The sequence below is a fragment of the Colossoma macropomum genome, unplaced genomic scaffold (assembly GCF_904425465.1).
Source record: "Colossoma macropomum unplaced genomic scaffold, Colossoma_macropomum, whole genome shotgun sequence".
Classification (NCBI taxonomy): Eukaryota; Metazoa; Chordata; class Actinopteri; order Characiformes; family Serrasalmidae; genus Colossoma; species Colossoma macropomum.
In genome coordinates this window covers 17,872,121-17,973,599 of record NW_023494788.1, presented here as the reverse complement: position 1 = coordinate 17,973,599, position 101,479 = coordinate 17,872,121, and the positions used below count along the sequence as shown (strand labels likewise).

The following is a 101,479-nucleotide window of genomic DNA, read 5'->3' as shown; positions in this document are numbered from 1 at the left end:
GAACTGTTCATTCTGCTGCCAAGCTCCGTTCTATGTCGACCAGACTATTTTATCGCTGCACTGCAGAGCTCTCCATTGGCATCCTTCTGCTCTGTGAACACCCACCGAGAGCAGACGAACTGTTAATGCAGTTTCTTCTTTTGTTCATTCAGTGTGACACCTTCCTTTCCTAGACCATGTCTCTTGTCCACCCTCCTTTTATCTTTGACCCACATTTGCCTTTCTGCAGTTGTGTTAACACTGTTAAGTAACTGGGTGGAGAGTGTATAGAAAAAAAGAGAAAAGCAGTAGCCTACTTTGCACTGGATGAGTCAACAGTTGAGATGATGAGCTGTCAGTCAGGTAATAGACTCTCCATTCTGACTTTCATCTCAATGAATCAGAGTTTGTCAGAGTTATCGTTCGCTTCATTAGCTCTGATGCTGTGTCTTAAGTACCGTTCAAATGGGATTAGTTGAACATGAAGAGTTGTGGTAATGTAACCATTACTGAAGTATCTCTCTGATTGTAGTCTTGTCTGAATTAGTCATGTTGGACATTTGTTTCTGTGTCTGTAAACATTATTGTGGATTTTACCTACTATAAAATTACTATAAAATGAAATAATCACACTTTATACCATTCCAGTGCAAAATGACATGTTCCGTCATATCCTGTGGGAAAGGAGTATGGAAAGTATGGAAATGTTTGGGGAGTATTGACCTAAGAAGTATTGTTAAGTCCAAACAGTAACATCAAACATTAAAACATGCAATAAGGTGGCTATTGTTTGAGTTTATGTTGTAATTTTGATGGTTGTCTGTAAACTGTAATCTGTGACACATTACATTCAACATAAAGCCACCTAGCTAGGTAGATGGTTGTGATAAATGAAATAATGAGCAATTTCAGGACTTGTTTTAAACTTTAAGTATGGTTGCCTCACCCAAAATGTTCCATGTGTAACAGTGGAAGCCACACATGGAACATTTTTGGTGAGGCAACAACGCATAACTTGACTATATACTTACATTTCTGTAATGTACACAGAGATCTATTATATAATGCGAATCACTCATTAACATTACAGATGTCATATGAACATATAAAAGTAGGTACATAAGCAAACTGTTCAAAACCATTAACTGTGCAAAAGTCTTTTCATGTATTTAATTTCCAGTCAAAATGGCCACTAATAATCCTCAAAAACTAAATATAATATCAACTTTTTCATTATTTAGTATGTCCATCCTTCAGTTTTTTTATACCTTCCACTCTTTTTCATGATATGCTATAAGTTTTTAAAATCTGCAGGGATATTTTTCCACACCTCCAAAGGTCAGTCTTAGAAGTTGGTTACATTTTCTGCTTCCTATGATCCAAGTAATTCCAAACACATTCAATGATGTTGACATCTGGGCTCTGTCAAGTTTTGATGTTCTAGTGGAAGGATGGACGAAAACTCCTGTGGATTTTTCAGATCTGAAGCAAGAGTGGAGTTTCATGTTCTCCTCTCAATGAAAGCTTTAAGTACTGTTTATCTGATGGTGACAGTTTTGGTGGTCTACCAGGTCTTGCATGGTTGTTAGGTTGTTAGAAGCCCCATAATACCGTAGAAAGTAACAAGAGTTTCTTGTTATCTAAAAAATTAGCTGATATCTAGTGAGCTTCTTAGATGAACACGTTTTGCTCTACACTCCTAAAAAAAGATGCTTCTTCAAAATTTCTATTTAAAAAAAATGGTTTTATGTAGAACTATGAACACTCAAAATATCCTTTGCACGATTAAAGGGTTCTTTGCATTAAGAAATGGTTCTTTAGACTGATGGAGAATGTCTTGTGTATGGTTCTACATAGAACCTTTTTTAAAGGGTTCTATATAGCATCAAAAAGTATTCTTGAATTGTTACACTGTCAAGCTTGTAACAATAGAAGAACCCTTTTGTTGCCATATAGAACCCTTTTCTAAAATGTTGTATGTACAACCATCTACAGCATATTCTCCATCAATCTGAAGAACCCTTTCACAATGCAAAGAACGCTTTGAGTGTTAATGATTTGTTATCAAACCATTTTCTTTACCAAAGAACCCTTATAGAACCTTCCGCTTTAAGTGTATAGATTTATCCTCAATGCCTGTGGCCATTGCATGGATTTGTTAAACTCCATCAGCCGCACAACTGAGTTAATTTAATGAAGTGTTAATTAGAAACCAGGTGTTGGATGATAATTGCAAATACTATCCGTCTGACATGAGGACAGGTTTGGAAATGGTTAAACAAACACATTGATATATGTAAAATCGTTACTTACTGTATTATACTGTTTTTTGTATTTACTCTATTAATGTTTTTCTGGGCAGATTCACACTTCCTGCCCAGTTATACAGCTTTTTAAATTTTCTCAGGTGTCTAAGACATTTGCACAGTACTGTGCATCAGGAAAACTTATTCCATTCAAACAGCATTTTAGACAGCCAAACACATTCGCTTATTCACTTTCCTTCTGTCTTCTGCTTTACCTCTCTATCTTTCAAAATCAGTACAAAGGACTTTGTTCATTACACTGCAGAAATCTGTAGTGAGCGAGATCAAATCCAGCAGATACACCCAAAACCTGCCTCCCAAATGTCACCATTGTGAAATGGGCCGTGCTGCCGAAATGATCGCAAATCAATGAGAAATGCTGGTACCTGGGGGGAAAGTATTTTTGTTTTCAAAGAGTGGGAGCCTGGGGCAAATAGAGGAAGATAAAAGCAATAATCATAAACCAGCCTGGAGCTAAAACAGGCACTAAAGTACCTTTTTCTTCCCTCGCTCTCTCGCTCTCTTGTTCTTTTCCTCTGTCTATCCTTCCCTGCCCACTCTCTGTCCTCCTCTAATAGTTATGCAACATTCCACCAAATCTCCATCTTAGTTCATTTTTCCATTGATTATTTCTGTGTGCCTTTCCACCAATTTCAAGAAGGTAAACATAAATATGGATCAACTAAACCTGGTGCTACATGTGAGGAAAAGAAGAACCAAGAGGGAGTTAATATGGTAACTCTCTTGCTGTCCAATGACTCAACTTACGTCAACAAATTTAGGACTCTATTTTCCAGGGCTGTATTAGAGAGTCTTGGCTGCCAGTCAATCTACAAAAAGGCCCTTGGATTGGAGGGACATACAGAGAGCCTGAAGGACAAAGGTAACACAGACACTCTGAATAATTCATTCTGAGTGGGGTTTTATGATATCACCTGAGTCAAGAATGGCAAAAAAGAAGGAAAAAAAGAAGAATAGCAAGTGGTTACAGTCAGAAAGAACTGCAGGATGAGCAATGCCAACTGTGTATGTGCTTGTTGTAAAATTCTGAGGTTGTTTTACATCATACATAGTGTTTTGCAATGCAGTGCCTTTGGCTTGGTATTAAATGAGAGGGAGAGAGAGAGTGAGAAAGAGAGAGAGAGAGAGAGAGAGAGAGAGAGAGAGTAAGAGAGAGAGCGAGAGAGAAAGAGAGTGACAGACAGGGAAGGAGGAAAAAAGAAAAAAATCTCTGCTGCTAGGAGGTCTGCTGTGATGTCACTTATCTACATCACATCACCATGGCAACCTTGCATCAGCACCAACTTACTGAGGGAGAGAGAGAGAAAAAGAGAGAGAGAGAGAGAGAGAGACAGGGAGCACTGTGTGCTGGCATGTACTACTGCAATTCTGAGGCCAGTTTAATAAAAGAAAAAGAACAGAAATAGAAAGGAAGGACAGATTATGAAATTTGCAAACATTAGATTGTTCCTCAGTAATAGTATTAACAAACATGTGGATCACCTACAGTGCTGCACTACCTAAAGAACAATGCGCTTAAACAGCCATTCATAACTGCAGATAACTGCAGCATAAAAGTGAAGATATATTGTGATATTTCTCAATGAACTGTAGAATTATGAATGGGCACTCACCATTCAGACCTTACTTTATAATCATCTGTGAGTTCATGTGGAAAGCAAGGAAGCCTTAGGGGCGAGGAGAGAGAGAGAGAGAGAGAGAGAGAGAGAATGACACCAGCAACAAAAGTCCAACTATTCCCACTGTTCTGTGCCCCAAGTTCTAAAAATAGACTGTACATGGAAAAAAAAGGGAAAAAAAGTAGAAAAAAGAGAAAATGCACAAGGCTACAGGCTGGGGAAACATCACTAGCTGAGGCAGGGAAGGAGGGAGAGGCAGAGTGTGGGTGTGCGTGGGTGTTTGCTCACTTATATTAGTATAGGTTTCTGAGGAACTGGCAGACTGCATGCCAGGACAATGGACCATAAACATATACAGTATAAACCTACACTCTTAAAAATAAAGACTCTTAAATGGTTCTTGGCTTGAAACTACAGTTCTTGGAAATAAAAAACCTTTAACTGGTCTGGAACCTTCACATTAGTCACACATGTCTTATTTACTTAAATTCTATATTAAAGAAGTGTCTGTTAAAAGGTTACTTAGGAAACCAAAAATGGTTCTTCTATGGCAACCCTTTCTGGCACATTTATTTTTAAGAGTGTACCAAATTAGCCACCCACAAGAATGTACATGTATGCACAAAATTCATGAACATTCACCCTTTTGGTACAAATGCACCCATACTGCTATAAATCCCAAGCATAGAGTCACACAGTCCATCTGTTCTCCCCAAATATTGACCGATCCTGACCACCAATCCATCCATCTCATCCATAATGCTCAAATGCTCCTCCTGATTCACCATTTAACCCAATAGCCCTGCCTTTACCTTTGCCATAGACCACCTTTCTCATCTCTTTCAGACCGACCGTCCCTTTACTTCCCTCCTTTTCTCTCACTCCAGCTTCAGCAGGAGTGGGAGGTGTTGCTAGGCGACAGATTAGCTCTTTTCTTTCAAGAAGCGGAGTGAAGACCTTGATTCTCTCCGGGTAAAAATAAACACCAGCTACGAGAAAGAATCTCGAGATGGAGAACAAGCATCCTTCAACTGCAGAAGAGGTTGCTAATATTTCGTTTCTCAGTAAAGCATTTTCTGCAGCTCTTTCTGCGCTCTTAATGGGCTTTCCATTTCTGAGCAGGACAGCGCGTGCCGTTCTCCTGCTTCATAATTCTGCGTGTACTTACTTAGAGAGTTTAGTGATGAACTCCTGTGCATTTCAGAATTCGCTGACCACACGGCAGCAGCATCAGCATTGTTGATTGCTCCGCTCTGCTCGCTGGGTTTCTTTTTTCCGTAGATGCACGATAAGCAGCTATCCACTCAACCAACTTCTTTCTGAAAAGGCAAATCAAATTAAAGTCAGTGAACTTGTTGATGAGGTATAATTGACAAAAAATCTAAGTCTGTGGAATTCACTCTGGGGAAATATAGTAGAGTATATACTCTTAAAAAGCAAATGTAGTCTTATGAGAATTGGTATTCCTCTATTAATCTAAACCAGACATTTGAATCTCTAGGGTTTTAAGGTCAGTGATATATTTAAATTAAGGTATTCTTAGACAGGGACAGGGACAAATATATATTTTTACTGGATTTAAATAGAAAGTTAAATTCAAATGTTAACTTGGGTGTTGGTTCTAGGTACATGGTAGGCAGCTTTTGGCCATCAAGTAAAAAAAATCAAATTATTAAAGCCAACAATGTACTCTTACCACTTTCTTAGAAACATCTGCCTTCTACTTTCACTCACTGGCCACTTTATTAGAAACATCTAACTTCAACTTCCACTCACTGGCCACTTTATTAGAAACATCTGCCTTCTACTTTCACTCACTGGCCACTTTATTAGAAACATCTAACTTCAACTTCCACTCACTGGCCACTTTATTAGAAAAATCTACCTTCTACTTCCACTCACTGGCCACTTTATTAGAAACATCTAACTTCAACTTCCACTCACTGGCCACTTTATTAGAAACATCTACTTTCTACTTCTACTCACTGGCCACTTTATTAGAAACATCTACCATCTACTTATACTGACTGGCCACTTTATTAGAAATATCTACCTTCTACTTTCACTCACTGGCCACTTTATTAGAAACATCTAACTTCAACTTCCACTCACTGGCCACTTTATTAGAAACATCTAACTTTTACTTCCACTCACTGGCCACTTTATTAGAAACATCTACCTTCTACTTCTACTCACTGGCCACTTTATTAGAAACATCTACCTTCTACTTCTACTCGCTGGCCACTTTATTAGAAACATCTACCATCTACTTCCACTCACTGGCCACTTCACTGGAAAAATCTATCTTCCACTTTCACTCGCTGGCCACTTTATTAGAAACATCCACCTTCTACTTCCACTCACTGGCCACTTTATTAGAAACATCTAACTTTTACTTCCACTCACTGGCCACTTTATTAGAAACATCTACCTTTTACTTCTACTGACTAGCCAGTTAATTAGAAACATCTTCCCTCTACTTCCACTCACTGGCCACTTTATTAGAAACATCTACCTTCTACTTTCACTCACTGGCTACTTTATCAGAAACATCTACCTTCTACGTCTACTCACTGGCCACTTTATTAGAAACATCTACCTTCTACTTTCACTCACTGGCTACTTTATTAGAAACATCTAAGTTTTCCTTCCACTCACTGGCCACTTTGTTAGAAACACCTACCTTCTACGTCCACTCACTGGCCACTTTATTAGAAACATCTACCTTCTACTTCCACTCACTGGCCACTTTATTAGAAATATCTACTTTCTACTTCTACTCACTGGCCACTTTATTAGAAACATCTACCTTCTACATCCACTACTGGCCACTTTATTAGAAACATCTAACTTCTACTTCCACTCACTGACCACTGTATGAGCTACACTTACCTTATAGCTCCACTATAAAAGTTTCTTGGTCACACATTTGTTCAGGTTCTAATCACAGAGCCATTGCTGACCAGATGTTATTTGGGTCTTGTACTCAGTGAAACTGACTTGGTAGTGGTACAGTAGCATGTGTGGGGCTCGCATGAGTGTATCAGGCAAGTGGGATTGCTGTAGTTTTTACATGCATCAGAGTCATTAGTTGGGAGCAGAGAGGCTGTCATCCAAAAAACTCCAGCCAAGAATGACTCTAGATATGAAGAAAATATGACTCCTTACAACTGTGTAAAACTGTCACAATCAGATAATTAGTACTTAAAACGTTTATCTTTGAGAGATAGGAGAAAAGTAGTAGCAGGAGTAGCAGTTACTGAGAAAAGGAAATACACAAAAAAGAAGAACATTTGCAAATCAAAGAAGACGCTAGTGTTCTCAGAGCAATGGACTGGCCAGATCTCAGTATCACTGAATGTGTTTGGGATTACATGGATCATGAGAATGAGAAAATGCAACCAACTTCTAAGACTGAACTTTGGAGGTGTGGAAAAATATCCACGCAGATGTTTTTAAAAAACTGAAAGCAAATCTCCTGAAAAGAATGGAAGCTGTAATAAAGGCAAAAAGCAAACACACTAAATACTGTACCTAATAACTGTTTGACTGGAAAACTGAATAAAAGAAGGGTGGTCTCTGACTTTTGCACAGTACTTTAGGTGTTTGATATAAAGTGGCCAGCTAGTGTATGTTCTTATAAACTTATTTAGATTTTTTTTTCTCACACGCTTTCCTATTTTTCCCCACCTTTGAAGACCTTTCACACATATAATAATCTTTCTAGACACGAGCTTGGACCAAAAAAAGATGTATCCATTAATGGTGCAACATTAGTCCACGACTAGGCTTGTCCAGAAAAATAACATACAGAGCTGTTATGTGCTCTGGTCTTCCTGTCTGCAGGGATGGTCAGGTTAAAAAGAAGAGTTATCATATGACACTGGACTCCCTGGCGTGTCTGTTCCATGCTCCTTTTACCATCATCTCCCTCTGCCACCATTTACTCACATCCACCACTCTAGTGATACACCCCATTTCCTGGCCACCCACGATGCCCACATGGACCAGCACTACAATGGCTGCCATTACCATAAGAACCAGAACCAAACAGATGCTCCCTGGTACACTGCAGCCGTGTGTACGTGAAATGTCTAAGACTCTTTACAAGCAGAAACTAAAAAGATTTTCCGTTTAAAAGACTTTCTGTTTAACAGTTCGGGTTTTCTGTTGAAAAACTGGACGCAAATCTGGAAACATACTGTCACTGTCAGAACAAAACTGTACTTTATTTTTCTGTATTATCATTTTTAACATCAAGGCCAGTTTCCCTTTTTAATGTATGAACATTTTATGATGAATTAATCAAAACAAATGGTCTAAAATTACTTACTAGCTTATGTTCATGGAAGCCCTAAAAGGCTATGGATTTGCAATTTTTTTACTCAATTTTTCTATTTATATGTAATTATCACACCAAAGCTATGTTGGATCTTGTGTTATTTGTATCATTATCATGACATAACAAATATTGTTCTATGGAGATAACATTCGTTATGTTGTTGATAATAATATAAATAAATTTAGATCTCATATAAACAAATGAAATTTTTTATCATGGAAAAAAGCCGTCTAAAATAACTAACTGAAAATCACTGAAGTCGATGGAAAATTTCCCATTTCAGCTGAAGATACTACATAGTAGAAATTCCATAGATTTTTCAAAATGTCTGCAGAATTAAATGGTTAAGATTAAACAAAGTCTTTCAGTGTGGTTTAATGGGAAATGCCCCTTTCCAGAGAAGTGAGAACTGTTTACATTATCCAGACTATTTCATGTTTCTAAAAGCTCCCTCACAAAAAGTTACTACATGAAATAGTTATGGATACGCTGCCTATGAGTAGTAAATTCTGGTCCAGAAAGTAAAAACCCTTACAATGATTTTGTTCCAAATGCATGGACACCTCTGTTACTGGTTTGATCTGACTAGAGCAGCAATGCCATTGGTACAGAATCCTGGAAATGATTTTCACTTTTTTTGGACCTGAACTTACCACTTCTGATCTTGCCAGATGCCTGAGAGATTGGTTTATGATTGTTTTGAGAAGGTTTAAATACACTCAGGGTGGAGAGGTACATGCAGGGTGTAAGGCAGAAGATTACACAAAGCAAGCTTATATTTTCAGATTTGACACTATTTTACTATTATCAATATTACATATAAAACTCAGAAGACATGTGTAGGTTCACTGGCAGTCTTGGATGGTAAAGGACTATATTTGCATTGGTTATGTCACCACTCCTGGTTCCTATCACCACCACTGCAGAGAAATTAGAGCTGGTAAGTTTCTCTACCATGCACCATCTCACATCAAAACGCTCTGAATGTGAATGTTTACATTTCTAGAACCGAATTCTGTAGAACTGTTGAACAATCAGTGGAATTCGCCTTTAATATGTCCTCAAAGAAGCCTTCACAGTCCTTAAGCCAAGCGATAAGGGCCAGTATTCATAAAACATCTCACAGTAGGCATGCTGATGTAGGATCAGATTCCTATCTAATTTATGATGACCATATTGACAGGAACAGACCCTAGATCAGCACTCCTACTCTGAGAAGCTTCATAAATAAGGGTCCAAGTGGCTAGGGTTGGAACTAAACTCTCCAGGGCGGTACATCACCAGGACCGGGGTTGGGCTTCACTGCCTTAAGTGCCAACCTGCACTACACTCTTTTGATGTGTCCATATAAAACTTGGAATCAGTCTACTGAGATAAAGCACACAAAGACAACACATTGCTCTCTATGACAATGCTTATACATTGTTGAAATGCTTAGAGATTGTCATATTCCAGTCCTGGAGGTCCACAGCACTGTAGAATTTAGCATTACAGCTGACTGAACTCATACAGCTGATTAGCAAGGCCTTCATGAGCTGAACTGGATGCTGCTGAAGAGGGAGAACACTAATTTTTGGGCTGTCACCCTCCAGAAGCTGAGTTTAATACTTCAGTTCTGAAGCATCTAGGAACCAATTTGTTGTCTTTTAGTGGTGTAATGATTTTAATACATGTTTAAAAAGAGTGTATACAAATTTAAAACAGTACACCCCTCAGTCTCTTCTGAGCATCTCTCATTTATCATCATTTGTGGAAAATCTGTCAGTCATCAAAACTGTGCACACATGCTATCCGAGTACAAGGATGAAGGGCTTATGTTATGCACGCATCCATACTCAAATGACTAAGCTTTCTGTTATTCTAAATTCCAGGGGTTGTGAATTTTTTTTTTAAAAAGTGCCCTTAATGTGCATGCAAGCTATGTGTATGGTACAAACATTAACATGGTAAAATGTTTTTTTAGAATTTGCGCATAAACTAGAAACAGAGGATCAAACTACTCTGAATTACTTTGGTTCCATTATTTATCTATGCAGAAATGTAAAAAAGTGGTGGAATTCCCCTTCAACAATATGAACACAAAGCACACCTGAATGTTGCTGGTTATTTTTGCTGTACTGAAAATGTATTGTGTCGGGACACGACTGTATCACATTGAATCAAATGAAAAATTGTCACACCTCTACTATTCATGGCACTTTTGAGAGAGCACATTTCCTAACCCAGCCATTCATTATCTCTAAATTTGACTCCCAAACACGTAACCTGGTGTTAAAAAATCAAAAAACACAAGAAGAAGCCTCCTGATTTTACAGAGCTCCACCTAGAGCTGCTTCAGATGTCTCTAACCTGCTGCTTGTGCATTTGTGTCAGTAGTAGAACCTGTGATGTTAGTTTGTATGTCCTTTTTATTCAAGAAGGTGTCATTTCTGAGACTACAGCAAAGCATTAAGCATTAATGGCATTTGAGGTTTTCTATGGATTCCTCAGGCTCTGATGGAGCATTCCTCCTTCATTCGTTTCCTATCAAAACGTACACTAATTATTTTTGCCGTATCAAAAAATGTATCTTTTGGGACATTACTGAATCGTATTGAATCGAATCCTGAATTTTATGTATCATTATACCCCAATTGTCTTTGTGTCTTTTGTCTTAGACTGATCTCAGGCTCTTGAAGGGTTCTTTTGTAAATGCAGTGGTTCTATTTAGAACCACGTATTCTATACAGAATCATTTCATGCTTAAATGGTTCTTTGCTTGGTGAAATGGTTCTTCAGATTGATGGAGAATGTGATGCCTTTATGAAAATTGTTCTATATAGCAGCAAAAAGGGTTCTGCTATTGTTCTGATGTCAAACTTGCAACAATAGCAGAACCCTTTTTGGCACTATATAGAACCATTTTCAAAAAGGTTCTATGTAGAATCAGATACAACACATTCTCCATCAGTCTGAAGAACCATTTCACTATGCAAACAACCACTTAGGTATGAAATGGTTCTATAAGAACCATCTTTTTTAAGTGTGTACACAAAGAAAAGTGCTACTTCTTATAACTACAGCTTACATTTTTACATAACTGTTTCCATATGCTGTTCAGACAGAGGTAGATCACACCTTCTGATGTAACACACTTTGCACACCAAAGATGAGAATTGCATAAACATGACGCCCCACGACTCAGCACCACGCACTTTGCTTTCCAGGCTGTTGACTCTTCCCCCCGGACCTCACATGACTCCCCAGCTTTCTATTTTTCACCCCCAAAACACAAACACTGCGCCTAATAATAGTAACGCTGTATTGTTGATGAGCTCCATCTATCTCCTCGAGTGCAGTGTGTCAGTGAGCAGGTAGCCATGCTGGGGATATTTTTAGGAAGGGTAACACGTAGGCGGTCACTTCACACACGCTCCTACTATTTCAACATGCAAGGGGGGTTTACAATGAAAAACAGTTAGACTGTAGTTGTGTGTCGCGCTGTGCTGGATGTTTCTGAGCGTATATACAGTCAGATAGCGAGCATATATCGGACCGCTGGCTTGATGAGGTCGGAACCCCGCTGACTGTTTGCCGCTGCTGGCCCACCCTCGGACCACCCAGACTATTGCCCTGAGAAAAAAACTAATAACTAGGCCTAATCTAAAATGATTATGTTGACACCGCGCTAGACTGGTTATAGCTGTTTCACTGGCTTTATTTATGATACTGCCGTTAAAAGTATTAAAAGTACTAAACTAATTCACAGAGGATAACTAAAGAAAGAAACGAAAGAAAAACAAGCCAATTTGACTATCAGCGCAAAATGAGCAATGAAAAGTGCCATTTGTCTAACATTGCTTAACCACCGGTGGGCCAAAACGTCAGTGGGCCGCCAGCTTTGACATCAGTGGGCCAACAGCAGGTCGCTCTCCTCTTGCTACTTGGTTTAAGCCCCTCGAAAAAACTTCTGAACGAGAGCCAGAGGGATGAACAACAAGCTGCAATCTTGATGCAACACGTTGCCTCTCGTGCAGAGAGACGGCGTGATTTGGCGCGTCCCGGACGCACTTTAACCGGGACAACTGAGTCACTTAAGGCTGCCAAATATAGACCATTCCAAAAGGTGCCCGCTGCTCGCTCTGAGGTCTGCTCTAACCGGATGGCAGGGTGATTGCACGAGCCGCAGGTTTTCGCCCTTTACGAGACCCTCGTGTTGACTCACTCGCTTGCTTATCAGCTGCGAATAAGGCAGGCGCAGATAACGACACACACAGAGAAAAGGAGAGTCTGTGGAGGTCCGTGGCCCGCCGGTGGTCGCTCTCCCTGAGGGATGTGCACGGTCAGAGGGGCGCGTGACTGACCTGCTCCTGCTCGGCCTGCTGTGACTCCAGCGCTCCAGCTCCACCGCGGCCTCGAGCTCACTGCGCACTGACCAATCGCGTTCTCCGCGCGCATTACGCGCCGCCTGCGTCCTTACGTTCCAAGGGCCCTCATTGGCTGCCGCGACCGGCGTTGCTTCGCGCGCGCATTCTAATTGGCCGGAGCTGCGCCGTCGCTCCTGTCAGTGTTTTGCCTTATAAGGGTAGAGAGTATGAATTTATGTAATAAAATAAAGAGGTGCTTTTATTGTGTTTCTGCTTCAGTGCGGCGCTCACTCAAGGACAGAGCAATTATAGCACACTTTTTTACCCTCCATTCACAAAACCACTCCACCGCCAGAAATGCCTGTGAACAGCTCCTCTTACTGCCTCACTGACCTGTCTGGCTGTGAGCTGTAACGGTGCACGTTGTGAGCGGAGAGAGTGAAATGGATTTGCTCAAAGAAGAAAGATGACACACAGTGACCTGCGTATTCATGAGGCACATCCATGACAATCCATGCAAATCTGTGAACACCTGTGATCAATGGCATTAGCAGAAAATCGTCATGAAGTGGCAGAATCAAGTTCTGAATCATAGCTGAAGTTTGCAGTCAGGTAGCTGCGTTACATTAGCAATGAAACAGCAAGACATCTGTAGCCCATCTCGTTCGTATGCAGCTCAGTTACAGGACCCCCCTCTCGCCCCCCTCCATCCAACGGAGCCCGGTGACTCCGTCTACGTTTCACACGCTGGCTCCGCCCCCTGCTCGGTTTTGTCCAAATCGGGCTTTTTGCGTCGCCGGAGCTCCCGATTTCAAGCCAACGTCATCAACGGGGAGAGGGGATGCTGACGTCGAACCGGAGTCAGAGCCGGAGTAGACGGGAAGGGAGGGGGAGAGGAGTGAGTTTCAGCGCTGCAAACATTGATATGAGACACATAAAATCACCCAGCCCTCCCCTCCGTGCTACTCCCCCCTTCCTCTCATTCTCTCGCTCTCTCTTTTACGTCGGTGTTGGCGCGTTGGGAGCCCCCCTACACCAGCGGAGTCCCAGCCTATATAAGTTACCGGCGAGCAGAGAAACTCCACCAGATTTACGGGCTCCCGACATCTGGGCGAGACACGGCTCCAACAACAGCCGACTGACTGACGCTCCGAGCCGGAGGAGAAAGCCACCGAGCCTCCGGTCCGTACCGAGCCAGGCGCTGTGGCGGAACCGAAGAGGAAAACCCGGGACAGGCAGGAGAAAGGAGCGCAGCCTGACTCTGGCCATGAGCTGAGATGACACTCCAGTGAAAACACGCACCGTGACTCTGACCACATTCAAGGAAAGAGATCTACGCTTTCCTCGAGCCACGCCGCACTCAACACAACTTCACCCGAGTTCCTCCTGCTCACCTTCCCCTCGACCACCGACCACAATGTACCGATCCACGAAAGGAGCTTCGAAAGCTCGGAGGGACCAAATAAACGCAGAGATCAGAAACCTGAGAGACTTGTTGCCCATCACCGATGCGGACAAGGCTCGCCTCTCTTATCTACACATCATGTCCCTTGCCTGCATGTACACGAGAAAATCTGTCTTCTTCTGTCAAGGTAAATATTCGTTTATATTCACTGCATACACTGCAGGCGTGTATCAGCTGTGTTAGCGTCATGTAGCATTGTTAAACATTGCTGTCAAGAAAATAAGAGGCGTAGTAGAAGTGTTTAAGCAGGAGCTACGCGAGTGGCAACAGGTGGATCTCGTTAGACAGCCTGAACTGAATATAAATTATGAAAAAAAAAAACATGACAGTTTATGATATGTAAGAGAATCGTACTTCATAGCGATTTTTAAGCTTACAAGCTGCTCTCCGCAGTGCTGAAACACAGTAGTGCTGTCCATGGTGCTGAAAAGCCTACCGTGTGACAGCGTGCAGAGAGTTTACATTTACAATGCAGCGGCATGTGTGGAGACAGCGTGCATGGTTTATTCATGTCTCATCGTCAATTCTTTCAGATGTAGCTGCAACTAGCGGTGCCGAGGAAAGCGCGAGATTCTTCTCATTTCACGAGCTCTCAGAGTTGGTACAAGCCATGCCAGGTTTCCTAATGCTACTGACCGGGGAAGGAAAACTACTTTACCTGTCGGACAGCGTCTCTGAGCACCTCGGACACTCAATGGTGAGTAAAACAGCTAGATATTCTTATTATTGTTTTCATTATTACACCAGCAAATGCATAAGGTGGAAAGTGAAAAGCATTTTTCTTAAGAAACATTCTGTTTGAACTTTCAGGTAGATTTGGTCGCCCAAGGGGACAGTGTGTATGACATAATAGACCCTACAGACCACTTTATTATGAGGAGTAACCTGGTGCCTCCGACCTCACCTGAGACAGGTAAGATGTCTACACATTCGTGTAATTCAATAATTAATTTATGCAAGAAATGCAGGTTGTAACTATTTCTCTCCTCCTTATTTTAGACCGACTGTTCCGTTGCCGTTTCAACACCTCAAAGTCAGTGCGCAGGCAAAGTGCTGGTAATAAGCTTGTCCTGATTCGGGCTCGCTGTCTGTCACCACCGCCTGGCCCTTCCGCACCAGGATCCTACTGGACCTCCAACCCTGTATGGGTGTGCTTCTGTGCACCTCTGGAGCCTCACCCACCCCGACCTGGCACCTCCACTGAACAAGCTTTGACCCCATCGTTAGAGAGCAGTTTCCTCCTATCGTGTTTCCGCTCACAGCACAGTCGTGACATGAGACTACAGGACGCACAGGACAGGTGAGGCTACCATTCTATATCCACTTTTCATGACTATTCATAGGGCTACTGCATACTTATCTAATCTATGTGAAACAGATTACATTGTCTCAACAGAAGTACTTTGTTCTCTTGCAGTGTGAGTGTTTACCTGGGTATGGATGTGGAGGCCCTGCGCTCTCGCTCCTGGTACAGCCTTCTGCATCCACAAGACCTTTCGCATGCCTCATCTCAGCACTGCAGTTTGTGTGAGTATCACGTATCACATGAGTGATGAAAGTCTCACCGAAGTTTACTACCTCAGTTCAGTGTGTAGTATGAGGCAACTCCCACCACATAGCTGCTAATCACTGCATTGACACTCACCATGACCAACTCCCACAGTACATCCGTGTAGTAGAGGAACATTTCAGAACACCTACAGAGATGATATATGACTCAAGATCTCATGCGGGGTGGAATATGTCTTGACTCATTCTTTCCCTCCTCTGTTTCCAAACAGTGAGAGAAGGAGGAGAAGGCAGGGCTGAGATGGTGGTACGCGTGGAAGCTGCAGATCACTCGTGGGTCTGGGTTTACATGGTCCTGCAGCTAGAGACAGGAGAGAACCCTATCAGCAGCAACAACTACATCATCAGGTACAGCTGAAGTCTAACAAACGTGTAAGTGGTTAATTCTACAAATTCAAAAAGGTGAAAATGTCATTAACCCATCTCTTTGTTCTTCTTACTGCAGTGAGTCAGAGGCCTGGTCAGTGAGGCAACAGCTGAGCTCTGAGGAGACTCAGCTCTCTGTAGTGCTGAGCACCAGCACCAGCACCTCCCAACAAGACCCTGCAAGCTTGCAGAGTCCAGAGACACTCTCCAGTCCTGACCAAGTGTTCACACCTGGGAGCAGCGGTCTCTCGGGTCAGTCGTTTGACTTCAGCACAACAGTGTGCAGCACTGGCTCTGCGGAAGAGCAAGGTGCCAGCTCCTCAATGGAAACGATGCCATTAGAGAGTGGTCCACGCTCCAGTCTCTCCTCTCTGGAGGAAGAGACCTTCTTCCAGCAGCCACCCAGTGAATCAGTTGACAGGCCTTCAGCTGCTTCATCCCCCGTCACAGTTGCCACAGTGTCAGACTTGGACTTCCTCACCCAAAACATTCTACTTCCCCCAGCTTTCCAGGTAGATCCTCCACTGCCTGCATTGCCACTTCCTTTACCACCAGTGCCTACAACCCAGGCCCAGCAGACCAAGGAGTTTGTGTGCACACCTCCATATACGCCTCAGCTAGGCAGCAGCAGCTTCCCCTTTGGGGAACCCCTCTTCAGCTTTGATCCCACTGGTGCCACCACACCACCACCACTTGCCCCAACTGCAACAGTTACAACTACAGTAGCTCCCTCTCTTTCTCCATCTGCCCCCTCAAACCCACAAGGCAGCCCTGCACCTCCAACCACCACACTCTCCACCCTGCTGCCACTCACTCTGCCAGCTCCAGCAACAGACATTCTCTTCCCCTCTGAGCCCTGCAGCAGCTCACTCTATGAGAAGCTTCCTCCAACCCCAGACAGTCCAGGAGATGGGGATTGCACTATTATGACTCTACCTGAGGTTCGTGGTCCACTGTATGTTGATGTTCCTCACGGGCCACTCCCATACCCACCTGAAGGCCTGCTCACACCTGAAGCCTCACCTGGAAAACAGCCCAGCCTATCATTCTTCTCCCTAGAGCGGGAGAGAGAAAAAGAAAGAACAGAAATTTCCCTTTTAGCCCAGCACATAAGCACGCTAGCTGAGGGGTTCTACCTGGACCCTCTCCTTTCCAAGCTGCTGCCCTCTTCCGTCTCTCCACGACCTCCATCTCCCTCCCTGGACTCAGTGGGACTCGAGACGGTCTCGCTTCTGGGTGAATTCTACCCAGTGAAATCCTGGAGAGGCCTGGACCTGCCCATCTTCCCAGACGACGACTCTCTGTTTGAAGAGAGTGTCTTAGAGACCCTCCTTAAAGACCTCTCCTCACCATCACTCTCTCCCACTCCTTCTTCTCCCTCCAGTCCTCCTTCTTCCCCTTCAACTCCTGAGTGCTGGCGTCCACCCCTGCACTTTGATGGGGTCTCTGCCGTGAGTGCCGGCCACTTCTGTAGCGTCCAATCGGCGCACTGTAACCATGCGGCCGGGTGCGGGGCTACGATGTCGCCAATCAACGCAGGTGACATGGCGGATGGGAAGGCGGCAGGCGAAGTTGCCATGGAGACAGAGGTAGTGTCATCGCCACTGTCTACCAGTATCCCAGCGTCTCCACCGCTGCAGCTGACAGCCTCGCCCGTCTCTCCAGTGCCTGCCTCCTCACCCGCCAGCCCCGCATCGCCTGGCCTGCCCTGCGCCCAGTCCCTCCTCGAGGAGCTGGCCGCCCTGGAACCCACGTTTGGGGCAGGTGCCTCGATCGCCCCTGGCCTGGGGCAACAACCTGAGTTGTATCAACTCCAAAGTCACCTGCCGCAACAGTGCTTCCACAAAGGTAAGTACAACTCTGTCCTGTTTTTCCACAAACATCTTACTTGAATTAATAGAGCATACTTGATAACTGAGAAGTATTGCCTAACCCTCTTTTTCTTTTTCCCTTCTTGTCTTTCAGATGGGAGTGGAAGTGATCCTCCGTTCTAAAATAAGTCTGTGACTTACTTCATTAAGTATGGCATATTGTCATATTTCATGGAGCTACTTTTACTGAAAAGTGAAAATTATCTATATGTATAAATATATACATAATGTATATAAGGCCAAAAAGACTTGAACTTCCTCATATCCTCATGAGATAAGATTCATTCATATTTTGTTCATGTATTTATCCATGAATTTTTATGTCAATAATGGTGCAACATCTCAACAATGATGCAATATACTAGCGTGTGAACCAAGTTGTGACAAGACTTGGAGGTCAGTTTTTGTCTCTGCTTTACTGTAACGCTGAGCTTTTATCAGAGACTAAGATCTCTGACTTTGTAAGCACAACTCGACTTACAGACTTGCATTCGTATTCACTCGTAGTGAAAATACTCTGTTGTGAACTCTAAAGACATGGAAAAAAGAATCATATTTCAAAAAGATAACAAACAGACAGCAGCTTACAGCTCAATGCTTGTAATGGCAGTATGACACACTCAAAGCCCAATGTGTGGAAAATGTATTTTACACTACACTCTACAGTACCATGACTGTCTTCAAAACTCTTGTTAACTTTGATTTGACAGTAATTCTAACAGCGCAATGTGCAAATGTGCAAAATCCAGAAAACATTGAGCTTTGGGTTTGCAGCTGCCATGAGTTCTTTTTTTTCAAAATCTGTGTATCAGTGTGCTGTACAAATGTTTCTTTAATCTGTGAACAAATCCAAGTTTGTGTGCAAGAGAAGTCAAGTTTTCCAATATTCTTCAACTGGTCCAGTGGACACCATCTGGAGAAGAAGCTACCAGCTGACAGTGAGAAGAACAGAAGACTGTGTGTGACTGCACACACATTCTGCTGGACTGACACTTTGGCCAGCCAGTGTTAAATGGCTCCTCGGTCAGCCATTTTCATAGGCAAGGCCCGACACAGATGCACTGGACTTTTGCAGCATCAATATTTGTAATGCTTGCAATCTGTTGTTGCTCTCGTGTGCTTGGCACAAGCAAAGGCTTGCTGAACTCAGCCAGGCAGCATCTTTATACAGTGAATACCACGGTGACATCGTAACTTTACTCTGTGCGGTGTAGAGTGGTGAACATGACTGTGTGAATGGCCTATTCTTCTTTTTTGAGAGGGGTTTAAAAAAAAACTGAAAAAAAAAAACAAACAACCAACGCCGACGTTTTGTTTTAAAAAATGAAGTGGACACTCGGGACGGGGTACTATTTCTATTCAGTTACTAGTCGACATGGGTTGAGAATGGTTCTATTCCCATGGTGTCGACATGCTAACGTAGAGTTGTCTACGGTCAAGTAAAGGATTGATTCCTACGTTCTACCTATTTACATGCTAAGTTTAAAAAACAAACAAACGAGCAAAGTATTATATCGTATGTGTGCTGTTATACAGAATGGATGTTTGGTGCACATGCCTCTAGATAGGCGTGTGCTGAGGTTTCAGTTTGATAATAGGATGTACACATTTGTACATTTGTACAAAACAGAGCAGATACTGTACATATCAGAGACATTTTTATTGTATACGATGGAGAAAAAAAACAAAACATACTTTGACATATGCTATCTATGAAGAATGGACATTGTGGATCAGTGTTCTTTTGTGTCGCTGATAAGTGTATTTGGTTGTCAAAAACAAATGCATTTATATTAAAGTGCACTTAAAGCTGCCTATGTCTTTTGCGTCATTGTCTCCTTCTCCTCTCCAGTTTCTTTCCCCCCTCCTCTCTCGCTCACTATCGTCTGTCCATCGCTCCCATTCCCTCCATCACTCTGGTCCCTGCATCCCTCCTTCCTGCGCGCTCTCTCTCTTTCTTCCCCTGGAGCATGGACTGCTCAGCAACAGCACTGACGCACACTCATGATGAGACACTATCTGACTCAGACTGACGCACACACTTGACACAGAGGCACTCGCGCACAGACAGCCACTTCCCACTTTGACGCACACACGCACTGAATGCCACACGCGCAAAAGCCCTCCCCTTTCTCTCTCTCTTTTTCTCACTCTCTCTCTCTCTCTCTCCCCCTCCCCGGCAGCCTGCACCGAACGTACCTGCTATTCCTACGTCGCACGACAGTGCTGCTGGACTCCATATATGGGCTTTCCTGCTTAGGGGCACCAATTTTAGCCCCCTCCTCCCCTTTTCGCACAGCATCCTTCCCAATAAGGAGAGAGGGAGTAAGAGAGAGAGAGAGGGAGGGAGTGAGAGAGAGAGAGAGAGAGAGAGAGAGAGAGAGAGAGAGAGAGAGAGAGAGATGTGTTGCTATGCTAACAGTCTTTTTGCACAAGGGCATCAGTAAGCCAATTAAGGAAACCTATATTAACTTATCCCAGTTTCCCAATGAAAGGCCACCCTCTCAATTCTACTCTGCACCAGAGATTAAAGCACCTCTGCCAAACACAGTATAGCTTGTCTCTCTCCAACTTATTCTCCTTCTCTCCACTTCACCTGCATATGCACCTTGGGGAGAGGAAAAAGAATCAGTTTAGCTAAGCAATTGAGACAAAGGAATTGAACATTTTGTTCCAGGCCCAGTTGTACATGCAGACATATGCTGGTGAGAGACCAAGCACAATGCCACAGAAACCCAGATTGGCTCTCCTGTGCCACACTGTGGCCAGAAAAGGCAATCTGTTCTTGCATCACAAAGGGAAAAAAAATTAAGCCTGTTGCAGATTTACAGGTACAAAGCAGTAGTGTAGTCTAGTCTGATGTAGTGGGTGATTAGCTATTAGCAAGACTAGCAAGACACAAGACAGATTCTAACTCTAAAACACATGGCTAGCAACATAATTATACAAAACGATAGTGATGGTTGAATAAGAATCACTGTGCATCTTAAGTGGAGTGTAAGCAAATGCTAGCTGTTTCTGCATTAAGGTTATATGGTGTTACTAGGCAGTTTCTAAACAGCAAGACTATAAGAAAAGTTAAAGAACATATGAAAAATGTCCATTCTTAATTTCAGTGATGAGATGCCTAGGGTTGCCACCTGTCCAGGATTTCCCTAGATTGTCTGGGTTTCTGGTTGCCTGTCCAGGAAAAAAATTCCAAGAATCTAAAGAGACTTAAACTGCTTTGTTTTATCAGACTTCCCTCAGTGTAGGGACAACTGTTTGGGAAAGGTGCACTGCTGGAGGCACTAGGCAACATCTCAATGTGACTGAGAAGATGAGATTCTGTAGCTGAACTGACATCTATCTATCTTAGACTGCATCATGAGCTACCTGTCTACTAAATTCAGTAAAAAAATAACAAAAAATCACGCCACTGATCAAACGTCCAGGAATTTTACAGGGCAGAGGCGGCAATCCTAAATATACCCCAAAAAGGAGAAAGAGATAACCAAGACTTGGCCATTAAAAAAGATGGATGGTTACATTTAACAGAAAAAATATCTTTCAGGAATACAGGAAGATAAAAAAGAAAACACCATTAACAGAACTGATAAAAACATAGATAAATCATCTCAACAGGTGAACATGCTCACACAAACACACATTTCAAAATTAGAAGATTTTACTAAAGAAAGTGACCTAAGACAGTACTGGTTGAAGCACACACACACACACAAACATCATCTAAACCGCTTATCCTTCTGGGTCGCGGTGGGGTGCTGGAGCCTATCCTAGCTGTCATTGGGCGGAAGGCAGGATACACCCTGGACGGGCTGCCAGTCCATCGCAGGGCAGACAGACAGACATACACATTCACACACACTCACACCAAGGGCAATTTAGCAAGTCCAATTGGCCTGACTGCATGTCTTTGGACTGTGGGAGGAAACCGGAGTACCTGGAGGAAACCCACGCAGACACGGGGAGAACATGCAAACTCCACACAGAAACTGGTTGAAGCAGCGATACATTAATGAATATAACATGTACATTAGACCAACTGTGTACACAGTTACTGCTTCATTAGGACATATCAAAAGTATTATAATGGAGACTTGGATTGATTCGTGACTATAACACAGTATCATTAGTTAGGTTCAGTCAACAAAGATATTCCTCATGCTCATGTTAGTGATGTCTACAGCAGTCACTCTCAGGCCCAAGGCCTTGAAGGCTCCCCTATAATCTCCATAAAGTCAACTTTCCTCCAGTTCTAGCTATGGAAAAACCCAGTTCCATCTCCTTTACCATGGGCTGGGAAGCCCTGTGTGGTAGCACAGTTTGGGGATGGGCATAAACAATACATTTCTAAAGGAACAATCACTCTCCAGTGCCATGATGTCCATTAGAAAACAAACAGCATACAAACATTCCACAGGCCTCAGAAAGACACAAAAGCCAGGTGTATAAAATATATTCTTAAGGAAAATACTCTATTTTAAAAGGATGCAAATTTAATCTTCTTTAATCTTTAATGTATTACATGCTTTTTGGATTCCCCTGGTTAAATTACATGTTTTGTTGGTTTTCTAAGTGACAATAAGTTAAAACATCCTCTACAACAACATCTATGGCTGAATTTAACAAATTGAAAATAAAAAAAAAATGAACATAACATTAAAAGTGCCATAACATTTGTATGTGCTAGATTTTATGTTTTGTCCCCGCCCCCCCAATGTAAATGTTAACTTCACCAAATAAACAGGAAGTTTATAGAATAAAGAATAGTTAAAGAATAGTTTAAAATGTGCAGAGGTGTGTTATCTACAGAGGGTTAGTATTTAGATTCACTCAAAAATCAACAAAAATATGTAATGTAAGAAGAGTGGTCCTGAGGTCCTGATTTGTGCATGCCTGCAAGAACCAGAAGGCAACAGGGTGTCTCATGTCTTATTTTGGTGTTTGGCACTCAGGATCACTTTCTTTGCGCCCTTAGACGAGGAACGCATTGATGCAGAACCACCAGCGGCCTCTTACTCAAACTTCCGTGACATACAGGCGAGGACCAATCAGAGCAGAGGGGTTTCCCCTGTTAATGAGCTGCATTATGTTTGTAATCTATATCGAGCCATTGCAGACAAGCAAATTAGCTCATTTACAAAAACAAGTATGACCATTAGTATAATTTCACTATGTATAGTACATGTACAGGCTGTGCGATGCACGGATCTCTTCCAAATGCATGCTTTTCAACCTAGTACCCTTTAGGTCTCTCATTCGCACATTGCTGACGTTAGCAGAGGAGGGTCTTTGAGTAGGACTGCCGGGCTTAGAGCGCCTTTTGGGACAGTCCCCTGGACTACACCTCTGGCACTAATGCCTCAATAAAAGTCATAGATGACTGGGCAAAAAAAGTCAGTGATGTCTGATGTTATGGAGAACACTTACTTTTACTATAAATAACACAATCTCTTTGTACAACCATTAAAAAATCCCCCTCACACTGATTATCTTAGAGCAGCCTTCACACTCAAATGCACCCCTAACACAAGAAACTCAACAGCCTTTCAGCTAGTTTCTAAAGATAGTGATCGCCCCCTGGTGGAAGCACATGAACATACACATTAAAAAATTCGGAAAAAGCTCAGGGTATTTACCACAATAAGCTATTAATGTTGACTACTAGCAGATCTATTTTGTGCAGGACAGCTTTGCTCATCACTATTGATTCAGCATGTTATATATTAACCACATGCATTTTTGCCACTGATTCTATCAGTAAAATCAGATTAATTTTAAATGTTGCTACCATGTAAAGAAAATAAGGCCACAGTGCACATTTCAAGCACATTAAAGTTAATAAAAATAACCCAGTTTAGGAGAGACATTCTAATAATAAATGCTGCAGTAAAATTTAGCTCATTGTCAGGATGTAAACAACATGACCGATTTTTTTTTAAAATAGCCATTTTAGTGTGTTTAATATTGAGTTGGGGTGCAATTGGATAGATTCATTTAATGGTTTGGCTAATGATTATGATATATTAATAATGATAATGAAATGAAATGAGTTGAAACACTGATTTATTTTATTTTGGACTGCTTATGTGAAACCATTTTATAAAGCCGTGAATACAATACGATTTTAAGTTGCTCTAACATGTATGAAGTAGCCTGCTCCTTCCTCTCGCACGGATGCATACGGACGTCTGATGCTTTTAAAGACCCAGGAAACCTGAATCTGTTTTCTTTCTCATTAAGTTAGTATTGTTCTAGCAGGCAAACAGTAAACATGTACTAAGTTACTTATACCTTTGAATAATGCTCCACTGACCAATAAATGACCGATATGTTTCACCTTATTTTTCTCCTCTCGATGTAAACGGGGCGGTCCTAATCTTGGGTAACGCTTCTGTCAGCATTTCTTGACCAATCACAAGGCTTGCATCTTTTGCCCCGCCCACAGAAACAGTTTCACAGTCAGAGAAACTTGGCGAGCTAAAACTAACCCAGCGTACATAAAAGCTAGCAAGCAAGCTAGCTCACCTGTCTGCAGCTGTATGTCGTCCGTTCAGTCGTTTATCCAAACACGAGCTTTGTTCGTTCGTCCATTCATTCATTCTTCGTTCATGGCTTCATCCGTCCGTTAGTTCGTTCATCCGTCTGTCTGTTTGTCCGTGACTTTTTTCGTTCAGTTACCGTCACATAAAAGTTGGATAATGATTTTAGTTCTGTATGAGTGGTGGAGCAGGCTAGGAGTGTTGGACACAGCGGTCAATCAAGCTGCTCATTAGCCACGCCCACGCAGTTCTCAGGTCTGATCAGCAGTTTTTTCGTTAAAGCTTTGCTGAATGTTAAATATAACACTCGAGTTTATCATATAAATATTTCACTCTCCATCTCCACCTTTTCCCTGGGACTTTAACAGACAATAGACATATTATTACTTCCAGTTTTACAGGAAAACTTTCATTGAATATTTAAACTTAAAGCCTATCTCTAGTACAGGAATAACCTATTTGCAGTCTGCTAAGCTAGTTTTTAAACAGTAGTAATAAACCCAGTGTGGGAAATTATGGTTGTAGTGGTAATTTGGTGAATAAAAATGCTTACAAGGCAAACATTTCTTTGTTGAATATTGCAATACTATGATGTTATGACAAGAAAATGAAAAAGTTAATGAAATGACTGCAATATACAATGATGGGTGAAAAAGTTACCTTATTTAGTGGTCCATGACATCATCTAAAAAACTGTGGTGAAACTGTTTGACTACATTGCATTGATGGTATTTTGAAGTGTCCATGATAAAGTTTCTGTGCGTATATGATATCATGCCAATACCAAATTAGTAGCTGTTTCACAATGCTTTTGTTTCTACACCAGCCAAAGTGAGTAAGTGAAAGCTGTTTCAGGAGATATTATTTTGATGCTCCTCTTTTAAGCAGTTCCGCACTGCAGACACAGTCTACTTTATGAAAATGCACCTCATTGTTGCAGATTGTGGATATTGTCTGCTAATGGCCACTCTTTGATAGTGACATAAATAGAGCTCAAAAAATGTAACAAAGTATGAAAACCAGATCAGGATTATGATCCTTTCAAGTGGTTTTGCTGAGTTGTAGCACATATTTTGTAGTTGTATTTTCATCATTGCTGAGGAAAGAAGTTAACAGTCCATCAACAGAATAAACAGAATAATTGTGTAACACTGTGCAAATATAATACATGATAAGAGTAAAATAAATTCAGACATTATCAGAAACCAATCCCCTGTAGCAGGGTCCAGTGGCATTATTCCTAGGAGAACATTAGTGATTTTAACATGAAATTTGTATTGAACTCTGAGACTAAAGGCCTATTTGAGCTGGATTAGTTTTTACCAGAGGAGGTCAGGCAACGTAATTTGTGTGTGATTTGATTGGCTGATTTGTATGGAAAAAATGATCTGTATAATTTCCCCAAATTACTAAATTAGGTACCACACTTCCAAACAATATCAATAAGTTGTACAGCTAAATGGCAAATAGACTAGCATTAGCTACCAAATGCCGCACAATAAGACAGAAAACACACTGCACTGTGAAAAGTACTTTTGAGATATTTCTTTTTTTGTCTTACAATTCATTCATCACAAAAAATGTTGTGGATTTTGATAGTCTTGTTGTGAACTTGAGGGTTATGGAATTGGGTCAAATCAAGCTCCATAATAGCTGTCAATCTTGTCTTATGGTCACAAAAAAAAAAAAAGTGGAGGTACTGTTTTGTATTATTTTATTATTACGTTACTGTGATGTTGTTTCGAACAAGACTACTATTCCTGAGGGAGATCAGAGTTCAGCGAATTATAGAAGGTAATTCGCTCCATAAATATTACTCAGCAGACTTGTAAAAACTATGGACGTTGCAGATTCGTACTAGATTAAAATCACAGATCACATTAATAATCACTCAAATTTCTGCATCTCCTGAGATAAAACATATAAGTCTTAAGATACGGAAGTATTTTCTGTGGACTAATGACTGAGCTTAACAACAATGCAAAGTCATATCCAAAAACTGTACTGTGTCTATGTATTTTTTTTTTTATTTATTACAAATCTTTGGCTTACTATAACAAGGTCAAAGGGCCAAGGTGTATAAATCCTGACAAATATCATTTCAGACCCTATGTGACGCGCCAACAGAATCCAGACGCTCACGGAGAAAAAGGGCTAAAGTTGTTTTAATAGAGTTAGGCAAAGGCTTGGTCAAAAAACAGGCGTGGGTCAAATCCAAAAGACAAAGGCAAAACACAACGATGATCATATCACCATGTGAAAAGACTCGGAATCGTGGGGGTTATTCTAATCTCTAAGTCACATCATTAACCCTCTTGACAATCTTAAAGGGCCCAATGTATTTAGGCTGAAGTTTTTTGCAACTTCCCTCTGAACTACGGAAGTCCTTAGTGGCCAACCACACTCGATCCCCTGGCTGAAACGTTGGGGTTGGACCCCAGCGACGATCCGCTTGTTCTTTGGTCCGCTGCAGTGCGTGCTCGATGCGTTGATGGGTCTCCTCCCATACCTGTTCACTCCTGCTCATCCACTGCTGGTATGTCCGTATGGGCTCCTGTCCAGGGTGCTAAGGGGGGTTGATAGCCTAGGACACACTGGAAAGGAGTCATGTCAGTTGCAGAACAGGTCAATGAGTTTTGAGTGATCTCTGCCCATATCAAATATTGAGCCCAATCCGTGGGATTTTCATAACAAAATATCCTCAAGAATTTCCCCAGTTCTTGATTTACCCGCTCACATTGTCCGTTCGATTGTGGGTGGTAACCAGATGAAAGGCTAATGGAAACTCCTATCTGCTCAAAGAAAGCGGCCCATACCTGAGACGTGAATTGGGGACCCCTATCTGAAATTATGTCCTCTGGTATGCCAAAACTGCGAAATACATGCTGGAACAAACTGGGAATGGCAGAAAAAGGGATAAATCTTACTCCTCTGGAAAATCGATCTACTACTGTCAGGATGGTAGTATACCCTTGTGAAAGGGGTAAATCAGTGACGAAATCGACCACTATGTGTGACCAGGGTCTGTTAGGCACAGGTAGAGGCATTAGCTTTCCTGCAGGGAGTGTCTTTGGGGTTTTGCACTGGGAACATGTCGAACAGGATGAAACAAAGAAATGGATGTCTTTAAGCATTGATTGCCACCCGAAGTTTATGGGTTCGGGTTTCTCCCGGGTGTCCAGATGTGAGGGACGAGTGAGCCCAGGTGATGAGCTGTGTGCGGAAAGCCTGAGGAACATACAGTTTATCAGGAGGGCACTGACTGGGGATTTCATGGTTCCGGAGAGCTTTTTCAATGTCTTCATCAATCTGCCATCTAATGGATGAGATGGTGATTTCAGGCGGGAGAATGGTCGTATAGGTGTCTTTTTCTAGGGTGAACTTCTCTCCTTCGTGAATTCGTGATAACGCATCCGCCTTGGTGTTACGAGAACCGGGTCTATAAGTAATGTTGAAATGGAATCTGGCAAAAAAAAAAAAGGGCCATCTGGCTTGCCGTGCATTGATTCTTTTCGCCATACGGAGATATTCTAGATTCTTGTGGTCTGTTAAAACAGTGAATGGAAAATGGAGTTTCTGGAATGCAGATTCTGCGGAGTCCGTCCAAGTGATCTTCTTGGGACTACCCTTTAAGAGGGATGTGAGCGGGGAAGCAATGGTGCTAAAGTTTCTTATAAAACGACGATAGAAGTTCGCAAACCCTAAAAACCTCTGGATTTCCTTCACTGAGGTGGGAGTAGGCCACTGAACCACCGCCTCCACCTTGTGGTCATCCATTGTAACTCCTTGGGGGCTAATGAAGTACCCTAGGAAAGAGACTGACTGCAGATGAAATTCACACTTTTCTGCTTGGAACACCGAGGGGGCGATAGAGAGTCCGAAAGGCATCACTTGGTATTTATAGTGCCCCCTGGTGGTCAAAAAGGCCGTTTTCCACTCATCACCTTCCCGCACTCGGATCAAATTGTAAGCGCTCCGTAAATCAAGCTTAGTGAAGAACTTGGCCCCCTTAAGTTGTTCCAATGCTACAGGGACCAAGGGAAGAGGATAGGGGTAGGCTTTTGAAATCTGATTGAGGGCCCGATAATCTATACAGGGATGGAGTCCTCCATCTTTCTTTTTAATGAAAAAGAAACTAGAGGCGATGGGGGACGTTGAGGGCCTGATGAAACCCTGGTCTAGGGCTTCCTGAATGTAGATGTCGAGGGCGTTCCTCCTGTGTTAAGGGGTAAATTCGGGCTTTGGGGAACACGGGATTCTCTACCAGTTCTATTGCACAGTCATATGATCTATGGGGGGGCAATTTGGTGGCATTTTTCTTGTTGAAAACGTCCTTTGAATCATTATACTCAGAGGGACCATAGTGTCAGCGTTGGGGCTTTCTATTGATGTGGACATAATGGCGATGGAAGGAGTGGTGATACAGGAATGGGCACAAAAATCTGACCATTTGGTAATAGTATGTTCAGGCCATGAGATGACAGAGTTATGTTGCTGGCAACATTAACGACTTAGAAACCAACCCCCATGTGGGCACACTCACCACATTAGCACGTGGAGTGAACTCCACGTGCTGTCCAGGGGTCGGCGCTTTGCTTTTTTGTGGCCGGGTTCGGCACTCGCAAACTTGATGTCCCCCCTTGCCACAATATAAACAAAGATGGTTCTGCAATCTGTGCTGCCTTTCTTCTGGAGATAATCGCGAAGAGTCACACTGCATAGGTTCTGTGGTCTCTGTGTTCTCCAGCAGAACCCGCCCCCGAGGATTTCCCCTTCTCTGATCTCGAGCGATCTTTGATCTCGGACGAGAATGCAATAGATGATCCAATTTAATAGCCAGAGTGATGAGTTGGTCTAATGACAAATCGTCATCTTTACTAGCTAGTTCGTTAAGGATTTCAGTATTTAAACCTTGTCGAAAGATCACCAAGAGCGCCGCCTCATTCCACCCGCTGCTCGCAGCAAGAGTTCGAAATTCCAGCGAGTACTCGACCACAGAGCGCGTTCCCTGGCGCAGCTTACACAACAATTCCCCGCTGACTTTCCCTTCGTAAGGATGATCAAAAACAGTCTTAAACTGCGTAATGAATTGAGCATAGGTCAAGCGATGAATCATATTCCAGCTGGCAGTAGCCCATTCTAATGCTTTCCCAGCTAATCTGGAGACAACAAACGATATCTTGGCTTGATCGGAGCTATGGGGGGAATTTTCAAAAAACACTGAGCATTGTAGCAGAAATCCTCTACATTTATCCCGGTCTCCCTCGAACTTATCGGGTTTACTAACCGGGAAAAACCGCTCCGGAGTTTTCAGCTGCCGTGTTGGACTGCACTGGACTTACTGATGGGTCTGTGAAGCTCATACTCTGTAGTTGTCCAGTCAGTCCTTTAACACTAGCGACCAGTCGGGCCAACTGTGTTTGTTGTTCCGCCTGCTGTTGAGCCAGTGACTCTATGGAGTGCGTCACGCCAGACAGTACCTGCTGGTGTCGACCCAGAAGTTGCCCTTGTTCTGTCAGAGCCTTATGCAAGGCTTCCTGTTCCGCCGTCTGCATGATAGGCGAGGTATTCTGTGACTCGCCAACAGAATCCAGACTCTCGCGGAGAAAAAGGGCTAAAGTTGTTACCCGATTTTTCTCCCCAATTTAGTCATCTCCAATTCCACACGCTAGTTAGGACTCCCCCAATCACATGATGCCATCAACGCTAGGAGGGTGAAGGCTAACACAGGCTTCCTCCGAGACCTGTGAAGCCAACCACCGCTACTTTTCGAACTGCCGCTCACGCAACGTCACTGGACAGCCGACCGTGCTTGGAGGAAAGCGCCAACCGCCAGATCTGTTACGTCAGCTAACAGACGCCTGCGCTGACTAGCTTCGCGCTGAGTGATGGGGGGAGAAGGAGGGGCCATCCTACCCACCCAGAGAGAGCGAGGCCAATTGTGCTCTCTCGGACTCCCGGCTACGGATGGCTGTAGCATCATCAGGGATCGAACTCGCGATCTCCTGATGATAGGGCCAACGCTTAGATGGTTGCGCCACTCGGGAGCCCCAGGGCTAAAGTTGTTTTAATAGAGTTAGGCAAAGGCTTGGTCAAAAAACAGGCGTGGGTCAAATCCAAAAGACAAAGGCAAAACACAACGATGATCATATCACCGTGTGAACAAACACCAAGGGGCTAGACAAAAGAGTAAGTCGAAAAAACAGGCAGAAAGGTCAAAAACAGTGATCAAAACGACAAGCAAAAGTACAAAAGGGGATAGGCAAAAAGGCAGAGTCAAGTAAACGAAGCAAAGGTCAAATACACGGCAAACTATAGATCATACAAAAACGCTCAGCAAGTTTGAAATGAAACAATACCTTGCACTGAACCTTACTAAAGCCCGGGCTTAAAAACTATCCTACCTAGATCATATGACAGAAGACTCAGGTGCAAACAGTTAGTACTCTGGGGAGCGCGAGTGCTGATAAGAGTGCGATAGTCCGTCTGAAGTCATGTGATCCCCCACGGTACTGTGGGTAATGGAGTCCGCTAAGGTCTCCGAGTCAGAAGGAAGTTGTTCAATCATCTGATCTTCCTGAGGATTTTGGGAAATGAAGTCCATAGCGTCTCGTGATGCTGGTGAATGCGTGACACCCTACATCTATTACAAATCGAAGTCATTCTACAAAGTTCTTGCCCATCATTTGTGTTCTAATGGCTCCATGCCGTGTACTGCTTGGACCCCGATGATCACCACTTGTGATATAAATTATTGATGGTTACTCAGCTTTCATAGCATTTCAAACAGTCCACAGAAAACATGTTCTGCGTCCAATTCAGATGAAAACTAAATGTATTTACACATTTTTTTGGACTTTTTTTGCCTCCCGTTTGTACTAAAATCTCTAAGTAGAGGGGCAGTGAAGTACAAATGAATCAAACTGCCTTGCGTGTACCACAGTGGCTCTTTAAAGCTATTTGAAAAACAAAGGGATTTCTTGCCTACATTATGCAGAGGTCTCTTTTGAAGTGTGAGTGTGGGTTGGCAAAGGTTAGCAAGCATCAAACTACACGCCCTCACAATGTTCTGAGAATGGGTAGTCACATAGGGCAGAAAAATCAGCCCCAGCTCATTAGCATTCCCATTTTATAAACCATATGCAGAATACTAAACAATTTCCACAGTTAATTTGATATTCTCACAAAAGTGGCCCTTTGGTTAACCTGCAAGCTTCTGATGGACAGTTCAATCACTTCTTGAGGGCGTCTAGACAAAAGCAGACTAGCAATTTGACCACTATGTCCAAGTATGGCGGATAGGCGTAAGTAATAGGTTTTGGCTGTGATATTGACAGCACCTCATTAGGAACACAAAACATGACCTAACAGTCTGAAAACCATCCATCATCCCAAACCAATGATTAGTTTCTTCAGAAATGCGAGGCATTCTGTTTGGAGAATTTGGTGGCCTTTGGATTTGATACAAATTTCATATAAATTTCTTATTAAATAATTTTTCCTTTTTTGCTGTTAGCTTGCTCATGGGTATTATATGCTCCATATAATTTGGAGATACTGTCTTCAAACTGTTAATAATTTGATTGAAGAGAGCATCTGCAAATTATGTGGAGCATGTAGTGATAGTGGTTGACTGTGGAAATTCCCCAGCCATTAATAAAACGCCTAAACACTGAGATGAGAAATGGTTGTATGTGCACTGAATTAATTCACTGAAACTCATTCCCATATTAAAGCTGCCCAACAGAGAGTTTGTATATAATTGGGTGCCAAAGAGCCTGTAGACACCTTGCATTAACATATGTTTCGTGTCTGGAACATATCTGGATAAACTTTGGCCAGATTCCGTTTATACTTTTCACTAAACTGTGTCCCCAATTTGAGCAGATAAGATTTTACTTTTCCCACATAAAAAAGCATGTCAACATGTATGTTGTTTTCATTTTACTTTTGTTTACTCTTTTTCCCGGTTACTATAAGAGTGGATACATTTGGCCTAGACACTTTCATCAGACTGGTGTACATGAAGGCAGTTGGTTTGGGACTAAGTCCAGCCTTGTATATCCTCCATGTTTTGTTTCATTATTCATCCTCTCCTGCTAGAAAAACCAGCATGGACCACCATGGCTCATCACCAGCGAAACCATCATATCGCTGCTGTCGGAAGAAAACCTTGTATCTTCAAAATGATATCTTTACAGGAGAAGGAAAAAACATACTTTACTTTTAATGTAAGTCAATGGAACCAGAATTTTTTCCAAGTCATTTTGGCCTGTTTCTTTTGGTGCATTATTCAGAAAATTTACACATATGGTAAAGGGCAACAGGCATTTTCAAATTATGTCAAAAACAGAAAAACGACAAAAATGGAGATACAAGGTTTTCTTCTGACAGCAGCGATGTGTTGTGTCTTGGATGCTGGTATGCTGATCAGCAGCAATGGAAGCTGATATGCTGATCACCACCAAAACCAGCATACTGCTGCTGCCGGAACAAAACCTTGTATCTCTATTTATGTTGTTTTTCAGTTTTTGACATAATTTGACTAGTTGCCCTTTACAGTGTGTGTAAATTTCATGATGTATGGACCAAAAGAAACAGCCCAAAATTACTTGGAAAAATGTCTGGTTACATTGACTTACATTAAAAGTAGAGTATGTTTTTTCCTTTTCCTGTACAGTTATCATTTTAGAGATATGCAGTGATATGTTGTGTTTTGATGCTGATATACCAGGACCAGGCCAGCACCAGACCAGCTTAGACTAGCATGCAATGCTTGTTGGTCTGTGCTGTTTTCTCAGAAGGGTAGTCAGTGCTGGGCAGATGCATTTCAGCTCACATAATTGTATGCGGATTACGAAAACACATTCCGTTTACATTTGAGTTAAATGTTGTCATGATCTGCCTCTGACCACCTGTGAATGTGGTTTGAGTGATTCGGCTGTGATCCACTCACAATGCATCTTGGGGGTGTTTACACCTGGCTTTTCATGCAGTCAAGTGAAATCTGTTCACCGAAAACACGTTAATGCAAGTTGTAAACAGATCTAAAGTGTCGTCACAAATTCTGTGTGTATATGCAGAATATCATCAGTAAACACTGACTCATGGATTTAATGACTGGTCAATTCCCTCATCTTAAAGAGTCATATATTAACAGTGGGACGCCCTAGTTTACGAGCAAAACTTCGAAACTATGTATAATGTCACAGGCAACTTTGACACTTTTCTACCTGGGGGAAAAGCAGACTGCTCTTTTACTACTAAATGAGATACTTAACCTACAAAGAGCTAGAGGGAAATGTTTTTCACACTTCTACTCCGGCAGTTTAGTTCAGCCACTTAACACCCATAAGGGAGCTGTGCCTCACTCTTTCCTTCGGGGAATCATAAAATCAGACAGTTTGCAATGCAATGTACGTGAAACGACTGGATGGCTGCTAGATAAAAATGACATTGAAGTAAAGGGTGTAAATTCTGTCTGACAGGTGTAGGGGAGGCGGGGGTGGGGGTGGGTATTGGCCAGGGGCAACACAAGGAGATAAACTTGGGTAATAAAAAACTGTAGTAAGGTGTTGGGGGCTAAATTCAAGATGCATGAATATGCTACATTTATTGGCTACTGTATTAGAAACACCTACCCAAGGTCCACTTTGCTGGTGTAACTTATTTATTGAAGCACAAACAGGGGTTGGCCAAGTCCTTCATCAGATATCATTGCCTGACCACAGAATCACTTTTGGCTGTGGTGGACCACTCTCAACTTAACAGTGTGTGTAAAAACCTCAGTATTGCTACTTTACCTGATACATTTGTACCAAAGCCACAATCACTACCGTGTCAGTGTGACTGCTGTGTTTAAAAGGTCCCTGGTCAGCAGCCGTCCAGTGACAAATGGACAAAGGCCACTTATTTTCCCACCCGGCCAATGTTTCCAGGGCTCCATGCTCCCTTTGTAATTTTGGGAACAGCCTTATATTCAAAGGGCCACATGTTCACTCATTGCAGTTTTCCAGAAAACAACTCTATGTTCCAGTGTCAGCCCCAGTGGCCTCAATCATGTTTCCTCAAGTTCTTTAGCAGCAGAACTTACCCAGATATCAGTCTGATGTGCTGCAATGTTAACCTCATCTATTACTTAATATTTCAAATCTATGACATTTAATTTGCCACTTTCAAGTAGGGGTGGGCGATATTAAAAATATTATATAACGATACCTCAAGACATCTTCATGATACACAAAGTGAATCATAATATTTCATTTTTCTGAGATCTAATAAGTTGAAACAGACAAAATATAGCCTATAGTGTCACATTTTCAAAAATACTATAACATAAAACAACAACAGTAATAATAATAATAATAATAATAATAATAATAACAACAACAACAACAATAATAATAAACCTACAACTATAATGATTATTGATTATTCCAAATTTATCAAACTGCACTGCACTAAACCAATTAAATAAGCCTAATTATGGTTAATTTGTAATGAAACAAAGTTTGTCAGTGTTCTTTCAGTACTTATAATATCTGTGATGTGCTCAGAAAAGCGTATTCTGACATAATTTATTGATAAAATGTCATCATATTACTCACCCCTACTTTCAAGCTTGGCTTAATGTAGTAAACCTCTTTATCTGTTACACATTTCTGCTGATGTAAGTTTGTTACTTTACTCTTATAAACTGCTAGTTAGCTAGTGGCTACAACAAAATAGAAGGGCAATGCAGCAGACTTAAACCAGACAAATGAATTATTCAAAAAACATTTTACACTCTGATTTCTTAAAAAACGATCTGCATTACACAGTTTGCTTAATTATCTTAGGCTAGCCAGCTGAGGGCAAGTGCATTACAGTTGAAAAATTGGCTCTTCGTTGTTCCCTATGTCATGTTTTGGTCACCCCAAAATCTTAACCATGACCTAAAAAACACTTATATTACTTTCCTTGTATCCATGTATTGTATTCAAGTATGACGCATCATATAAAGAGCTGAAAGAAAACAGGACCCTTGGAACACACTCCCTGTATAAGCAAAACTGATTATGGAGCAGGGTTCCCTACTATTAACAGGGTTGGGCAACTTTGAAAAAGTAATGATGGCAGAATACTGAATACTAAATGTACTCAGTTACAAAGTATTCCGATATACAGTGTAATGTATTCTGTTACAATACATACAAAGTAGATGTTCAGAATACATTCAGAATGCATTTCCAGTTTATCTTGATAAGGCACATGCGAAGATCTAAATTGCTGTCACTGATTGGTTTTCTTCTAGCTAAATGTTATTTATTTAAATGAAATTCCAAACATTGTCAACTTTTTTTTCCTGTCTCACGCTCAGTCCCCAGAGCAGCACAGTTCAACGCTGATGTAGCACTCACAAACATGTCCACTACTGAGATTATTAGTTTAAACTTCCCTCAAAACCTCAGTGACACTGAGAGTAATAACTGGCTTATTTTAGGCTTTAGCAAAGCTCAGTGTCACTGAGAGTAATAACTGACAGTTCTTGATAATGTGCAAGATTTTTAAAGTAATCATTTCAATCATTTTAATCACAACTAATCATATTATGTTGTATGGCTCACTCTGGGCAGCTCTCCCTGTATGTGTGTGTCTGTGTGACCCTGACTATGTGGTGTGTGCCAAGCAGGCCTGAGCATGTCAAAGGCTGGGGCCTGGAGAAGCAGATGCTCACCGAGATCCTGTTTGAACTATAACTATTAAAATTGTTGTTGAGAGGAGAAGCACATACATAGAGAGACTCAGTCGTAACCACATTAATGGTTGATTTAATTCCATAGTTAATTACACTATTCTGTGTTGGTTCTCTCTGTGTGTGCAAGGCCTCTTTGTATGTGCTTCGGCTTTATCCTGGAGTGTTGCATATGTTTAAACTGGGCCTGGGAAACACTGCTCAGTCCAATCTTGAATATAAATTGTAACTATGATAGGGACACTTGGTCATTGTTTGGGAGCCTTGGCCCACACACACACACACACACACACACACAGAGACCTAGTTTTATTCCTGGCCTGCGCACACACACAGAGAGACCTAGTTTGGACCATAACTTACCCATTTCAAGTACAAAGCATATATTGTAACACGTCCTTGCTTAGTCATAATTAGGAATAACCTGTTTAGTCACAATTAAGGGATAATCAATAGATTCTAACTAATTGATGTGATATGATGTAATGAATAGCATAGCCAAGTGTGTTTTAACTTATATATAATGGTGTTATCAAATGCAGTAGCTTAAGGCCAGTGATTATTGTTTTATGTGGTGATATATTAATGAATAGAGCTGAAATGGCTGATGAAGGATGACATGGCACTTTTAGAGAAGGCCAAAGCTAATAACAAACACAGAATACAAAAATAGAAACAAAGTGTATGTAAAAGGTACAAAATTGTTACAGTTATAACAGAACCTAGTGAAGTCAGCAAGAGCTAATGGGGGGGATCTCTCCAGAGAAGTATAAAATGTTTGATTTTTTTGTTTTTTCTTTTTAGTTGCAGCCTCAGGCAACTCAGGTTAACGCTTTCATTTGTGTAGCCTTGATCTTTAATAAAAGATTGAACCTTTCTCTGCCATTCTTGGTGTTTTACTTTTTTGTGTGTTTTGTATTAGAAGAAAGTTTTATTTTTGAAATAGAAGCATGCCATTTTTTTTTCCATGACACCATCTTCTCAGGCTTCAGCAAAGCTCAGTAACTCTTAGATTAATAACTGATCATCTCATTGATTTATCTGTCTACTCAGGCTTTAGCAGAGCTCAGTAACTCAGACTAATAACTTACAATCACATTGATTGATCAGTCTACTCAGGCTTTATCAGAGCTCAGTAGCACTAAGATTAATAACTGATCATCACATTGATTTATCAGTCTACTCAGGCTTTAGTCAAAACCTGTGTTTGTAAAGAAGCTGTAATTGAGGTCCTCTTTAGAATTCATATAATGAGCATGTTTTCTACATGCCATAATTAATAAACAAGCATTGTGTTTCTTTGAGGATTATTTGAAGATTGTATGTTTTTTTTTATTTCAGTGGGTAAGTATTCTAAAAAGTATTATTTCTTTTTCAGATTTCAAATTTATAACAAGCCATCAACTGGAATAGCTACTGTAGTCTAATGTTACCTGTACTGTGTCTGTAGCTCCTGCGTATGGATATATTATTACTCACATCATATTTTCTTCTTGTTGGGGATAAAAAGGCAGCAAACTTCATTTTTCATCAAACTCAACTTCGCCATCTTTAGGCCCATTCAGAACATGAAAGCTATTAAAATGGAGCTTTTCACACCCACCTATTGATTTTGTTTACATCCCAACCATTTAATTATATATAATTTTGAAAAAAATCAATGGTCTCTAAATGGACGTTGGTGCATATGTTCTCTGATCTTGGCTGAGTATATATAGAGAACCCATATGAAAAATCCAATTTTGTTTGTGAATAATAGTATGAGAATTGCATGTAATAATAATAATAATAATAATAATAATAATAATTTCAACTGGGCACTGTTAGTTGTCTATCCAAGGTATAAATATACGAAATATGATCACTATAGACCAAATTTGTGGTACTTTTTCTTAGGCTGGAGTGGGTTAAAAGGGTCCTTGCTGTTTTGAAATAAACGAGTTTGAAGTAATACGTAAAACTATTAAAGTTTCAAAATGTACCATTGACCATTCTGTCCATATGATTCAAATACAGAAATATACATATACTGAAAAACAGCAAGCTTGAATTCATTGTTTCTGTGATGTGATGTGAAGCAACTTATTTACATTTGTCCTTCTACTCAGCCTACAGGTAGTAAGCCCCACCCATTCATATTGAAGTTATAAGCATATAAGAGTGCTTTTTGAGTGAGGCACAATGCAGCCAATCAGAACAGATTATTTATCTTAGATTGGTCTTCAAGGCCCAGTTAAAAAAAAAAAAAAAGCCTGTTTAATACTAAAAGATAGAGGGAGGAAAAAGGTCATGTAATATGAATGATGACCATATCTGTTGCATAAAAAATTCACACTAATGTTATAAGTGGACCTAACAAACAAGAAAAAAGTCCTTTTAAGTCAGTTCAGGCTGTTTGTCTCCAGGTTTTCTGTATATGAATCAAACACCCAAAACTCACTTGAGCAGTGCCACCTTGTGGTAAGTCCATTTTAGCATACATGCTCTTGCCTCTATGACAAGTTTTAATTCTCATTTTCTGTAAAATCCTCAGGTGAGAAAGAAAAAAAAAGAAAGAAAGAAAACAATCATTTGGCAGACCCAAGCTGACACATTTACTGGGGACATAAAGGGGGGATGGGGGAGCAGAATCACAAAACAGCACAAAAAATTCGCAGTGTAGGAATAAAATGTACTGCATGATGCTGAGGAACCAATTTTCCTTAATAACCCCCTGGTCTCTTCTCTAGTGGGGTGGTTTGCTGTTATACTTCGGTCCTTTAACAAGCCTCCAGGTGTGCAGAAGCCACAGATGTCACAAATCAAGCTTGCCCAGAAGGAAAACAGGAGATCATATGAGGCGGTGTAAGGCATGTCAGTAAAGCTGTTCTGTCCTGCATTTCTACCTCACAAAACCACCACTGATTATAAATCTCAGTCACAGCGTAGTCATACCAGTGGAGTTAAAAAATGAAACCCACCCAGGAGAACAAGGTTCTTTGAAATGGCCAGCCCCACTTTTACTAGGAGCTTGAAAAACTGATATTCCCTCAGGACCTGCAGACACTGATATCGAGTGTATTTCTTTTCTGCCGGCCTGCAGAGTTGGGATGGAGTGATTTGGTGAACGCAGCCACCTCAATCTTTTTTTCGTATCAAACAGAGACAGCTATTCCTTTGTGCTAACCAGGGCATAGAAAAAAAATTCTGACCTTCACTTACTTCTGACAGATACCTGCAATACAGTCATACACTGTGTTACTCTCTGGAAAGTAATTTGACAGATTTTTTTGGGAGCTCTTTGATTCTTGGGTCAGTGCCTGGCTGCTCAGTCACATAGAGGCCTGTCAAATCCCATCAAAGGTTTTCTGACTGATTGACTGCTCTGTACCCTTGGCACCTCATGCAGCTTAATGTTGGCAAGAGTTAAAACAGTGTTTAGCTACCTGACTGCAAAAAAAGAGAAAAGTTTCTATAAAGTAATCTCCTTAGCCTCAGTTTTGAGGTGTTTAAACAATTGTTCTGGTACCTGAATTCCAATGAGGGAAACAAGGGAAGAGTGAGGTAAGAATGGGAAGGAGAGACACAGAGACAAAGAGCAAACGAGAAATTGAGAGAACAAAAGAGAGAGAGAGAGAGAAAGAGAGAGAGAAAAAGAGAGAGAAACGAAGATGGAGAGCGACAAAGAGCGCGAGGGGGGGTGGGGGGGAGAGTGAGCTGTGGAAACTGAGGCACAGTAACCACCAACAATACAGCAGAGGGTGTAAAACAAGCATATTTTATTACCAAAGACAGACACTGTGTAAATTCAAGTTTTCCACAAGTAAATGGTCTCTGCATATTGCAGAGGGGATGGTTGCTGTTGACAGCGATGCAGTATAAATACATGACAGGCAGATCCTCTGTGATTTTTTCGTTATTTCTTCTTCCCTGCGGGTGCCTCCGCGGTGGCTGCAGCTTCCTCCTTCAGCTTCTCCTCTCGCTGTCGGAGAAACTCCCCGTACTCTTCGGGTGACAAGCTGACAGAGGGATGACAAGAGAGGAGTGGGGAAGAAAGGGAACAGCGGCAGAGGATGGTATGGAGAAAGTAGATGGAGGAAGAGATAGAGAGATACATCAGCATTACATTAGAATTTCAAAACTCGCCATGCTTCATTGAAATGCAGGATGAGCGTTGTTCTTTCATGCGTGCATGATGAGTCAGACGGCTTGTGCCTTAGTGACAAGGTTCATTCTGCAAAGAGCAACAATATCATCTCTGAGAAGAATCAGAGGTCTCAAATCAGTAATGTAATGAGGTTCCTGTTTTCGTAACTCCTCTAAACACTGATAAATCACACTGGCATAATGACATTTGAAATTTATCTTCACCTTGACAGTTGTAAGTACACAAGTCAACAGGCAGTGGCTTTGCCACAAGCTAAAAGAAAACCTCCTTCTGTGGATGTAAGTATGTGCATAAAAAAGACATTATATTGCATCTCCTGGTGATTTTTTTTGTAAAAAGTAATAGAAAGTTAAGATTATTTTTTAAACTAGTTAATGGGCAGGCCACGTTTATGTTTTAGCTAAACATTGAGGAAAGAGTGAAAATTCCAAATGAGGCTGAATACTAAATACATTACTGTACATAAAAACACCAAGTATATTGGATTTGGAAATGGAATTATGTTTGTCCACATGCATTATCATATTTTGATAAGTGTGTATTACTTATTAAAGAAAAGTAAAACTATGAACTGAATACACTGCTTTAACCAAAAGCCATTTTCATTTTTATGATAAAAAGGAGTACTGCATGTATGTACGGCACCTTATTTCTTGTCATACCCTATGTTTTTGCATCTGATTTACTGTGGAAGCACATTTGTGCCATATAGAAGAGAAAGAAAAAACAAAAAACTGCTATAATTTCTCTCTTCATATTCTGGCAGGGGAATGTCAATTTTGACATAGTATCTCAAAATAAAAACTTGTTATTACAAATTAATGACATTTTCTCAAAATATTGATCTATGATGTTGAAATAATAACATATTATGCCAAAAGAATGTCAAAATAAGTCATAATTTTCAGATATCAAGTCAATATGTTGAGAACAAGAAACACTATTTTGAGCTACTAATTCAAAATTTGAAAAAAAAAAAACATCAACATACTAAGTCCATATTTTGTCATGGGCAATTTTTTTCTCCTTCTCTGTTTCTCCTTTACCTGGCTGGAATGGGCTTCAACATATTTCCGTATATCCTATATTTACTGCATCTGAATTCTTGTTATCCTGTATGTACTGTATCCCATGTCTATGGAAACATATTTGTGCCATACAGAAGAGAAGGAAAAAAACAGAGATTGGAATGTCAAAATTTTCACTTATTATCTCAAAATAAAGACTTACTATGTCAGCATAACCACAAATTGTCACTATTTTGAGATATTAAGTATTATTTTAAACAAAATCATTTTGAGCTACAAAGTCAATACTTTCATAATAAAAGTCATTATTTTGAGACATTAACTCAATTAAAAAAAGTCAACATTTTGAGATACTAAGGCAATATTTTGTCATGGACAAATTTTTCTCCTTCTCTGTTTCTCCTTCACCTGGCGGGAACAAACGTCCAAAGATTTCTGTATGCCCTGTATGAACTGCATGTGATGTTTTGTATGTCTTGTATATTTTGTTTGCACCAGCTTTACTATCTTGTAGAGTGGCATGCAAAAGTTTGGGCACCCCAGGCCCAAATTTCTGTTACTGTGAATAGCTAAGCAAGTAAAAGATGACCTGATTTCCAACAGGCATAAAGTTATAGATGACACATTTCTTTAATATTTAATATTTAAGCAAGATTAATTTTTAATTTCCATTTTGTACAGTTTGAAAATAAAGAAGGAAAAGGCCCCAAAGCAAAAGTTTGGGCAGCCTGCATGGTCAGTACTTAGTAACAACCCCTTTGGCAAATATCTCAGCTTGCAAATATTTTTTTGTAGCCAGCTGAGAATCTTTCAGTTCTTGTTTGGGGGATTTTTGTCCATCCTTCCTTGAAAAAAGCTACTGTAAGATTCTTTGCCATCCTGCATGCATCTTGCATCCCCAGATTTTTGATAATGTTTAGGTCAGGGGACTTTGAGGACCATGGCAAAACCTTTAGAGTGAGCTTCTTGAGGTAGTCCATTGTGGATTTTGAGGTGTGTTCAGGATCATTATACTGTTGTAGAGACCACCCTCTTTTCGGCTTCAGCTTTTTTCCAGATGGTGTGACGTTTGCTTCCAAAATTTGCTGGCATTTAACTGAAACCATTCTTCCCTCTACCAGTGAAATGTTCCTTGCGGCACAGGCTACAACACATGCTCAAAGTACATTCGATCCACTCCCATGCTTAACAATTGGAGAGGTCATACCCTTGCTCACTGCTGCTGAATAGTTATATTTTAACTTTATCAGTCCACAGGACTTGTTTCTAAAAAGTAACACTTGTTCAGGTGTTCCTTTGCAAACGTCTGATGCTGAATTTTGTGGTGCATATGCAGGAAAGGTTTTCTTCTGGTGACTCTTCAATGAAGTTCATATTTGTGCAGGTATCCCTGCATAGTGAACTGCGCACCATCACTCCAGGGTCCGCTAAATCCTTCTTGAGGTCTTTTGCAGTCAAACGGGGGTTTTGATTTGCCTGTCTAGCAATCCAACGAGCAGGTCTCTCAAAGTTTTCTCGGCCTTCCAGACTTCAACTTGACCTCAACCATTCCTGTTAACTGCCATTTCTTACTTACATTATGAACTGAGGAAGCAGTTACGTGAAAATGCTTTGCTATCTTCTTATAGCCTTCTCCTGCTTTGTGGGCATCAATTATTTCAATTTTCAGAGTGCTAGGCAGCTGCTTAGCAGGGCCCATGGCTGCTGATTGCTGGAACGAGCTTTGAGGAGTCAGAGTATTTATAAAGCTTTGAAATTTGCATCACTTGGTATTTCCTAGTGAGGATTGTGAACAAACTATAGCTCTAACAAGCTAATTAAGGCCTGAGAGCTTGGTAAAAGTTATCTGAGAGCTCCTAAAATTGTAGAAAACAAAAATAACTCACTAATTTTAATGTTTCATCTTTAATCTTATGCCTTTTGGAGATCAGTTCTGATCTTCTACTGACTTAGCAATTCACAATAACTGAAATTTTAACCAGGGATGCCCAAACTTTGCATGCCACTTTATGTATTACAGCTGATTTTTGTATACCCTGTATGAATTCCATGTGATGCATGTCCTGTATGTATTGCACCTGATTTCTTATTATCCTGTATGTACTGCATCTGATTTTTGTCTGTCCTGTAATGTAATTTACTGTATTTATTTTCTAGAATGTCCTGTATGTATTGCATCTGAATTCTGTATGTAATTTCTTTAATGTACTGTATTTTTTCCAGTATGTCCTGTGTGTATTGTGTCTGATTTCTTCTATGTCCTCTGTGTATTCCAGGATAGTGTCAGCGTGTGAGAGGCTGTGTTGTGTTGTCTCACTCGTTGACGATTTGGATGCCGAGGGATCTGGCTGAGCCGATGATGCTCTTGACCACTGTCTGCATGGAGGCATCCTGCAGCTTGAAGCATTCGTCCTGGGCCTTGACCCGTGCTATCTCATACACCGCCCTTACAGACACCATCCCAGCTATCTCATGCCCTGGTGAGTGCAGCAGAGACACACACACAGCTGGTTAGGAGAGCGAGAGATAGAGTCAGAGATGGGCAAAGTGAGAACATCAGAGCAAGAGCAAGAGAGTGTGATGGTGCAAGAGAGTGAGCAGGAACTGCGCGAGCAGGGGTTGAGGGGGTTGTGGCAGAGGAAGAAAGAAACTTAATAGAAGTGCAGAGAGAATAAAAAAAAAAAAAAAGAGTGGGTGTTAAAAGAAGGAATAATTGAAGGGGACTGGAATGCAGGAAAATGAGGCAAAATCTCTGATTCTCTTTCCTGAGTGCAGCCCCTTTTGACACTGCTTTTCCCCCATTAATTTTGCTTCTTCTCTTCGAGCACGGCTCACTATAAATATATCATCAATCCAAAAAAATAAATAAATAAATAAATCACTCTGAACCCCAACACCCTGTGGGGAAAGCCTGTCCATTACTGAAACATAAGCCAGGACTGAGACATACAAATGTGTTGCAGAGAGCTGAAAGAAGCCTGGGACGATGTATGACCACAGCTGTGGTTATATATTACGGCTGGCTTACCCGTCTTCCCTGCTCCTTTCTCTATGCCTGCGGCCTGTTTTAAGAAGTAAGACACAATAGGCAACCCGATCTTCAAGTCATACGTCCTGTCCGGCTGGAGGGAAGAGAGAGACAGTCTTGGTACAACATCTTTTAATGGCAGAAAAAAAGGCAATGTTGGCCACTTTAAGCTAGAGAACAAGCTGTAATAAGGAAAAATATCCTTAATAATGTATCACAAAGGACAGTCTGAGGATATTTTACTCTGAAACACAGTGCTTAATGTTACTAGTGTTTTATTTAATACATTTTGGAACATATTTAAATAAAAAGCCTTACTGTTCATATTTACTATGTTTTAAGATTATTATCCCAATCTAAAACCAATGCATCACTATCTCCATGTACGCATACAGCTATTTGTGACACTTCTGCAGAAAGATGAGCCAGCATCCTATCTCCTCCAACAGCGCCTGTGAATCCTACAAGAATCCAATTGCCATCTACAGCCTCTGACAGCCTTTCATAGACTCTGTGCGTCCAGTGAAGCTAGTACACACGCACACACACACAATTGCCCGGCCTGCTGCAACTGAAGCTTTAAGGCACGGATTAGGCGTCACAGAGAGGATCAAAGACAATGAGCGCACAGCAGACAGCTTAATGGGGCCACTGGGACTTCACAAGGAGCAAGCCAGCGCGGCCAAAATCGACTGCAGCCATCCAGCTAAACCCTAAAGCTAGCACCATCAACCAGAAACTCTCACACCCACCAGGCTGGCCACCACTTAACTGAGGCCAGCCAGGCTAATCTCTCACTCCAGCAGATCCCTCGTCAGCGCGGCTGCGAAAAAGACAGTTGCTTTAGGGCCTGCTTTGCATTTAGCCTCTGATTCATTAAGGGTATTTCCTCCTTTGTTTTAAGTTGGCAGCACATTTTTGCATAAGCCATTCACATAGGAGGAAAAATATTCAAAAAGCACAAGTAGTTAAACTTTAACATTTTATTAGGCTTACAAGTTAAATCTTGCATGTAATAGGTTACTGTATTCACTCCCATCTGATTTCATATTTGCACACAGGGCTGGGCAAGGTGACAATATTTATTGTTACAGTGATAAATCTCATCACAATTTATCACAATATGGTTTTCTAAGCATATTGTGAATATTGGCAGCACTGTAAGAACAATAACCAATGTTTCACTACAAAGAGAGAATACATAGGCTTGTTAAATTGCAGTGCAGAATGTGAAGTGTTGAATTAATTTGTACTCGTACTTTTTGATAATATTGTTTAAATGTGGCAATTTAGTTGTTTTGTGTCTGTTCCAACTGACCAAACCAAAAAAAACAAAATATTGTGACATCATGAACACTTCTTTTTTAAGTGTCATGATATTGTTTTTTTGCCACTTTGCCCACCCTATTTACACATCACATTAAAGTTACTCAGCTCTTTTTATCAGTAGCAGCTGCAAATAGATTGAAATTGTTTATGAATATTAACCCCATCAACCTAATTAAGCTGCGCAGCTGGAATGCTTCGGTAAACAATCAGATATGTTAGACAAAAGAGCAAGAGAGAGAGAGATGGTGCAAGATAATATGTGAGTAACTGATGCCGGTAGTTGCGGCAGTTGGCAGCACATTACTTCTGGGAGCATGATCCAAAGACATTTCTTCAGACCTCAGCAAAATATTACTTAGGACTATCAGTCTGGACAGAGGTACAAAGTCATTCCCTGGCCTCTGGAGCTCCACTGAACCATGGTCAGAGCTGTAATGCCCAAATAGAAAGAATTCGGTCCAGCAGTGAATCTTCTCAGGACCAATTGTTCTGCCAAAACCTCTCCAACGGCAAGGTGTGAAATCACCCATGCAGTGTAAAAAAATACAAAAAAATCAAAAAAGCTAGAAGAGCTAAAGAAAGTCTTAGCACTCCACTGGCCTCTTTTTCCTTGACCAAAGTTGGCATTCATGACTGCAACATCAGAAAGACCCAGGATAAAAAAAATGAAATTCATGGCTGATTAGCAAGGTAGAAGCCAGTGGTGACTAATAACAAAGAATCCCTGCTTCAGGTTTGCAAGTTTGCCAAAAACCACCAGTTATTTGTCATATTTGGTCCAGCAGTGTATCTTCTCAGGACCGCTTGTTCTGCCAAAAACTCTCCAACGGCTAGGTGTGAAATCACCCATGCAGTGTTAAAAAAAAATAACAATAAAAAGGTGGAGGAGCTAGAGGATGTTCTCCACTGGCCTCTTTTCCCTTGACCCAAGTTAGTATTCACGACTGCAACATCAGAAAGACTCCAGGTTAAAATGGAATTCATGGCTGATTAGCAAGGCTGAAGCCAGTGGTCACTAATAAAAAAGAAACCTTGATTCAAGTTTTGCAGGTTTGCAAAAAAACACCAGTTATATGATGGAAGTGTACTGAAGGAAGGATGCAACAAACATTTCACAGAAAAAAGCTGCATGTTCTGAAGCTGAAACACAGTCGGTTCATATAGTAAAACTATTATCCAACACAAAGAACCAACAGAAGCTGGTTCATAAAGACTACATTTTTGATGTTTGCTTGTAACAACAGAACAATCCTTGTTTTTGTATGGAACCACATACAACACATTCTCCATTAATCTGAAGAACTATTTCACCACGCAAAGAATGATTTAAGCATGCAAATGATTTTAATATAGAACTCATGGTTCTAAATAGAACCATTGTCTTTACCAAAGAACCCTTGAAGAACCATCTTTTTTTAAAGCTGTAGATTAAGTCAAATTGTTTAGTGCTGAATGACCAAAGAGATTGTAATTTGAACTCTGCTTTTACCAACTGTTGTGAAATGTCCTGAAAGGCCAAGCTTGCTGGCTAACAGTGTTGTTAGAATAATATTACTAATCAGTAACTCAGCAGAGTTTAAACTGGTCAGTTATGTTAGGTTGGAAGGCTGAGGTTTAGACTAGTCTGAGAAGCATGCTTCCAGGTTGGCACTGAAATGTTGCACATAGGTGAACCAGTTCAGTTGTTTTGTGGATAAACTGTAATGTCTCTAATGCCAGCCTCTTAAAAAGAGGAGGCCGCTGCTCAGCTGCACAGTTAAAAAGGACAAGAAGGGTTTTTGACATTGAATGGCTTTGCAGTGACTCATTTTTGTCAGAAAAGAATCTGAAGATACTTTGTTATAATTTTGATGCCAAAATTAACAAACAAGGAAAACTAAAAACAGATAAATAATTGACTTAATTAAGCCATTAAGATAGAAACAGTCTACTAGTTTATTTTTTTCATGATATCAGTGCTGAGGATTCCATATAATATCATATAAATTAAAAAGTACTGTTGCCACATAGTTGACACCAAAAACAGGGCTCCCATCTCTGAAATCCTAGATCAGGGGACGGCAATCCTCATGTTCAGAAGAGCCATTTAATCCTTTCAACACAAATCAAACCACCTTGGGAGGCACAACATTTTATGTCCATTTTACCATCTTGGCTGTAAATATGTCTCAGTATAGGCTTTTTGAGCTCAGCTGTAGCCGCTTTTCTTGCATCTCCGGCAGGAAACTTCTCCTCAAAAGTAGAATATATTCTTGTAAAATGTCTCACAGTGTTCAACTTTTTACGAGCCTCACATTCTCCAGCTTCTTTTTTTAATTTTCCCGTTCCACCTTAAATGGTGCCTGAGGCTGCACCATTTAAAGTGGAACTAGAAAATTCGAATGAGAAGCTGGCAAATGAAAAGCTGACCTCAGCCTTGCAACTTTTTTGTGTTTGACAGTTTCTCATTGTAGATTAAACGTATCAGGAAACCCAACGGAGTGATCATAAATCATAAAGTCCATTTGTCTCTGAATTATCGATGTTCATCTTAAATCTCTCTTTGCCTTTTTGTTAGCTACTAGCTAGCTATGGTGACCAGAAGTCTGCGCCCCAACCTTCAGGGTTAAAGGGTGAATTTGCAGTTATGAATTATCTCCAGCGTTTAAGACAATTTATTGCTAAAACTGTGTTAGAACGATCAGCATAGGTTTATTTTACAGCAAAGGAGGATTATTTTATTTTCACCTAAAAACCTAGTTCTGCTGTGGAGCTGCAACAGGGCAGTAAAAGAGTCGCATGTTGCTGACCCCTTTCCTAGATATAGTTATATTACTTGTCGAGCCTTCAGTGTAATTCTCTGTTAAATATTTATTTTCTGGTTTTTATCTGCTGCTGAAAAGTGAATAACTTGTACTTAATAGCTGTTGTGACTGGAAATCAAATAATTAAATGGGTGGTCTCAGACTTTTGCACAGTATTGAGTTTTACCATATATTGTTTTTTTTTTTTTTGATGTTTTTTTGTTTTTTGCATTTACACAGTTTTTATGCAGTCATCACTAAACTAAACTCAAGCAAGTCTTCTTCCAACAAGGCTCAAGGACTCAAAATACAAAAACAGTGTTCAATTCACTGGCAATTCACTGGCACCCCACGACCTCAAATAATTCAAGCAATGAAAACACAATGAAGTCAGTGTTTTACAAGTTGAATAGACAAGCTGAACATGTTGGAATGGTTTATAGCACAGTTAGAGAACCAGGATAATAAGCCCATATATTTTGCCCACAAAATATGCATCATAACTGCTCAACCTCATTAGAAAGTACTGCAGATATTTAAACATGATGAGCACATCAAGAAGAAAGGGAATCACCTAATATCAGGTATAATATTTAATTGTCTCCCTTGTAACAAGAAGAAATGGAATGCTATGAATTGAGCCTTGGAGTAAATGTGAAAGAGAGAGAGAGAAACATTTCCAGCGAGGCTGTTACAGAATTTTTAAAGCTTTACAGTAAATCGAGCTGTAGGTTGTTCTAAAAAAACAAAAGTTCACAATGCGTACCTTAAAAACTAAGGTAAGGCAGCTCAATACGTAACTGTGGAAAAGTGATTGTTTTCACTCTGTGCCTTTGAAAATGTCTCGCAGCTAGGTCAGGGACCACTGGTGCCATACCTTGAACACCACAGAGACAACACAACCTGACATTTTCTGCCTCCAGGCTTTCACAACTGCCATCACTGACAGGAAAACTCAAGGGGATTAAATTGAAAGTTGACAGTATTTCTGAAAATGTCTAACTCTAGCCTCCTTCACTGAAGGCCCCAGACTCAAATCCCAGCAAAACAGTACCCAGAACACTCACTTATTCAAGACTTTAAAATCTTACAGTAGTCGTTGGGTTTTTTCACTGTGGCTGTGCTTTATACATGGGCAGGTTTGACTGGGTAGTGCTGCTATGAGGTAAATGTGAAGTGTTATTTCATCATAATGCTGGCATTTGCTTTTACACTGTTAAATTTTTAGTGGCTGGTATGACCAAATATTTATATCACAGTATAATTAAAATGTCTGATGGTTTCGGTATACATCACAGTGAATATATTCAAAACATCTAATCAAATAAAACCATTTTAGATGCTTAGGAAAACCTATATTTGTAGGTTAACACTGGTTTATTTTTCTGGCTGTCCATTTTTAACAACCAAAGTAAATCTGAAATATTTCTCTTGCGCAAAACAGTAAAAACAAAACTGAACAATAAATAGATAGGCCTAGGTCAACATTGTTTTCTATCACTTGCCCCACGAGCCTGGCAAAACAGTGCTTAATGTTGCATCATGCCTTAATTTCTACAAGGCTGAAGTTATTCAGCAGCTTTTTGTTAGAATTTTCTATTCCACCTTAAATGAAGCAGAAGTTACATTCTGGCACCTGTACAGACACCTAAATGTAACTGCTGTACCATTTAAGGTGGAACAGGAATTCTGAATGAGCCAACTTCAGCTTTGTCGAGTTCCTCAAATCATTTGTCTCATACGTACGTCCCATACACTCGTACCTCCAACTGCCAGACACTGTTAGAACGTGGAAAATATTACATGCATTCAAACTGTCAGTATCAGCTGGTCCTAGACTTGTTATGTGCAGGATTCTCAGGCAATATAAAAGGAAGCACTGTAATCAGATGTCCATGTTAGTCTAAGGTTAGCCCCAAAAGACTTCCTGTTCCTTTATGTCCACTGCCTCAAAAACAAAGTGGACTACTTCAGATGCAAAGGACTAGACAGTGGGAGGTGATCAGGGTACCGCTGCGTTTTCATTTTAAACATAACCACTCAGCCAAAGGGGAAAATGTTAGCATGTTTTTACATAAATTTATCTGTCCTTTTTTGAGGCATACCAGTATAATGGCTATAACAATAGTAATACCTGAAGAAGAAGTTCAACTGGTATACTGCCCACCTCTATGTGAAATACCACCCCCCAGTTGACTGAGAAGGACAGGAGGTTGCTGTTCATGAGTTTCTGCTGAAAAATACTCAGGCAGAGTGCTTAACTCAAGCAGTGGAACATAAATGAATTGGAATTGGGACCTGCACTCAGCACTTGCACTTTACGTAGTCATGTGAGGACCTTTAAAATTTGTCATCAGCGACCCCTATATAATGAAAAGACATTCTTCACAACTTCTGTAATGGGCCTTTCAACCTACTGCCCTGCCATTGATTCTGCAAGCAGCACTAACGCCTGGGAATCCATCTTTATTTAAAAGATTGAGACAGGCTACACCCCGTCCTGCGTTTCATTTCACCTGGTGGGTAAAAAATAAGGAGGACAGAAGAAGAGGAGGCAACGACTGCAGAGAGAGAGCGCACAAGGAATTAAAGGTGTCAGGTAAAACTCTCTTAATGCACCCAAGAGAGAAATCCTTCAGCTGCCTCCATTACTTTACAAAGCACTGAGCTGAGTACATTACCAGTAATAACTCAAAGAGCTGAAATGATAACAGTGTCTTTGGCAAATACATTATAATAAACAAGGGCGGGCAAGTTGAGGTCAGGCAAAAACTGAGTGCACTGCACCACTGCAGCCCCTTATTTCAAAGTCACGGTCAGCTTAGAGATGCTCTGCACACCAGTCGATTCCATTACAGGCAATGCATCCATTTGAACAGAATAACTGTGCTAGGCCCAGTCCGCACTTTAACACCCATACCGCATCAGTGGTGGTGCTCACAGTTGGGGTAGAATTGTGCACAAGCATCTCAAAGGAGTCATAAAAACTGGATAAATGAAGATGGGCTGGCTCAGACAGATCAATAGAGATAATCCGCCACAACGGCGTGTCCACTCGGATGTAGCGGATATGAGTGGTTCTCCGATGGAAAAACCAAACGAACACTGTTTTGCAAATGAGTCAGCATACTACCTTGACGTTGATCTTGATGGGAAGAGGGATGCCTTCTTTGAGGTCTTTCGTTTTCTCGTTGAAGTCTTTACAGAATACGCCAATTGGGATGCCGCGCTGAAATAACAAACACACAGGAGAGAAGACAGAGGGTTATGGATTCAGAAAAGAAAAGAAAAAAAATGATAACGAACCAAAACGAAGGAGAAATCTGGATCGGTACATATATCTCGGACTGCCACTCGTGGTGGCATTCTTTTGATGAATACCAAAGACCATTTATAGAAAGGCTGCATGGAGAGTGTCAATCACTCAATAACTCATTGCCGCATTGTGAGTGCCTGTGCATGCTTGGCTGCCCGTGCTCGCATGAGAGTAAAGGACTGAAGGAGAGCCCATTTAGCCAAGGGTGAGTGTGTGTATGCCTGTGTGTGCTTGCGTGGGTGGGTGGTGAGAATATGGCAGTCATCATGCCTGTGAGAGTTGTGATAAATGAGTTCGCCATTCTTGGTCCCTGCCAGACGAGTCAGAGAGAGAGAGCTAAATGTACAGCTGACATTAAGTCAACACTGGGTGCCATTTCTCCTGTGTTTCTTTGACACAACCCAAATGCCTTCTCTCGGTGGCTCGAATTCACAGGCAGCTACTAATCAGTAATCTAATTACAGCAGGGAGAGCTACACTGACCTTTAGCTAGCAGACCTTCCTGAAGGCACCATGTCAACCGAGACCCGCATTTCATTCTGCTGCCGTGAAGGGGATTTGCCTTAAAGCCAGGTTCTGAATTTCTGCAATGAATCGCTTATCATGACTATGGCATGCTGTCACTTGCCCTAGACACTCAATTTAGTGACTGGGTCAGTAATTTGATGCAAAAATCCCCACATAAAGCTAAACGCAGACATATCCTTAAGGGCTAGTTTCCCAGACTCAGATTAGGTTTTAGCCTAGCCAAGACTTCCAGGCAATAGAATATCAACTGGATTTATACAGACACTTCTGAAGAACATCTGTCATTTTTTTTTTGGCCAACCAGCTACAGTCAGCCTGTTCAAAAACAGAGTTTACTTAATAGATAAAATGTATATATACACACACGTGTGTGTATATGAATATAATATAATATATAATATAATATAATATAAATATAAATATATATATAACCACATGTATACATACACACATATATATATATATATATACACACACACACACACACACATGCATATATATCAGAAACCAAGCCACCAAAGTTTACACCTTAGTTAAAGCTGATGCCAGTTCACTCACTTAAAGGACAGTCATATTATTATGCTTTACACTGACAGTCCTCAGAGTGGCATCCGATTTGGATGAGATGGGAGTAATCAGATTGTCCAACTGCAAAGTTATAATCTTCTATCATCAGATGTCCTTGCAGAACCTGAGGCGTATGGTACTGAGACTAGGTGTCAGCCTACACTACAGAGAATTCTTAAACGGTGAAACAACCACAGAGCTTGCAATTTATTCAAAGGCCCTTGACAAGGAAAAATGAATTTTACTCACTGGTTTCAAATAACAATTTGTTATAATATATGAACATTGTTAAAGTTTAAAAATGTACCATCCATACAGTCCATATTTGGAAGCTAAGATGCAAAAAATCATGATGACACAAATAACTCATTTACATACATTTGCCTATTCATCCTACAGCAATTTAGCCCTGCCTATTGATGCTTAAGTTATAAGGGATATTAAAGCTCTGAGTGCTTTTGAATGAGGCACAATACAGGGTAGCCATTTACATACACCAGTCTTAAAGGTATAGTAACAATCACAGTTTGTTTCATTTTAAAGGATAAAGATAGGCTGGAAAATAGTCATGTAAAATGGTTTATTTATGTTTTTGGTAGATATAACCACACAAATGTTATAAATGGAGCTCAGGGATAAAAATATAGGATATAGGCCCTTTAAATGCCCTTGAAACATGACTGGGTTTAATGTTTAGTCCATGTCTGCCCCAAAATGAAGCTGTCAGAAAACAAGTGCAGGCAGAACTGTGCATAGGCAGAATTGAGTCTTTTCTCTGCTCTAAAATGCTTGGTTCAACTAAGGAGTCCCAAGGATAGGATTGGAGAACCAATCCTATTCTCAAGGGTTGGTGTGACCAACCCTTGAGAAGCTCAACTGATTCCTCTTGTTTAATAAGTTGGTCTCAATCTTCAAACAGTTTGAGTAATTATATGTGTTCCTGCTAGGTTATAATAAAAACCTGCAGCCACACTGGTGTTTTGTGGGTAAGACTGGTGACATCATGTAATTACCAAGCCGGGGGTACCCAGTCTTAGTTAATCTAAATTTTGTTCCAAGCTGTCAGGAGCACACCTTATCAATTGTTTGAAGACTCAGACCACTTGATTGAACTAGAGGTGTCAGGCATGTTCTTGCTTGGTTCAAATGAAAACTGGCAGCCACACTTGCCCTTTGTGGATAAGATTAGCCCCCTGATCAAGTACTGTATTCACAGACTGAAAGTTATCAAAGCAGAGAAAACGATACATTACCGTCTTTTAACAATGCAACACTAGAATCCTTCAGGACTAGAGATGTAAGGGATTGTGTATTAAAACTTGCCCTTGTAAGAATCTATTCTTGTGGAGCACTCAGCACCAAAGCACAGACACTATAATTGAGGAGAACAAAATGAATGAATAGATGTGACGGAAAGTCATTAGGTTTTAAAATACTAAGCCCATCCTTTAGTTAAAAACCTTCATGCAAGGTTAATTTATTTAGCTTTATTTATCTAACTTTTCCCTTTCTACACTGAAAAAAACTGTTGCTGTTGCCATGTCAACACAAGAGAAACTCTGCTGGTCTGGAGAAGTCAAATACTTTAGGGTACAGGCACTGAATAATCTTCCTCACAGCAGATGGCATTACTGTTGGGCTGGCATGTTGCATTTAAATTAAATAAAAAAAAAGAAAAAAAAGAAAAAAAGACAACTTGCACTAATGAAATGAGAAACAAAAGTCCCTGAATCCAGTGTCCCAGCTGACTTGCTTATTAATAATAATGTCAACCTGGCTGACATCTAACGTAGCCCTACTCAGGTGAGTAAACAAGAAGTCGGGACTCTTAATTTAATATGAATTATATATGGATTAATATAAGTTAGTACTGACTAGCAGAATGTCATCAAAGCAACCCCTCCAGCAAAGAGTTTTCAGAGCTGCTGCAATCCCCACTTTGCTTCACTTGCCTTTTCACTACTTTTCAGTGAAAAACATGGTGATTGGAAGGGAGGTCTAACAAGGAGACACAGTGTGTGCTAGACAGCAGATAGCAGACAGATCCATAAGAGAGAGAGACAGTGTGTCACAGTGGGGGAGAGAGACTGGCAGCTGTAATGAGAGGCGATGGAAGTATACTGGGACTACAGACACACAAGACATTCAAAGAGTGCCAAGCAATGCCAGCAACAATGGAAGAGCAGGAGCGGAAGGTAGCGCTCTTTGTCTAGATGTTTCATTATCATAAGTGAGGCCATTATAAGACTGGAAAACTGTCTCTGAGTGAAAAGAAAAGTCTTTTAAAGACGAGCGCTTTGGCACTCTTTCCAAAGCAAAGCTTTGGTTCACCGAGAATGCCGTGCATTTAATACAAGGGGAACGAGCATTCACTTTGATGTGCAGGCCAAATTGACAGTCCAGCCTGCTAAAGCCTAGAGATCTAATCATCCTGAAGTCAAGCAGTCCAATTAAATCCTTTCTTTTCCCCACAGTGACTGATAAAAGAAGAGTACCGGGGAACAAAATGGTTGCTGTACATCACCTCGATGGGGGCATTCGGCCTCCCCTGGACAAGATGACTTATTCAATACTTCAAAGGAATATTGAAGTTCTTTATCATGTTGATACTCCCATAATGTATCCTTTATGACGAGGATTAAAATAGTGGGGGTGTTTAAAAAAGCATAAGAATAGCTATACGCACAGCATTTTCAGGTATAACATCTTTAAAATGGCTTGAAAGAAATCTGGGAATGTCCTCAAAAACCAGTGTTCCTTTATTGATTATCATGTAAAAATTATTCTGAATTTAAGCTCCAGTTTCACACTACAGTTTCATAATTCTAAACATTCTAGCCCCTGCTCATTCCTTTGAAGTCTGTGGAGAACAATAATATCTGTTCCACAAGTGCTTCATGTGGTGGATATGGATATAAAATTCCAGTTAAGTAAGATGGCGCTAAACCAAGAAGAGCTTTATAAGTAATAAAAAGGACTTTAAAATCAACAAAGAACTTTATGGGAAACCAATGAAGCATCGTGAAGACAGAATTAATGTGCTCTGTCCTGCGAGCGCAAGGAAAGACTGTTGCAGCTGAATTTTGAAGAAGTGGAAGATTATGAAGAGCCAAGAAAAAATGCATTGCATTAATCTCATACTGACAAGACAAATCAGTGTGTTGGCATCGGTTTAAGAAAGCAGATGCCACTGCTTTGCTACATTTTAAGGGTGAAAAATAACCAAAAGCTGAGAACAAACACTGACTGTCAGAAGCTAAGAGGTCATTAAACCTTTCAGTCTGAAAGCAGTCTCATTGTTGAGCGGTATATCGATAATGCTGGTGTCACAGAACAATATTACGGTATGGATGAGCAATACTCTAGCGGTATGGATGGATAACAAAAACTGCTGGATGCTTCAGATTGTTTTGAGAGAGCAATTCAAATACAGAAAAACTAAATAAAAAAGAAGTTTCCTTTTTGGAAATCTGGTTTCTGTCTGGCTAACATTTGTAATATTGTTGGTGTAACTTTGAGATAAGCTGAAGAGAATGAAAGAGGCTAAACAAAATAAGCAATGTCATGCTTGTAAGACATTCTTTTAGCTTAGAGCACCAGTGCTCAGGAAGCATGACTTCATTAATAACATTAATGCTAACAAATACTAGAAGTCAATAGTCACCCAAATATTTTCTGTAAATACGTTGCCTAAACTTTTCTCAACCCACTCAAACTCTTACACTTATACTACAAGGTAAAATTTTTGTCAATTTCTATAGCTCAGTAAGTCATACAGTGTCCTAAACCACAATGACAGTAATGAAGATCCGGTTGTGGTTTCAGAATGCTGAGGATAGTTCTGGTGATGTTGGGTGGCTATAGACGTCTAGTGTTTGTTAGCAATTTTAACCTTGAAGCTCCAGTGAGACCTAAAGAGGCAAAATTTGGACACCAAACATGTGACGGCTCACTGTGCATATGTATACATATGATTTCTTCCTGAAATATTCCTCAGTTAAATATAATTAACTTTGCACAAAATTGCTTTGATGCTTCAGTCCCTTAACGTTTACCACAAGGCCAAAATGTGGGTGAAAGCCTCAATACATCTTAGCTTGAATCCTACCACATAGAGGAGATTAAGCATTCCTTAAGATATTCAGAGTCAGTCTTAATAGTAATTCAATTAGTATTTTTCTATAATCTATCATGTTATATGGATTCCTTTTTTGTTTTGCTGTTTGTCTATCCAGGTATAATTCTAAAGTGGAATTTTGGGCTTACAGTTATCAATTGGAATTGAAAAGTGGCCCGTGCATGGTTTTAGCTTTGTTTGTGCAGAAACAGACTTTCCAAGCCAGATGGAAAGCTTCCAGTTTTGGTGTCCTTCAGTGCCTCTGTGTCTTCAGTGAGCGATGGAGCTTCATTTTCTATAACTGTTTATTTACTTCTTAATGAAGTGTCATTCTCGTGAATGCCTAAATTCAAATCTGAAAGAAATGTGAATAAAATTGGACACAATGTATTAACCGCAATAACTCCATAAGATCTTATGGGACATCGCTGTAATTCACATCACAGTGGCCTTTTTCGCCTCCTATTCTCTCCATCTCTCATTCGCTTCACTAACATCGCTAGTCTTTCAGCTCCAGTAATTCGTTATAACGAGACGAAGCTCTCAGATGGATGAGAGACGTGTGCGAGTGGGAGAATGGGCTGGAAAAGTAATAGAGGTCAGACTGGAGGATCCTGTGTGTATATATGTGCGGTAGGTATGTATTCATATGTGAACTCTACTGAATAGCCTAAAAGAACAGTGTTCTGTATTTGAGGCATGTTCCCTATGAGGACCATAATGAGGATCAATACTAACACAGAGGAAGCCCATTTGACAATAGCAGGTGAAGGGGTTTTGAGGACTAATGTGTGGAAGGGGGATATGGGACCTGCATGAATAAAGCATGTGTACATGGGATTGCAAGTTCATTCTATTACTGGGATGGAGAGAGAGAGCGTGCGAGAGCGAGAGAGCAAGATTAAAGGGCTCACGAGGCTTAATATCACTTTAGAGCAGAGCGTCTAAAGGACCGTTGTTGAACAATGCTACTTGTAGTCTATCTGAATGAAATAATGTGTAATTAAGTGTCTGAATGAGAGCGCCTTTACATCCAGTTAGTGGTTTGACTTACTCTAAGGCTTTGTATGTGTACTGAAGAGGCCAAATAAAAGAGAAAATGATGCTGTTTAGGTGACAAAGAGCCTCCCCTGATTAAAGTGTGAGAGTACAAGAGTCAAAGTGAGGACAAGCGAGTGAGGCAAAGAATGACAATAGTGTTTTTAAGCAAACTTTCACTGGGGAAGATTTAAAGGCTACAGGGCAGCGTGTTCTCTCCCTGTGTGCAGTCGTATGTAACGTTAAGCGAAACGGAACACGCCCCTTTTGCTCTGGACAGGACGTGAGCGCACGAGTGTGACAGAGGACATGGCCTTGGGGCAGCAAGGAGGATTAATTGCCCCCTGGCATGTGAGCATGGGCAATTCATCGCCCTGGCAGAGGGTGGCAGGATGGAAGCACGGGCGGGTGGAGCGTGGGGTTAATTAAACTCTGCAGTGTAAGACACTCTCATTAATTACCCTGATTAACTTTTTTTCCCTAATTTAATCTGCTGCAGTTCTTCCTTGTTTTATCACACACCTCCCTATCAAGGTGTCATGCAGCTGATTAACTTCAGCCTCTTAACTTCCACGACTCCAGACCCTTCATGCTGGGCAGAACCTCAAAAGTAGAGATAGAGCCACTGGAGAAAAGGTTTTTAAGTCTGCGACATGCGATAAAAAAAATCAGAGGTGGTTCATCTGAGCGCTCCAAAAGCTAGCAAAGATATAAGAACAGTTGCGAGGCTGCGGGGAATGCCACAGCTGGAGTTCGTCTTCTTAATGGCCTCATTTATTCTGGTCCTAAAATCCACTGTGGCCTCAACGAAGCGCACAGGGCTTGCTTTTTTGCCATAAATACAATAGTGATTAATATTAGGCCCTATTCTGCTCTGCAGAGTGTTATTTTTACATGTGCTAATACTGTAAAGCATGACACTTAGGACATATTCATCTGTCACTTTAAATTTAATGGTGTCTTTTCACAGCTGAGCTGGTACTTTGGTATGGCAGCAAAAGAGTAAATCGTGTTTGAAAGGATTCTGAAGCCATCTTAGTTGCAACCTACTCAATCACCGGATCCGACAGAAGACTGCAGTGCACAAAAAGGCACACAGAGTTGAAGGGCATGTGCATGACTGGTTTGATGTTGTGTATGACACACAATGAAGAAAAAAAAAAGAAACATTATCTGAGGAACATGAAGCTCTCGAATTTGCAGCCCAGAATACACTTTTTCATAACTACAAAGTTTAACAACCAGTTTTCTCATGGGAAATCAATTAATCAGCTCAAAAAGGTGGAAAATAATGACTAGAAAAGGCCATTGAACTGCTCGGTTTACCTGATGAATCCTTGTCTGTTACCAAAATGCTCAGACAAAGTGGGGTGGGCATGGACATATTAACTACTGGCTAACAGAATGAAGCACTTGCAGCTGCAGTCTTGTATTATAGTCCAGTATTTTCATAGGTAGCCTATCTGTCTGTAAATGAGGTGTGTGTGGTGACAGTTCACAGCTCCTGTGTGTGACAGATGGCCAAGGGGTGTGTGAGACTTGTTTGTATTGGGGAACATTTTGGGCAGCAGTCAGGTTCTTAGCACTCTAGAGGTATCCTTCACGCCCTTCCAAACTTCACGCTTATGTCACGGGAGAAAGTGATGACTGCGCACTGCTGGACATTTGCTACTCCATCCTTTGTACCTCTTCATGCCCTGGTTTCCACTTTTTCTCTCTCGTTTCTTATGCTGGGAGAGCCAGAGCCAAGTGACCTTCAACCACACCCACTGGGACTGGAGGGAGAGAGGGAGAGAGAGAGAGAGCGAGAGGGAGAGAGAGAAGAGGAAGAATGCAACAGAAGGAGGCACAGGCCAAAAAAACAAATTGAAGTCAGGGAATGGAAAATCTCTCTCTGAAAACCAGTGGAGCACGCAGATGATTGTGACAAGAAAGATGACTCGGCTTCCCATCTCTCTTGGGTCTGATTAAACTGCACACTCAAAGATGACCCCCCTACTAGGATAAAATGAGGTGGAGGGGGGAAGGTTGTAAAAGAAAACGAGGGAAAGAGAGACAGAGAGAAACACAGAGACAGAGAAAGAGAGAGAGAGACAGAGTCCCTTTGAATTTACATGTTATGTGGAGAGGACAGATACTGGCACGCCAGAACACTTAAAGGGGAAGGGAACGGATAACAAGATCGTCCTCAAAATTCCTGCCATGATGGTGCACCAATTACACAACAGCTCCTCTACTCAAATTGAAGCACCATAAATCCAGCACCACTCCAAGATTTTGAAATGGCAATCACAAAGTATTAGCTCCAAGCTTTGTTAGCTGCAGGAACAATGAAGGAAGGAAGCAAACCCAGAAATAACAAAATCAAATCTATACCTCTGAAGACAGAAGAAAAGAAATATATTGTGAAAAAAAGATTACTAGGAATCAAAAGAAGGAAGGATGAAGATATGACAAGGCAGAAGAAAAAGCGAAGGTGCCAACTTAGCAACATCTGGGTAAAAAACTACCCAGAAGTACCTCCCAGCCCCTTTTGGACATACAATCATTTATGCCTAGCGGCGGGCTAATCTGGGATTTACTTCTCTCATATGCAGGGCAATTACCAGAGCCATGATTGAACAAGTACCATTGTAATTATCTGAACAGATGAGCGTGATTGTGCTCTTGTATGTGGGCTGCTCATATAACCCGTCCTGCGGTCTCCAGTGGTACAGACAACGGTAAAAACTGAGAGGGTGACATGAGGGAAGTAAACGGACGGCTCGGTGGGTGAGGGAGGAGGGGGTGAGGGAGGGAAAGAGAGGGGCGGGCACGTACACTGCCTACAAATCACACACTGCAATCACAAACTCTCTGAGGCGACGTGTTCCGTTCAGTTTTCACTCATTCTCGTCGACTCGAGTATTTAATGGATCCCCGACTCGTCGTGTGAAGCAACTTCCAGCAGGGAGTCGGCGCCCACCGAGACTGTACGACACTTCTGACCGACTTGTCCTCCTCTCAGCCCGGGCAGCGAGAGGAGAGCCGAGCCGAGCCGCGCCGCGCCGAGCCGAGCAGAGCAGAGCAAACCTGGAGAAACAGTCCTCAACAAAGCCCCCTCCGGCTTTCACGTAAGGCTTTGGGCGAGCACATTCTTCTCCAGAAGAGTCCGCAGACAGAGAGGAAAAAGACCATTTTTTCCCGCCCTCAGCCTGTCTTGAAGCACGAGGCGAGTTGTTTTTTGGACAATGTAGCTATTGAGCTTCGAGTAGCCTAAATGGCTTCTTTGGGTTTAGCGATATGTGGTAATGCTGAGGTGCAGCGACCGCATCGGTTTATTGAAACGACTGAAGGATTTTGGACGAATGCGACTGAAAGCCCGGAATCTGGACCGATCAACTTGAGGTAATGAAAAGAAAAATCTAGGCGTTCGTGCTGTTTTCAGCAGTTAATGAAGCTCGGTGAAGTCAGGAGACTGGCTAAACACATCATGTCCTCACCTCACTGTTCTTACATGAAGTTGACTCCAAGTGTTGGGTTTGCTGTTTCATTACTCATTAAACTTACAGGTTACATTTCTACAAGCCAAAAAAACTTTAAACTGATGCATTCATTCTTAATTTGAACCACTTTCTGTTACGTTTCAAATCAGTGTGGACTTTCTAAACATTTGCCATAAAACTTTGTCTAAAATGTGCTAATTAGACCTGTATAAAAGATCACCTGTCACCCTTTGTGTTGTGCTGTTGTGTTGAGACTATAAGGTTAACCTCAAGGATCTTAATCTATGCCCAGTGCTGGCAAGCATCAGCCATAGCACCATGGTCATCCCCTTTCATGCCAGTGCATCGGCTTTCAACAGGCCTGGTATTATTTTTAATGTCCGAGATCAATGTTATAACCTTGCACATAAGTGCTGAAGAATAGCACTCTCGGTCAACGAGGGAACGTGGCACACATCCAGCCTCCAGCACTTCAAGGCAGGGGATGTGGTCGTGTTCACATTATTTAAATGGGGACCCAGCTTTTGCCCAACAACTGCAGATGTACTCTAGGTGCAACTGTCAAAAAAGGGTCTCTTTGAAGGAAATTAGTACAGTTTGACATCCCTTTTAAGAGGTCAGTGATCATATTTTAAGATATTAAGCCATCCACTTAAGGCTAGTCTTTTGTCCTCCATACAAGTGGAGGCCATCAAGGAATCCGTGCTTGAATAATGCATGGAAGCTTATACACACGGACGCACATTCACCTGTGCACTTTTCCAGGCCATTACTCATACTTATGCTAAAATGGGACGCACTGCCTGTCGGCACTGTCGCTTGGTAGGCACTGGATGATGAAGTCTAGTCATTATTGATGTGCCTTGAGGACAGGCACGCTCCTATCCAAGTGTCTTCACTCATATCCAAGTGAATTACGAGTTGACAATTGTGTCAGAAAGATGAGCCTTACTCTGACAAGTAAGCGTGCAAGGTTTCAATTTGATAACACAGTGATTATCAGGCGTGGTGTGAATGAGCAAATACTCTGCCCAGTGCCACGGTATTTTGCGTTTGATAAGATATCCCACTTTAAACTCCAGTCTTCACATGTGGCAGTTTTGGAGCCTATTTCATTTTAGTGTTGGAAATCAGCTGCTGTAAAGGGAATAAAAAAAAGTCTCTGGTTGTAATCAGATATTAGCGACGCAGACGCTCTTTTCATTCCACCGAGCACTGAGAAGATTAATCATTCTAGGTCATTTACCAAACACATTTCCTTCATTTTCTCCACACTAAGTATTAATGCATTTAATTTATACAGTCCCCCAGCTATGAATACATTTCTATCTATTCCCATCTAGTGTTCTGAAATTCCATGTCTTTTTAAAATGTTTTCACCCAGCAGGTCTCCTGTGCTTTTTGTCTCTTGCTCATCTCCCTCCACGTCACTCTTGTCCTCCCTCCCTGGGCTTATTTATGAACTATTACCATCATGCGCTAACACTTTATTAGGTCTGTAAAAAACCAAGGGAATGAATCATTGTCTCTGTCTTTCTCTCCCCATCTCATTCCCACTGTTCTAGTTCACTTTCCAGCACACCCACTTCATGTATGCCTCTGCGCACACACCTCCACAAAGCTGCCCTCCCTTAATCTGTACATACAGATTCCACACAAGTCAAAACCTGCTTTCAACAAAATTCTTCATAATGCAAGTCTTATTAAGAGGCCTTAAATAATATCTCAGCTTTACTGTTTTCCAATTGTGGATTTAAAAACGTTGCCATTACCGCATTTCCCAAATGTTAATGATTTTCATATTAAAAAGCCATCGATCCTGGCAGGTCCTGTTGACACCCGCAGCAGATACAAGCTGCTCCATGGACAGCTCTAAGATGACTGGCCTTTGAGCTCAATGGGCTGAAGAGACAAGCATTCGATTTGATCATAAAGCTTGCAATCATTTCTCAACACTAATCAATGCAATAGCTGCACACTGTCCTTGGCAGAATTATTGCTGCTTTAAAGAAAAATATATGAATTCACACTTCATATGCAAGACTAGGAACAACTGATTGACAGAATTTGAATGCTGCTGTACAGCTGAGAATCAGCTGTAAATTTGTAGTGCACCACACTTAACCTTGCAGCCGTTTTGAAAAATTTCACTGCAAGTGAAAGGCGTTTTTCTTTCTTTTTTCACAGAGATAATCATTGTACCAGTGCCTGTGAAAATCAAAATGGCAGACCATCCGTGAAGAAAACAAGCTTTGACAGCATGCCTGGCCTCACTTCAACACAATTAATTAATAATAAATAAGGTGGTGACACCAGAACTAGTCTATGTCCTCTTCAGAGAACTTGGCAAAATTGGAAAGATAGAGGAGAAGCATTATTAAAACTTTAAAGACTTCAGATGCATTCGTAATAGTGTGACCTCTTGGGAAATACACAGTTGTTTGGTATGGAGAAGTGTGTGCTCATGTAATTGCAATGACTTAAGCAATGTAACTAGATGTCTAAAACAACAAGTATCCAGCAGTTCCACTTGGGGGAGCTTACATAATCTATAACTAGACCTTGTAGCAAAAACACCACTAGAGGTTAAAATGGAACACAAATTTAATCTCCTTTGGTACTGCCAAGCAAAACACAAATCATATTATATATGGGAAATTGCACATATCTCTGTGGGCTACATTTTAGAGTGTAACAAAATATAGAGTCCACAGAAACAGCAAAACTGGCTAGAACTGCAAACATTTCTCATCAAAGATCACATGCATAACTGGTTTGCCAATACCTTCATTGTGCAGATCATCAGACAGAAAGCTACTGCGCCCCTGTTCAAACACTGCAGGATGATAACCGTGGCCATGAGGAGAATGTAAATAGTCCATTGTTGAATTACAGAAGATGTAATTACTGAAACATGCACTATTCATAAGGAAAGCCATTATTTGGTAAATATATGTAATCTACGCTTAATTTTTGAAGGGAGACAAATCACACACTAAAAGTGGAAAAACTCTTCCTTTACACATTCTAATTTTATGCTAGAACTGATGATTAGGTACGCAGAACCATACTCAAAAGCATGAAGTGTGTGACCTCCAAGAGTCTCCCCAGACACTTTCTTTAATGAGTAACCATACTCTAACGATGCCCTTATTTCTCCTTCCACGTCAGGCATGTTGCCCTCGCCCCAGGTGTGTGTGTCTACCCTGGTGACGGTGAGCACGATGGCGGTGGTTGACCTCTACCTGTTGGAGCAGAGCATGCTGGGGCCTCGGGGCAGTGGGCGACCAGCAGTTTGGCCGTGCGTTGCGGTGGCTCTGGGAGACCTGTGCTTCTTGCTGGCACTGCGCTTTGTGTCAGCTGGCGTGGTCCAGGAGGCTCGCTCGCCTCGCCGCGGCTTTGCCAACGCCCTCTGGTTCCTCTTCTTGTCCCTTCTACAGCTCAAGCTCTTCTTCGTGTGCCAGAACTACAGGCAGGAGCGGCGGCCGCCTGACCCGCTGGCACGCAAGACCCTCACATTGCTGCTCTCTGTCTGCCTGCCCTCACTCTTCCTCATCTTGACGGGCGCCGACCACATGACCCCGCTCCGCAGGAAGCAGGAAGTGAGGAGCCGGCTTTTGTGGGTGGTGGTGGACCTGTTGGACGTTCTGGACCTGCAGGCCGGCCTGTGGGAGGCTCAAAGCAGTGTGGGAGTTCCTCTGTGGGTGGACGGTATCGTGTTCTTTTACTGCTACGTGCTACTGCTACTCCTACCCTGTGTCTCACTCACAGAGCTGGGGGCGGCAGCCTTGCCGGGCCTGAGGGGCCCTCGGAGGGAGGCTGTCTACCCCTGGCTCAGTCTTATCACTATTAACGTCTTCACACTGGCGCTCCGGGGTGTTGGCATGCTGTGGTACAGGGACCCGCGGGTGTCCACTGTGTTTCTGGGAAAGAACTTGCTGGCTCTGGCCGTTAAGCTCAGTTCTGCCTGGGAGAGACGCAGGCAAGGAGGGGGAAGGGGGCAGGGTGCAGGGGCTGATGCAGGGACAGGAAGCCAGAGTTTGGGGGCAGCTATGGAGCAAGGGGGAGAAGAACAAGGACAAGGGCGCACATCTCCAGTGCCTCCGTCCTCTCGGTACCACTCGCTCTCACGCACTCATGGCCATGGACACTCAGTCTCACACGGGAGCCTTGATCCTGCTGAGACCTCCCTGGGACCTGCCTACATTTCCCATGAGCTCTAGGCAGATAGAGCAATAAGTGTCCCACCAGTTACTTGGGAAGAGCAACTACAAGTCTGCCAATGGCCATTCCTGCAGACTGTGTTTTGGATAACACTAAACGCAACACATCCTGTTAGCACACTTTGTATAAAAGGTTAACGCACCATGATCCACTGTCATATGAAGGGATAAATGAGGTTCAGCTGAGAGTTACAGTAATATTAACCAAGTGCCTTCTTTTAAGAGCAACAGACTAAGGTTGTTACTCTCAATCCCTTTCATCATGAATTTTAACCTGTACCGTGTACTGTGAAGCATGACCTCTATTAGTACTTCTCTGTAATAAAATGTTTGTTAGACACCTACTTCTTTCACACTCGCTCTTTGCTAGATAGTCTGATTAGTCATAGACTGAGACAGCTCTGAAATCTGAGAAAGCACCCGTGTCCACTTTTACATGAACACCACCACACACAGAATACAAAGACTGCCAGGATGTCGTCGATATGCTGCTTGAGAGAATTAAACTGAAATAGCAATTAGTGTCGTTGACCTTTAAAAACAGATTCATCATCTCTCTCTTTGGTTAAATGGAAGTTTCATTGTTGAGCAAACACTGTCAGAGCATATGCCCATCACTGTCGACATTTATAGTACACTGTTTCAATGTATGTGAAAGGGCATGAGACAAATCTCTTAGGGGGGAAAAATGACAGATTGAGAGCTGATTCACTTCAAATCTCTCATTTATCGTAATTAAGCGGAGTACACAGAGCACCTCGAGTGCTTTTGCAATTATCGTATGAGCCTCCTGCGTGCCTAGCTGTAATACTGGAAATGACAAGGTCTCAGAGGTGGTGACAGAGTGTGTCCTGGTCGCATATAGGGATTTTATTTGATCTCCATCAGCCATCACTAATGCACTCTTCACGTTCCTCCCTCCCCAATACAACCATTAATACTGATATTAATTGAAACTGAGACTCGTTTGTCAAAGGGCTAAGTGCTCAAGTGCGACTTCATACATGACTTCATATGTGATTTAGAGGAAGTATTTACAGGACGCATTAAAAGAAGGCAAGCCAGCCTGACAAATAATTTCCAGGGAGTGTGGCTATTCATTATGACATTATGGAGCGTTCCCCCAAGAGTGCCTGTTCACTTCAGAGGGATTTCAGAGAGATGAGCAGAGAGGGATGAGCCAGTCCTGGAGTCCATCTCTCCAGCTTTCATCTTTGCCTTATTCTCCATTTCAAATACATGCATTTTAGATGCACCACCCTGGCGGGCAAATTTTAAGATTACTTCTAAAAAATAAAAAATAAAAAAAATAGGGAACTACTAGCAGCAAAATTCCTGTTTCTTCCAGAGTAGTGATGCGCACAACGCTGAGTATTTTCACTCACCTTATGTAAACTCTCAGCAGGCTAGGTCACAGCACATGCCACACCTGTGCTGTACTATGTCTTACCTCTTCTTTCTTCTGTCTTTTGTTTCTGTCCTTTATCTGGCTATGCTAATTTCACTCTGGATCATAATTATTCAGAACCAGAGCTGTCAGTTCCTCCTTCTTTTCTTGTTCTCCTTCTTTTATTTCGCTCGTTTGTTTAAATTTGCCCCCCAGCCGACAGGCAGCCTACCTCTACGCGCTTGCTCTGTCAGGGCTGGTTAGGCAGAGGAGAGAAAAAATGAGGGAGGAAGAGAGGGGGAAGATTAAAGGGCCAGTGCCTAAAGCCAAAAGGCTGCCGAGTGCAATTTATTTACAGTTTACTACACACATGCACACACACAGTCACGCAGAGAGCAAAGAATGGGCACAAAGGCCGAAATTCAAACAAAACCCGATGACCATGTGTGAACATGCGCACACACGCGCACATAGTTTCAACATATGGCAATGTCTTGCTTGACTGCTGCTTGTTTCATCTCATTTCCAGGCCTGAAAAGCCTTCTTGAGCTGGAAAACACACTTCAGAGGCCAGGCAGATGCGCCTTTACAGCGAACTGCTGACATCATTTATTATCATTAAGACAGGCAGGGGACTAATGGCATCATTATGGTTTCAATTACACTCTCACTTACGAGGTGTTTTATGTGTAAACAGAGGTAAGCCTGTGTCAATATTCTGGTAAACGTAATATCAGTTTCTTTGACGGGCAGGAGAGAGAAAAGACAACAGAGGAAAAGGCCTTAAAGGAACAGTTGGGTGAAAAATTATATTTACTCAATTTTACATGTACCCCAGATGTAGTCGATCAGCCAAGACATCAGGTGTCCAAATTTAGCTTCTTTAGTTCAACGCCGGTGCTACAAGGATAACGCTGCTAGCCAAAACTAGAAGTCAGTAGTCACTAGGGCTGACAGATTTGGGGAAAATATGTATGTGCACTTTTTCTGATCAATATTGCGATTTTTGATTAAATGCAATTATTTACTATAAATAAATCCCAGGCACATCCATTTTTTTGGACTTGAATGTGAATGTAGTGTCCCAGACTTGCAGCTTATGAGCTCTGTGTTATTAGGTTAAATTTCTCAAACTTGTAAACACAACGTTGAATAATGTAGAAAAGGGGTTTGGTCCTGGAGGGCAGGTGTCCAGCATAGTTTGGTGATTTCCCTGTAAAAATATACATAATAAACCTGGCTATTATCTGGTGAGTTGAATCAGGAAAATCACCTAACTGTGATGGATTCCGGCCCTCCAGGACTGGACTTCAAGACCCCTGATGTAGGATATTAACATGACAGATCTTGGCCTCCCGAGTGGTGCATCCATCTAAGTGTTGGCCCCATCATCAGGAGATCGCAAGTTTGATCCCTGATGATGCTGCAGCCATCCATGGCTGGGAGTCCAAGAGAGCACAATTGGCCTCGCCCTGCATCTGGTTCTTCATTAATATTGCGCAGACTTGCTGGTGTGGTCTAGAGCACAGTATGACTTACTATGAACAAAAAAAAAAAAACAACAAAAAAAATCAACCAAACTTCACCATGTTGCTTAACTCAGTGGCCAGCCACTTTAGACAACAAACAGTTTGGGTGACTACTGGCTTTAAGTGTTTGTTAGCGACATTAGACTTGTAGTTCAAGCGCTAAACTAAAGAAGCAAAATGTGGACATAAAACGTCTTGGTTGACTGACTACATCTGTGGTAAGTGGAAAATTGTGTAAATTAGATTTTTTGCCACACTTTTTTTTTTAAAGAAAAAAAAGAAAGTAGAAAAAAAAAGCCTACCTGTCCCAGGATGGGGCCCAGCGGAGGGCCTGGAGCCGCCTGTCCTGACCGAACAATTGCTCTTATCACACCACCTGCATCCACCTTCTTCACCGCCTTGGCCGCCTTGGATATCTTGGACATTCTCTGTGTGTGTGCTGGGCCTGCTCTGTGCCTCCCTCTCAGCCTCCCTGTCCAGGAAAGGTAATTATTAAGTTCTCTTTTAAGGCATTAAAAATTCAACACTCCACGATCAATATATGACCAGAAGTAAAGGAGAGCATTAAACACGATCTCTCAAACAGCGCTTGCTTTGGAGTGCATGTTTCTGTTATCTGGAGCTACTGTGAATGAATACCTTTGTGAGGTAAATAGCAAAAAACCTTTGGGCCTGAGAGATAATGGATAGAAGAGCACAGGAGTGTGTGGTCGAAAGGCTTTCCTGTGCCTCTCCAGCACACTCACAGATCCCTGCTGATCCATTACGAGCACCTAGTATAGCGCAGGCCCAGTTCTCTAGGGGTCAATGGAGCAGCTTGGACGGCAGCCATAAGGCACGGTGACAGCTACTGCAGGGCTCTTATAGTGCTAGAATGGGCATGGTACACAAGGGCACTGGGCCGGGGGACGGGGGAGGGTATATGGCGGAGGAGTAAGGCCTGGGGGTTCATTCAACGCTGAATTCAATTAACAAATTCGATCAATTAGTTGAGTGGCGCAATGGCCTGAACTTTTGTTCCTGTAGGAGTCATAAAAACACACTCTCCCTAAGCTCCTTACACACAACTAATGGGCCTGCATATTTGTGTAACCTGTACAGAAAAGCGAATTTGTAAACAGGCTTACGGGATACAAAATCCACTGAGTGTCTTAAGCACCCTTTAATCAGTCATGGTATGATCACATTAATGCAATTCAAAGTGGTTATGTGAGCCAATGGGATACTTCACACAATATGTGGAGAGGGAGCACTTCAAGGAAAGCCTGAAAATTGCTGAGGTAATTAAAATGCCCTTCCGTCACAGCCTCTATATCACGGTCTATTTATCTACATGCACCTGATTCAGACGAGCACTGAATGGGAATAAACACAGCTTCTTGGGCACAGAAAGGTAAAACGAGGTCTGCTTTAAAGCTTCAAGCTTGTCCTCAAAGACCTGTGCACACAAAGGAAGGGACACAAGCAAGGAAAACTCTTCAATAGCAATGAGGCAGCACAAAAACCTTACATCGTAGAGTACACAGGCATGGCAGAGAGACCAGGACCCGCAGCTTCTTGCAGGTTTGATGTGTGTGGCATATTCCGCAGGAATGCGTTTGCTGAAAACCCCCTCATTGGCCTTGCTTTGAAATGCCAGGCACGTAGAGTGCTTTATTTTCATTCGTCTTTACGCTGCTCTCCCAACGCATTTGCGCTCTTTAAGAAGCATGTTGCAGTTTGAATCAATTTACGAGTCAGTCAGAGAGTGAAAGCCTGCTGGCAACCCTCCAGTCCTGCAAAGGGGGGGCTCAATCACTACATAATATTCAGAACCTGAAGAGTCCAATCAGTGGTCTCAGAGGTTGAATGAAACAGTTTATATGGGGGTGGAGGCTAGGGGAGGTGATTTGCTCCAATTTACAGTCTAGTTTTCCAGGCCGTTGCAATACCAATACTCCTTTTTAAACCGGCATGCATGAATTTCTTTTTCATTAATGTGGTTTTGTTGATATGATGGTGATCTAGAGATGCATAACAAAAAAAAGGGGTGAGATAAACAAAACAAAAAACAGGATGAGCGAAGCTGTACTTGAAGCATGTTCTGTAAAACTTCACTGTTCTTACTGTTTGCTGCTTTGAAGCACTTTTCTGGCCGTGAACAAGTTATGACAGAAAAGAAAAATTATAAAATGATTCCATTTGTTCTTATGCCTCACACAGTAGGGAGAAAAAGTGTTTAAATGTCATGTGAGTAATTTTAGGACACTGGTGATTAGAACTGCTTAAACCCATCTAAACAAAAAACAACTGAATAAAAGACATTTCTAATGGCAAAAGCCAATTAAATTGTAATTGCATCACCTTTTTAAAAAGGATGCAGTGGTTAGCCTCAGCAATGCATGACATTTGGAGGAAAAAAAAACTAACATGCCGTTTTGAAGATTTGCTACTTTTGTAGCAGGTTTGGTTAATGATCCGCACACGTTCAGCTGTGAATAACGCAGGTTAGCAATGAGCTTGAGAGTTTAGACTGAATCTAAAAACTCGTAATATTTATATTTTTTGCCTTGATGAATTTGAAAGTTTGGACACTATTGCTGTTATAAGGTCTCAGAGCTTAATTAGCCTGTTAGGACTGGTTAGGCAGGTGAAGAATAGTCATTAGGAATTGTCAGCTGATGACATTTCCAGAGCATTCAAAATTCTCTGACTCTACAAAACCTTGTGCTAACACTCAATAACCTCAATAAATCCTCTGAACAGCTGGCTGAGCAAATGAAAATGAAGTGACGCCTACAAACTAAAAAGCTGGGAAAAATTATAAAAAGTCTAAAACGTCATTAAGAAATTAATGAGGGGAAACTGTGGAAGTCAAGGCAAGATTTGGAAGACAAAGAAAACTCTGCTTATCTGATGACCAGAAAGGCAGAGCAAAACTCATATCACAGCAAAAGAGGTTTAGCTGACACAGTCGTGGTGGTGCACCATTCTACTGTGCAGCGTTGCTTGCACAAATATGATCTGTATGGAAGAGTCATCAGAAGGAAACCTTACCTGTGACCTCATCATCAAATTCAATGTATGCAAGAAGCATACAAAACAATGTCTAGGTAAGCCAGAGGCATTTGGGAAACAAGCGCTGTGGACTGTTGAATTGAAAATGGAACCCATGCCCACAATCATATTTAGAGAAAAGAATGAGCAGCATTTGATAAAAAGGACATATTGCCTGCTGTTATGATTGGGTTTGGATCTATTATGCTTTGAGCTTGTGTGGCAGAAAGTGGCACAGGAAACAATGCATGGTTGCATATTGTGAGAATAGGGAATGGTTAAACCAATATTGTGAATCGAATTGTGGGCTGAGTGCATCATTACAACCCTACTGCATGGGTAGATGGAGAACTGATTCCACTGAATATCAGCAAATTCTGGAAGGAAATGTGACACAGTCAGTCAAGAAATTGAGGCTGAAAAACATCTGGCTTCCACAACAGGACAATGATATAAAACATGCCTCAAAATCCACTATGAACTATTTCAGGAAATGCAAGCTAAAGCTTTTGAAAGGTCTCTCACAGTTTTCTATTTTTCTACATTTCAAGCTAATCAATTACAAGGTAAGTGCACATTAACATTTGCAGGATTTTTTAGTTTTTAAAACAATTCACTGCAGAGGTTGTGTTTCTTTTTATGTAAAAAATCAACAAAATATGTAACTTGGCCAGGGTGCCCAAACTTTTGCATACAACTGTAAAGCACTATGCCCTATGCCAATGCTGAGTATAAATGCAACTCAATTTCATGTCTCAGTATTTTCACAGTAAACAAAGGATGGAGAATTATCACAAACTGTAAGAATCACTAGAAATGCACAAATGAAATTCCATTATAATTTTTTTGCAGTCAAATTGGCTGATGCACAATTTGTAATTTTTTCGCTGATTTTTATTGGCCTATAAATTTGAAGCACACTGTGTGGGCTAAATCGTTTGGAGTAAAAATTCACCAATTCTGATCCGGGCTGATTCCAATCACACATCCCTAAGAATTACACCACAATTTTGGAGCACAGATCATCCCTTTGTGATGGGTATAAAAAGGGAAGCTCTAATACCAGAGTTACAAAAAGTCACGAGTTTCAAATGGGCACAAAAAAACAAAACAAAAAAAACGTGATTTTTGCATACTTCACATGTTAAATGTGTTATCACGTGAAAAAACGTTATTACTTGTAAACACATGATTTTTCTGTGAAGGTACACTGAAAAACTGGGCTAAATGTTATGAGAATGATGGACAATTCAGGCCTGAATATGTTTTTTATTTATTCATTCATTTATTATTTATTAATGTTTTGTTTGTTTAAAAATGACTTTGAATTAAGCAATGTCCTTTTCAAAAAAATATATATAAATTTCAGAAAAATCCTGTAAATCATCAATTCAAAGATTAAAAAGATGCACATAAACAGCCTGATCATGTGGTTAATTGTAATCTCAGGTCACTATAATGAAGTGTTTAAGATGAAAATAAAGAATGCTCAAATGAGCCCATGGCATTAACAGCAGTCGCTGATGATCATCTCAGAGACTAAAAATGACCAAGACATTTCATGAAGTGATTTAAAGAGCTCAGAGTCAGTCCCACTGCACCTATTCATCTGCATATATAGATTTACAACCTGCATTTTGAAAGCCAGCCAGTTCATCCAGTTTGCCCCCTATATTGAAAGGCCTATATTTATTTTAGGTTTGAGACAAATTGAACTTGCTCACACGGGAAAACAGCTTTGTACTGACACAAGAATAACCAATTTGCAAGACCCGCTGAGCAAGCAATTTGCGCTTTTTACAAAATAGGCTGAATCAAGAAAATAAATGGTAAAGGAAGTGTACTAAAATAGGCTATTCATGCATCACAGAAAGAGTTCTTGTGGTAAAATTACTAAGTGCACAATTGTATTAATAGTGCAGAGTGTAGAAAAGCAAAATGAACAGTGTACACAATGTACTGAAAGCACAGTGTGGTGGCTTGTGCTTTTGTAGCAGTTTTGAAGGCAGCGCAAAACAATCTGGGTGCAGCACTGAATTCTGCTTTAGAAACAACTGCTACAGCGAAACAGTCATTTAAATTAATTAAGAGATTCATTATCTTCCACAGCTACTTTTACATAAAAGGGCTACATCCTCACTACAAAAAGGAAAAGCTGTATTTTGACGGACTTCAGAATTAAGAGTTTTCAGTATTTGTCAAGAGAATTACAGAAAAAAAAAGTCATAAACGGCTCCATTTAGGATACAAGCCATAATTTGAGATGAAGGCCATTTGCTTTCCAATACCCTAGCGGTCTAATAGCCCACACATAATACACTGCAGTACGTAAATAGTGTATCATGGTGTATTATATACGTAAATAGACAATTTTTTTGATGTTCTTGCTCCGTACTCTAGCATACCTGATTTAAATGAAAGAGTGTCTATGAGGTTAGAGCTGTACTGTGTGTTGTTTTTTTTCTTTTTTTTTTTTACAACCGAAATAAGTAGCATTACTGAGGGGGAAAGAAAAAAAACATATAACTTCCTTGTGTTGCTGTGAGTCACCCTCTAAAGTCTGAAAGATTATTTCTGAAGTAAGAGCAGTCAGATCAGAGTTGGACTTAGGCCTGGGTGATATCTAAAAATAATTAGCATGATATTTAATATTAAAAAAATAAATAAATAAAAAAGTAAAGATTATCGATTATATCACCCCCCCCAAACAAATACATGCAGACCTGCTGCTTCTGATCTACTTTCTATTCTGTTTTTAGTGCATATGCTTTTGGAACTTTTGATGAAAATCTTATAAATCCACATATTAAATAATTTAACAGTAAGTAACTCAACATCATTTGAAAACTACTTCACCTGTCATTTTAACAGATGTCACCGCAAACTCACGCGCTTCTTCTGGTACAGATTTGTGGTGACTTCCTTGCTAATTGGGTTCCCTTCTGGAGAAACTTCAGACTGCAAGCGGTTTCCAAAGCCATTGTCACACACTATACATATGAAAAGGTGTTTTCCATCGTTACAGCTGTGTTTTCATAATTTAGCTAACCACAGGGACATTTAAGCTGTATAGAAAATACTGCAAATTTTACTCAGTAAATGAAACACAGCAGAGACCGTGGGGAATTTACTCTACTGTAGCCTTTTAAAGGCCCCAGTATAACTCATTGTTTTAACAGTAAAAGAGAATAAAACATTCTGTGTACACATTATTTAATATTATTTATTACCTTTTTCTGATCCCCTTTCCTGGCCATAGACAGGGATCAGAAGAATTTTTTTCTCCAGGTTATTGCCAGCTGCTCTACGGTAAAGCCCAGTCACTTTAGCTGGATTGGTTTACTGCTGAAAGTCACTTTGAGTGCAGCTTTAAAGAACAGAATGCCATTTCAGGGCACCACAAGCAATTTGACTTATCTTGTTACCCAGTAGTTTGTTCTTCAATGCCCTCTTCAACATGGGGAAAAACAAAGACCCTTCTTACTTATTGACAGCAGTGACCTCCTAACAACAGTGGTATGGTACATACAGTGCTCAAAAGGAGCCATTAGACACTCTCTGAATATTATTTATGTCTTGTTTTTTTATTATTACTTTACAAGCAAAAGCTATCATTTATTCATTGACATCTATCAGAAAAGCTATAACAACCAGGAATAATGACCAGGTTTACTGACTGAAACTCAAATTTATTTTAGTAAATAATTGAAAACTTAAATGAATAATGACAAGTAAACGTACTCAGACATTAGTAGGACAAACATTACAGTCTCTTTCCTTTGTGTAGGTTAGTATTAGTATGTTATTTAGGCAAGTATTTTGTTGCACTATGACATGACCGATGAAGTCTTCTATTCATGGAGTGCATGAGTTTGCCCAATTGATGCTCAGCAAAGATTGCTGGATTTTCTCTTCTGGATGGCCAGTGTGACAGGTTATGAACATTTCCTGTCTCTTTCTATGACTTCAGGACATTTTTAACATCTGAACTTGGAATTTTTAATGTATCTGCAATCTTTCTTCCAGATATTTTGTTACCCAGAGACAATGTCTTTTGACAGATTAATTCAGCTCTGTATTCAGGTTTTCCAAAGCCATATCTTCCAGAATGTCAATGGAATTTTGTTAGATGGTGGCTTTACGCAAATAGCATTTGAGTAAAATGGGGGCTTAGGTGAAAGTATTATAGTTTGCTATTGTTCAGTTGGACAAAGTAGTGACTGTTATAGCTGAAACGAAGCAATTTTGAATATAGCAGAGCAGTGGTTCGCAACCATGGTCCTGGAGGACCCCCTACCCTGCACATTCTCGTTTCCCTGCCAAAACAAACCCACTTTAACTCAGAAAGGGTTTGTTATTTAGTGGATTTGTTGGATCAGGTGTGTTGTGAACAGTGCAAACACTAACATGCACAGGTCAGGGGGTCCTCCAGGACCAGGGTTGGGAACCACTGTGGAACCACTTCCATAATACATAAACGTTAATTGAACAAATTCTTATGATAAAGGTGTCCCAGATGTACTTTTTAGCACTGTAGAATCAGGCCAAAGCATTTTTGTCTGTTTCCATTAAACTGAAGTGCTGCATTTTCCTCTAAATGCTACTGAAGTGTTTTACATAACCAATCATATCAAATACAGCCAAAGTGACTGGCTCAGAGTGAGATGAAGATATAGCAACTACACTGCAGTGTCTAATTTCTAACTGATAAAGACTAATAAGTACATTGGTAGTAGCAAAGAACCTCATCAAATTTAGGCAAGCAAGCCTAATGTATATGATGGCCTGGAAGCTTCTTCACTTGAGAACTGATATGAAGGCTGTAGTTGCATGTTAAAAACTAAGAATGCACCAATATGGGTGACTGTGGGCTGTGTATGCCAATCTAAATCTAACTTGATTAGCATTACAAAGAAATATTCTCAGGATTTAGTGTGACAGTCTTGCTGTTTAAATTACTCATCATCTATTCTACTACAACAAAGTCTTGGCCTGCATTTGGGACATTGTTAGAAGCCTACTGCTAGTTGAAAAACAGTGAAAATGGCTTTGGAAGACAAATTTGCATTTTTTGATTTGGTGGATGGTGCTTGTGAGCTGCAGGGTTTTACTATGGAATAAGCCAGTATTAGCATTTCCCCTACAACCAGCCTTGCAGCAGGACCTCTAGGAACGATCACTGGATTATACATTTACCATTGTGGAAAACAGACTGCACCTATTTTGCCTGTTCATCTCATGGCTGGAAATGACTACTGTCACCATGAGAATGTCACTGTGATGGCTAAGAAGAAATGTCATAGTTTACCAAAACTATAAAACAGAGAGTGAATTGTGTGACTTGTGTGCTCTCATTTCAAACCGTGACTCCAACAGACTAGCATTCATAAGCCATGGAGCTCATAGGAATATCAGAATTCAGGGAGCATTCCGACGTATTAGCATTCCGTCCAATACCGCCAACACCCTGAAGTTGCATATTGATAGTGACAGGACTAAAGGAGGGTCAGTCAGGCGGCCAAAAGAACCACCACTCTCAGGTGAAGTTTGTGAAAAGTTTTTAAAAAGCCAAATTACCACTGCTTCAATTTTACATTGCCTAACTACTTAGAGCAGAGCCAATTAAATCAATGCTGCTGCATCAAAAAGTGTTCATTTAAAAGCAAACACGGTATCAGTATTGCAGCCATCCATTTAAGATCAGTCAAGACACTCTAAAATGAGGAATGCAGGCATGTAACTGAATAATAAGTAAAGAAGAGCAAATCAGGCAACCTGACAGGCTGGTATCTGTAAAGTAAAAAGTGGTCCACAAAATCTGAATCATAATTACTTTTGTACCAGGATCTAAAATGTACAAAAAATAAAAAACAAACACATTACAGCATTGGCCAGCACATACTCAAGCATCACTCCAGGGCGAAAGAAATAAAATGCAGTCTACCACACTGAACCTGTAAATTTACTTTTCCTGCACCTGGAGGTCAAGCCATTACATCAAGTGAGATTCAATGTCATGACAACAATCATCTGACTCCAAAATACTTTAATTGCTAGCTTATATTTTCATAGTTGAAACTCAATATTTGGGCTATGTTGAGTTAAACTAAACACAAGCTAAACATAAACTAAAGTGCACACATTCTCTGCCCAGCGATAGACATTAATAGTGAGTGGTATGGCAAAAAATTTAGCACAGTATAACTGAGCCCCTCCAAAGACAAAAATTCAGTTATTTATCAGTTATTTTGTTAGCTGTTTTATTTTGTACAAGCTTTTACACTTTTAAACTATGCTTTATTTATATTTTAGTGACCTCTTTATTTTAAATACACTGGATCAAACATTACCATATGATGCTTTTATGATTTTTTTTTTTTTTAAATGCCACATTTATTGTTTTTTGTTGCAAGGGCTCGATTAAAACGGTTTCGGTATATATCATCATGGTATAATGTATTGAAGGGATGCACATTATCTATACATAATCAAATGTGAATTGTTTTACTATAGAATAATATGCTTATTTTCAAGTTTTCAAACACAAACTGCCCGTTTAAGGTCCTGCCACAGCATCTCAATGGTATTCATGTTAGGACTGTGACTCAGCTGCTCCAAAACCTTCATTTTGTTTCTTTGGAGCCATTCAGTGGTGGATTTGCTTGTGTGCCTCAGATCATTGTCCTGCTGCATAACTCAACTGCGCTTGTGCTTTGGGTCCCATGTGTGAAACACAAGGCCCGCGGGCCAGATCAGGCCCGTGACACAATCCTATCCAGCCTGCAGTTGTATTTTAATTTTCTATTAATATTAGCCTGTTTCACAGTGCGCTGCACTATAGTCCCCAGCATGCACTGCAATGTTATGTTCACTTCGACTCTCCTCCCCCAACAACAATCTATGGGACAGCGGTTACACCACAATTCCACACCAGTCGCATCACCGAACACACTAGCTACATTTCAGCTGCAGTTCAACCAACATAAACACCTAATGCCAGTTCAGCAGCTCAGAAACTGAGCCTAAGTATTAACGAACTTGCAGCAAAGAAAGGATGCCCAGTGTCTAGTTCAAGCAGATGAGTAGGTGTTAAAAGTTCCTGAGGACATTTGTATTTTGAATACTTGAATATATTCATGTAATATTTCAAGGTCTACTACAACTGCTTATATTTTACTACTGAAGTTTTTGCATATTTTGAATAAACAATGGCCCGTTCGGGTTACAGCACACCATTAATTAAAAATGAAGTATTTTTTTTTTCTCTGGCCCTCGGATTTGTTGAGATTTTCCAATATGGCCCTTTGACTCGTTGAGTTTGACACCCCTGCTTTAGGTCATGAACTGATGGGCAGACATTCCTTGGATTTTCTAATAGAGAGCAGAATTAATGGTTACATTAATCATGACAAATCATCCAGATCATCACACTGCCACCAACATGTTTGACTGTTGGTATGATGTTCTTATGGTGGAATGTGGTGTTAGCTTTACGCCAAATGTAACTGGACCCATGTACTCCAAAAAGTTCCACCTTTGGCTCATCAGTCCACAGAATATTATCCCAAAAGTCTCAGGAAAATAGAAGAAATTGGGAAGGGGGTAAACACTTTTTCACAGCATATGTCTCTGTGAGGCCTGTGACTATGAAGGACACTGTCACATGAGATAAGGACTTGTTTATGTCCATCTCCAAACTATCCAACCAGACCGTTTGGGAACCTTCAAGGCATTGAGCCTGACTGAAGTCACTCCTGCAGAGGGACATCATCTTTGTTGACTGAATCTCGTCAACGACACTGTGTTCAGTTGTATTTCTGAACAAATTCAAGTCTCCATTATAGTAATTGTATATTCAGATTGTCCATTTTACATATAATTTGCATGAACCTAACAAAGTTTTGACCAAATCTATGTTACCTGAGGAAGACACTTGCAGGTGCTCTCACCCCCACCACCACAACCTTTCTCACGACTTTTAGCCTGCTGATTTCTTTGTTTAAGCTTTTGACTTTAAGTGAAGTTAAGCCTTCGTGTTTGATGTGTGTGTTTGTACAAACATAGTGTTCATACAATCTCAACATTATTATTTTTCTCCATTTTTATCCACACTTTTAATAAAGTTTCCTTTTTCATGTTGCTGTAATCCTGAAAATATTTTTCTTACTAAAATCAATTTTACCTGTTAGTTCAATGCATGGTCTTTTCAGTTTTTGGGGTACACTGCATCACAGATAAATCTTTTTCTCAAATAAAACTATTTTGGATTAATGATGGCATTTTACTCTGGGATTTTCGTTCACTTTTAATAAAAACCATGTTTAACAACTGAAAAAAATCTAAAATATTAGATACAACAGTAATAACACAAATGAACAATACAGCTTCCCCCTAAAGAGGTACATGTAAGCACAAAGCCGCAAAACCCCTCTCTGATCCCCGCAAAAACTGCGCTGAATGCTGTTACATTTCCGAATTTCTCAAGTCATTTGACTCATATGTGTGTCTTACACTCGAGGTTTCATCTACGACCATCAAACATTGCCTTAATTTGGTAAATATTACAAGCCATTCATGTTAACAGTATTAGCTGAGAAGCTGCATAAACAGTGTGCATGGAAAGCCAGCTTGTCTCCATGATGGGCTAATGGCTAACAACTAACCACAAGACCAGCTTTTCCTTCCACTTTCTTTTTCTGCTTTTTTAAAGGAATGTCTGCTCCTTCAACAACAAACTGGACTAAATCATCTCAGACTGCAACTCACTATACGGGAGGTGAGGGAATATCAGTATAACTCATACCTTCAACCGGTATACTGGATGAACCGATATTTTGCCCAATACTAGTAGACACTGCCAGGGAAACACAACGACTCACATATTGGCCTTAAAAAACACAGAGTCTATGGTCAGAATGGGCAGGTGCCTTGGAAGTTTTTTTGCAGATTCTTTTTCCTTTTTAACAAATCTGTTTGGGCAGACACAGAACTAACAGCATCAAATCAGATTTTGTCTGAATTCACTACTGGTAACCACTGTGATAGCAGATGTGATAGTGTGGCGACTGTGGTGGTCCACCTGCTGAGTTGATCCACCTGCTGTTATAGATGCTGTTTCGTTGGCACAAATTTTCCAATATCACTCTATGAAATAAGGTCTTAAATAAGCTGCGGTTGCACAGAGGAACTATCACTGTGATAGCTAAAAGAAACTACTGATGTAACCTGGATCAGACGACATCAGGGACCAGACCAGCAGAGAGGACCAATCCTCTTATTTCTGTGCATATATATGAGTATCTATGTATATATATGAGTATCTATGTATATATGTGTGTATATATATATATATATATATATATATATATATATATATATATATATATATATATATATATATATATATATATATATACACACACACACACACATGTTTAAATGTGTGTAGGCATGTATCATGCTTATTATATATCTTTGTGTGTGTGTGTGTGTGTGTGTGTGTGTGTGTGTGTGTGTGTGTGTGTGAGTGTGTGTGTGAATGTATGATAAGCATGCTTACTGTGGCCACAAGATTCTTTAGCTAAGTGGCCCAAGTGGCCATTGCAAATTTTTATTGTTCCTTGAAAGGTGCTTTTACTTTTACGTACTTTTACCTTTATTTCACCAAAGTAACAACACTTTTACTTGAGTATGTGTTTAGGCTACTGGATGCTTTTCAAAATTTACCAGAAATGCTTAATATTCAACACAATGCAAGCCTAAAATACTAACAGCTTGTGTATTCTCAGAAAACACATTAGTCTGTTAACAGGCTTAGAGGCGCAGCAAACCTTGCCAATCTCTGGGTCAAAAAATTGTGTTATTATATATCATCTATCATTTTAATAACATTTATAATCTTTAGTTTTTCCTTTAACAACATATTTAGATCTACTGCTTTTTAGATCCAAAAATACTGTAAATTGCAACAAATAGGAAAATCTCAAAATGCCTAGAATCATGGAAATTCCTATAATTCAACAGCCTAAGCAGCCACCCCAAACACTAGCAAACTGCGGATGCTCAATATACTGTGAGTGTTCTGAAACCATGAAATTTACTAAAGTCACTGATATAGATAAGACAGGGCAATGACAGTGTGCAAGTCTTTCACTAATAGGCTAAATCGAAAAGCATGGCTTGGAGCTCAAACAGGCCTTGTTATAGCTATATAACAGAATTTTAATAATGTCTTTATAAATGATATATAAAGTACTTTAGAATCACTGAAAGGCTATGCGTGATGTTATTGTACTATTAGGTCGATTTTTTATTGACTTATTTGGTCTTTTCTTCCAAAAACTGTGATTACTCATCATCAGATTCATTACTTATATTAATCATCAAAATAGTCTGTACATTATTTGATTATTAATGTATTTATACGTACATTATACATACATATGAATGTATTTATTATTTACTTGATTTATTAGTATAAAAAATAGAGACAAATGTGCCAGTCCTAATCTTCTCTCTTTGCATTTATGAACTGATTATGGTTTTGAAGTGCTGTTTTTCACAAGCTGAATCAACACTTGGAATATAAAATACTCTAATTTTTTAAATATTTACACTCGTCTTACAGCAAACCTGATGCTGCTCAACTATAAATCAACAGCGTTTATAAAAAAATGCCACTTTTCTGGATTACTGTGATGGACTGCATCTAAATTTTGGTACTCCAGGTGATTTTTAAAAATACTTTCTCACCTTCCCTGCTGACAAAACAACAGCACTGTTCTGTACTGTACTGATGCCTGTTTCTGTGAATTACACCTGAGCTTCTCTTGAGTTAGTTAAGCAATAAATGTGTGACATACCAGCTCTGGAAGAGAAGCTTAGAGGGAGGTAAACCAGTCATTCCCAAGAAAATATGATTTGGTCATATATGGACACATATGTCATATATATATGCAAACATTTGACATTTGACATGTTTCAGCCATATATATATATACTTATGCAAACGTGTGTAACACGTCTATTTAAAAATATATGACAGAATAGATTATTCACATATGGATGTAATATATTGCTCAAATATACTAGTGATATCTCCAATATTACTTACATATATGACCATATATTTTGAAATATGTGCCTAACCCTTTCCGTGTGTATATATGGTCATATATCAGATTTCCATATGGTTTAACAGACATAACTGAACACATATAAGGGAGCATAAGTCAAAAACACACAGGCACAAATAAAATACGTTTGTTATGTGGTGCTGCTACTGAATACAGATGAAACAAGCAAGCAGCACATCAGAGTATTAAACTCTCTCTAGCTGTAGGCAGGTTTCGCGTTAATGGCTACTTCTCTGATATAGTAATAGAGACTTTGTCACTATGGAAAAATGCAAAAACATATCTTTACCTGTCAGGGGCGAATTCAGCTCACACAAACACGAAAAGACCTTCACGTTAACTCACTTACTATTCAAACCATGTGCAGCGCCATACTGGCAAACTGCTGTCACCCTGACGCTTCTCTGTAAGCTGTGAGAGGCTGCTGCCCCCAAACGAGCAGGAGGAGGAACTGCAGCATCGACTAACGGAGATTTGCACATCAGAGAAATGAACTTACAAATATTAAAGAATTTAGGAAATTCGAATTTGATCAAGTAGGTGAAGTTGAAGTTAAGCCTAAAAGTAACACTAGTAAATACATTACACCAGTTTTCACTCGAAAGCTTTCTCCAATTTACTTGAAACAATTGCTAGAATTTCTGATTTTTCATGAAGTAGATATTTCCCCAAGATCCCTAGTAAACAACTTCTGACATGTTGAAATTGTAATGATTACATATTCAAATCGATTTCTGAGTATGAAACGAATTATAACACGAAGAACTAAATTTGAACATATAACATTTACCATTAAGAAATGAAATCGTAAATGTGATAATTACTATTTTATCATGTCAAAAGGTATTTTTAATTCATTCATATTGAATGTCTGATGTTGAATATGCTGTTTGCGGCGAGTGGTTTGTTATTAGAGGTTTGTGATGTTTTGCCCAGAAGCTGTGATGATTGTATTTACTGTGAGGGGACAGCAGGGGGCGACACGACCCTAATACAGACTCCACTCCCAACTAGTCGCAAGATGACTACGTCATTAGCGCTGCGCCCACGTTAAATCTGCATGCAGTGAAGTTGGCTAAATCAGCGGGATTTATTTTGTGTAAAGTCAGACATTTCTGAGTAGTTTACAGCTGCCGTTGAAATGGCGGAGGCGATACAAAGGAAACTGCAGTCTGAACTGGAGAAATACCAACAGATACAGAAAGGTATGTGTGTGCTAAAGCGCAGACAGACTGAGCGGAGCAGACACGAAGCTTTCTATTCGTTAGCTTCTTGTTCAGCTTTTCCCGTTCCACCTTAAATGGTACAGCAGTTACATACAGCCTCATGCGCCAGAATGGCACTGCTGCACCATTTAAGGTGGACCGGGGAATTTCGAACATGAAGCTAACGAATGGGAAGCCAACCAAACCCTCGCCAGTCTGACAGACACGACTCAGTGCCTTCTTTACCATATAAAGACTGGTCTGTCCGCACGGCGAGTTTCCTAACTAACTGAATAATGAACAGCATATCAACTCCAATATTCATTTGGACGCTGAGCATTAATATCGAGCCTCCTTTGAACCCAAATGTTATATGTCGAGACTGATGGTGAATAACAGACTTGACGTCTTGCGTTAAAAGATCATTGATCTGTACATTGAATACATTCTCGCTGTGCTGCACTTCACTAAAATCATGTCCGCTATGGAAACCGTCCTCTTAGTCACGGTGCCACCAGAGAGCTGTACACTCTCAAAAAAGATGTAGTTCTATTTAGGACCATGAGTTGTATGTCTGAATGGTTCTTTGCATGGTGAAATGGTTCTTGAGATTGTATAAGGTTCTATAGAGCACCTTTTTAGTCTTCTGCTATTGTTATGATGTCAAGCTTGTAACAATAGAAAAACCGTATTTGGTGCTATATATAATCTATATAGAACCATGTACTAGACATTATTCATCTATCAGAAGACCATTTCACTATGCAAAGAACCATTTAAGTGAAATAGTACTTAGAACTCATGGTTCTAAATAGAACTGCCTTTATTAAAGAACTTTTGAAGTTCCATCTTTTTTAAGTGTGTAGTTAGTGCACAGCTCATAGAAGTGCTGTTAAAGCTGTCAGCTACTGAGCTAATCAACATCAATAGGCTTGAGTGATGTGGCAAAAATATAATATCACAAAACTTTAAAATAGTTTCACGATACACATTAAATAATCCAGCTTAAGTAAATCTTCTTAGAAGGGTGACTGAGCAACTATCCTTAAAACTGACGGGATAAAGACTGACTAGGATGTTACACATTGTTAGGTATAATAGACATTAAACCATCTCTATTTATGCAAAGTTCAAAACTCCAGAACCTCATGATCTGTGTTTATGCAAGTGTTAGACACTGAATACAATCAGAAATGGACAAATAACTCTATTCGTTTGTGCTGGTTTGTGCCGGTTTGTGCTGTAGGAATCACTGTTTGTGCTTGCACCTAATTTGAGAAATTAAACATTTAATTTTATTACCTGTGAGGTCACCCAGCCCCCATCACTCATCTAAATTTTATTACTGGATAGCTTCCAAATTACAATTGCATAAATGTTAATTTTAAAAGCACAAATGAATAAGACCATTTTGGCTCGATTTGGACATTGACTGGGGAGGCTGAGTGATGTAATTTATTGAAACATTACAGCTTTATAACTTGAGAATTAAAAAAACACAGATGTTTCTTTTAACAGCACAAACACAGGATAAACAAGTTAGGCCATTTTTATATACTAATAAAAGTCCTTGGTCAAGATCCCTAACACTACATTTACCTACCTCGGTAACATAACTGTAACATAGAACTGTAAGTTGCTCTGGATACGAGCATCAGCCAAATACCGTAAACATAAAGGAAGAAAAGTTGGTACAACACAGAGAGTTTTGACTAGTTGGACAACAAACATTCTTATGTTACTTTCAACTAAGCATTTTGATAAGGGCTGACAACAGAATGGCAGTCAATATAACTACTTACTTATTGATGTTGAGTAGAATAGAAAAGGATTTTTCAGATAATTAATCTGTTGGAACAGATAGAATGCACCAGCAGTGCCACATTTTAAAAATACTATCAAAAAGTATCATTTTTATTGACCATATATATTGACATTATATATCTAATTAAACAGGACTAGTTATCATCTATTTTAATGAAATGTAGTTGGTCAGTGTTCTTGAAGGACTGACAATATCCACAATATACTAAGAATACAGTTTTGTAATAAAGATCATTGTTTTGCCCAAACCCTAGCTGCCATTTTTGTGGTCTCATGTGCACAACACAGCTGTCACAAATGTACAGTGATTAGAATAATGTTAATATCTATCTAAAAGTACTCTAATCGAATCGTGTGCTTGTTAAAGTTTAAAATTTATGATACAATAAATTGTAAATAGTAACAGCATTTACATAGTTTGAAAAAATATTCATACAATAAAAACCACATTAAATGGAAACTAACTCAAACAATACACACAACAAAATGTATTCATGGAAATATAGGCAATAGCTGATTGAAAAATTTATTGTATTGTGTAGTGTATTGGATCAGATCTTCTAAAAGAAAGAGATTTCTGTAGTTCTGTACTTTTATAATTATGTAATATTTCTGTGTTCCCAAAGTACTGTCTTATAGTTATCTATAATATTTGCATAGTATCTTGAAGTCAATTATGTTAATTTTCTGAATAAAATCTAACAGAATGAATTTTTATTGTCATTTTGATTCTTTGACATTGCTTACTTTATACTGTTGACAGTGCAGTGAGCTTGAAAACCTTTATAATGATCACTTGTATGGGTTACATTGCAGATGTTAGTAAAAGCATGTCAGCTCGACAGAAACTTGAGGCTCAGCTGACGGAGAATAACATAGTCAAAGAGGTAAGAGCAAGTAACATAAAATTATCTGAAGGTTTGGGAATTTCTGCATAATTAAATCACTGAGTTGCAGACAAAGTCATTCAGAGTGGTTTGATGTGAAATGGTGAATGTTAAAGAGAATTACTGACTCAGATTTCTTTACAGTGGTGGTGATATGAACTAGGGGTTGCAATGTTTATAATGCAAATACATTAATTTTATTTTTTTACCCAAAGCAACCAGTAAGCCCACTTGTGTCTTCTGAGTTTCTATATGTCGTATTGATAATAATAGTGGTAAATCTAAAAAAAGTTTTTGTGTACTGTTTTACCTTGCGACACCTTGCATTCATCACTCCGTCATGATGATTAAAGGTTCTAATGCTAGGGCATGTGACTTGTCTTCAATCTATTCCTCAGGAGCTGGACTTGTTGGATAGCCAGAATACAGTTTACAAACTCATTGGACCAGTACTGGTGAAACAAGACCTTGATGAAGCCAAGGCAACAGTGGCCAAAAGGCTGGAGTACATCAATGGTGAAATGTACGTATAAATATAAGCCATGGGCTGCAGTTTATTGTATTGACTAAATAAACAAAAGTTATTTACATGCATATATTTACAGATACAGCTGTGAACACCACTGTGTTTCTTTGACTTTTTCTTCTGCTCTAGACTGTGTGGGCTGAAAACTATTTCTGTTTTGAGATTTCTCATTTACAATGCAGTTTAGTCTCTGAACGGGCTTAATCTTTGTCTGTGGAAACCGCTTTTGTTTCAGTCAACGCTATGAAACGTTACTGAAAGAGATGGAGCGAAAGTCTGAGCAGCATCGTGAAGTCCTGGCCAGCCTGCAGCAGGAGTACCAGCGTGCCCAGGGCCTCCCTGTTGGAAAAGCTTGACTGAAGAATGGATGATGATTACGCCCTTACATTTAGACATCCTTGGTCTCACCTACCCTTACAGACTGATTATTCATGCTTATTCATCATTCAACTACAGAGAATGTTTTTTTTTGTTTGCCAATGTTGTGAATAAATTTTGTTTACTTAATCTGGGCCTTCAGTCACTCTTCTTGTGTAATATTTTCATTTCCTGTGCATGATGGTTAAACCTGATTGAAAAATTTGGTGGGAAATGGTGCTTAGGACGGCGTTACAGGTTACTTACTATAGTTTCAAAATAATATGAACTTACAAAATGCTATAATATAAAAAAGAGGAAATATGGGTTGATTAGTTTATTAATTCATTAATATTTCTAGGAATATTAGTATAAGTCTTCATTCTACTTAAAGCCAAATATTGAGTTTTCCTTGCCTTTTTTAAATACAACAAATTTATGTAGTGTGTAAACACTGATAAAGTTTCAAGACAAACCTGCTACAAAAATAGCCTGTTTGGAAAGAATTGTTTTTGTGATGCCACATAAACTGCTGCGTGTTCAGCCTACAGCAATTTAGCTCTGCCTGTCCACACTGAAGTTATAAGGAGGGTGTCAGGGCAGCCAATCAAAACAGAGGCCATTTACATATGTCAGTCTTAAAGGCACAGTAACCAAAGCAGCCTGTTACATGCTAAGAGAAAGAAAAAAATTAATTAAAATAAACATTGTAAGTAGACCTCAAGGGAAGAAACGTAGGATACGTCTTCTTATTTTATGTTTTCTATTTTAATACAGGTTATGAAATGATACAAATATGTCCCTTTCTGTTGGGTAAGTGGGCCTTTTAAATTTTATTTAAGGTACACAGTTGGACCTTAAGACCATTGTTACTTTACCAGCGTTACCAATGTACCTTTGAGGTACATTTACCTGAATGTTTTTTTACCTGTAGTCACTTGTTCTGATGTGGTCTACATTGCCTGCAGCTGATTTTAAATACAAATTTGAGAATGCCAAACCAATCAATGGTCACCCTTAGTAATCACTGATACATTCTAGTTGCACGAAAACCCTGAAACAGCAGTGACGCAAGCAGCAGAAACTGGGCATTCAGATGAAATTAGCTTCAGGCAGTGTATCCCAGGAAAGCACATTGTGTGTCAGTATGATGGGAAATGATTGCTAAGACCCATTCTGGAAACATAATATGATGATGGTGATGCCTTTGTACATTTTATGCATCTTCAGCAAAACCATGTTAATAGCCAGCAAGACAGGACACATCTCTCTGCAAAAGATGCTTACTATAACAAATCCACCAACAACAAGACACGGAAGAATATAGTCACTGTCTCCCTGAAAATATTTTTTTCTCTATTTTTATTTTTCTTCATTATTTGAATACAGCAGCTGTCCTTCATTACGAATGGAAAAATACAAATGGTCTAAAATTACTTGAGATAATATCTCTTTACTTTAAATGAGTATTGTTACTGGCTCATCCACATGCCGATGATCTCCATGACTGGCATTAGAAACCCCTTTATAAACCCTAAAGAACCATAAAAGACCACCACTGCTGTAGAGCCTCACAGCACAGATTGAAGATCTACTGAGGCTTAAGCAGTTAGACCACTACTAAATGCAGATGTGGTATAATAGTTTCCACGTCCTAGTCTTGGTTCAAAGATGGTTGATTCCACTAATTATCTAATTAAAAAGTCATACACGAATGTACAAATGTGTAGAGCAGGGCTACATTGTATCAATTTTATATAAACGCAGGGCTACATTACATACATTTTATATATAAACTCATTACATAAACTCACCATCCACTTTATTACAAACATCTACTATGTACTTCCAATCACTGACCACTCTATGAAGTCCACCCAGAGGCAAAGCTAAGAATAAGCATGGCCACCTGTCTGGCCACCCCAGTCATGCAAAGTGAGAGAGTCAACCATCATCAGTCAGCCATCACTAATAAAGCATCAGTTATGCCTTATGGTGAAAATCTACCATCAGGGTAGTTACCAATCAGTTATGAGAGTGTGATGATGCTGCATTGAATAATTTGCATATCTTGTTGGGATTGTCTAATTTGCTGAGGAAACAGGTGAATGAATGTGCACTGCTCTGTGAGCTACATTGTGAAATAGGCTGTATGATGGTGAGATATGTTAACTATCAAAAATGACTCAGCCATAATTGATTATCATGCTAGTTTCTTTTTACAGCTGAATACTTGTATGCATTGTAAGTGACCTGATTCAGTGCTGAGCTGTCCAATCATTAGCCTAAATTAATAACTTCTATGGTTTGTCTATATAAAATTTTCTTGCTTAAAGTTAACATTGTGCACTAAAGAAGTAAAGAATTTAATTTACTCAATTCAAATGAATTAGCAAAACAAAACTGGGACAGGCAGAAAACCTGACAACCACCTTAGGTTCTACGACACGCTTGGAAAGGGAGGGGTGAAGCAGGGGTATTCAGTTGGTTGCAATCTGCAATCTCAACGCTACAGGCCACTAAATCTTACACCTTTAATAACTATCTAACGAAGTTGAAGACTTTATGTGGATTTCATAAAGGTTGTGTTATTAATCCAGTTGCATCCAAACTTTAAACCCTGTTTGAGAAAAGTCAACATTACATTCATAACCATCCTTTAACCCTGGGTTTCATTACTGGTTAATGCAGGGGTGCCCAATCCTAGTCCTGGAGATCTACAACCCTGCACAGTTTAGCTCCAGCCCTAATCAAACACATCTGATCCAGGTAATGAAGGCCTTCGGGGCATCTGAGTAACTCTCCAGGGTGGTCAATCTCCAGGACTAAAATTAGGCATCCCGGGTTAATGTATATTAACTTTAGCACAGATTTAGACTTTAATCACGGATTTGTTAAGCCATGTGTAAAATGAACCTGTTTATCTCCAGCTGAATTTACTGTACCATCAGAAAGTGCAGTTAGTCTAAAATAATGAACATGCGTCTAGTTTTTTTGATTGCATATACTTTTGTTTACAATCAATGTTGGATTTTCTGGTGTTTTGTTAAAAATCAATGACCAAACGACTAAATGTAATATACTACATTAAGCAATCACATTTTATGTATTGATCTTTTTGAAAAATTCTATAGTGCACAGTGAAGCTCAGAGAACATATGGAGCCAGGACAGTTAAAATTTCGGAGATGGTCATTAATGGGTTAAGTGGAGCAACTGGAAATGAAATAAAAGCTGGATTAGATTCTTGATTAACTCTGAACTCGATTTAATTCACCCTCAGAGTGGGGAAAACACACAGCAGTGCAGGGCTGTGTATTGACACCTGAGCTCAGCTTTCCTGCGTTAAAGCCACGTGTGGTCAGGCGAGCCGTGTTGCTCTAATGACGGGGGCAGGCGAGCGGCACATGGCACAGCTGTTCACCCAGTAAAGGCATTCAGAGTGTGTGTGCGCCCTAATGCCTCTCCCCCACCCCCACCCAACAGGCCATTAGACGCAGAATGAAGAACTGATGAGGCAACATACGCCCGTATTGTGGATCCGCACCTCCAATTAATGTCCCGCGGAGGGAGACTGGTCCCCCTTCATTTCCCACCCGCAGGGGCTTAAACGGACATGAATAAAAGGCATTTAAAAGGACCGCGCGCTTTTTTTTTTTTACCTAAAAGGGGGGGCTCGGCCTTTTAGATCAGTGTTCATTCACGCCCACCCAGAGCTCAGCATCCTCAGCTGGAGCGAGAAGCCTATAAAAGGATTAACCATTCATGAGACCAATAACGCGCCGCGCTAATTAAACAGAATTTAAATGGGTTTAAATGTATCTCATCTTTACTGTTTTATTAGTTAGAATAGTTATCAAAACCACTCGCGTCTTTCTATGAGTATAATCACCGTGACTCGTTGTCATGGCTATGGTGCACATTTTAAGTATAGTTACGCTCTTTTTATCGCCACAGCCTTTGTTTAGGTCTTAAACCCATTAATGTCTATATCTGATCGAACCATAACACATCATATAACATTTCACACTTAACGTATCATGTTCAGTCTAGTCTTTTGGGCACTTTTGAAAACAACATGAAATCCCTATAAAAGTATGAAAATTACATGTAATGACACTGTTGCCTCGAAGATAAATACGTAATTTAACATGTACGAACTGTGGCCTGTATTTGAGTTACTTAATACTTGAGTTATAATTACTTCATTTTCGGTGATCCACACTTCTTCAGCAAGCAAGCTTAACTCAAACAGCACAATCAGTTTAAATGGTTTTCAGCTGAGCTGACAGTCCGAGTTCTGATTCCTCTTGAATTAGTTAGATTAACTTTAAACCGCTAAGAATGCTGGGAAGGTTTGGGGTAAAAGACTTCAGTCTGTAGAATTTTTCTAAATTAATTGATCTTAACTAGCTTTACTTTAGTAACTGAGGTACAAGAAATGGTAAGACTTACTCGATTTAGTACATTTAACAAACTGTTAAAGTAAAACAAAGAAATATTTTGTAATTGTTCTAGTTTATAGTGCTGTGTGCTTCTGAAGCCTCGGTTTTAATGGCTGCGTCCAAATCCGCGTACTACCATACTAAAAATGGTACACCACCAATACAAGTCCATTCATTAGTGTAGTATGTGTAGTAGCAGGCTAGTATGCGGTTTTGGACGCAGCTAATATCCATCCAAGGACACGTGCTGCTTTCCACCGGATGCTAGTATTCACACTTTTGGAACAAATGGCCACCACAGACTGCATACGCTGCACTGCATGTGTCTGAGGCCAACATACAACACGAGGCCTTCTGAGGAGGAGAGGTCAGTCCAGAGGTGACAGCTCAGCTGAGAAACACCGCACGTCCTTCTGTATATTGAGGCCACTGAATAAATGATAATTAACCAGCGTCCATGAGAACTAAACCCTGCCTCACATCCCACGGTGACCACTGTGACAAGCAAACAGACGAACTGGTACTCTGCATTTAACAGACGGTCTAAAGTCTCAACAGGGCTCACCAGTTAACTTCCCTCATCACTACACACACAGCTCGGTTTATCTCCCTCCCATTCATAAAGCACTTCATCCATGGTGGCAGGTTTCAATATACATTCATTAGTAACGAGACATTCATTATTCAAATCTCAAATAGTGTGATCTAAACACTAAATTAACTTTGGACAGAGTGGCCTTGGGAGAATCAGTTTGTTATTATGCAACAATAGCGAGCAGGGGCGTCTCTAGGCCAGTTTAGCCCCCCGCAATAAATGTAGTTCAAATCAGTCGTATTCTCATTCATTCTTCATTGCTCAACTATGCTGCGAACTCACAATATACTGGGATGACAGGGCGAAGTTTTTTAAACTTTCGATTAAAATTAACACTGAATTTAATTGAACTGAACGGAGAAAACATAATATTTTTCACTATGACTATAAATTGTGTCACTTAGCTTATTAAACATGCCTACAAAGCAAAATCAGGCCTTTTCTGATTACACCAACTGAGGCTGAACTGATGATCTGTGAATTTGAAAGATATATTTAGGACATTGCAGCTTATCTGAGACAGAGGGGAGAGCATTGCTTGACTTCAGTACCTTTGCTTGATCTGTGCTCGTTGCAAGTGGATGAATATAGTGGCTATTTAAGTCATATTAAATATGTGTTTAATACAAACTACACATAGATCTACTATGTGCCAATTTTTGATCAAAAAATGTTGCTGCTCTAAAACTTCATGACGAACATTTCGGAGCCATAAAAAAAATCTCCTGAAGGACCAAGTCCACCTATGAGACTGTAAGCCCCCTTATCCTTAAAGCTCTAGTGACGCCTCTAATAGCGAGTAAAGAAGGAAACCACATTGTTACTATATTCACTGATAGTAATGCTCGTATGGGACGGGCGGAGGGAGGGGCGCTTATTTTTGCACCGGGGCGCCACTGAGCGTAATGCAAATTGAAAAGATATAAAAGGTTCTCCGCGATGAAAAAGCGGCCTGTGCTGTTTTTTCGCACAAAGGCGCGAGAAGGTCACGTGCACTTGGGCGCGTGTCCTCTGCGCCTCTCCACGAGACAAACGTTAAAAGCGCAAGATGGATTCACACCTGAACGCCTCCTCCTCAACAGCAGACCCCTAAACCCACTCACACTGTTTACTCAGCCGAGTGTTTATCTTACTTTCGGCACATTTGCGCTCCCTGTTTGCGCTGTATCGCGTTTTTCCCGCCTACATTCTCCGCTGTAGTGCTGTGTGTGCAGCCACAGTCCTCATAAAGAGCTTCACTCCGGAATCCTCCGTATACATTTATAACATGAAGAGGTTTGAAAAGAGGATCAGCCCACATATGACGCGTTTTATTTTCATAATAATAAATTTAGTAACTGAATGTATTATTAAGTGTATTATTAAGTCGTATGAGGAAAGCGCCTCCAAACAGCATAATGGAAAAAAAAGAGAATCGTTAAACGTGGCGTTAACGCATTTTGGAATTAAACACTTAGGATATTTAATGAAAATTACAGAGTGTGAATGAGGATCAGATTTGGATCTGGAATCGCATTTATAATCTGGAATGAGTCCAGTGCTAAAAGTGACGGTCCCAATAGCTGAGCGCTCCCACTCTTGGATGTTTAACGAACACTAGCCCGTTAAAGGGGTATTCCACCGATTTTTCAAAATTTCTGTGATTCCAAACTTCCCGAATCAGAATTGCAAACAACAGTTAAGGGCGGTGCTGATAGGAACCTCAGTTCGAAGCGTTTAACGCCTTTTAAAGTAACCTCACAGAAAATTATAACACGCATTTTTACGTTGCCTGCTGCCTGAGGCACAGTTGAACAATACACTATTTAAAAAGATAGTTCCTCAAAGGTTCTTTAGTTAAAGGAGTGGTCCTATTTTATATAGAACCATTTCATGCTAAAATCGTTCATTGCATGGTGAAAAGGGCTTCAAGCTTGACAATTGGAACAGTTGCAGAGGTGCTATAATGAACCATTTTCAAAAAGGGTCTATATAGAACCATTGTCTTTACAAAGTGAAGAACCACTTCACATCAAACCACCCTGAATGACTTTGTTTAAGTTGCAGAAATTTAGAAAAATCGGTGGAATTCCCCTTTAAGACAGTGTATAGGTCTTATCAAATGCTCGGGTGTTTGATATAGGAATTCTGTAAGGTATGGAATATGTTTTGAAAGCTTTTACGCCACGAGCTTATTCTTTGTGTAAATGAGCTCAATCGGACCAAAAGTCATGAGATAAACTGGAAGCTCTTCCTACTTTGAGCGAGATTAACAGTGCCGTGTAGGACTGGAGTGAAGGTGTGCAGGGTGTCTCAGTAAATACGCTCTGTTGTTCGCTGGTGCGGATTGCTCGGATAAGAGGAAACATCCGCTGCCGAAAAGAAGTCCTCTGCAAAGCTAATCCGTTTAAACCAAAACTAGTAATTGCATTTGGGAGAGTTATCCCTCCGTAATGGCGGGTTCAGTCGTCAGACGGTTGTTTGGAGAGAGTCTTCCTTCCATTGAAGCTCTAATCTGATTTCTATTGAAACTCGCTTTATTGCAGAGCTTATCCAGAGGCGACAAAGCGAGGAGAAGCAGCGCATAAAAGCTGCCTTTGTTCGCGGTTCACCTTAGCTGGACTAAGCCGTTTTCTCTGATCCAGAGATCGTTACCATAGAAATGAGATTTCCGCATGGGATAAAGTTTTGAATTCACGTTTTGTTTTTGAAGTAGTTTCTCATAAAGGGGAATTCCACCAAAATTTCCGAATAATTCAGTTCCTGAGATTAAACAGTCATGCATGTGGTTTATTGTAGAGAAACTTACAGACTCTGGTTTCTTTACAGTGGTGGTGAAAGGAGCCAGGGGTCACCATGTCTACTACATAAGTACAGCCATTTTATTTACCGTCCGAAACCACCAGTGAACCTACACGTGTGTTTTGAGTTTATATATATGATGCTGATGATGGTAAAATAGTGGAAAGTCCGAAAAAATATGTTTACTTTAGGGACTATTTTGCCTTGTATGCTTTGCATGTATGCCACTGCCATGATTGGATTGAAATAACTAAATTAAAATACATTTTAAGCCAAAAACTTATCATGAAAAATCTAGATGCACCGTTACACCAGGCAGCATATATCAAACATTTCCATGTAATAACTTTCTGTGAGTGAGCTTTCAGAGACCTTAAATTATTAGTTCCTATCACCACCACTGTGATCAATTTTGATTTCACATTAAACCACTCTGAATGATTTTGTTTACAACTGTTTCATTAAGTAGATTTAACAGTGGAGTTGTCCTTTAACTTTGCTGGATGAAGTGATAGTTGTTTATATTTAAAACTTGTCAGGGAAATAAAAGATTTTTGTTAGATCATCACAATTGCTGTCTCACTTTGCTTCATCTGGCAAGAACTGATGTAATATATTCCATTAACTGAATTTTGCAAATTCAAAGTAACATTTTTTCAGTGCAGTTCCAACTGTGTCTAGTTGCTCACTGCATTAAGAATTACCTTCAGCCGACTTACAAAGTGGACATATTTTGGAATTAGAGATAACATATCAGTATCAATTGGCATGAGGCTGCTTTCAGCAAAAAATACTTGATTGGATCTGAGAGGGAATAAAATTATCAATCTGATTAAATTCTGTAATAAATCTAGCCTGAAAAAGTAGATACTCGTATCGTGTGATGTAATGTTGTTAGCTGTGTTTTTCTTTCTGTGGGGTAGTGGTGTGTTTGAGTAGTTTAAGGATGATAGCCTTCTTTTAGATGCTGATCTTAATGGGGAATTCCACCAATTTTTCAAAATTTATGCATAACTCAGTCACTGAGATGTAAACATAGTCATTCAGAGTGGTTTGATGCGAAATGGTTACTTGTAGAGTAACTTTCCACCTCAGAGGTCTTTACAGTGGTGGTGACAGTAACCAGGGTTTGCAATATCTTCAACACATGTATAGACCTTTTTTTTACTATCCAAAGTAACCAGTAAACCTAAACATGTCTTCTGATGAATCTAAAAATATAAGTTTTCTTTGGGTACTAATTTGCCTCACAACACCCTGCATGTACCCCTCCATTATTCATTTATTTTTAAGAAATTAAAAACTACATTTCAAACTTATTGTAAAACAATGTCTCAGGCAATGACTTTCTGTGAGGTAGCTTTAAGAGATGTTAAATGCTTTGAATGTCTGGTTCCTATCACCACCACTGTGAATTCAAGACTCTCTAGAACTATATTTTTCACATCAAATCACTTTGAATAACTTTATTCACATCTTACTGAATTAATTCTGCAGAATTTGTAAAAAAAAAAAAAAAGCTCCCCTTTAAGTGAATCAATTCACTGGTAACTAGCTTAGTAGCTTTTAAAGAAGAAGTGGTATATTGTTTAAGGTTTCAACATCAGTATTGATATTGGAAATGAAAAAGTGGTATTGTGCTATTTCGAGTTGTGGTGGAATTGCATTTTATGTTATGTTTACAAAGTGTGTATATGATGTAGATGGATGGTTTGTTAAATGCCCTTCATAAACAGTGAAAATGTCATGTATTTAGTAATTGGACCAGGGCTGGTGTTCATAAACATTCCAGAGTATGAATGAACATCTGAGGTTACATTATTTAGCATATTGATGGTATAGCCACAAAAGCTTAACTGTGATAGCCCTAAAAGCCAGCTTATTCTATACCACATAATGAAAAAGACTCTGAAAGGGTTGCTAGTGATACAGATTGATTGGGCTTTGGAAGCAGGGCCTTGGCATGCAGATGACTGTTCCTGACAAAAAGAAATGTGGTAAATTACAGTAAAGTGTTAGGCAGATTGCTGACCATCATAGAGCTCTACATTAAGTATTCATGCTTCCTGAGTTGTTTGCAAGATCCTTAGCCATTCTAACAGAAGTATAGAAGGATGTTACAAAATGCACACATAGTCTGAAATATTTCTTTATAAAAGAGCTGCTTAAGTTACAAAAAAAATACAGAAATACATACGTCTCCATACAGATGTACTGCATGTGTATGCATCAGAGCAGATCTGCAATACACACAATTTTAGCATTGCTTCTTTATATCAGACATTTCAGTGTCTAATGCACAAAATTGAGGAACATACATGATATATTTTCATACGAAAGCCATGTATATATTTTTCAGTTTTATTTTTCTGCATCATTTGATAGAACAGCTGCACTTTACACCATGTGAACATTTGATGATGGATGGACCAATAGAAATGATCCGACATTCCTTGGAGTAAAAGCTTGTACCATTTTGAAGATACATGCTCTGTTAGGAGAGTGACGATATACACTTCTGTGCAAAAGTTGTAAGTACATAAGCACATTGTTTAAAACCACTTATTTTGGCAATAACAGATTTTTGCCGGCAACAAAACATATATCGTTCAAATTTATTTATTAAAAAGTAACAAGAATTTCTTACTTTGAGAAAGGTAGTTGATACCTTGTGAGCTAGTTAGAAGAATGTTTGGTGCCAGATTTTCCCTGAACGCCCCCAGCCATCACATGGATTTGTTCAATTTCTTTACTAGCACACTTGATTTAACATAATGAGGTATTGTTTAGCCAAACCAGATGTTTGATGATAACTATAATTAATACTGGGCTTCCTCAAGGAGAGGATTAGAAAGGTTAAACGAACACACTGACATACATTATAACACAATCCTTAGCTATTCTATGCTATTTGTATTTATTTTAATATGAATGTTTTTGTAAACAGATATGCCCAGGTAAATAGCTTTTTAGTTGTAATTTTCTCAGGTATCTAAAACTTTTGCACAGTGCTGTATATGTTTAATTTCAATATACAGTCATATGCAAAAGTTGGTCAAATTGCATTGTTGTTAATTGATTTTGTTGATTATTGTTTATTTACCAAATGTAACATAATTCCAAAAAGCATACATGAAATATGGCTTGTGCAAAAGTTGTGGCATTATATATTTAATGGTTTATTTTTTCCAATATGTCAAACTGTATAATTCAATAAAAATGTTGCACTAAAATTTACAGAAGAAATACCATATTTAAGTGTGTTCTCTGTAGAGGATGTGTTAACTTACTTTTTTTTCTAAAATCAACAAAACATGCAATTTGACCAGGGTATTAAAACTTTTGCTTACATCTTCAGTTTAAACAGTGTGTGCAGATAATGTGAGCAGATATGACCCTATGGATAAGCATGAAGTCATCGTGCTGGTGCACAGGAACATTCATGCTTGATCTCAGTGTGGTTCTAAAACTCAGCTTTCATTGTGAAGGTTTGGTATAAAATATGCTTTTTGATATTATGATTGCTGTAAAGAATAGAAATGTATTGAAGATAGTAAGAAAAACCTTTAAGTGTTCAGGTGAATGTATAATTGCTGTGGGAAGAGGCTGCAAAAGACTACAATTAAGATCAGAACAGAAAGCCTAATGAGTTATTTGCAAGTCAATGGGTTCTGCTTACCATCCAACTGCTGCATTTTGCACATATTACTGAGATAACAATGAGCTGAAATTGAGCATTGCCTGATAGAAAGTCTGCAAATGTTTGGCCTGTTGGCAGCTTATAACACTGAACACAAAGCCTGAAGAAGAATGTTTAGATGCTCAGGAAGTGAATGAAAATCTAGATGCACCATTAAGAGGCATTTAAAACATGATTCCAGACTGTATCCTCTGAGAGGTTTATTCTGTCAGTATGAAAAAGCATTGTTTTCACAGTCTACACTGGACTGTAAGGAGCCACACCTTTCACAGGAAGAATTTAGCACATAAAAACTATGTGCTAAAGGAAAAAAAACAACATGAAAGTTCATAATACACATGCAATGGCATATAAGTGTTAGGCAGATTGATAGCAAAGTTGTTTGATTAAAAAATATATATACATCAAACAGCTCTGCATTAAGTATTCATTCTTCCCATATTATTGGTAAGATTTGTAGCTTTTTTGTAGAAAGTAAAGTAAAATAGTGGCTCCTGCAAAATTTCACTTGCTTCAATTCTACAAAAATATGCTAAAAAGTACACTTTTTTAAAAAAATATATACATCTCCATACAAATGTATGTCTATGCATCTGAACACAAGACACATCTGTGATGTACACAGTTTTCGTCATTGCTTCTTCATATCAAAATAAAGATTTCGGAATCTAATGTACAAAATCGACATATTTACATATGCTGCACATTTACACTTTTCACAGTCTTTGGTTGACCACACATGCGTTAGTCTTGTGGTCATTTTGCTCCACAGTCAATGGTTAACTGCTGATAATTCAGTCTGTTAAAGATTGTGAACTTTTCCAAAGAAAAGTGAGTAATTTCTCATCTCTACTGTGGCCAAGGCCTCCACACAGTATCGCTGACCATCAAAGGCTGTTTGGAGTTGGGTGCCATCTTCAATGTGGGCTCATAAATGACAGTTCTTGGAGAAAGCTGGGGTTGACCCATGGCTGAGTCCACATGAGTAAGTGACTGCTGCCCTAGTGTGGAACTGCTTTCATGTGTAAGGTGCATCAGGCTTCCATGGTGAAGCTGGCTTGCAGACACTGGATGACTCTGGTCCTCTATGTTCTGCTGCAAGGTTCCACACATGTTCTCCAGATCTTCCTCTGACTCTTGGTTCTTGCTTGCAATGAAATGGCTCACCCTCAGTAGACAGGTTCTCATACCATCTTGGTAGCTCTGGCTACGCTTGCAAGGAGAGGCCACCTCATCCTCATACTCCACGCGTCCTCTTTTCCCTCTGTTTGTTGGATAAGGGTGAGATCTTGATCGCTGCTCAGCCCTCAGGAAATTGACAACACTCTCCAAGATTTCAGCCTTTTCCACTTTGGGATTCTTCAGTTTCTTGAAAAAGAAGTGGACAAAAGGATGTTAGAAAAACCGACAGGCATGTAAGTATTCACGTAAGGTTGGAATGAACAAAATTCCTGCTCTTGGCATGAAGTTCAGGACTTACCTCATTACATGTGCTCTCCAGTAGCAGAAGCCTCAAAGTTTCCAAACTGTGGTTAATTCGGTCTCTCCGTCGTTTCTCCATGAGAGGTTTGGGAACCTGGAGAATAGTACATTATACAAAATCATTACAAAGACCAACATGGGTTTACTGACCATAGCATGCAGTTCACCAATGTTTACAATTCTTGGAGAGACAGTCTCTCAAACAAACATCTGAGATGTTCTTGAGAATCCATATCTTTGGCTTTCTTACCCGTCTCATCGCATCTTTTTGCTCCGCTATGCCAGCAGACATCTTGCTCATACCTGAAGACAAACAGCAAACCTTACAACATCAGATGTATTTGCAGCACTTTGGAACTTTTCAGCTCCTATTAAACTGTGAGGCCACACCCAAGCCCCGCCCACGAGCTTCTCAAACCAATTGAGCACATCTATCACTTAAAGTCACGCCCTTTCATTAATATCCCTCCACAGGCTTAAAGAACGGGCTTTGATCGCTAAAGATGATTGGAACTGAGTTTAGTGAGACAATGACCCTTTTGGCGCCCTGCTGTGATGTTTAAGAGGAGACTATTAAGAGGCCGTTTAGCTGTTAGTGTGTGAAGTGGAAGGTCAGCGTGACGATTAAAATAAGTAGCGCTCATAAAATCAGTTTGAAGAGCCATTACCAGTTTGAGCTTTAAGAAATATGACCTGAAATATAAATCTTGTAGTTCCCACTTGATCTGAGGCTTTAGATCAGTAAAACATTTCAGACACTCACGTTTAATTTTTCCACTATGATGCGTTTTAATGCTTTATAGATGTTTGTGGCTGAATTCATAATGTCATATCTACTC

At 40.2% G+C, this 101,479-nt stretch overlaps 5 protein-coding genes across 5 annotated transcripts; 3 read left to right on the top strand and 2 right to left on the bottom strand.

Moving 5' to 3' along the window:
• The first annotated feature begins 13,906 nt into the window (after positions 1-13,906).
• npas4a (neuronal PAS domain protein 4a) lies at positions 13,907-18,056 on the top strand. Its single transcript, XM_036568693.1, has 8 exons — positions 13,907-14,205; positions 14,612-14,775; positions 14,889-14,991; positions 15,078-15,378; positions 15,496-15,605; positions 15,860-15,995; positions 16,093-17,861; positions 17,979-18,056. Exons 1-8 carry the CDS (start codon positions 14,031-14,033, stop codon positions 18,005-18,007), a joined length of 2,787 nt encoding a protein of 928 aa, XP_036424586.1. The 5' UTR covers positions 13,907-14,030; the 3' UTR covers positions 18,008-18,056.
• A 21,843-nt stretch (positions 18,057-39,899) lies between these two features.
• mrpl11 (mitochondrial ribosomal protein L11) lies at positions 39,900-83,238 on the bottom strand. The gene is made up of 6 exons (XM_036568692.1): positions 83,129-83,238; positions 68,971-69,140; positions 51,612-51,707; positions 44,367-44,460; positions 43,656-43,815; positions 39,900-40,161 (listed from the first exon to the last, which is right to left on the bottom strand). Exons 2-6 carry the CDS (start codon positions 69,091-69,093, stop codon positions 40,059-40,061), a joined length of 576 nt encoding a protein of 191 aa, XP_036424585.1. The 5' UTR covers positions 69,094-69,140; positions 83,129-83,238; the 3' UTR covers positions 39,900-40,058.
• tmem265 (transmembrane protein 265) lies at positions 60,694-65,878 on the top strand. Its single transcript, XM_036568691.1, has 2 exons — positions 60,694-61,431; positions 64,701-65,878. Exon 2 carries the CDS (start codon positions 64,703-64,705, stop codon positions 65,750-65,752), a length of 1,050 nt encoding a protein of 349 aa, XP_036424584.1. The 5' UTR covers positions 60,694-61,431; positions 64,701-64,702; the 3' UTR covers positions 65,753-65,878.
• Positions 83,239-83,855: 617 nt separating the features above from the next.
• On the top strand, positions 83,856-87,788 carry pfdn6 (prefoldin subunit 6). The gene is made up of 4 exons (XM_036568690.1): positions 83,856-84,044; positions 86,685-86,755; positions 87,154-87,278; positions 87,517-87,788. Exons 1-4 carry the CDS (start codon positions 83,981-83,983, stop codon positions 87,635-87,637), a joined length of 381 nt encoding a protein of 126 aa, XP_036424583.1. The 5' UTR covers positions 83,856-83,980; the 3' UTR covers positions 87,638-87,788.
• A 12,219-nt stretch (positions 87,789-100,007) lies between these two features.
• Positions 100,008-100,932, bottom strand: her5 (hairy-related 5). Its single transcript, XM_036567843.1, has 3 exons — positions 100,891-100,932; positions 100,639-100,734; positions 100,008-100,526 (listed from the first exon to the last, which is right to left on the bottom strand). The coding sequence occupies exons 1-3, from the start codon at positions 100,930-100,932 to the stop codon at positions 100,008-100,010; spliced, it is 657 nt and encodes a 218-aa protein (XP_036423736.1).
• Positions 100,933-101,479: the final 547 nt, after the last annotated feature.

Excerpts from the sequence above, each read along its gene's own strand:
- pfdn6 (XM_036568690.1), top strand. The coding sequence starts at position 83,981 with ATGGCGGAGGCGATACAAAGGAAACTGCAGTCTGAACTGGAGAAATAC. Across the intron at positions 84,045-86,684 it reads ATACCAACAGATACAGAAAG|ATGTTAGTAAAAGCATGTCA; the intron begins GTATGTGTGTGC and ends GTTACATTGCAG. Across the intron at positions 87,279-87,516 it reads GAGTACATCAATGGTGAAAT|TCAACGCTATGAAACGTTAC; the intron begins GTACGTATAAAT and ends CTTTTGTTTCAG.
- npas4a (XM_036568693.1), top strand. The coding sequence starts at position 14,031 with ATGTACCGATCCACGAAAGGAGCTTCGAAAGCTCGGAGGGACCAAATA. Across the intron at positions 14,992-15,077 it reads TCCGACCTCACCTGAGACAG|ACCGACTGTTCCGTTGCCGT; the intron begins GTAAGATGTCTA and ends TCCTTATTTTAG. Across the intron at positions 15,379-15,495 it reads CTACAGGACGCACAGGACAG|TGTGAGTGTTTACCTGGGTA; the intron begins GTGAGGCTACCA and ends GTTCTCTTGCAG.
- tmem265 (XM_036568691.1), top strand. The coding sequence starts at position 64,703 with ATGTTGCCCTCGCCCCAGGTGTGTGTGTCTACCCTGGTGACGGTGAGC.
- her5 (XM_036567843.1), bottom strand. The coding sequence starts at position 100,932 with ATGTCTGCTGGCATAGCGGAGCAAAAAGATGCGATGAGACGG. Across the intron at positions 100,735-100,890 it reads AAAAAGATGCGATGAGACGG|GTTCCCAAACCTCTCATGGA; the intron begins GTAAGAAAGCCA and ends ACTATTCTCCAG. Across the intron at positions 100,527-100,638 it reads TGGAGAGCACATGTAATGAG|AAACTGAAGAATCCCAAAGT; the intron begins GTAAGTCCTGAA and ends TTCTTTTTCAAG.
- mrpl11 (XM_036568692.1), bottom strand. The coding sequence starts at position 69,093 with ATGTCCAAGATATCCAAGGCGGCCAAGGCGGTGAAGAAGGTGGATGCA. Across the intron at positions 51,708-68,970 it reads TGGGCCCCATCCTGGGACAG|CGCGGCATCCCAATTGGCGT; the intron begins GTAGGCTTTTTT and ends TTGTTATTTCAG. Across the intron at positions 40,162-43,655 it reads GGCATCCAAATCGTCAACGA|CTTGTCACCCGAAGAGTACG; the intron begins GTGAGACAACAC and ends TCCCTCTGTCAG.